Source organism: Bos javanicus, chromosome 5, assembly GCF_032452875.1.
Source record: "Bos javanicus breed banteng chromosome 5, ARS-OSU_banteng_1.0, whole genome shotgun sequence".
NCBI lineage: Eukaryota > Metazoa > Chordata > Mammalia > Artiodactyla > Bovidae > Bos > Bos javanicus.
In genome coordinates this window covers 27,375,498-27,514,588 of record NC_083872.1, presented here as the reverse complement: position 1 = coordinate 27,514,588, position 139,091 = coordinate 27,375,498, and the positions used below count along the sequence as shown (strand labels likewise).

Here is a 139,091-nt window from a genome sequence, read left to right as displayed (position 1 = left end):
GGGAGCAGAAGGCTAGAAGGTAGTGAGAGTGAAATAAAGGGTCTGGGAAGAAAAGGAATAAATGCGGGCAAACCAGAAAAGAAAGGAAACTGACTAGCTTATTCTGCTGTCCAAGCTCTTCCAGGCAGACTGTCACATTTGATCCTCATGAAAACTCTAGTTGTACATATAACTACTATCCTTATTCTACAACTGAAGAGACCAAGGCAGGTAAATTTGCCCAAGCTCACCCAGCCAGCAGTGGAACCCTGAACCCAGGTCTTTGGACACCCACCTCTTGGCAGACTGAAAAGAGGTGATGGGCTGGGGGATGGCATTGAGGTACCTGGAGAGTGACCAGGAGCACCAGGGGCAGAAGTAGGGAAGGGGAAGAGGTTATAAGAATAGGAGCGGCCACCCCTGCCCTGTTAGGTGAGAGCTGCCTTTGTCAGAGGAGACTGCAGGGGACCCCAGGGAGCTGAGGGGACTCCGGAAGGGCCCGATTTCTCTGAGCTTTATCACTGGAGATTCCTGGACAGCTAAATGCTTCTCAGGGCTGAACTTTATCCCTGGAAAATAAGCCAGGATACAAATCCAACTGAAGCAATGATATAAAAGTACCAGAGCCTTCTTTGATCTTCCGAACCTGAGGGACAGGGCCTGGACAGAACCCTCAGAAGCCCTCTGCTACTGACACTGGACAGGCAGGTCCAGGGCCTCCACAGCGGGCAGGGACACTTTCAAAGAAATTCCCAAAAGTCATGAGGGATTCTCATGGGTTCCTGCTCCCAACCCAGTTGCCATCCCCATCATCCCACAGGCCTCCACAGCCTTCCTAACCACATTTCCTGACCCCCACCCCCACCACTGCCTCTCCTAGAACCCCCTTTTCATTAATGGTTTGAATCAAAGTCACTTAGGGAGCTTCCCTTACATGCCAGGAATTCTCACACAGCCCCAGACTCTTTTCCCTCGGGTTTCACTCCCGCCTCCTCCCCTGTCTATTCTCTTCCTCTCAGGCTTTGCCCCTGACTCAGCACCCCTTGCAGTCCTCCTGTGGGCAGCCTGCAAGCCAGGCCCTCCACTGAGGGGAGCTGAAGGGAGCCTCCTAGGCCAACTGCTCACCCGCCTCACTGCCCCCTACTGTCCCTGCAAGGACCTCTCACTGCCTGTAACACACACACTTTTGGAAATCCTGTCTGGAGTCATTCTCTATCCTTCAGTTGTTGGAGAAGATGAGGAGAATCAGACACGTGCCCAATCCTCACCCCACCCCATAACTCCCCACCATAGACCCCCACCCTCAAATTTCAGTTCTTTTTCTAAACAACCACCTCCTCAGGGTTGGGTACAAAATGTATAGCCTAAATGATAAAGCAAAGCCTAAGGGGCTCCAGGCCCTCATGATCCCCCAATCCCTTAATCCCCCCACTATCTAGTTCTCCCAGGGCTGTGGCTCCCGCCCTCCCTGGGAGAGTGCCAGGAGGGGGAAAGAAAGAGCTGACCCCTCCTTATCAGGGTCATCTCAGAATTTACTCAGGAATTAAACCTGTCTCTCAGGTTCCCAGCTCCCCAGCGACCCCTCAGCAGGACACCGGAACCCAGGGCAGTATGGGGGTGGGGACCATTTCCCCTCCTTCAGGACCCCCACCTCAGCCAAGTCTCTTTACTCAGCTAGCCTTCTCTTCAATGTCTTTGTTCTGGCCTCTCTCAGCAGGGCCCCTCCTGCTCCCCCTTCACCCGGGACTGGCCTCACTATCACCCATCCCCCTTCCCACCTGGCCTCCCACCACCAACTCAGAGCCTCAGTGCTGGGAACCAGGGTGCTCAAAAATGCCCCCTCCCCAGCTCTCCTAGAGACACTCAGATAAAAGTGAAAAGGCTCTGAACCACAGAGCAATCTAGATGTGGTGGAAAAGGGCAGGCTGGTGCTGGAAACCTGAGGTCGGTATCTGCCCCACTGCTGCAAGAGGTCAGGAATGTGGTCACTAACATCAGCTACGGGAGATAAGACCCAGCTGGCAGTGCTCCTCCACCACCCCCAGACAGCGCCTCCCTCCCCAGGCCCCAAAATGTCCCAGGCTGTTGGAGTCAGGCAGCAGTCAGAGAATGATCTGGAAAGAGCTTAGATAAGAACCCTTAGATCTGGACCTGATCCCCGTTGGAATTCAAAGTCCCCCAGGGGTCTTAAGTGACTTAGAAAGAGTCCTTATATCCTGGAGACATCTGCCCTTTTGGAGATTTACCCAATAGTAAGTAAACAGCATTTGTTCAGTGAATGAGTGAGTGATAATTAACATAAGTATCCACTGCCATCCCAGGAGATAGACTGGTCACGCTTGCTTTCTTCTCCTTTTATAAGAGAAGAAACTGAAGTGCCTAGTCAAGTGACTTCCCCAAGGTCACACAGCTGGCAACATACCCAAATTGGCTGACTTCAAGTTAAGCAAAAACAGCAAAGGCAATACCTCATATATGTAATCTCTACCCCTTATTGTGCAATTCTACACAACAAGACAATTCTGGAACCTCGTGGGAGAATGTGAAGGTGAAAGCAGGAGAAACCCCTTTGACTGGCTGGGACTTCTAAGCTCCCAGAAATCTTCCAGGCAAACCTAGTGGTCATTCATTTGTATGCAAATTTGCATTTCATTTGCCTCTTGGCCTTCAGCAGACCCTAACCCTCCCCTGGCCATTTCCTACTCTGACCTCCCCTAGCCAGCTCCTGCTGGTTGCGGGGCGCTGGGTAGGGGCCTCGCCCCAGCAGAGGATGCCAGGACTGGGATGATCCAGGGCCAAGTCCCTCATTTGACCTGTGCCTGCCTCGTCCACCGACCTAATTATTCCTGGGACTCCTTCTCTTCCCAGGCCTCCTTTCCTGTCTGCCCCCTTCTCTTCAGTTCAGCTGGCAGCTCGATAAGAATCGATAGGTCCACTCCAGAGCAAAGAGTACAGACAGGCCTGTAATGCCAGGCCCTGCCAGCCAAACGAGCTGGCGGTGGTGACAGACTTGAAGGCCCAGTATCTCAGGATTCCTCCAGTTCATTCAGTAGGGGGTCACCATCCAGGTTCTGAGGTGAAGGGGAAAAGGGTACTTCCCTACCTCCATCGTCTCACCCATGTCCTGACATAAGCTTCCTGGAGGAGGCAGCCCCCTGGAGACAGGCATGGGATTCAGAGAGCCTTTGGAGGAGAAGCAGGGGGCCTGCAGAAAAGTCCTGGTAAGGGGAGAGAGAGCTGGCCACCAGGGCTGAGTCTCAGCTAGAATGTTTCTCCTCTCAGACAGTCTCCATGAGGGATTACTGGTCTTTTCTCCCTGCTGCTGTCCAGGCAATTAGAGCAGGGCCTGACACACAGTAGGTGCCTAACAAATATTTGTTGAACTGCGAGTGCTCAGAAATTGTTTACCCAAGGGTGTGGGTAAGGCTGATACACAGGTGTGTTGAAGTGAGGACTCCAGCTGAGACCACAAAGCACTCCCAAGTAGACCAGACCTCCATGGGAGTGAGCTGAGGCACAGGGGAGGGGAGGTTCAGGGTGAGTTTTCGGGAGTCAGTGTAACTGGTGAGTGAGTGTGTCTGTGGGCAATGACAGCACACGTCTGAGTGTGTGCTAGGGAACAACGGGCAGGAGGGGCGAGAGTAAACCAGCGGGACTTGAAGCTCAGGATGGCGTCTCTCTTCCTCTCTGCCAGCCCCCAGCTTTTCTTCCCCAAGACTCCTGGGGCTTTGGGATTTCCCCCGAGACGCCCCCTGCAGGCGAGAACTTGGCCTGCAGGCTGAGGACAAGGACACACACAACTCGACACTCATCCCCCAAATTCTCTACGAGGCCAGTACCTCCCTCCACCTGGGAAAGGGGGGTACAATAACGTCATTTCCTGCCCTGAAATCCCAGCTGCCAGAGTCAACTTCACCTTCTGCCCTTGGCAGGCCCGGTCCCACTCACTCACCCCCTCCCTGGGGGGTGGAGGGAGGCCTTGGTGGGGCGGTGCAGAGGGGGCGGGGAAAGGCCGGGAGGGTGAGGAACCGAGGGCGCCAAGTCCCCGCGGTCCCACCTGTGACCCAGGCTTCCGCGGCGACTCTGATGGCGGGGGCGGGGCTTGCCGGCCGGACCCCATCCCCGCCCCCATCCCTGGGAGCTATAACTTGAGTTGCGGACCTCACACACTCCACGACCCAGCACCTGAGTCCTGGCCTCGCTCTTTCCTCGCGAACAAGCATCATGAGCTTCAGCACCCAATCCACCTTCTCCAACTACCGGTCCCTGGGCTCCGTGCAGTCGTCGGGCCACCGGGTCCGACCGGTCAGCAGCGCGGCCAGCGTCTATGCAGGCGCCGGGGGCTCGGGCTCCCGGATCTCCGTGTCCCGCACCACCAGCGTCCGGGGCGGCTGGGGGTCCGGGAACCTGGGCGCCGGGATGGCCGGGGGTCTGGTGGGTGTAGGGGGCATCCAGGGCGAGAAGGAGACCATGCAAGACCTGAATGACCGCCTGGCCTCCTACCTGGAGAAGGTGAGGAGCCTGGAGGCGGATAACCGGAGACTGGAGAGCAAAATCCGGGAACACCTGGAGAAGAAGGGACCCCAGGTCAGAGACTGGGCGCATTACCTGAAGATCATCGAGGACCTGAGGGCTCAGGTAAGCGGGCACGGCGGGAGTGGCTCCCACTCCCAACCAGTGTGACCCTCCTGTCACCCTCTCCCTTCTCTCTCCTCCCCCTACCCCAAGGATAGGAATTTTAGTAGGGGGAGGTGTATGCACTCCTCTCCCCTCCCTATCTCCCGCCCCGCCCCCAACTCCACCCGTCGGGGATTAGGGATGTCCCGGATTTCCACACACACCGCCTCCCCACCCCCGCTTCACAGGGACCCCAAGGGTGGGTGAAAGGGCACGGACAGCTTCCCCAGGGGAGAGTGGGAAGAGGAGGGGGAGCTTCACAGAGGAGCGGACAGCATGCAGGGAGGCGAAACGGGCCCACACAGAGGACCCAGACACTCCAGCTTCTGGAAGACAGTTGGAGGGGTTAAGCGGATGTGGCTAAGGCTGAGTCATCCTGGAGTAAACACACGGCCTACCTGTGGGAGAGGCCAATGGGGCCTGCGCTGAGCAGGTGCACTAAAAACAGCAGGAGGGAACCTGGGAGAGGACTTTTCAGTAGCTGCTCATTTAGTAGACAGGCCAGCCAGCAGAGGCCTAGAAAGAGAGTCAGTAGGAGACTGGGAAAGGTGGAATTTGGGAGTCCGGGAAAGGAGGGAGCAGTATGAGGAGCACAAATGGAAGGGCCTAGGTATAGGAGGAGAGCCTCTGGTTATTCCAGGGACCCGGAAGGTTTTTTCAGAGACACATAACACCCTCCACTCAGCCCACCTCATCACTTAACACCTATTCATGGAGCGACCTCTGTTTACAATATCCCCAGATTTTTGCAAATTCTGTGGACAACGCCCGCATCGTTCTGCAGATTGATAATGCCCGTCTTGCTGCTGATGACTTCAGAGTCAAGTAAGGCTGGGGGTTTAGGAAGCTGGGGTCAAGGGGATTTTGTTCAGTTGTGGGTGGAGCTGGGTGGATGAGAGTAAAGCATCATCAATTTATTCTTCATGTAACTCAGTGTGAAGAACTCTGCCCCCCAAGTGCCAGGAATGGTGTTCAGAGGCTTAGTGCTTGATTCCTGACTTCAGGTGGCTGGTGTGCATGAGGCTGCTTTTAGGAGGTGGCATGGGTTGAGAAGGTTTGGGACCAGAGGCGGGGCCCTTCTGATCACCTCCACTCCCCGTAGGTATGAGACAGAGCTGGCCATGCGCCAGTCTGTGGAGAGTGACATACACGGGCTCCGCAAGGTCATCGATGACACCAATGTCACCCGGCTGCAGCTGGAGACTGAGATCGAGGCTCTCAAGGAGGAGCTGCTCTTCATGAAGAAGAACCATGAGGAGGCAAGCAGTGGCCCCTGGCCACCAGGGGGTCAAGACAAGTCAGGGTTGGGGAGTAGATGGAGCAAGCCACGTACAAGAAGACTTACAGGGAAGTTGAGAACTACCAGCCTAAGCACTTCTTAATCAGACTGTTGCCATGCTCAGTGGTTAACCGGAATTAGAGCATGGTGAGGTCAAAAAGACATGGGTGAGAGGATGAGATGAGGACCAAGGTGGAAACAGCTAGCAGTAGAGGTGAGATGTGATAGAGGATGGTGAGGGAGGAAGGTGCAAGGAGTAGTCTGTAGATGGAGGGACAGGGTGAAGAAAGGAGAGAGAAACCACCACCTGTGAGCAACAGGCATGCGTGGTTAACAGTGGGCATTTTACCCATATGGAGTAGAAGCCCAGAATTGGCATTGCCCAGAGAGCAAAGTCAAAAGATTCCTCAGTTCTGTTCCCCAACTGATCCTGTAGGACTCCTGGAAGAGGCAGTCACAGATAAAGAGGCTTCCTGGAGCTCTGACCCTGAAACCTTCCTCAACATTTGTCCCTCTCTCTTTTAGGAAGTAAAGGGTCTACAAAACCAGATTGCCAACTCTGGGCTGACCGTGGAGTTGGATGCCCCCAAACCTCAGGACCTTAGCAAGATCATGGCAGACATCCGGGCCCAGTATGACGAGCTGGCTCAGAAGAACCGAGAGGAGCTGGACAAGTACTGGTCCCAGCAGGTACGAGAGAATGATGGATGCCAGGCTCAGCACAGAGGCATGAGGGTGCGGGAGGGAGGCTGATGGAGAAGGAGGAACCTGAGGACCATATCTACCCTGCAGATTGAGGAGAGCACCACAGTGGTCACCTCACAGACCGCTGAGATAGGAGCTGCTGAGATGACCCTCACGGAGCTGAGGCGCACTGTCCAGTCCCTGGAGATTGACCTGGACTCCATGAGAAATCTGGTAAGAACCCTCAGCTCCTTTCACTAGGAACAGTTGTTTCTCCCATTGCATTTCCCACTGCTCCTACCCAGTAGCCTAGTGCCTGGCAAATAGTAGGCACTCAACAAAGTTTCAAAGAGGGCTGAAAGCTGCAGAGTCTCTCTCTCCACTCTGTCTCACCTCACCCTCCTCCCTGTGCCCCTGCAGAAGGCCAGCTTGGAGAACAGCCTGAGGGAAGTGGAGGCCCGATACGCCATGCAGATGGAGCAGCTCAACGGAGTCCTCCTGCACCTGGAGTCAGAGCTGGCCCAGACCCGGGCAGAGGGGCAACGCCAGACCCAGGAGTACGAGGCCCTGCTGAATGTCAAGGTCAAGCTGGAGGCTGAGATCAATACCTACCGCCGTCTGCTGGAAGATGGGGAGGATTTCAGGTGAGTGAGTCTCTTTTCCTACCCCTAGAAGCTAGGATCAAGCTACCACTTATCCCCAAGCCCCCATATGCCTGTTCATTGGCCCACTGAGCATTGGGCTGGTGCTCTGTGCATGCCCCGAGAAGAGAACTGACCAAGTGTCAGCCCTAGCTCTTCTTAAGGCACAGGTGGAGTTTGGCTTAAGCAGCTAAGGGGGAATTAGGAAGTAAGGCCAGGCTTATTTTTCTTCATTTTCCTTGTTTCTCTTTTCTCTTCGGGGCTGTTTATAACTGGGGCTTTGTCTTCTGTTATAGTCTTGGCGACGCTCTGGACAGCAGCAACTCCAGGCAAACCATCCAGAAGACCACCACCCTCAGGCTCGTGGATGGCAAAGTGGTGTCTGAGACCTCAGACACCAAAGTTCTGAGGCACTGAGGCCGCAGAAGCAGGGTCCCCTGGGGAGCAGGAGATCAATAAAAGTTGAGACGTTATTGCATATCATTTTGTGTCTTCCGTGTCTGTTTTCATACTGTGAGCGTACGAATGCCCTGACCGGATAGACCTGTCTCTCTGATCAGGCAGAAATCACCTCTAAGCTCGGGTTTCATACGAGTGGGGTATGGGCAGAGGAAGTATCTGGGCTCTGGGAAACAGCTTCTCAGAGACATAAGAGGGAGCTAATAGATGAGATGGGCCAAGGGCAGTGGGGAAAATTGCAATAGAATTGTGAACTGGCGATGATAAATTCCCACCTGACAAGTGCTCCTTGGTACAAATCTGAGCCTGAGGAAGAAGTTGTGCCAAAGACAGATGTGTGTGTATAAGTGGGTTTCTTGTCAATAACTGTAATAGTTCATTGCTACTATCAAAATTTGCTTCTTGCTTGGTCCTCTGCCAGGCTGTTTCATGTAATGCTCACGATCAACCCAATGGAGTAGATACTATCCCATTTTCTTTTACTTCATAGAAACATTTTTTATTCTTTTTACATTCTTTTCTATTATGGCTCGTTACAGGATATTGAACATAGTTCCCTCTGCTGTACAGTAGGACCTTATTTATCCATCCTGTATATAATACTTTGTACCCGACAACTCCAAATTCCCAGTCCTCCCTCCGCCATCCTCCTCCCTTGGCAACCACAAGTCTGATCTCCGTGTCTGAGTCTCTCTGTTTTGTAGACAGGTTCATCTGTGCCATATTTTAGATTGCACATGTAAGTGAAACGGTATTTGTCTTTCTCTTTCTTATTTAGTATGACTGCCTGGTTGCACAATTGGGTCCTTTTGATTGGAAGTGTGTCATCTAGTGAAAAAAAAAAAGGATGGCTAAAATTAATCATGCCTTGATTGGAATGGTAATTTATTCTTTTTAATTAAAAGTATTTTTAAAATGCACAAAATCCAAAAGGAAATAAGGAAAGAAAATTAAATATGTCCCATTCCATTCCCCACAGTTAACCACTATAAAAGTTTCTTAAACTAGACATACAAACACATTTTATTTTGTATATGTAGGATTATACTGTTTGTTCTGCACCTCAATTTCTTAAACTCTGTTTTCTTAATTTCACAGTGTGTCTTGGATACCTTTCTGAATCAATATATGTAGACCTACCTTTTTTTTTTTAACCCAGATAAGTGAATTTGGAATCTCTTCTACCTTCATTTGGAATCCATATGCATATTCCATTTACTAAAAAATTGTTAGTCCAGGATCGAGGGAGAAAAAAAACACAGAATTGCAACGATTATGCATTCTGTCACACATCCTGTTTTGGTGCCAATTTCAATTAATTTTTCCTACCCATTGTCCAGTTGAATGTTTATATCACATAAATCTGCTTTTAATCTGCAATACAGAGTAACTACTACACTCTACAAATTCTTTCAAAAAATCAGAACCTTGCTCTGTATAAGGTTCAATCATGCTCCACAGACCAATTCGAGAAATGATATTTAGATTTTTTTTGATCCTTGCCTTAGTAATTTGTCATCTGTCTAGTTTGCAAAACATCATACAAAATATGATACCATTTTACATAAGACTTCTTATTGCATCTGTATAGGAATGATGTTGGCATAATTATTTTAAAAGAATCCTCAGTAATTTTCTCTCGGGTCTCAGCAATGCAAAAAAAAAAAACTGTCATTTGATGGGAAAGGGGCTATTACATTTGATCTCACATCATATGTCTCATTATTTTGAACAGCTGCTTGGTATTTTAGTGTGTGGAATATGAATTTACTTAACCCGGATCTTCTAGCAATGAATGTCTTGGTCTCCAGTAGTTTTGTTTTTGCAAAAATGCTGCAATTAATATTATTATGCATTTAATATCTAAGTAATATGTCGTATGTGAGCATATCTAGGAATTTATCTATAAATTCCTAAAAATGAGATGTTAGACTGCCATATTACCAAATATTAACATTTATGCAGTGCCTACTTTGTGCCAGGCCCTGTCAGCATATATGTGGTAAACAAAGTTGGTACTGCCCCTACCTCGTGGGGCTCATAGCCTAATGATCAAAAGGATGTGCATTTTTATTTATTCTTTCAACAAATACTGAGCACCTACCATGTACCAGCCTCTCTTCTAGGCACTAGGGATTTTCAGTGAACCAAATAGACAAAATATCTGTCCTCATGGAGTTTATATTCTGGTGACGGGAAACAGATACTAACTGCAACACAGCATGTTAGCAAGAAGTTAAGTGTTATAGGCCAGATAGAGCAAGCCAGGAAGACTGTAGTCAGGAAAGTGCAAATGTGATGACCCCAGGATAATGAATCTCCGACTAAAATGGAAAACTGAGTTTTTACTTAAGAAATACAGTGTGTTTATTCTGCAATCTCTAAAAACATGAAGGTCCTTCAAGAAAAGCTAAAGATAGTACTGCCAGAGGAAGTACTTGAGAGGCCCAGAGGACAGAGGCCTCCTTGAGAGGCCCAGAGGACAGTGGCACCAGGACAGGCAGCCTCAAGGGCCAGGGAAGCCCCCAGAGGAAGGGATTGGGCATCTTTACCAAAGTAGGCTCCCCCAGAGAAGATGAGTCAAAGGGTACGTGAAGTGAGCACAGCAAGGGTCACTCTTCCTGAGTCACAAGGAGAGGTCATCTGGGAGCTTCTGCAGGTCACCTGGGTCCTTCAAAACATCCTTCCTGAAAGCAAGGTGCCCTAGTGAGGTGTTTCTCACCCTTCTTAAACCTACCTTCCCTGAATAAAATAACAATCACTTATCCGACTTCTTTCCCAACCGTTATCATCCCCCAACGCTAATCTTTGCAGGAGTCTACAGGAAATGAAACCTTGGGGCAAGATGGTTGAGCTTTACTTTCTGAGACTTGTTATAGGAAGGCTATTGAGGTAGAAGTCTGACGCGGTCCTCTCCACCATTTTCCAAACGTGTAAGTATCACATGGCAAGTAGTACATCCCTCTGACCACACAAGTGCCCCAGAAGTCTGATGAGCCCCCGACAAAGTATTCTACTGCGCTGGTGGGCCATCACTGGAATTCGGGGCGGCGGGGGTGGGGGGGCCTGCTGCACAGGATGTGGGGTCTGAGTTCCCGCACCAGGGGTCAAACCTGTGCCCTTGCAGTAAAAGCACAGAGTCTTAACCTCTAGACTGCCAGGAAAGTCACCTCGCTGAAATTTAGTCAAGAGGAATCTAGCTTTTCTTAGGCCTCTAAAACAAAGAGACTTATGTGGGACAGCGAGTAGACAGGCCTGAGACTAGACTGACCCCAGCAAACAGTATGGGAAGTATACCTGGTTCTCTGGTGACTCAGATGGTAAAGAATCCACCTGCAGTGCAAGAGACCTGGGTTCAGTCCCTGGTCGGGAAGATCCCCTGGAGAAAGGAATGGCAACCCACTCCAGTATTCTTGCCTGGAGAATTCCATGGACAGAGGGTCCTAGTGGGCTAGAGTCCAGGGGGTCACAAAGAGTTGGACATGACTGAGTGACTAACACACACACACACACACACGCACACACACACACACACACACACACCTGCCCGAGGGTGAAGCAGAAAGTCCCTGGCAGAGCCCGAGCAGTGCTTGCAACTGAGGCAAATGATGGAAGTAACCTGAGATGAGACATCTGGTATGACTAGCCCTCCCATTGGACAATGTCTTATAGTTCCCAGGGCGCTCACGCGTTTGATCCCATTAAAATCCTGTGAAGTATGCGAGGCAGCAGTTATTACTGGCTCTCGCCCAGAGAGGTGGGCACTGAGGTTCACAGAGATCATGTGACAGGTCTGAAGCCACAGAGCAAGAAGCTTAACACAGGAAACTACATTTCCAGATTCCCAGTCCCAAACTCTTTCCTCTGTGCATTACAACTTAAACCTGGGGTTTGGGTGGGGTGGGGGGGAAGCAGGGGTTGGAGTCTCAGCCCTTGGATGCACATTTGAATTACCTGGTGAGATTCATAAACAATATCAGGGCCAGGTCCCATCTCCAGATATTCTGACTCAGTTGTTCTGAGGTTGGGGCACAGGACTCAAGGCAAACGTTAAGAGTCTGGTGTGCATGCTCAGTCATTAAGTTGCGTTGACTCTTTGTGACCCTATGAACTGTAGCCCACCAGGCTCCTCTGTCCATGGGATTCTCCAGGCAAGAATATTGGAGTGGGTTGTCATCTCTTCCTCCAGGGGATTTTCCTAACCCAGGGATCAAACCCACATCTCCTGAGTCTACTGCATTGGAGGATGGATTCTTTTCCATTGAGCCACCTGGGAAGCCCCAAAAAGCCTGTAGGTGATTCCAATGGGCAGGCAAGGTTGAGAGTCAGACCCAGTCTGTACAGAGGGTCAGCACCATGGCTTTCCCTCCTAATGCAGGAAAGGAAAAGGAAATCAAGGACTCTGTGTGGTCTGGCTGCTTTGGCTGTACTAATGAGCTTAAGAAAAGGAAATGGCAAGCTTGACCTTTTAAATTCTTGGCTTAAAGGGACCAGGCTGATCCCAAGAAAGACTTCCTAAATGAATCTCTTAACTCCTGTAGCCATGGGGCCGATGCAGCTGAAGCCTGATTCTGCAGGTTGTTGGATTACATACACTGAAATCACAACCTTCCCAGGTCTTATGGGAAAAACCAAGAGATTAAGGAGGAATCCTAAGAATAGGCAAAGGGGCTTTGGGATATATTTGAGGATGCTGAATGCCCAGGCCCTGCTAAATCTCACTGGCTGGCAGAGGCAGCCCCTCTTTCTCTGTTTAATGAGGCTGGTTTTGTCTTACTTGGAAACTCTGTAAAAGCCTCACTTGCAGCAGTCAATGTGCCATGGACAGCTCAGACACACAACTAGAGGGACAACACAAAATCTGACCCCAGAAGAGAAAACTCACAAAAATTGCAAACATTTACTAGTTTATGAAGAACAATGTATAGAGTAAGATTCTAAAGATCCTAAACCAGAGAGGAAGGAACACAGTTTTAGAATTGGGTTGAATTTTTTTTTTTTTTGGTCCCACTGCAGGAGAAGGAAATGGCAACCCACTCCAGTGTTCTTGCCTTGAGAATCCCAGGGACGGGGGAGCCTGGTGGGCGGCCGTCTATGGGGTCGCACAGAGTCAGACACGACTGAAGCGACTTAGCAGCAGCAGCAGCAGCATGGCTTGCAGGATCTTAGCTCCCAACCAGGGACTGAACCCGGCCTTCAGCAGTGAAAGCATAGAGTCCTAACCAATGCACTGCCAGGCGAAATTCCCTGGGCTGAATTTTTTAATATGGGTTCAGAGATTCCAAACTCAGTGTGCTAACTCCAGCAGTTTAGGAATGATTTTTATCTCTTTCCTTAATTTGTTAAAACCTGGATTCAGGAGTGGTGCACGAGGAATGAAGCTGTAATATGAGAAATCCTATTGTATAACACAGAAAAAGAAATCCAAAGACTTAGACAGGAATGTTAAAGGGGATTTATCATGTACAATCCATTCACTCACTCCTAAATAATTCCCCCAAGAGGGCCTAAGGGAAACGTCCTTCACTGAGGCACTGATATATATACTGATGAGAGAAGCACACCATTCTTTAAAAGGGCTGTGCTGATTTTTCTCTGCAGTCAGGAATGAAGATGGACAGCCTGCTATGGAAATGGGCTTCCTGATTTCCATAGCAATGATGGATACCAGCATGGAGAGGCCAGAGGCAGCAGCTGACCACCAGAGGCAAAGTGGGTTTGGTTACCTTAAAAGGCAACAAGGTCAGTGTAATAATCAAAATGGTCTGACTTTCAGGAATCTTTGGCAGTAATTACCTTGTCACATGGCTCCAGTTCTAAAATAATTGGGCAGTCTATTAAAATCATCTTTTTTTGTTATAAATGTGTCTGTAAGAAATTCATTTCTAAACAGAGTGAAGTAAGTCAGAAAGAGAAAGGTAAATATGGTATATCAATGCATATATATGAAATCTAGAAAGGTAGTATTGGTGATCCTACGTGCAGGGCAGCACAGGAGACACAGACATAAAGAACAGACTTTGGACACGGTGGAAGAAGGAGAGGGTGGGATGATTTGAGAGAAGACCATTGAAACGTATACATTACCATATGTGAAACGGACAGCCAGTGGCAGTTTGCTGTATGAAGCAGGGAACCCAAAGCCAGGGCTCTGTGACAACCTAGAGTGGTGGGACAGGGGCCTTCAAGAGGCAGGGGACATATGTGTACCTGTGGCTGATCCATGCTGATGTATGGCAAAAACCATCACGATATTGTAAAGTAATTACTGTCTAATGAAAATAAAATTTTTTAAAAAGAAATTCACTTCAAATCAAGGACATAAAAATATTAGAAATTTTGCAAAATTTTACCATGTCCTGAACTTGGAAATAATCTATATGCCCAACAATAGGGACTTGGTTGACTACATTTTTGAACAATTGTTTAATGGATTATTAAATCTAATGGGTTGTTAAATCTATTTAGAATACTGACATGAAAAAATTTTCTACAGATAAATGTATCAAATTTTTAAAAATCACAGGTATAAAAAGTAAAAGAATGAAAAAAGAAGATATGTAATGGAATATCAATCAAAATAAAGTAGAAGTGGCAGTATAAATATAAAATATAGTAGACTTCAGAGCAAAGAAAAGTGCCAGAGATAGAGACACTATATCAGAGAAGGCGATGGCACCCCACTCCAGTACGCTTGCCTGGAAAATCCCATGGACGGAGGAGCCTGGTAGGCTGCAGTCCATGGGGTCACTAGAAGTCGGACATGACTGAGCGACTTCCCTTTCACTTTTCACTTTCTTGTATTGGAGAAGGAAATGGCAACCCACTCCAGTGTTCTTGCCTGGAGAATCCCAGGGATGTGGGAGCCTGGTGGGCTGCCGTCTATGGGGTCGCACAGAGTCAGACACTACTGAAGCGACTTAGCAGCAGCAGCAGCAGAGACACTATATAATGATATGAATTCAATCCACCAGGAAGACACAGCAATCCTAACATATATGCAGTTAACAACAGAGTTGTAAAATATGTAAAGTAAAAAAATTGATTGAAATGAAAGGAGAAACAGAAAAATCTACAATTATAGTTGGAGATTTCAACACTTCTTTCTTACTAACTGATAGAACAACTAGACAGAAAATCAGCAAAGCTAAAGAGGAACTCAAAAACACTATCAACCAATGAAACTTCACTGTCATTTATAAAACAGTTCACCCCCACCAACAGCAGAATACACATTCTTTTCAAGTGCCCACTGGACATATACTGAGACAGGCTATATCCTGGGCCACAGAACTAACCTCAGAAAATTGAAAAGAATTTAAATCATATAGAATGTTTTCTTTGACCACAATGGAATCAAACTAGAAAACAACAACATAAAGATAAGAGAAAAATCTCCAAACACTTAGAAATGAAATACCACACTTCTAAGTAACCCATGAGTCAAAGGAGTCTCAAAAGAAATTTAAAACCACAATGAACTGAATGAAAATTAAAATACATTATCTCAAAAATGGTAGGATACAGATGAAGCAATGTTGAGAGGGGAATTCATGCTCAGCTCCCATTTCAAGAATATAGAAAAAGAACAGCAAAATAAACCATAAGCAAGCAGAAAGAAGGAAATTCAAAAGGAAGAAATTTTGAAAACAGTGACACTGGAAACAGAAAAGCAATAGAGAAAATAATGAAAAAGAGGACTTTTTTTGGCTGCTCTGGGTCTTCCTTGCTACACTAGGGCTTTCCCTAGTAGCGTGGGCAGGAGCTACTCTTCACTGCAACACACAGGCTTCTCATTGCAGTGGCTTCTCCTGCTGCAGAGCGCTGGCTTTAAGTACACAGGCTTCAGTAGCTGCTTAGTCACCCCAGGGCATGTGGAATCCTTTCCAACCAGGTATCGAACCCATGTCTCCTGCACTGGCAGGAAGATTCTTATCCACTGGATCACCAGTGAAGTCCCAAGAACTGCTTCCTTGAGGGCCTTCCCTGGTGGCTCAGTAGTAAAGAATCCACCTGCCAAAGCAGGAGATACAGGTTCGATCCCTGATCTGGGAAGACCCCACGTGCTGTGAAGCACCGAAGCCTGTAGGCCACAATGAGAAGCCTGAGCGCTGCAACTAGAGAGCGGCCCTATTCTCCGCAACTAGAGAAAGTCTGTGTGTAGCAATGAAGACCCAGCCAAAAATAAGTACATAAGTAAAAATTTTTTAAAAAGAACAACTTCTTTGAAAAGATGAACAAAATCGACAAATCAAAAGAGAGAGAAGAAACAAATTCCCAACATCAACAATGAAATGGGATTGTGTGTGTGTGTGTGTGTGTGTGTGTGTGTGTGTGTGTAGAGACAAGATTATTCTAAAATTTACATCCCACTCCAAATATTCTTGCCTAGGAAATCCCACGGACAGAGAACCCTGGTGGGCTACAGTCCATGGGGTCTCAAAGACTCAGATACGACTTCCCAACAACAACCCACACATTTAATCCTCACAACAAGCCAATGAAGCTGATATTATTAAATTTAACATCTTGGCAATCTTTTTATAGTCACAAGGCTATTTTTTCCTCTATAGTAAAATAAGAAAAACTTTTTAAAATAAAAATATAATGTATATGGAAAGGCAAAGAAACAAGAATAGCTAAAACAATTACATGAAAGTAGGAAAAATCAGTCCACATGATGTGAACACATTATTTCACTATAGTAATCAAGACTGTGTGGTACTGGCAGAGAGACAGATATACAGATCACTGGAATGACATACAGAACCCAGGAATAGATTCACACAAATATGCCCAGTTTTTGACAAAAGGAAAAGAGCAATTCAATGGAGGAAAAAATAGCCTTTTCAACAAGCAGTACGGGAGCAACTGGACAATCACAAATGAAAAACAGCCACTACCATCTCAATCTATGTCTTACACCTTATACAAAAATTAACTCAAAATTGATCACAAACTTAAATGTAAAACACAATACTAAAAAACTCTACGGGGAAAAAAAAAAGACAAGCAACAGACTAGGAGAAATTAGTTGCAAACCATACATTTCCCAGGTACTACTGTCTAGAACATATAAAGAATTCTCAAAACTCAACAGTAAAAAACAATCTAATTAGAAAATGGGTTAAAATTTGAAGAGACAGTTCCCTGAAGAGGATATACAGATGGCAAATAAGCATATGAAAAGATGTTCAATATCACTATTGGGGAGATGCAAACTAAAATCACCACAAGATATCACTACACACCAATTAAGATGATTAAAAAATTTTAAATGGACAACACCAAATGCTAGAGTAGATGTGGAAAAACTGGAACATTCATACATAGCTGGCAGGGATGGAAAATAGCACAACTCTGAAATCCAGTTTGGCAGTTTCTTAAAAATCTCACACACAATGCAGCCTTGCACTCCTGGACATTGATCCTAGAGAAACAAAAACTTTATCTTCACAAAAAGAATCTGTACTGCAAAAGCAACTTTATCCTTTGTAAAAATTTTTTAATTAATTTATCTGTAAAGATTTATATATTAGTTGTGACACACAGGATCTTTTAGTTGAGGCATATAGAGTTTAGTTCCCCGACCAGAGAATGAACCCAGGCCCCCTGCATTGGGAGAGCAGAGTCTTAGTCATTGGAACCACCAGGGAAGTTCTGCAACTGTATTCTTAAAATAGCTAAAAACTAGAAACAATATAGATGTCCTTCAACAAGTAAATGGTTAAATAACAGTACCACATCCTTGCAGTGGAATATTTCTCAGCTATATGCAATAGCCCAGGTGAATCTCCAAGGAAATATGCTGAGAAAAGTCAGTCCCAAATGTCACATATTGTATGATTCCATGTCTATTTCATTCTCCAAATAACAAAGTTATAAAAATGGGGAACAACTTAGTGATTCAGTGGTTGGGGGGAGGGGTGTGGGTGTTAAGAAGGAAATGGGGCCAGAGTAAAGTGTGTGGCCATACAAAGATAACACCAGAGATCCTTGTGGTGATGGAAATGTCTTGTATCTTTACTTCATCAAGATAAAAGCCTTGTCTGTGATCTATAGTACTACAGTTTTGTAAGAGGCTACCCTTGGGGGAAACTGGGTAAGGAAGTGCGTGGGATTTCTCTGTGTTATTTCCAAATGCACGTGTCTACAATTATCTCAAAATAAAAGTTTAATTTCTTAAAAATGGGTTTGTAAAATGTTTCTTATTTATTCTCTCCAAAAATAACTTTAAGATTGTTTTTTAATAGTCGATCCTTACCTTAAACATATACGCGCTCAACACACACATACCTGAGATTTTTCCCCCTGAGTTCTTTGTGTTATGATAGGAAAGTGCTCCTCCTTCTTAGGAGACTGAGGCGTTGCAGGTGCCCCGGGACTCGCCCTGGGAGCTACCGGAAGTTCCAGAACAAACTGGAAGCCAGGAGACCCAACTGAGGGGTTCTGGGGATACAGCGGCCCTGCACCGGGCACGAACCCAGATTTGCAGAGGCCACGGGACAGGGACAGGGAGACAGCCCTGAGTCCTTGGGGCTGCAGACACGCAGGCGCCCCCTGCTGACGCCACTGGGAACTGGGGATAGGAGAGGCAGACCCGAGGGTGGCGGACGCAGTAGGAAAAGGAGGGTGCGGGCCGGAATGCAGCTTCCCCACGCGGTTTGTTCGGGAAACGAGCCGAGACGGGCTGCGCAGAGCTGAGAAGCAGCTCCGCCAGCTCCAGAGAGTCCTTTAAGGAGAATTTTTGAGATTTAGGGTCCGGCTTCCTGCCCGCCAGTCCCCACCCCCGCGCTGCCCGCGGCTCCGTGCTCTGGCGCCTTCTCTGCGTCCTTCTCAGCACCCCCGTCCGTTCCACCTTGGCTGTCGCTTTAAGGGGAATCCCACCCCGACACAAAGCTTCTTTTTGTTCTCACATTTCTCACCTTTCCTCTTTGCCCTTCAGCTCCACGAACAAGGACTGCAACCCTGGAGGAGGTCTTGGATGTGATCTGGTTTGAGTAGGGCCCGCTGGGTGCCAGGGCAGTGGGTTGGCCAGGTGCCCACTGAGGGAGCTAGGGAGGGAAGATGGCTTCTGGACCCAGGGGTGGCAGCCCCCTCACTAGAGAGCCCAGCCTCAAATCCCAGGAAAACCACTCAGACTGGATGACCCTGGGACAGATTCCTTACCTATCAGTGCCTTAGTTTTCTTGTTCCTAAAATAGAGCTAAGGGTAGTGCCTGCTTCTGGGGTTGTTCAGTTCAGTTCAGTTGCTCAGTCGTGTCTGACTCTTTGCAACCCCATGAACCGCAGCACGCCAGGCCTCCCTGTCCATCACCAACTCCTGGAGTTTACCCAAACTCATGTCCATTGAGTCAGTGATGCCATCCAACCATCTCATCCTCTGTCGTTCCCCTTCTCCTCCTGCCCTCAATCTTTCCCAGCATCGGGGTCTTTTCCAGTGAGTCAGCTCTTCACATCAGGTGGCCAAAGTATTAGAGTTTCAGCTTCAACATCAGTCCTTCCAATGTTGGGGGGGAGTAAATGAACTAACACATGTAAAGCTTGTTGGACCCATCTAATCTATGCTGTTGTTCAGTCCCTAAGTCTTGTCCAACTCTTTGCGACCCCATGGACTGCAGCACACCTGGCTTCCCTGTCCTTCACTATCTTCCCGGAGTTTGCTCAGACTCATGTCCATTGAGTTGGTGGGTGATGCCATCCAACCATCTTATCCTCTGTCGCCCCCTTCTCGTCGTACCCTCAATCTTTTCCAACATAAGGGTCTTTTCCAAGTCAGCTCTTTGCAGCAGGTGGCCAAAGTATTGGAGCTTCAGCTTCAGCATCAGTCCTTCCAATGAATATTCAGAGTTGATTTCCTTCAGAATTGACTGGTTTGATTTCCGTGCTGTCCAAGGGACTCTCTAGAGTCTTCTCCAGCGCAGTTCGAAAGCATCGATTCTTCAGTGCTCAGCCTTCTTTATAGTCTAACTCTCACATCCATACATGAGAACTGGAAAAACCATAGCTTTGGCTCCATAGACTTTTGCCAGCAAAGTGATGTCTCTGCTTTTTAATATGCTGTCTCGGTTTGTCATAGCATTTCTTCCAAAGAGCAAGCTTCTTTAATTTCGTGGCTGTGGTCACCATCCACAGTGATTTTGGAGCCCAAGAAAATAAAATCTGCCACTGTTTCCACTTTTTCCCCATCTATTTACCATGAAATGATGGGACCAGATGCCATGATCTTAGTTTTTTGAATGTTAAGTTTTAAGCCAGGTTTTCAACTCTCCTCTTTCACCCTCATCTTTAGTTCCTCTTCCCTTTCTGCCATTAGAGTGGTGTCGTCTTTGAGGTTGTTGATATTTCTCCCCAGCTTGTGATTCATCCAGCCCAGCATTTCTCATGATGTACTCTGCATATAAGTTAAATAAGCAGGGTGACAATATACAGCCTTGACGTACTCCTTTCCCAATTTTGAGCCAGTCCATTGTTCTATGTCCAGGTCTAACTGTAGCTTCTTCATCTGCATACAGGTTTCTCAGGAGGCAGGTAAGGTTGTCCAGTATTCCCATCTCTTGAAGAATTTTCCACAGTTTGCTGTGATCCACACAGTCAAAGGCTTTAGCATAGTCAGTGAAGCAGAAGTAGATGTTTTTTGGAATTCCCTTGTTTTTTTCTATGATCCAGAAGATGTTGGCAGTTTAATCTCTGGTTCCTCTACCTTTTCTAAATCCAGCTTTATACATCTGCAAGTTCTTGGTTCCCGTACTGCTAAAGCCTAGCTTGAAGGATTTTCAGCAATACTTTGCTTGCATGTGAAATGAGCACAGTTGTACAGTAGTTTGAACATTCTTTGGCATTGTCTTTCTTTGGGATTGGAATGAAAACTGACCTTTTCCAGTCCTGTGGCCAATGCTGAGTTTTCCAGATTTGCTGACATATTGAATGCAGTACATTAACAGCATTATCTTTTAGGACTTGAAATAGCTATGCTGGAATTCCATCACCTCCACTAGCTTTGTTCATAGTGATGCTTCCTAAGGCTCACTTGACTTCACACTCCAGGATGTTTGGCTATAGTAGAGTGACCACACCATCATGGTTATCTGACTCCATGGACTGTAACCTTCCAGGCTCCTCTGTCCATGGGACTCTCCAGGCAAGAATACTGCAGTGGGTAGCCATTCCTTTTTCCAAGGGATCTTCCTGACCCAGGGATTGAATCCGGGTCTCCTGCATTGCAGTCAGATTCTTTACCTCTGAGCCACCAGGAAAGCCCTTGTCCGGATCATTAAGACCTTTTTGTGTATATTCTTCTGTGTATTCTTGCCACGCCTTCTCAATCTCTTCTGCTTCTGTTTGGTCCACACCATTTCTGTCCTTTATTGGGCTCATCTTTGCATGAAATGTTCCCTTGGTATCTCCAATTTTCTTGAAGAGATCTCTAGTCTTTCCCATTCTATTGTTTTCTTGTATTTCTTTACATTGTTCACTTGAGAAGGCTTTCTTATCTCTCCTTGCTAGTCTCTGGAACTCTGCATTCAGATGGGTGTATCTTTCCCTTTCTCCACTGTCTTTCACTTCTCTTCTTTTCTCAGCTCTTTGGAAGGATTCCTCAGACAACCATTTCGCCTTCTTTCATTTCTTTTCCTTTGGGGTGGTTTTGGTCACTGCCTCTACAACGTCTAACCTATAGTAAGTGCTGTCTAAGGCTGGATATTATGATAAGCAGGTGAGCACTAGAATTCCCCCTTCTTCAGTTTCCATAATCGCCCTCCCCTGCTCTTTCCCTCTCTGCCACAATCTGCTTATGCCGACTGGTCACAAGGAATCAGAAGGGTGGCACACACACTCTTACCATCCAGTGAGTCTCCTCACTCTGGCCCAGGTCCCTCTCCCATCTCCCCACCCTGGGGAAAGTCTCAGTTCTCCTTGGTGAAGAGGGGTAAGGAGAAAGATTTTCCATCTCCTCCTGGGCTGGGTCACTCACTGGGGTGTGAAAAGCAGGGAAGTTCTAAACTCTGAATCCCTGGGACTTCCCTGGTGGTTCAGAGGTTAAGGACTTAACACCTACTGCAGGGGCCCAGGTTCAATCCCTGAACCTAGTCAGGAATCTGAAATCCCACATGCCATGGCAAAAGAAACGCAAATCCTTGTCCCAGCCCTGTCACTACCTCTGTGAGCTTGAGTCAGCCACCCTCAGGGCCTTAGTTTTTTCATGAGTGACATAAAGATATTGCTTTCTTGAGCACACATTTATTAAGTGTAGACACTCGCCTGCCCTGCCCTAACTTCTTCATGGGTGGTTGTAAGGATTACTTGAAATAATACAGGTGGAAGTGAGTCATGATGTTCCCTAGAATTCCACACATTTTCAGTCCTGGAGTTTTAGGAGGCGGCCCAAGTCACTCAGTGCCTGACTTCCCATTCCTCTCACCTCCCAGCCATGTTGGCTCCAGGAGATTAGGGATTTGCGTCTGCTTTGTCGTCAGAAGTAACGAAGGTTCAAATTTGGTCTCTCAGGGTAGGAATCTTCCTTGTGGCCCTCCTGACATCTGTCCTCTGTGGGAAGACTTTAAGATAGCCTGTAAAGAACTTCCCCTATAGTCCAGTGGTTAAGAATCCGCCAGTGCATGGGACACGGGTTCGATCCCTGGTCCGGGAAGATCCCACATTCAGTGGGGCAACTAAGCGTGTATGCCACAACTACTGAGCCGCACTCCAGAGCCAGAGGGCTGCAACTACCGAAGCCTGTGTGCCCTAGAGCCCGTGCTCTGCAACAAGAGAAGTCACTGCAGTGAGGAGCCCGAGGACCACAACCAGTCAGTAGCCCCTGCTCACCACAATTGGAGAAAGCCTGCGTGCATCAGTGAAGACACTGAACAGCCAAAAACAAATAAATAAATACTTTTCTTAAAGATAGCCTGTAAGTATCTGAAATCACTTTGCTGTATACCTAAAACTAACATAATATTAGAAATTAACTATACTTCAATTTAAAAAAAAAAAGAAAACATTTTTAGATAGCCTGTAAGTGACTTAAGATAGTGCCCCTTTAAGGGATAGTTAGGAAGTTTGGGATGGACATACACACATCACTATATTTAAAATAGATAACCAGTAAGCCTCTGCTGCTGCTGCTGCTGCTAAGTCACTTCAGTCATGTCGGACTCTGTGCGACCCCACAGACAGCAGCCCACCAGGCTCCCCCGTCCCTGGGATTCTCCAGGCAAGAACACTGGAGTGGGTTGCCATTTGCTTCTCCAATGCATGAAAGTGAAAAGTGAAAGTGAAGTTGCTCAGTCGTGTCTGACTCAGCGACCCCACGGACTGCAGCCCACCAGGCTCCTCCATCCATGGGATTTTCCAGGCAAGAGTACTGGAGTGGGGTGCCATTGCCTTTTCCAGTAAGGCTCTACTGCATAGCAAAGGGAACTCTGCTCAATATTGTGTGGCAGCCTGGATGGGAGGGGGTTTGGGGGAGAATGGATGCATGTATATGTATGGCAGAGTCACTTTGCTGTCCACCTGAAACTATCACAACTTTGTTAGCTGGCTATACTCTAATATTAAAAAAAAAAAAAAGTTAAAAGGAAGATAGTGTCCCCATTGGGCACTCTAGTTACTAGAGTATTATTGCCACTGATACTGGGCTGAAATCTACCTTCTTGTAACCTTCAAGACACAGCTCGCCCACTAGAATTACACAGAACTCCCTTCTCAGTGAGATATTATCTGTGAAAGTGAAAGTGTTAGTTGCTCATTCATATTCGACTCTTTTGGACCCTATGGACTGTATCCCACCAAGCTCCTCTGTCCACTGAATTCTCTAGGCAAGAATACTGGAATGGGTTGCTATTTCCTTCTCCAGGGAGTCTTCCCAACCCAGAATTGAACCCGGGTCTCCTGCATTGCAGCCAGATTCTTTACTGTCTGAGCCATCTGTGAGTGATTATTATTCTCCTAACCTGTGTAGAGGGAACCCCAAGCACTGTGTACAGATTTAGCTCCACTGTTGGCCTTGGACTCCCCCTGCTTGGGACTAAGCTGGGAAAGCACTTCTCTACCTAAGAACATATGAAGAATTTGAATGAAGGAATGGTTTTAGTGATCCTCAGCTCTTGGGAAGCTGCTTCTCCCAAAGGCCCTGACCAGAACATGAAGAAGTGGCTGGTGCTGCAACAGGAGGGATTTAGGGTAAAGTAGGGATTCAGTGCCCTGGGCCTAAAGCAGGCAGAGTTCCCCCTACCCCCCACCCCAGGCAGTAGGGTCAGCAGGTCCCTACCAAAGCAGCTAAGCTTTCTCCACCAGCCAACCCCTCAGGATCTGAAGGCACTCATTTACATTGTTGACTTTCCTCTAGGCCTTTCCCACACATACCTGTGTTAGAGTGCTGTTTTGTGTCCCCCACTAGAGCTAATGATTTACACTCAAGGCCAGATGAAAGGGCTTGGGAGCCCGCGAGGGGAGGGAGGAGAACAGGAAGAGACTTTGAAGCCATCTAGATTTGGGGAATGAATTACAGCCCCTTGTGGCCCAAGTCCTCCACCCCAAGTTAGTTCACTATGCCAGACTAATATTGCTCCTTTCCCGCTTCTTCTAAAGCCACTACAATCTCTTCCAGGAAGCCTTCTTCACTCTTCCGTCACTCTTCTTTTCTCTTCCCCATCAGCTCACCCTACCCTCACTAATGTCTAAGGCAGTATTTTTCAAAGCAAGGAGTATGAGCAGAAGAGTTGTCTAACCAGCATATCTGCTGCTAAGCTGCTAAGTCGCTTCAGTCGTGTCCGACTCTCTGCGACCCCAGAGACAGCAGCCCACCAGGCTCCCCTGTCCCTGGGATTCTCCAGGCAAGGACACTGGAGTGGGTTGCCATTGCCTTCTCCAATGCATGAAAGTGAAAAGTGAAAGTGAAGTCGCTCAGTCATGTCCAACTCCTAGAGACCCCATGGACTGCAGTCTACCAGGCTCCTCCGTCCATTGGATTTTCCAGGCAAGAGTACTGGAGTGGGGTGCCATTGCCTTCTCCAAACCAGCATATACATAAAACTTTTTAACAAAATTAATAGAATAAGGTAAAATAAAGTAAATTGGAGTGCATCCCATGTGGTACGGGTGGATACTGTTATACTGTTTCATGAAACTCTTAATGTGAAGAGAGAGATGTTTTATAAATATATATATGTATATGTATATATACATATTACTGTGGATTTTAATCAAAAAAAGTTTAAAAGCCACAATCTAAAGCACTTCATTCTGTCATTTTGATGACATATATCTGGATCTGGATACATGACCCATCTGCCTTACCCATCCCTCTTCCTCCTTCCACCTCTAGATAGCATCCAAAAGATCTTTTATTTCTGCAGTAAAGGAAGTATACTATATCTGTCCAGTATGGTAGCCACCAACTCCATAGGGCCTACTGAGCACTTGAAGTATAGCTAATGTGACTGAGAAAATTTATTTTTACTATATTTAATTTCGATGAATTTAAATAGTCATAGTAGTGGCTAGTGGCTAAGACTACTGTATTGCACAGCGAAGTTCTACACTGAAAGCTCCCGTGGGCAGAGACTAGGCTGTCTTGCTCACTCTTGTACCCCTGAGACTTGGCAGAGTTCCAGCACGTGATAAGTCACCTATAAACAGTCAGGTGTCTTTGTTTTTGAGACAGAAGGAAGTGGGGAAAACCACTAGACCACTCAGGTGTGACCTAAATCAAATCCCTTATGATTATACAGTGGGAATGAGAAATAGATTTAAGGGCCTAGACCTGATAGACAGAGTGCCTGATGAACTGTGGACAGAGGTTCCTGACATTGTACAGGAGACAGGGATCAAGACCATCCCCATGGAAAAGAAACGCAAAAAAGCAAAATGGCTGTCTGAGGAGGCCTTACAAATAGCTGTGAAAAGAAGAGAAGCGAAAAGCAAAGGAGAAAAGGAAAGATATAAGCATCTGAATGTAGAGTTCCAAAAAATAGCAAGAAGAGATAAGAAAGCCTTCTTCAGTGATCAATGCAAAGAAATAGAGGAAAACAACAGAATGGGAAAGACTAGAGATCTCGTCAAGAAAATTAAAGATACCAAGGGAACATTTCATGCAAAGATGGGCTTGATAAAGGACAGAAATGGTATGGACCTAACAGAAGCAGAAGATATTAAGAAGAGGTGACAAGAATACACAGAATAATCATACAAAAAAGATCTTCATGACCCAGATAATCACGATGGTGTGATCACTCATCTAGAGCCAGACATCCTGGAATGTGAAGTCAAGTGGGCCTTAGAAAGCATCACTACGAACAAAGCTAGTGGAGGTGATGGAATTCCAGTGGAGCTATTTCAAATCCTGAAAGATGATGCTGTGAAAGTGCTGCACTCAATATGCCAGCAAATTTGGAAAACTCAGCAGTGGCCACAGGACTGGAAAAGGTCAGTTTTCATTCCAATCCCAAAGAAAGGCAATGCCAAAGAATGCTCAAACTACCACACAACCGCACTCATCTCACATGCTAGCAAAGTAATGCTCAAAATTCTCCAAGCCAGGCTTCAGCAGTACGTGAACTGTAAACTTCCTGATGTTCAAGCTGGTTTTAGAAAAGGCAGAGGAACCAGAGATCAAATTGCCAACATCTGCTGGATCATGGAGAAAGCAAGAGAGTTCCAGTAAAACATCTATTTCTGCTTTATTGACTATGCCAAAGCCTTTGACTATGTGGCTCATAATAAACTGGAAAATTCTGAAAGAGATGAGAATATCAGACCACCTGACCTGGCTCCTGAGAAACCTATATGCAGGTCAGGAAGCAACAGTTAGAATTGGACATGGAACAATAGACTGGTTCCAAATAGGAAAAGGAGTACATCAAGGCTGTATATTGTCACCCTGCTTATTTAACTTACATGCAGAGTACATCATGAGAAACGCTGGGCTGGAAGAAGCACAAGCTGGAATCAAGATTGCCAGGAGAAATATCAATAATCTCAGATATGCAGATGACACCACTCTTATGGCAGAAAGTGAAGAGGAACTAAAAAGCCTCTTGATGAAAGTGAAAGAGGAGAGTGAAAAAGTTGGCTTAAAGCTCAACTCTCATTAGTTTTTTTTTTTTTTAATTAATTTATTTGACTGCACTGGGTCTTATTTGCAACATGTGGGGTCCAGTTCCCAGACCAGGGATGGCCCAGCTCCCTGCACTGGGAGCTCAGAATCTTATCCACTGAATCAGCAGGAGAGTCCCCCTCATTCGTGTTTGAATGAATGAGTGAATGAATGAACAGATAAATGAGTGAAAACCTATCAAGATGGGACGATATAAGAAGAACACTCAAGGGAAGGATTAATAAGGAGAGTGAAAGTGTTAGTCCCTCAGTCGTCTCCGACTCTGTGAGACCCCATGGACTGTAGCCCACCAGGCTTCTCTGTCCATGGAATTCTCCAGGCAAGAATACTGGAGTGGGTTGCCATTCCCTTCTCCAGGGGATCTTCCCGACCCAGGGATCAAGTAAGGAGATTTTTGAAGTTGTCCAAAGTTATCTTTGAAGAAGGCAATGGCACCTCCCTCCAGTACTCTTGCCTGGAAAATCCCATGGACGGAGGAGCCTGGTAGGCTGCAGTCCATGGGGTCACTAAGAGTCGGACACGACAGCGACTTCCCTTTCACTTTTCACTTTCATGCATTGGAGAAGCAAATGGCAACCCACTCCAGTGTTCTTGCCTGGAGAATCCCAGGGACAGTGGAGCCTAGTGGGCTGCCGTCTCTGGGGTGGCACAGAGTCTGACACAACTGAAGCGACTTAGCAGCAGCAGCAGCAGCAGCACAGTCATCTTTTGGGAATTTCTTGGCAGTCCAGTGGTTAAGACTCTGTGCTCTCACTGCCCAGGTCTGGATTGAATCCCTAGTCGGGGAACCAAGACCCCACGAGCCTTGTGGCATGGACAAAAAAACCCCGAAAATCATCTTTCTCCCTCTGTAAACCCTCTTTGTACAAAGAAATAGAACCCATTGGGAGAATGGTTAAACTTCCTCAGTCTGTGGCCCCACTTCACAGCTGCACACTGTTAGGAAACCTCAGACTTTCCAACCTAAGCCATTCTAGCCAGAAGAAAATCCTGTGTATTATAAAAGCTATCAAATGAATATTAAAGCATGTGGGTTGAATACTAAGCTCATGTAATATAGTTAAATTTTTTTTTAATTTCCAGGTACAGAAATTATACAGCCTCCCCCAGTCAGGTAAATAGCCTTTGTAATGGGATGTGCTAAAACTATAAATCTTGCTGTCTTTTAGGAATGCGCAGTTCAAATGTTTATTGGCCCCAGGCACTATTTTCTACCTCTCCTTTGAAGGGCTCGGCAGTTCTCCCCTGGGGTCGATCCTGCATTCCACACGTGTTCAAGAAAGGAAGGGCAGGTTCCTATTTTTCAGATAGCCTGAACTCCTGGTGGAGACCTTAGCCCTAACTGATTCAAAACAACAGAGTGCTCAAATAAAAAATCAGTCAACAAAGTATGAGACAAGGATATGAGAAAGGTCATGAGCTGAATTCAAAGCTAAGGAATGGCAGGGCAGTAACTACAGGCATTGGGAGCAAAGATGGTGATTGTGATTCATGCAGAAGCGGGCTCTGAGGGATGGCAGGGCTTGTGCATCAGGAGCATGTGCAATCCAGATGAGAGGATAATGAGAACACAGTGCCCAAGGTCAACCAGGAAAGTGACAGGAACACCAGCACAGTGTCCTCCGGCGCCTCTGTCCATGGAATTCTCCCCACCCCAGGGATCGAGCCCAGGTCTCCCACACTGCAGGCAGATCCTTTACATCTAAGCCATCAGGGAAGGTGTCCTCATAGTAGGCATTCAATAAACACTTGTTCCTAGTGTCCCAGAGAACCTGCATCTGCTGTTGGCTATGGCGATGGCAAGAGAGCATGGGTGGGCAAATGCCAGGTGTCAGGCAGTCAGTCCATCTCCAGGGAGATAACCTGAGGCTGACAGGAGCATACCTTAGGGCTGAGCTGAGCCAAAAGCACAGACAAAAAGGTCTTGTCCCTGCAGCTGCTATCTAGGATGGCAGCCCCCCAGCTGCCTCAAAATCTCAGGCCTAACTAAGGAGGTGACATCCTGCCTGCTGAACATGGCTCTGCTCAGCCAGGGTCTAAAAGGCCTGCTGTCCACCTTAGTGCTTCCCTGAGCCTACCTGGCACCAGGCCCAGCTTCTCAGAGCTCTCAGATCCCTCCATTGTCAGGGCTAAGGGTGGCTGGACTATGACAGCCCTGGTCAAAGCAAAGTCTTACTGGGGTCCCCTGGAGCTATCTCTCATTTGCCACCCACTCCCAGGCCTCCATCACCTCTCCTTAGCCTTTCCTAGCAACTTCTTTGGCTCATTCAAGCTCCCACCAAGTAACGAAAAATCATCCTTAAAAGGCAGTATCATAATGTTCAAGCCCTTAACCAACAGTTTCAAATTCCAGAAAACTCTGAAGACCAGAGTTTTGTTTTGTTTTGCTTGGCTGCGTGGCATGTGGGATCTTAGTTCCTTGACCTGGGATCAAACCCACACCCCCTGCAGTGGAAGTGTGAAGTCTTAACCACTGAAGTGCCAGGAAGTCCCTAGAAGTTTTTTGTAATTTACTTACTTGAAACCCTGACATGAGGCTGTGTCTAAGTTTTATATATCTCACCTGGGAGGAATGTTCCTACATCTCCCTGCTGAAATAGTAAAGTATGTGATTTCATGATTCCAGGGGCCATCTCAACCCCCCTGCGATTTTCCTTAAACATTACATGCACTACGTTTCCTTTCTAAAATCTAAAAGATTCTGAATTCCAGAAGTCATCTGGACCTCAGGGTTGGGTTCAGCGGTTGTGGACTTGTCGCATCAGCCCAGGCTTAAATTTAGAGCGAACAGATTCCAAGCCTGAACACCTATTCCTTAGAGTTGATGATAGGCAGGGACCCCAGAAAGACAAGACGGGGGTGGGGGTGGGTGGGGAGGGGGGACAGGGACCTCTCAGGCGGTGACTATTTCCCAACTGAGACACAAGTGCAGTGTTTTCATACTTTAACAACTACGAGGCGGCCCGGGGGCATACCTGCTGCCCAGCAGCTGTGGCCTCACCCTCTCTAGCAGTCCGACCTTGAGCAAAACCCTCATCTCCTCACCTGGGTTTCTTCATCGTTTAAGTGAACCCACCTTGGAGGAGCTCCGGGTGGGGATGAAATGAACTGAAACTGAAGGAACTCAGAGGGTAAGGACTACTTGAAGTGTTCCTTCACAGTGAAGCCTTCCTGGACCACCCTGTACTGCTAGGTCCCTGTGGGCAAGACAATGTGTAAGTTACAGGGTGAACTCAAGGAGAGATAGGATGTGCACACACAATTAAAAGTGAAGATCAAAGTAAGATCTCCAGGGAGAGGAGAGTTTGGCGTGGAGAAAAGAAAGCTTGGGAGGTAATAAAAGTGCCCTGGGTGGTGTCAGGAGGCGTGGGTCGGGCCAGGCTGACTCACCAGGCAACTCTAATGTGGCTCTTTCCCCTCTGGGTCGTTTTCTTCACCGAAACGTAGATTAGCCTGCAGTGTCCTCTGAGTTCGCTTCTGCTTTCTATGATCTGAGGGCCTGCCATTCAGAAGAGAAATTAGACCTGGTCTTTGTAACTCCCTGTGAATGGTCTTCCCTTGTGGCTCAGCTGGTAAAGAATCCACCCTCAATGCGGGAGGCCAGGGTTCGATCCCTGGGTTGGGAAGATCCCATGGAGAAGAGAAGGGCTACCCTCTGCAGTATTCTGGCCTAGAGAATTCCATGGACTGTATAGTCCATGGCCTCGCAAAGAGGAGTCAGACATGACTGAGCTACTCTCACTTCACTTGTAACTCCCAGAGGAGCAAAGCGTGTGTAACGCAGGGGGCAGATCTCTGCTCACATGAGGGACTGGGTGAGGTGCTGGCCTATATGAGGGCTGTCCACCTCCTTCTCACCCGAGTGAGGCAGCCTGGGGATTGGGCACCGGGCAGGGAGTCAGAGAAGGGGATCGTGACACCAAAAAAGGCAAGTGAGCCACCCTGGGACAAGTAGAGAGAGGAATGAAAATTCAAGGGTCTGGGCTCCCAGCACCATAGCAGCTGCAAACGGCCCAGGCCCAGATTCCCAGAGAGACAGCGGTCCAAGAGGTCAGCCAGTGGCCCCACAAGAACAACCCTGGAGAGACCACTGCTTCCATCCCATCTCGGGAATAGGCCTCCCAGGCCCAGTATCTGCATTCCAGTGAATAGTTCTCTTCACTGACAGTTGACCCCCAGAAGTCAACAAGGCATGGGTCTGGGGTCACAAGAGAGAAAGGAGATATTCTGGGGAGCCTCTGTGATTAGACTGAGCCTCTGGGATGTACCCCTGAACCCAGTGAGCTAGCCCCAAACCATATCTCACCTTGCTCTTGAATTTCTGCCCTCTATTTCTCCATTCCCCATCCCCCTTTTCCCGCCTCCCTTCCAGCAGACTGAGGTCAGAGTGTGCTATGCAGAAGTCAGGTGGTACCAAGGAACTAAACCCTTCCCTGTAAGGTGCCAGGCCCTCTGGTCCAGAATAGTTCACCCTGCCCTGTGCCACCCAGGAGGCAGGGAAGCTCCACTATGGACAGAAGCATTCGCACAGTGTAGACCCAAGGTCTGGAGGATCCCTGGATTGAGAGATGGGGGCATGTGTCTCTCCTGGCTTCCTCAGCCCCACGCCTCCTGGACCTTTACTCCAAACACTCCCGGGCCTGCTGGGACAACAGCAATGGCAGAGGATGAGGAGTTGGGGAGATAATAGTGCATGGGACCCTTACCTCTCTCCTCTGGAACACAGTCTACACTTCACTTCCAGAATTATCTGTAAATCCACACCTGTCCCCTATCACCACTCCCTCCCCTAACAGATACCTTCGATGACATCCCATTGTTCAAAGTATACAATCCGACCTCCTTATCCTTGCATTCCATCTCTCCTACGACCCTGTGTTTGTCTCCCTACTTAGCCCGCCTGTCTCCTCCTTCAGACTCTTTGCTCCCTCGCAATGCTTCCTCAGCTGCCTCCTGCCGCTTCTCTGTCCCGGCTACTCTTCTCTTTCCTGATCCACACATCCATCAAGGCTCAGCACTAAGGACACCTCCTCCCTGAAGCCTTCCCCACAGCTCTGGCACCGGATAACTGGTGCCCTCTCATTAAGACCTCTCATTGAGATTGTTCTTTTAGTTTTTGAGGTTCCTGGTCCTGTATGTTGGCTGGAATTGATTCTTTGAATGAATGTTTTTTGACTCTATGATGGCATCTGCTCTACTCCCCAAGAAGAGAGAGGGTAGAAAAGCCCATAGCAGGGGTCAATAATCCCCAGGCCAAACCCAGGAGATGTTCATATGATGATGAAAGTGAGATGTTCCCCTCCAGCTTTCAGAAGCACAGGCCCCACATAAGATGAAGAAGCCATAGAGATGCAAAGAGACCCAAAGTTGGAGGCAAGGCCTGAAGTTGGGGGCAAGGAAAGCACTTGGGAAACAAAGATTCACTGTCCCCAGGAAAGAGGATAAACTGCAGGGACCAAAGGGGGCAGAAACTAGTTCCTGGGAAAGAATGTGTTATTCATCTTAGAAGAAAGAAAATGGGAGCTTCCTGGAGGGGAGGGGGTACTGATCTTATCTGACGTTTACATTCCAGAGGGCCCTTGCTGCTGCTTCTCATCTTAATTAGAAAATACCTGAGGATCCCCGCTAAGTGCTCTGAGAAAGGAATTCAGGCACCTCTCCCGACCCCCGCCCCAGTCTGGCCCCCCTCACCTCTGACCTCCAGGCTTGCTGTGTGGATAGACTGGTGGGAGCCGGGCACTGCCTGCATTTCTGTTTCTTCAACCACATTGGGTGGATCCTTTAAGCTCCTTGAGAGATAATATGAGGGGGTCTGGGAACTGTCAGGACTCCACTCCTGCAGGGGGAAAAAAAAAAATCAGTGCCAACCCCCACGTCGCCCTTCCTTCAGCACCGTGGTATAGGGTGCTGACACCACCCATTATCCACCTGGCTGTCCATTCAAAGTCATTTATTAAGGCCTGTTATATATTTGCCAGACACAGCGCTGGGGCACAGATGCTTCTGTGGCAGCCTCTGTTTCCAATAATATATGACAAAAGCTATAATCCAGCTATATACATGCTATGAGTGCATGGAGACAAAACTTTGTCTTGCAGATGTCCCAGAAGCACTGACATCTGAGCTGGTCCTTGAAGGATCCGTCCAAGATGGCAAGGCAGTGGTAAGATAGGGCACTGCATGTTTAGGGAAGAGCATGAGCCAAGGTCTGGACTCCATGCCTTCTTAAACAGCATCAACTGACCTTCCTCTCCCTCCTCCATCAGGTTTCTTTCTCACTCTCAAACATGTCCTAGTGGTGCCCATCTTAAGACAGGCCCCCTGGACCACTGTCCCAACATCCCCTTTTTGAGTTCTCTGCTCCTTTCCACAGGCTCTCCCCTCCCTTGCCCCTGCCCATTCCTCAGCCCACTCCAGGCTGCCCAGGGCTCCCATGAGGGCTGCACCAGTCAAGGTTCCAAGAAATTCCACATTGTCAAAATCAGTGGATGCTTGACACTCCTTCTATTCCTTGACCTCTGAGCTTTCAGCTGCTGAACATAAACACTCTCCTTTTCGGAACACTCTCTTTCCCTCGTTTCCTTGAACCTCACTCCAGGTTCTCCTCCAAATGTAGCTCCTCAGCCTCTTTTCTCAGCTCATCCCTTTAATCTGCTCTATATACATTGGCGTGCCTCTGCATTTATTCCTGTGTATTATTCCCTTGAGTAATCTTACTCATTGCCATGACTTTAACTCCATCCTCTATAGACCAAAGGCTTCCAGTCTTAGATGTCCAACCCAGATCTTCCTTCTGAGCTCCTGACTAGTCAATGGAACTTTCTACTCGATGCCTCCTTTTGAATTTCTCTTAGACACCTTGGATTTAACCTGTTCAAAACCGAAAACTGAACTAATGATCTTAACTCCTCACCAGCTCCTTGTTAATTATTGCTCAGCTTAATAAGTGACACACATCCAGCTACTCACTCCCAAAACCTGGGGATCATATTTGACCTCTTCTCTCTTACCCCATCCCTCTGCACCTAATGAATTACTAAGTCTACTTCCAAAATAAATCCAAACCTATTCCCTTCTCTTCTTCTACACTTGGTATCCAGGCTGCAGCCATCTCGTCTCTGTATTACATGGTCTCCCTAAGTAAAGGCCTTCTTGGAGCCACCTATGACCCATTAGCCTTCTTTGACCAGCACTGTCTTCTTTGAAAATAAATCTTATGGAACTTCCCCAGCAGTACAGTGGTTAAGATTCCAGACTTCCACTGCAGAGGGCAAGGGTTCTATCTCTGTGGGAACTAAGATCCCACATGCTGCTCTGCGCAGCCAAGAAAACGAAAAATAAATAAATCTCATCATGTCTCTCACCTACCTGGAATCCTTCAGCGGTCTCAGAAATGTGCAAACTACATGGTCTCTCCAGGGGCTTCCCTGGTGGCTTAGATGGTAAAGAATCCACCTGCAATGCGGGAGACCTGGGTTTGATTCCTAGGTCAGTAAGATCCCCTGGAGAAGGAAATGACAACCCACTCCGGTATCCTTGCCTGGAAAATCCCATGGACAGAGGAGCCTGGCAGGCTGCAGTCCATGGAGTTGCAGAGTTGGGCACTACTCAGCGACTAACATGGTTTCTCCAGCCTTCAGGGACACTGAGCTTCACCCAGTTCTTCTAACCAGGCACACTTTTCCAGCCCAAGGACCTGAGAGTGTGACAGTCACACTTCACACACCCATGCTACTCACATGCCTTGCCCCTCACTTAGCTCCCTCCTACCTCATCCTCAAAGGATCTGTCAGGCTCTGGCTTCCTCTCCAGGCTCTGGTCAAGTGCTCTGGTGCTCAGAAGGTGCTCAGTGAACGTGGGGTAGGGAGGGAGAACAGAGAGGGGAAAGGAAGAGGCATGGTGAGGGAGGAGGCTCACAGCCAGGAGTGTGTGTGGGAGAAGGGGCGGGCTGAGGGCAGTGGCTGGACAGGTCCTCTGAGCTCCCTCTGAGCATTTAGCATCAAGATCTGCACCTGTTTGAATTATTCTGTTTTGTCCCTGGCACTTCATTGTTATAATGATCCGTTTTATTGAATGGTATTGTACACCGGTGCCTCCAGCAGGCCCTCAGGAAGCAGCATCCTCTTAACCTTCGACTGCCCCCTGGTGGCTTTTCAGAAGCAGATGGCTGTTCCAGCCTAACCCGGGACTACTGCGCTGTGCTCTGATTCTCAGCCTTACAGCACCACCATCTGGCCAAAGCTATTAACAGTCGGATGCTCCACCCACATTCTTTTAATTTTAATTTCAAAGAAATTAAAAGACGCTTACTCCTTGGAAGAAAAGCTATGACAAACCTAGACAGCATGTTAAAAAGCAGAGACATCACTTTGTCAACAAAGTCCATCTAGTCAAAGCTATGGCGTTTCCAGTAGTCATGTACGGATTTGAGAGTTGAACCATAAAGAAGACTGCACGTGCACGCTCTGTCGCTTCAGTCGTATCCAACTCTTTGCAATCCTATGGACGGTAGCCCACCGGGCTCCTCTGTCCATGGGATTCTCCAGGCAAGAATACTGGAGTGGGTTACCAAGAAGGCTGAGCAGTGAAGAATTGATGCTTTCAAACTATGGTGCTGGAGAAGTCTCTTGACAGTCCCTTGGAAAGCAAGGAGATCAAACCAGTCAATCCTAAAGGAAATCAATCCTGAATATTCATTGGAAGGGCTGATGTTAAAGCTGAAGCTCCAATACTTTGGCCAGCTGATGTGAAGAGAAAACTCACTGGAAAAGACCCCGATGCTGGGGAAAATCAAGCATAGGAGGAGAAGGGGGCAACAGGGAATGAGATGCTTGGATGGCATCACCAACTCAATGGACATAAGTTTGAGCAAATTCCAGGAGATAGTGAAGGACAGGGAAGCCAGATGTGTTGCAGTCCATGGGGTCACAATGAGTCCGACACAACTGAGCGACTGAACAACAACCATCACCCACATTCACCTCCAATTTCTTTTCGACCTCTCATTGGGCGGAGTTCATAGAATCACAGCCTCTTGGAATGCAAATGACCTCAGTGGACAAAGTCACATCCAGAGTTCATCTATGCTTGAAGTTCATTCCTGCAGGACCTTGCAGGAGGTATGGACAGAGAGGCAAAGACCATGGTCCAGCAGTCAAAGGACAGGTAATATGCACGGCAGGTGCAGAGCCCCAATCCCTGACAGCTTCTTTGTACCCAAGCTATTCCAGCTTTCCTGGTCCTGCCCTCCCTCCATCTCCTCCCCACCCCACCTCGGCCCCTCCTCACACACAAACACCTATCACTCTCCTTCATCGTGGGTGGAAAGTCATTGGCCTTTTACTGGGTTCTCTTCCAGATTAGCTCAGTTGCTTCCCTGGTGGCTCAGACAGTAAAGAATTCGCCTGCAAGGAGGGAAACCTGGGTTCGATCCCTGGGTTGGGAAGATCTCCTGGAGGAAGAAATGGCAACCCACTCCAGTATTCCTGCCTGGAGAACTCCCATGGACAGAGGAGCCTGGGAGGCTATAGTCCATGGGGTAGCAAAGACTCAGACTCGACTGAGTGACTTTCACTTTCATTAACCTATTAACACAATCTTTGATTCCTATCCAGTGACTCTCACCATGCTTTAAAAAATAAATGTGGTTTTTTCCTTATTGTACCTAAGTAAGATGTGTTCACTGTAGAAAATTAGAAAACACAGATGAGTAGAAATAAGAAAAATTTTAAACCTTCAAAATACCTCCACCTAGAGATAACTATTGTGAATACCTTGATATGTAGCTTTCAAGGTCTTTTATAGGGCTTGTGGCTATTAGGGCTTGAGCCTTGTGGCTTAACTGGTAAAGAATCCACCTGCAGTGGAGGAGACCTGGGTTCAATCCCTGGGTTGGGAAGATCCCCTGGAGAAGGGAAAGGCTACCCAAATCCAGTACTCTGGCCTGGAGAATTCCGTGGACTATGTATACAGTCTTTGGGTCACATAAAGTCAGACAGAACTGAGCAACTTTTACATACTTGTTTTAATTTCACAAAAGTGAGATTGGATTGTACCCACTGTTTTATAATCTCCTCTTCACATATCACATATATAATGGAAATTTCTTTCCCTGTCAAACATTCTTCCTCTAATAATATTTTTGGGGATTGAAGAGTATCCCCTCAATGAATGGATATAGAGCAATTTATTTAACCATTCCCCTAGTTTGGGATATTTACATTGACTTTAGTTTTTCGCCATCATAAACTGAATTGCAACAAACATCTCTCTGATCATTTAAAAAATAACTTTGCATTGTAAATGTTCCCATAGGTGGGCTGCTTACTCTGTTCAACTGTGAGAACCCCAGATAGAACCACACTGCACCTTTTCCCCTCATACAGAGCCACATTTGCAGCCCCAGTGGTCCATCCCCTTCTCTCCTTCTCCTTCACAGGAGCCAGTAGGCACTTCTCATCTAAATCCCACCTGCTTCAGCTCTCTGCTTCTCCAGGGCTCCCTTGTTTTTTTCTGACTTGGGACATAAGTCAGTATCTACCTATGAATTAAAAGTAAGGTGATATTTTCACTATGGTATAGTGGAAAGAGCTTTGAAGTCAGCCCAGACCAAAGTTTGAATTGTTTATTAGTTGTGGGTGTCATAGGCTGTCAGCCCACCCCATGGACAGATGGACCTGTCTCAGAAAGGGAAACTGAGGGCTTCTGGTGGTCCAGTGGTAAAGAATTTGCCTGCCAATGCAGGAGACATAGGTTCGATCTCTAGTCCGCGAAGATCCCACATGCCGGGGAGCAACTAAATCTGTGCACTATAACTATTGAGCCTGTGCTCTGGAGCCCAGGAACCACGCGAGAAGCCACTGCAATGAGAAGCCTGGGTACTGCAACCAGAGAAAAGCCCACCCAGCAGCGAAGACCCAGCACAGCCAGAATAAATAAATAAATCATTTTAAAAGGTGCTTCCTGCCTAGCTCACAGGATTGACATGACTTAAAAAAAGAAAGAAGGAAAGAAGACTGATAGTGAACACCTCTAGTCAGGGCACGCCCTGCTGGTCTTCCACGGACTGCACAGCGCTCTGTGACTTACACCCCTTTAGTGCCTCTCTGAACTCTGCAGCAGTTGAATTCGAGACCCAAGAAGATATTATCCCATTTGATCTTTAACAAGGACCTTGTAAGGAGAGCAGAGTTGTGGGAATCTTCCACCCTGAATCAAGGTGGCTCCTGACATCAAGGGGGCTCGTTGTCAGTGGAGAAATTAAAAAAAACAAAACAACTGACTAAAAGCCGGTTTTTTCTTATTTTCATGTGTAGACAATTCTAAACAAGGTCAGTAAGGGAATTCCCAGGTGGTACAATGGTTAGGACTCCTTGCCCTTACTGCCAGGGGCCCCCGGTTTCATCCCTGGTCGGGGATGAAAGAATCTGCAAGTCATGCCGCCTGGCCAAAAAGTAAAAAATAAGGTCAATGATCAAATATTTCATAAGAAAATCCTTCGTTGGTCCAAGTGCTAAATGATTGCCATGATGACTGTTGAGTTTTGATAACAAATGTGTAAACTTCAAATGAACACTTTCATTACTTATCTATCAATAAACATAATTTTCTTTACCCAGCGAATACCCTGTTCATTTTGAGAAAAGTTTGCAACAGTTCAGAATTCTCCAAGCCTTTGGATGAAGCACAAGCTGGAATCAAGATTGCTGGGAGAAATATCAATAACCTCAACTACACAAATGACACCAAACTTATGGCAGAAGGCGAAGAGCCTCTTGATGAACGTGAAAGAGGAGAGTGAAAAAATAGGCTTAAACTCAACATTCAATAAACGAAGATCATGGCATCCAGTCCCATCGTTTCATGGGAAATAGATGGGGAAACAATGGAAACAGTGAGAGACTTTATTTTGCGGGGCTCCAGAATCACTGCAGCCATGAAATTAAAAGACGCTTACTCCTTGGAAGGAAAGTTATGACCAACCTAGACAGCATATTAAAAAGCAGAGACATTACTTTGCCAACAAAGGTCCATCTAGTCAAGGCTATGGTTTTTCCAGTGGTTATGTATGGATGTGAGAGTTGGACTATAAAGAAAGCTGAGCCCCAAAGAACTGATGCTTTTGAACTGTGGTGTTGGAGAAGACTCTTGAGAGTCCCTTGGACTGCAAGGAGCTCCAACCAGTCCATCCTAAAGGAGATCAGTCCTGACTATTCATTGGAAGGACTGATGCTGAAGCTGAAACTCCAATACGTTGGCCACCTGATGTGAAGAACTGACTCACTGGAAAAGACCCTGATGCTGGGAAAGATTGAAGGCAGGAGGAGAAGAGGATGAGATGGTTGGATGGCATCACTGACTCGAAGAACATGAGTTTGAGCAAGCTAGGGGAGTTGGTGATGGACAGGGAAACCTGGCGTGCTGCAGTGCCTGGGGTCGCAAAGAGTCGGACACAACTGAGCGATTGAAATAACTTGTCCAGCCAGCCTTTGTGATAATACATCTTCTGGGTTTATTTAGACGGTAGATGAAAAATAGACAATGACCACACACAATGATTATTAAGAAACAACCTTTGGCTTACTCCAATTCATCATTCTGTGTGGACATTTCAAAATTTTATTTGTGTTTAAAATTAAAAATAATGACTACAAACTGCAAGGTAGAATATTTTGCTTGGTAAGTTGTAAACTTTAGTTCATACATAAAATGGTATACTGAGTTTGAATAATATCTTGTGTATGTGTATATATATATATATAATTGTCTGTACCTCACAGCTTGTGGGATCTTACTTCCCCAACCAAGGATCTAACCCATGACCCCTGTAGTGGAAGCATGAGTCTTAACTACTAAACTGCAAGGGAAATCCCTTAAATAATATTTTTAAATTTCTAATTGTTCTGAAGCTAAAAAGTGAATCAAGAAAAAAAGATTCTAAAAATAATTTTGTCCTGTAGAGAAGGAGTGTTCAAGTATGCCACTGGAGAAAGACACAGTTGTGTTCTTATTTTTTAGATATATTTATTTACTGGCCTGAGGCTTCCCAGGTGGCTCTAGTGGTAAAGAGCCCGCCTGCCAATGCAGGAGACATAAGGGACTTGGATTCGATCCCCAGGTCAGGAAGATCCCCTGGAGGAGGGCATGACAACCCACTCTAGTATTCTTGCCTGGAGAATCCCATAGACAGAGGAGCGTGGCAGGCTACAGTCCATAGAGTCGCAAAGAGTTGGACATGACTGAAGTTACTTAGCACTCATGCACATTTATTGGCTAATTAGAATTATTATGAGCTAATAATTATTTCTTGGTTAATTAGTATTGTTATTGAATTAATACCATTTGCCCTTCAATTACCGTATCAGTCAGAGTTCTCAAGAGAAACAGAAGCAATAGGAAATATAGAGAGATATGTAAGACAAGATTTATTTATTTATATCTGGCCATTCCTCACAGCCTGTGGGATCTTAGTTCCTTGACCAGGGATTAAACCTGGGCCCTACACAGTGAAAGCATGGAGTCTCAACCACTGGACCACCAGGGAATTCCCAAGACAAGAATAATGGAAATTGGCTCACATGGTTATGGAGGCCAAGAAGTCTCACAGGCTACTGCCTGCAAGTTGGAGACCCAGGAAAGTCAGTGGTTTTATTCAGTCTGAGTCCAAGGCCTGAGAATTGGGGCCCAATGGTCTGATGGGGCCCATCAGTCCTGGTCTGATGCAAGGACCCATTGAAGCATCAATGTCTGAGGGCAGAAGGTGGACGTCTCAGCTCAAGTAGAGAGAGCAAATTCACCCTTCCTACACCTTTTTGTTCTATTCAGGCCCTCAGCAGACTGGATGATTCTCACACAAACTGGTGAGGAGGATCTTCTTCACTCAGTCTACTGATTCAAATACTAATACCTTCCAAAGATATCCTCACAGACACACTCAGAAATAATTTTACCACCAATCTGGGCATGTCTTAGCCTAGTCAAGTTCACATAAACTCAATCATCACAACCACAAATTTGCATGGTAAAAAAGATATACAATGAAAAGTATGTCTTAACATGGGTACATGCTAAGTCCCTTCAGTCGTGTCTGACTCTTTGCAACCCTATGGACTGTAGCCTCCCAGGCTCCTCTGTCCATGGGATTCTCCAGTCAAGAATACTGGGGTTGCCATCAAGAAGTGGGTTGCCATTTCCTCCTCCAGGGACGTCTTAATATACAATGCAGGAATTCCACCCCTGGGTATATATCCAAAGAAAACAAAAACACTAATTCAAAAGATACATGCACCCCAATGCTCATAGCAGCGTTATTTTTAATAGCCAAGATGTCCATCAACAGAAGAACGGATAGGGAACTCCCTGGTGGCCCAGTGGTTAGGTCTCAGTGCTTTCACTATCGAGGCCAGGTTCCATCCCTGGTCAGGGAACTAAGATCCCGCAAGCTATGTGGTATGGCTAAAAATAAATAAATAAAACAGAAAAATGGATAAAGAAGATGTGGTGTACACACACACACACACACACACACACACACACACGGAATACTACTCAGTCATAAAGAAGGAATGAAATGTTGCCATTTGCCACAACATGGATGGACTTGGAGGGCATTATGCTAAGTGAAACAAGTCAGACAGAGAAGCACAAATACTGCATGTTACCATTTATGTACGTATGTGTTAGTGGCTCAGTTGTGTCTGACTCTTTGCAACCCCATGGACTATATAGCCCACCAGGCTCCTTTGTCTGTGGAATTCTCCAGACAAGAATACTGGAGTGGGTAACTATTCCCTTCCCCTGGGGGATCTTCCCAACCCAGGGATCAAACCCAAGTCTCCCGCATTACAGTCAGATTCTTTACTGTCTGAGCCACCACTTACATGTGGAACCTGAAAAATAAAGCAGCTTCCCTGACAGTCCAATGGTTAAGACTCCAAGCTTCCACTGTAGGGGGCACAGGTTCAATCCCTGGTCAGAGAATTAAGATCCCGCATGCCACAAGATATAGCCAAAAAATAAATAAACACATTTCAAAAATAAGATAAAACAAACCAGAGAATAAAACAGCAAAAAAGGAGTAAGTCTCCATCCTATCCCAGATGCCCAGCCTCTTACCTTATTCCAGATGTAACCACGGTTTACAGGTTTTTTAAGTTTCTGTAATTTTACAGTATAATTTAAATCTCATTTCACAAGTAAGGATACTGAGACTGAGCACGGTTGAGTGACTGCCTGAGATCACACAGCTAAAGAGGCCAGTAGAATGGAATAGATGTCTTCCTGGACACCATACTGCCATCGACATTATCTCCGGAGTTCACACGCATGTCCTGGACGTACAGCCTGGACTGAGGGCCATCAGAGAGACAGGGCTGCCCCGGGAACTGGCTCTCGGTAGTCTCCAGCTCTGGGTCAGTGCACACTGCAGCCGGAGGCCTGCGATCTGGTCCGCAATTAAGCTGCTGTGGAGGTTTCTCTGGATTTCCTCACCTGTTCTTCTCACTCACTGGGCTACGCTGGCACTGAAACGTGCTAAGTAGAAAGATGTTTGGAAAGTAAAAGTGTCACATGACACATTTGAGGAAGGGAGGAGGCCAATATTGACAACAGGTTTAATTTTATACCTTAATTTGGACACACATGTCCTCATTAGATGTAAAGTTCCTAGAAGAAAGCTGCTTGCTCACTGTTGCTCTTCTTTTGAAGAGGGTGGACTCCTGCTGCTCTAATAAATCACCAGCCCCCCAGGGCAGACAGGGCTCCTGTCAAACAGCCCTGTGCACACCTAGAAGGTTTAGGGCCAAACAGCGTACTCAGGTAGTGATATTTCTGTCAAGGAGCAGCACAGGGGTGCCAGTCAGCTGGGGCGCAAGATAGTTGAGCCAGGAAAACGAGAGCACGGGGAGTAGCCTATATCTGCTACTTCTCCTGTCCCCTGCTGACATTCCATGACTGCAGATACACCTCTCCATCAGTGTAGCCATCCCTACACAGCAAAAGATGGTGAAGGACAGGGAAGCCTCGCATGCTACAGTCCCTGGGGTTGCAGAGAGTCGGACATGACTGAGCGACTGAACAACAACACAAAACAAAACAGCCAAGACTAGAGACTTAAAACAGCAATCATTTATTAGGTCACAATTTTAGCTGGGTTCAGCTTGGCAGCTCTGCTGGCCTCACCTGAAGTTGCTCAAGTGGCTACAGTCACCAGGACCAGGATGGTTCAAGTTGGCCTCACTCACATACACGAGGGTTGGCTGGGACTCTCAGTCAAGGCTCTTTGGTTCTCCTCCATGTGGCTCTCCAGAAGAGCCTGGGTTTCTTACTGGGTAACAGCAGGTCCCAAGACACTAAGAGTGGAAGCTGTGGGGCCTCTGGAAGTTTAGGCTCCAGAAGTCACTCATTGTCACTTCTAACTTTTTGCTGGCCAAAGCAAATCACAAGACAATTCCAGATTCAAGGAGCAGGACATTAGACTCTACATCTTGATGAAAGAGATGCAAAATATTTTGGTCATGGAGTTCAATCTACTACAAGCTTTATAATCATTTAATAATTCTCATCAGGACTTCCCTGGTGGCACAGTGGATAAGAATCCACCTGCCAATGCAGGGGACACAAGTTCCATCCCTGGTCCAGGAAGATCCCACATGCCCTGGAGCAACTAAGCCCATCTGCCACAACTACTGAAGCCCACACACCTAGAGCCTGTGCTCTGCAACAAAAGTAGCCACTGCAATGAGAAGCCCATGCATTGCAATGAGGAGCAGCCCCTGCTCTCCATAACTAGAGCAAGCCACATGCAGCCACAAAGATCCAACCCAACCAAAAATAATAAATAAAAATTTAAAAGGTAATTCTCATCGATCAACTGATCTGCATTCGTGGAAAATCTACCATGTACTAGGTATTGTGCTCAGTACCTAAGTATGAACGAACTCTAAGACCCAGTCAACGCAGGAAAAATCGTAGACCAAAATGAGCAAGAGATTACTGGGTGCTTCCAGAGGACTGCTGGACTTTGTCTAGGGACCTTTCAGCGTTACTTGATTCTGTTCATGTCTACGCCTTTGATTTTTTACGTTTGCAAAACTATTTTAAAGACTGTCAATAGGACTTCATATCTTATTTTCAGATATGCCAAGAAGATACTGTGTTCAGTACAATCTTTGATTGCTTTTGGTTTATAATTTTTTTAATTTATTGTATTTTTGTCTGTACTAAGTCTCCGTTGCTGGGCTCGGGCTTTCTCTAGATGTGGCGAATGGGGGCTGCTCTCCGCTGAGGTGCACGGGCTTCTGGGTGGACTCTCTCATTGCAGAGCACAGGCTGCAGGGCTGCAGGTTTCAGTAGTTGCGGCTCGCAGGCTTAGCTGCTCCGAGGCGTGTGGAATCTTCCCAGACCAGGAATTGAATCCGTGTCTGCCACATTGGCAAGCAGCTTCCCATCTACTGTGCCACCAGGGAAGTTCTTTTGATTATTTTTATTAAATTCATTTATAGCTCTGCAAGTTGGAAAAACTGACAGAAACGCAGATAATGTGGGGCCGTAGAAATGCAAATGAATATTGAGATAAACAGTGAGATAAAATTGCTTTCTGAATTAAAGAAGAAGACACATTTGTTAAAGGCTTTTAAGTAGCTCACAGATTTCTAAGAAGGACAGTGAGATAGACTCTATGGCTAACTATCCAGGGGTAAGGTCGCCAGTGTCACACATGACTTAGCTTATTTGCTGATTGGTAACATCCTGCTCTCCTGGAATAGGAAATAACAATCCATTCCAGTATTCTTGCCTGGAGAAGCCCATGGACAGAGAAGCCTGGTGGGCTATAGTCCATAAGGTCGCAAAGAGTCCGACACAACTGAAGCAAGTTAGCACACACCGTGCACACATGCTGCTGGTGCGTGCTCAGCTATACCCGACTCTTTGCCACCCCATGGGCTGTAGCCTGCTAGGCTCCTCTGTCCATGGACTTTTCCAGGCAAGAACACTGGAGTGGGTTTCCTCCTCCTGGAGATCTTTCCAGTGCAGTGCAGCTCAAGCCACTCAGCCGTGTCCACTCTTTGCAACCCCATGGTCTACACAGTCCATGGAATTCTCCAGGCCAGAATACTGGAGTGGGTAGCCTTTCCTTTCTCCAGGGCATCTTCCCAACCCAGGGATTGAACCCAGGTCTCCTGCATTGCAGGCTGATTCTTTACCAGCTTAGCCACAAGAGAAGCCTGGGGATCTTTCCAACCCAGGATCAAACTTGGGTCTCCGATGTCTCCTGCACTGGCAGGCGGATTCTTTACCACTGTGCTACCTGGTCCCGGCTGGGGCAGCTGTAGAGAAAACACCATCGCTGCTTCTATTCAGCATCAATGGAGCTCCAGGCTGAATGACAGCAGTTTTGCTACTCAAGTCCTTTAATAGCCAGACTCTGCCTCTGCCTTGCATTCCAGAAGACCGGTTCTTTCCAGTGTCGCCATCTCCTCCCTCTGCTAAATAAATAGACTAGTCATTAAAAAATAATAATCATAAAATATATTTTAAAATAAAATTGGTTTCTGGGCTTTCCTGGTGGCTCAATGGTAAAGATCCCACGTGATGCAGAGCAACTAAGCCCATGTACCACAACTACTGAGCCTGTGTTCTAGAGCCCATGCTCCACAAAAGAAGCCACCACAATGAGAAGACCCCACCACAACTATAGATTAGCCCCCGCTCACCTCAACTAGAGACAAGTTCTCACATCAACAAAGACCCAGCACAGCAGCAAAACTTTTTTAAATTAAAAAAATAATAAAGTTGGTTTCTGTCCAGCAGAAAAGATAATTTCAAATTTTAGTATAAATAGGACATGGCAACTTCATTTCAGTATTCTTGATTGCCCATAAATTTGTCTGCTCTGGAGTCTCCTTTCAGTTGCTTTTTAACAAATTGCAGGTTTGTCCTTAATTCAGTTCAGTTCAGTCACTCAGTCGTGTCTGACTCTTTGTGACCCCATGTATTGCAGCACGCCAGGCCTCCCTGTCCATCACCAACTCCCGGAGTTCACTCAGACTCATGTCCATCGAGTCGGTGATGCCATCCAGCCATCTCATCCTCTGTCTTCCCCTTCTCCTCCTGCCTCCAGTCCCTCCCAGCATCAGAGTCTTTTCCAATGAGTCAACTCTTCGCAGGAGGTGGCCAAAGTACTGGAGTTTCAGCTTTAGCATCATTCCTTCCAAAAAACACCCAGAACTGATCTCCTTTAGAACAGACTGGTTGGATCTCCTTGCAGTCCAAGGCACTCTCAAGAGTCTTCTCCAACACCACAGTTCAAAAGCATCAATTCTTCGGCACTCAGCTTTCTTCACAGTCCAACTCTCACATCAATACATGACTACTGGAAAAACCATAGCCTTGACTAGACGGGCCTTTGTTGGCAAAGTAATGTCTCTGCTTTTGAATATGTTATCTAGGTTGGTCATAACTTTCCTTCCAAGGAGTAAGCGTCTTTTAATTTCGTGACTGCAATCACCATCTGCAGTGATTTTGAAGCCCCCAAAAATAAAGTCTGACACTGTTTCCACTGTTTCCTCATCTATTTCCCATGAAGTGATGGGACCAGATGCCATGATCTTTGTTTTCTGAATGTTGAGCTTTAAGCCAACTTTTTCACTCGCCTCTTTCACTTTCATCAAGAGGCTTTTTAGTGTCACCACCATAAGGGTGGTGTCATCTGCATATCTGAGGTTATTGACATTTCTCCCGGCAATCTTGATTCCAGCTTGTGCTTCTTCCAGCCCAGCGTTTCTCATGATGTACTCTGCATAGAAGTTAAATAAGCAGGCTGACAATATACAGCCTTGACGTACTCCTTTTCCTATTTGGAACAAGTCTGTTGTTCCATGTCCAGTTCTAACTGTTGCTTCCTGACCTGCATATAGGTTTCTCAAGAGGCAGGTCAGGTGGTCTGGTATTCCCATCTCTTTCAGAATTTTCCAGTTTATTGTGATCCACACAGTCAATAAAGCAGAAATAGATGTTTTTCTGGAACTCTCTTTTTTGATGATCCAGCGCATGTCTCCTTAATTAGGGGAGTTAAATAATATCTTTGATGTATATTCACTTCATGTTTGTGTGAGAGTCATTATGTTACCTTTTTGAAAATTTATACTCTAACACAGCTTCCTCCATTGTAAAATGGCAATAATAATAGAACTTCCTCATAGGGTTGTCGGGCAGATGAAATTACCTTAAATACATAGATATATTAGCAAAGTACCAAGCTCATAATAAATGTTTAATAAATACTAACTGCTTTATTGTTGTTATTCTTACTATTATTCAAAGGAGTAATCATTTAGTTGGGAACTCACACAAAACAGCAGCAAAGCGTTTAAGGATATCTTCAAACTCTAAACTTCTGTGGCAAAGGTTATTAACCCTGGTATTCAAAACAGCTTAATGAATTCTGGAGTCATCCAGGAGGCTTCCTGAAGGATGGGCAAGATTTAGAGAAGGAAAGAGAGGTGAAGGAAATGGTCCCGAGCCAGGCAAGGTCAAGGTGGGAAAAAGTATAATATGGCCAGGATCTGTGACAAGTTCATCCTCAGCTCCTTATTCTGTTGTGTTTACCTTTGATTTGTCTAGTAGAGAACATTTCACTATTCATTTCTCCACAGAAATACAATAAAAACATTAATCAGCAGCATTATATTCTTACCAATACCTATCAAGAGCACACAATTAACTATAGCTTTGTAAACTCCTCAGGAGCAAGGGTTGGGCCTTTAGCTGTTTCTCAAACATTCTTCAGCATTAAAAAGCTTGAACTGATACGTGAGAAGGAAAGGAAGGGGAATTTGAGCCTGCTGCTGTCAAACAAGCCTGTCCTAACGAGCAAACTGACTGCTTTCTTGCCAAAGTCTGCAGTGAGTTTCAGGTTTGAAACACTACATGGGAAATCTCTAGCCAAAGCCCTCACCTGCTCCACCGCTGACTAACAACTTCTAACCCAGGAAGTGAAACTATGGCATCCTTGGTGTCAGAGGTTGGATTTGGGCAAGAAAATGCCCACCCACACTCATCAAGCAGAAATTCTCATTAAAAAAAAAAAAAAAAAAGGCCTTAGAGGAGAGGAAAAAGAGACTGTAAAATAGCTCCTGGAGTTTATCATCTAATGAGGAGGATAAAATCAACCAAGTGTTAGTAGTTCAGTCATGTCTGATGCTTTGCAACTCCATGGACTACAGCATGCCAGGCTCCTCTGTCCCTGGAATTCTCCAGCAAGAATATTGGAGTGGGTTGCCATCCTCTTCTCCAGGGGAATCTTCCCAACCCAGGGATTGAACCCAGGTCTTCTGTATTGCAGGCAGATTTTTTACCATCTGAGCCACCAGGAAGTACAAAATCAAACAAGTACACAACTAAATAGGAGCCAGGCCAAGAAGTCTTGGGACAATGTCTTGGAGTGGGTGGGGCTTCTCCTGCGAGACTGAGAAGGTACAGGCTATTCTAGGTGAAGAGAATTGTGAGCAACAGCAGGAAAGCCCAGCATCTGCTCTGAGCAAGACAGAAGCTGGGGGCAACATAACGTTGGAGAAACCAGTTGAAGACAGATTACGCAGTGCTTTCAGTGTTAGGGAGGAGTGCCTTGGAAAGAAATGGACTGTGTGTTAGTCAGAGTTCTCCAGAGAAAATGGAAACAACAGCACACACAGAGGCAAATATAAGAGGAGGCTTATTATAGGAATTGGCTCACATTATTATGGAGGTTGAGAAGTCCCATGATTTGCTCTGTGCAAGCTGGAGAGCCAGGAAAGCTGGTGGTGTCATCACTCAGTCCAAAAGCCTGAGTACCAGAAGCACAGATGTCTGAGGTGGACAGAAGATGGATGTCTCAGCACAAGCAGAGAGAGCAAACTTGTCCTTCCTCTGCCTTTTTGTTCCACTCAGGCCCTCAGTGGATTGAATGACACCCACCAGAATCATTGGTGGAGGTTATCTCTACTCAGTCTAGCGATGCAAACTCTCATGTCTTCCAGAGATACCCTCACAGAAATACCAAGAAATGATGTTTTACCAGCTATCTGGGCATCCCTTAGTTCAATCATGTTGACATATGAAATTAATCATCACAGAGGCTTCCCTGGTGGCTCAGTGTTAAGGCGTCCACTTGTCAATGCAGGAGACATAGGTTCGATCCTTGGTTCAAGAAAATCCCACACATCTTGGAGCAACTAAGCCCATGTGCCACAATTATTGAGCCTGTGCTCCAGAGCCCAGGAGCCACAACTACTGAGCCCATGTGCTGTAACTACTGAAGCTCACGTGCTCTAGAAGAGCCTGCACCCCACAACGAGAGAAGCCACAGCAACATAAAGCCCTTGCGCTGCAACTAGAGAGTAGCCTCTGCTCTCCACAGCTAGAGAAAATTTGAAAAAAGACCAAGCAGTGACAAAGACCCACCACAGCCAAAAATTTAAGAAAAAAAAATTCAACCATCATAGAACCCATGTTTAAGAAGATTCATCAGGGCAGCCTGTACTGGGTAGACTGGGCAAACTGGGCCAATTCCTGAACCAGTCCAGAGGGGAAAGGATAGTCACAGCTGGAACAGAGGTGGTGGGAATGGAGCAGAAGGCAAAGATGAGAGAGGGGTAACCACCCTATCACCCTCTCCCGTACCCACCAAGTTCCAGCCACAATAGTCTCCCTGTTGGGTGACTCCCTCCATGGACCTCAAAACATGCCATGCATGCCTCCACCCAGGGTCTCTGCCTTTGCAACACTCTTGCCCTGAAGTACGTTAAGTCTCATTCCCTCTTTTCTTGACTTCTACTCAAGTCCCCTTGACCCCCTTCCCCCATCATGGCACTCCTATCTCTTACTTTCTTCAATTTTCTCCAAGGCACTTATCACTCTCTGACCTAATACATATTTATTTTCTGCCTACTTCCAAATGGATGCAGGCTCCATGAGGACATGGACTTTTTTAGTTCACCATCATAGCCTCAGTGCCTAAATCAGGACACACTGTATGAATACTTAACACCTGGGTTGGTTTTAGATGGGGAGGTTAACTTGACACCAACAGTCTGAGATTGTGATATGGAAGACAGCAGTCAGCAGTACCTTTAATGGAGATAGGAGAGTTGGGATAGAAAAATGTTCATTCAACATGAGCTACCTATGAGATTAACTGGGCTTCCATGGTGGTTCAGCGGTAAAGAATCCGCCTGCAATGCAGGAGCCACAGGAGATGTGGGCTCGATCCCTGGGTTGGGAAGATCCCCTGGAGGAGGGCATGGCAACTCACTACAGTATTCTTGCCTGGAGGATTCCATGGACAGAAGAGCCTGGCGGGCTATACAGTTCATAGAGTCGCAAAGAGTCAGACACAACTGAAGTGACTTAGCAGGTATGCACATATGAAAATAATTAAAAATCCAGGACTATTCAGAGCAAACCCACAGGGAACTAGAAGGCAGAATCCAAATCTCTAAACAGTTAAAAAAAAAAAAAAAACTGAGAGGAAAAAGGTTGAAAGGAGGAGCTGGACTGAGTTAGGTACAAAGGGCACAACCATAAACATCAAGGCCATATATGGGAAAGTAAATCACTAGGTCAGAAAGCATAAGCAAACATTCAGGTTGAGCATGAAATATGTTGGGCAAAGGTGACCGAGGTCAGGGCCACGAGAGAGAACCAGTTAGGACTCTTACAGGCTGTGTTTATCGGTGCTGGCTATAGGGAGCCAGGTCAGACTCGTGACTAAGCAATCAGTAGCTGCCCCCACAGTTTAGACCAGGGCGAGAAACCCAGAGTTGGAGGCATCATTGAGCTCATCAGGTGCTGTGAATCAAAGAACTGATTTCTGCCCCCATTTGAACAGGAGCAACAACAGAAGCTTTGAGTCACTGATGAGAACTGATGAGTCACCAAATGCAGAGCTCAGGTTACAACTGAGCGGCCCCGGGGTTAAGCTGACCCTCAGGAAAGTCTTACTTGGGGTATACAAGGTTTTACTTTTCTAATTAACATCTATTTTCAAATGTTGACATTTTCACAAAAAAACCCTCATATTTCTGGTTTATCTTGCAGAAACTGGAAGATCTGGAGATACTAGGCTTGATAGTAAGAGGCTGAACTGAGCTGTGACTGCTGCCTTTAAAGAAAGTGTGTGGGGGTAGGCTAGGCTACAAAATAGAGGAAGGGGCTTAGAATGAAGATTTGTTTCTTATTCACTCCAAGTCCAGGGTCAACTCTCTGGAGCAGCTCTCCTCCTGGCAATATCGCAGGAATCCAGGTTGCTTACACCTTTTCTTTGCTCTGCTGCTGCTGCTAAGTCACCTCAGTCGTGTCCAACTGTGTGTGACCCCATAGACGGCAGCCCACCAGGCTGCCTCGTCCCTGGGATTCTCCAGGCAAGAACACTGGAGTGGGTTGCCATTTCCTTCTCCACTTCAACTTATATTCTCCATGATCAGCAAGGAGCAGCGGCTGTTCAGATCAAGCTGCTCCATAGCTTTTAACATGTTTCCTACTTGATGGGACACAGCTCCTCCACTGCCAGTCTGTCTCCCTCCCCACCCCTCAGCAAGGAGCTGAGAAATGGGGAGTTTATGGACTGGGGTGAGCAGCAAACATCTCTGCCACATGGAGCAGTGATCTGCATGAAGTTTGCCACAGTGCCTACAAGGCTGCTTAAATCATTCCCATTAGCTGCCTAGCTCCTGGAGGCATCTGCATCCTTAGCCTTTGGGCAAAAAAAGAAAGAAGGGCTGGGAGAGAGCCTCCTCAAATGCTAGCTCACAAAAGAATGGCAGGTGTCTTCCAGCTTTTCCTCTCCTCCCCAAGGTAGCTGACTGCCAAGAGAATCCACACCCACACCTAGCCATCTCTTTCCCACTCTTCTAGGTACACCACTGAGGGACGCCTCATTCTTCTCCAGAGATGATTCAAAATGTGCCTGAGCCATTGCATATTTCAAATTCCTCATAGTCAAGAATACTCTAGTATATTCTATCCATTTGACTCCCCCTTGCATTGTGTTTTTTTGCTTACCTTTGTTCTGCACAGATGAGTAGCAACAGAGTTGCAACAAGAATTTGCACTCCTAGGCTCTAGAAAGTACAAAAACTGTTATTCAGGAAGACAATTCATGTGCCATCCCTTTAAAGTGCTTGCTTTACATATCTTATTTTTCCCCCAGCTAGTTTTTAAAATTATCATCTATTCCTCTTTTTTTGCCTTCTTTTTGATTAAATGTCTTTAAATCCCATATTAATTAATTTTAACTATATTTCTTTGAATTATTGTTAAAGTTCCTGTTCTAAGGCTTAGAATACTATCCTTAACCTTTCATAGCCTACTTAAAGTTAATACCGTATTTCTTCAGACAGAAGAACCATCATCCTTTACACTATAGTTGTAAATAATACACACATTACACCTAAATACATTACAAATCCCACAAGACAATATTCTAAAATTTGCTTTTGCTTTTAACAATCAGATGAATTTCAAAGACATTAAAAGGGAAAAAAGTCTTCTTTATGCATCAGTTTACTATTTCTGAAACTCTCCATTCTTTCCTGAAGATCTGAATTTCCTCTGGTGTCATTTCTTCTCAGCTTTATTCTTCTGGCATGCTAGGAATCTTGTTTCTCTGTTTTTAGACCTCTATAGTTCATGGAAAGCCCATGGCCATTCAAATCCCCTGCACAAATGTCACTTTTTCCTGAATGCTTTCAGGATTTTTCTGTTATCATTGGTGTGTGTTCAGCATTTCGACTATGATACGCCAATGCGGTTTTCTTTATATTATTTAGGGTTTGCTGAGCTTCCTGAATCTTAACCAAGTGTGGAAAGTTTAGGGGTACTATTTCTTCAAATATTTTCTACCCCAACTCTCTCCTCTCCTTTTGAGACTTCAATAACATGCTCTATTTTTTAATATTCTCCACAGGTCCCAGAGAGTCTGTTTACTTTTTTCTCCAGTCTTTTTTCCCTCTCTTCAGATTTGATCATTTCTATTGATCTACCTTCAAGTATAGAGACTCTTTCCTATTATCTCTATTCTGCTTGTAATGTCATCCATGAAATTTATTTCAGACATTGTATTTTTTATTCTAAAATGTCCTCTTGGTTCTTTTCATATTTTCTAAGTCTCTGCTGAAATTTCCTCCCTATTCATTCATTACAAGGATATTTTACTTTAACTCATTGAACACTGTTATAATAGCTGCATTAAAGTCCTTGTCTGATCATTTCAACATCTGGCTCATCTCAGGGTTGCTCTCTGTTGTCTTGTCGTCACATTTTCCATTTTCCTCACATGTTGAACAACTCTGATTCATGTACATCAGGTATATTATGTTTTGAAGACTCTAGATTCTGTTATATCCTTCTGAGGCATGCCACAGCTAAGAGTTCCCAAAACTCAAAGATTCCTCCAGCTGCAACTAAAACCCAGTGCAGTCAAACAAATAGATGTGCACATCCAAACCTCTGGAACCTGTGAATATGTTGTATTATCTAGCAAAAGGGAATTATGGCTGCAGATGGAATTATGGTGGCACACTGGAAGACCTTAAAATAAGAAGACTATACTGGATTGTCCAGGTGGGCCCAATTGTATCACAGGGGTCCTTAAAAGTAAAAGAGGGTGGCAGAAAGAAAAGTGAAAATCAAACTGATCAATACAAGAAGGACTCAACCCAACATTTCTGGCTTTGAAAACAGAGGAAGCAGACCATGAGCCAAGGAACATGGCCAGTTATACAGAAGGTGGAAAAGGCAAGGAAACAGAATCTCCCATAGAACCTCCAGAAGGAATGCAGTCTTGCCAACACTTTCATTGTTGGCAATGAAACCTATTTCAGGCTCAGTGAAACCTATTTCAGGCTTCTGACCCAGACTCATAAAAGAATAAATTTGTTTTTTAAGCCACTAAATTTGTGGAAATTTCCTACAGGAGGAACAGGGAACAAACGTATCCTCCAAAAATGTTTATGTTTTCATTTTAGCAAGCAATTAAACTGGTTGGACCCAAACTACCAACTCTCTTTCTCACATGATGGAGATATCAGCTCAGATCTCAGTTCAATTCTTTTTTTGCTTTCCTCAGCTGAACTGTTCATGCTTTCATGCTTCAATGACCAGTCAGTGGTTTGAGTAAAGTCAACAGCAGAATTCAGGCTCTCTTCTTTACAGGATTCTCTAACAACTTTCTGAGAAGAGAGACTATAAATGCATGGCATCACCTAAGTGTTCATGCCAAAAACTTGGGAGAGTTCCTTCTCCTGTGCCCTTTTACATCTAGTCCACTTCCAAGACCTGAATCCATCTCTTTCCATCTCTACACTCATGTCTAAAGCACCAGCTTCTCTCACCAGGATGACAGCAGCCAGGGTTGCTTATTCAGCAGGCATAGCAGACACAGTGCCTGGATACCACCATACTTTAAGGGCCCCACAAAAACATTTTAGCTAATTTTTAAATCATAAGAAAAAATAAACATTTAGGTCAAAGAAAATGTATTTTATCAATATGCTGGTTTTTATACCAGGACAATCATAAAATACAAATTTTAATATTAGGACTTCCCTGATGGTCCGGTGGCTAAGAATCCTCCTTCCAATGTAGGGGGCACAGGTTCAATCCCTGGTTCGGGAACTAAAATCCCACATGCCATGGGGCAATTCAGCCCATGCTCTGCAACAAGAGAAGTTACCGTGTGCTGCAACTAGAGAAAGCCTACACGCCGCAAGGAAGACCCAGTGCAGTGAATAATTTTAACACTGTTTTAAAGGAGAAAGGGCCTATGAAGGCAAAAGTGCCTATGGTCCATGAAGACATTATGAGGTCCTGGCACCAAGAACCTTTTAACTGATCTTTCTCTTCCATTAGTGCAGGTGTATAACCCACTCTCCATTCAGTAAACTGAGTAATCCTGTTGTTGTCATCACTGTTGTTTAAAGTATGACGTCTATACACTAAGTGCACAATTCTTGAGTGTACAATCTGATGTATATAAATATACACTTATGTAACCATCACCCACATCAAGATACTAAGTAACCCTTTACAAAACTATTTCAAGTCCTCACACTCCCCTGCATAAAATCTTTCCACGCTTTCCCAATCCATTTGGAATAAAATCCAAACTCCTAAACCTGATTCACAGACCTACACAAACACCTAAACCTCACATGATCCAACCCCAACATATTTCTCAAACCTCATCTTTTACCACTTTTCCCCCCTCCCTCACCAAACTCAGACTCAAATTTGCCAACATGTTCTTGTCCTGGAGCATTTGATCTAGTTCTTCAGGGGGTTGGCTCTCTCTAACTGCTGCTGCTAAGTCACTTCAGTCGTGTCTGACTCTGTGAGACCCCATAGACGGCAGCCCACCAGGCTCTGCCATCCTTGGGATTCTCCGGGCAAGAACACTGGAGTGGGTTGCCATTGCCTTCTCCAATTAAAAGACGTTTACTCCTTGGAAGGAAAGTTATGACCAACCCAGATAGCATATTCAAAAGCAGAGACATTACTTTGCCAACAAAGGTCCGTCTAGTCAAGGCTATGGTTTTTCCTGTGGTCATGTATGGATGTGAGAGTTGGACTGTGAAGAAGGCTGAATGCCGAAGAATTGATGCTTTTGAACTGTGGCGTTGGAGAAGACTCTTGAGAGTGCCTTGGACTGCAAGGAGATCCAACCAGTCCATTCTGAAGGAGATCAGCCCTGGGATTTCTTTGGGAAGAATGATGCTGAAGCTGAAACTCCAGTCCTTTGGCCACCTCCTTCGAAGAGCTGACTCACTGGAAAAGACTCTGATGCTGGGAGGGATTGGGAGCAGGAGGAGAAGGGGAAGACAGAGGATGAGATGGCTGGATGGCATCACTGACTCGATGGACGTGAGTCTGAGTGAACTCCAGGAGTTGGTGATGGACAGGGAGGCCTGGCGTGCTGCGATTCATGGGGTTGCAAAGAGTCGGACACGACTGAGCGACTGATCTGATCTGATCTGATCTCCAATGCATGAAAGTGAAAAGTCAAAGTGAAGTCACTCAGTCGTGTCCGACTCTTAGTGACCCTGTGGACTGCAGCCTAACAGGCTCCTCCGTCCATGGGATTTTCCAGGCAAGAGCACTGGAGTGGGTTGCCACTGGCTTCCCCGACTGAGATCTCAGTTTACATGTCACTTCCTCAGAGGCCTTCCCTGACCATGCAATTTAAGTTGCACAAAATCAGTTTTATCAAATTACCTTAATTACCTGTAGAGTGCTTAACATTTCTAATATTTCATTTAATTACTGCTTATTGTCTGTCTTTCCCTCACTGAACTATATAACATGCTTTGGAGCAGTTTTGTTCCCCGGTTGTACCCAAAATGCCAATAAAAGCGCCTGACACATGGTAGGAGCGCAAAGCAAATTTTCATTGAATGAACTACTACCTATGGGGTTTCCCTGGTGGCTTATTGGTAAAAGATCGTTCTTCCCATGCAGGAGACGTGGATTCCATCCCTGGATGGGGAAGATCCCTTGGAGAAGGAAATGTCAACCTACTCCAATATTCTTGCCTGGGAAATTCCATGGACAGAGGAGACTGGCGGGCTACAGTCCACCGGGTCCCAAGGAGTCTGACAAGACCTGGCAACAAGAGGAAGCGCAGACAGCATTAGACTGTGAAATCCTAAGGGCCTGAGTTTGACTGAATTTAGTTTGCAAAACGAAGGATTAAAAGACTTTTAGTAAAAGATCGTGGCAAGTAAGTGATGAATGTTACTTTCTTTTCCTTCTAAACATCGCCAATTAAAACCATCCTGAAGCAGAATGGTGGTTTATTTTGCTTTAACAAAAAGCGATTTACAAAGAAACGCAGAATCTTCCCAGGAAACCAATTGTGGCACGCCCATTCTGGATTCCAGCCCGCCTCCAATCGGTGCCAGAGAGGTGGAACTTGACAGCGCCGCGCCACCCCTTCCGTTTACCGCACAGGCAGGAAGTCTGCGGATCAGGAGACCCCGCCCCAGGCTCAGACCTGCCCCTCGTCCGCACGTCGCCCTACGTAAAGCGTGAGGGGTTTCGCGACAGCGCAGGCCCCACCCCTTTGGCCACATGTCGCGCAGGTCTTCCCGTCGGATGCCGCGTCACCTCCTCGCGCTGCTTTACGAACCTAGAGGAGCGCCGCCCCGCCTCCTGTGTCCCTCCTCAATTCCCCGCCCCCTCCCAGTTTCGCGTCTCCTAGCCCGACGCGCTCGCTATAATCACGTGACTGCCTCATCCGGGTCCTTTGCGTTCTCTCTCCCTCTCCCAACATGGCGGCCTCAGGTGAGTGAGCGGCCGAGCGCGGCCAAGGACCAGGCTCCGAAGCGACTCTCCGAGCCTGATCCACTGATTCTTCGGAGTCGGGGGGTGGGCGGCACCTCTTCCCTTCGGATTTTGGGGCTGCGGCAGGCTGGCGGCTGGGCCATGATAGGTTATTGCCTCGGGATGTTTGGGGGGAGGGGAAGGACACCTTCCCCTCCCCCCTCACACCCTTTTCACCCCATCTGCGCGAGGTTGGACTGGGAGTAGTGGTAGACTCTGGCTTGAGTTGGAGTGAGGAGGAGGCGCAGAAAGATCAGCAGGAGAAGTAGGCCTTTTCATAGACATGAAGCACTGTGCCCGCGTGAAAGCGTGGAGGAAGGAAGGAGGCGGTTGGCGCGCGGACGGGTGCACTCTGAACTAGGTCTCCAAGGCGCGAGGCCGTTGCGGACGGGAGTGGGGGCAGGGAATAAAGGGGGGGCAGTTAGAACCCGAGCGCGAGTCGCTGGAGGGGCGGAGGAAGGTGGCGGTGCGCGTGCGCGGTCGGAGAGCCTAGGGTACTGGAGACTGGCGCGCCTGAAAAGCACGCGCGAGAGCCCAGATGGGAAGGTTTTACGCGCCTGTGTTGCTTTCTCTTTAGGTCCCTCCACTTTTTGCTCTTCCCCTTCTAGAGTGTGATCCGGCCCCTATGTTCTTCCAAGGGTAAATGTATTAGGTTTGGAGGTTGGCGCTACTAGAGTTAAGACGGGGGTAGGGAATCCGGTGTGGTGCGCCCACGTGTTGGAGGAGAGGAAGCAGGGTGGAGACCTAGATTTCGTCTGGACTTTTTCTTACTCAGTCAACACAGTTTTACTTGTGAATGTATATTTGTCAGGCATGCTTCTGGATATTGGAGATCCAGTGGTGACCAAGATCAGAGCCCTTGACAGCTTCCGTTTTGGTTGAGTTTTGATAGCCCCAGTAGTAGGGCAGGGCTTTGGGGTAACTGCACAACTGCTAGGAGTTGCTTTTAGAATACCAGTGGCTGGAGTTGACTTCTTGTTTAGAATTTGAGAGGAAATATCACTTTCATGTAAGTCTGCTTGCACTTCTCATGGACTTAGTGGAGAGTTGTGCCAACATTTTGTTAACAGTGATTTTAGAATAGGGGATATGATCTCTTTTCCCTGGCATGAGCCTACATTGTACAAAACATTTATTGAACACCTTATCTCTGAACACTGATTTCTCACCAAGAATTTCACTTATCTATTACATAGAGATGTATGTCTTTGAAAAATGTTGAGGGAATTGAGGTGCAGTTGAGCGTAATATCTTTTACTAGTGTAGCACTTGACAGTTGACCTGGCACTTTTCTTTGTGTTGTCTAATTTGATGTTCTGTGAGATAACGCAGATGTTGGTTATCTCCTGTCTGAGGAAGATGAAAATTACTCTTTCAAGGTCACTGTCTGCAGATGGTAGAGTAAGGTCGAAGTCTTTGAAACTTCTCATTCTTCTCCATTATCAACTTGGGACAAACAAGGTTGGTTTCTGTGTCATCATAAGTTTGGGATGCTGCCCAGGAGCTTCATCTGAAGTACTTTGGCCTGAATTTGCTGTCTTGATGTCTTAGTGTCATAGTTAGTGAAAAGCCTGTTTTCCCTTTCTGTATATCTTGTGTGGAATTTTTTTAGAGGTGGAAGACACCGATAGCATTGTGTAAATAAAGTCCAGACTAGTAAAACAGATGTGCTTAGTGAAGTCTCTTCTTCTACCCTCCCCGATTGGAAGCCCTCATCGCCTTTAGTTCAGTTACATGAATCTTTTAGCTTGTGTAATACTTGTAAGGGACACTTATGCTGGTATCCGGGTACAGTGGTACATCTGACAGTCAGCCCTTGAGAAATCACCAAATTTCTTTCCCCACCATGGATCTTTTCCCATCGTATTGATTTGGTGTATAATGGGTATACACCCATTGTATTAATACAGACCCACTGTATTAATGGGTCTATAAAATTAATGTATTTTCAGTATACTTCTTGATGAACCCTGAAAAAACATCTTATATTTTCTTTGTGAAAATACATGATAAAACTTAACAGGCCTCTTACTTTTTTTTTTTAATTAGAGGAAATTTGTTTTACAATGTTGTGTTGGTTTCTGCTGTACACAGGTGAAACAGCTATAACTGTACATATATCCCCTCCCTTTTACTTTTAAATGAAACCAAAAAATTCTTTGCAATAATGCAGTATCCAGTGTGACTAATTATTGACCTTCAAGAACTGGAGGTGTCCCAAAGCTAACTATTGCATCTGTGTCCTTACCTATAGGGGATCAAATGTATTTGACACAGGTTAACAGTTTGTGAGACTAGACTGCTTTGGGATTGTTAACAGTGTACCTGCCTTTCATTTGTATAACTTCAGAATGCCATTATATGTGGCATCTTGTTTGATTATTTTTTATGGTAAGATAGTGTCCAGTGGTGGTTTTCATACAGTGCTGACTCCTATAGTTAAAAATGGTTTCACTGGTTGCTGTTGTATGCAGTTCGTGTATTACCTGTCTTCATATCCCTTCCTGTACCATGTGTTTGTTATTCTGGGAGTAAGATACCCAGATTCAGAAGGTCAAAGTTAAAATGTCTTATGAAAATTCAAGTACAAATACAAAGAGAAGTATCAAAGTAAAACATTGTATTTCTAAGTAATGTCACTTTTAAAGAATGTATAAGTCACATGCCATGTATGTATCACTTGAGATAAGAATAATTTACTACATTGTATTCGTTGCAGAACATCCTAGAATTTGTTTCCCTGATCATGGGGGAAGGAATTAACTTTAGAGTTTTGGGGGTTTTTTGTTTTAACTGCTTGTTTCCCAAAACGTCCTAGAATTTGTTTTCCTGATCATGGGGAAAGGGATTAACTTTGGAGTTTTGGGTGTTCTTGTTTTAACTGGTTGTTTGTAGCTAAATATATGTATGTACATTTATAAGTGCACTCAACCAAAGTCAATTTCTTAGATTTGTATCATATATTGCTGTGGTCCACATGTGATCAAAATTGAGTATGTGTGGAGAGGTAAGGGAAAACATTGTGGCATTTTCCTCAGATTGGGTCAGGATGAAGTGGGACAAAGAGATCCCGTGACAATTAAACATAGGGGTCAAGATGCTTCCCAGGTGGCTCAGTGGTTAAAAAAAAAATCAACCTGCCAATGCTGGAGATGCGGGTTCAATCCCTGGTTCGGGAAGATCCCCTGGAGAGGGAAATGACAACCCTAGTAATGACACTGTAGTATTCTTGCCTGGGAGATCCCATGGACAGAGGAGCCTGGCAGGCTATAGCCCATGAGGTCGCAAAGAGATGGACATGACTTAGCACGAGCAAGATGGTGGAAGCTTGTTGATCCTGACTCGGTCTTTATTCTCTGGTCTGCTAAACAGTAGCACAGTAAAGGTCGGGGACTCTTAATGTTATGATACTGTGCCACACTATATGAAACGTCTTTTCATGCTGTGGTCTGAACAGCAGTAAATAAGTCTAGTTCTGCTGCTGCTGCTAAGTCACTTCAGTCATGTCCGACTGTGTGACCCCTTAGATGGCAGCCCACCAGGCTCCCCCGTCCCTGGGATTCTCCAGGCAAGAACACTGGAGTGGGTTGCCATTTCCTTCTCCAGTGGATGAAAGTGAAAGTGAAATCGCTCAGTCGTGTCTGACTCTTAGCGACCCCATGGACTCCAGCCTACCAGGCTCCTCCGTCCATGAGATTTTCCAGGCAGGAGTACTGGAGTGGGGTGCCATTGCCTTCTCTGAGGCAGTCTGGTGTTTGGGCAGATTGCATTTTTTTTGTTATTGTTATTGGCTGCATTGGGTCTTCATTGCTCTGAGAGGGCTTTCTCTAGTTGTGGTTCACGGGTCTCTCTCGTTGCAGAGCACAGGCTCTAGGTGTGTGGGCTTGAGTAGTTTCAGCTCACTGGCTCCAGAGCGCAGGCTCAGTGGCAGTGTGGGATCTTCCTGAAGCAGGGATTGAACCCATGTCCCCTGCATTGGCAGGCAGATTCTTATCCAGTGTACCACCAAGGAAGTCCAAGAAACTTCATTTTTTTAACAATGCCTCATTTAATTATTAAGAACTGTGTGAATTCTCATTCCTGAATAAGAGATACTAGTTTGAGAAAGAGGGAGAAGTAGGGCTGCCTTGTACAACAAATAAGCTTTTATTGCTTAAAGTACTTAAAGGTGTCTACTGTTTTATTTAAAGAACTAACAGCTTGTCCATAGATTTTATCACTCCAGTATATGTCAGTTGGAGCTTTTATTACTAATACAGTGGAGTTAGAACAGAAAGAAAACTAAAGGAAGCATTTTTACTTTTGATTAGCCTGATAATCCTGAAGATTTGGTTTATTGTAGTCACTTTTCTGCTAATGTGCTTTGTGTAGGGCTAACATTTCCTTTTGTCTCCTTATTTATTGATGTGAAAATACCATTTAGAACGCTGGTTCTCAACCATGGGCAGTTTTGTCTCACCCACCCAGGACATTAAGTCCAGGCTTGGAGATTGCTATTAAGTATACAGTACGTGGTGGAGAAGGCAATGGCACCCCACTCCAGTACTCTTGCCTGGAAAATCCCATGGATGAAGGAGCCTGGTAGGCTGCAGTCCATGGGGTCGCTAAGAGTCGGACACGACTGAACGACTTCACTTTCACTTTTCCCTTTCATGTATTGGAGAAGGCAATGGTAACCCACTCCAGTGTTCTTGCCTGGAGAATCCCAGGGACGGGGGAGCCTGGTGGGCTGCCGTCTATGGGGTTGCACAGAGTTGGACACGACTGAAGCGACAGCAGCAACAGCCTACAATACACGGTAGAGTGTCTCCCTGCCCTCCCCCCCAAAGGATTACCCAACCTAAAATGTCAGCCAGCAGTGCAGAAATTGAGAAAGAGTTAAGCTGATCAGTTGTAGTATTTATTTTTATACCTATCATGACAAAGCTTAACTAGATGAGTATATAAAGAGCTTCACAAGTACCTAGTATTTAGTCAGTAAATTACAATTGTAATGAGGCAAGCAGGCCGTTAGAAGGTTTAATAAAATTTCTTCTTGTCCAAGTGGATTTGGTCTTAAGTAATTGGGATGTGTTTTATTACGTGGTTGAACTTTCACCAATTCACGGAAAACTTAGACATTTAAGAGTTGGATCAGCTCATTGTGTCAAAGGTTTGATACTGCTGGGAGCATTAAAGGATGCTTAACTTAGTAAAGAAAACATCATTGAAGTCCTAAACATGGGATGGACATAGATATTGCTGGAGCAAAAGGTGCATGAAAGATTTAGGTAACATTGTTTCTTAATTATTTGAATAAAACAGAGTGGAGAGAGCATTTAGGTTTGTTAATTTTACTTTTTTAAAGGCTTGTTCTGTTAAATCTGCTGCTTATATTATGATTGAGTCAGTGCTGCTGCTAGATTTAAAGAAGTTGGAGGTCTTGAGGAAGAGTTTTAGTTTGTTTGTATATGAAGGCTATCCATCACCCAGCAGTGATTTCTCAGCCAGAAGTTTCTGAGGGGCCAGTCACAGAATCCAAGGGGAAAGGGATATGTATCGTTTGAAAAGACATTCTAAAACAGTGTTTTAATTTTCTTTGTTGGACACACTATTTTGAAATTTCAAATTACGTTAAAGGAGAATGTGAGATTAGTTTGTCAAGAGGTAAAAACTGAGAAAACCTGATTTAGGAAATTGATTTATGCCAAAATCAAACAAAGGGCAGATTGGTTTTCCAGCTTGTGCTGTTTTGGCATTAGATTTGTATGTAAAACAAGGGGAAAAGCGACACCTCAATCAAACTGTTATTCTCATGTTGGGCTTTACCTCATTGTACGGGCTGACCAGCAGTTCTGTTTTTATTTTCTCAATGACCAGACAGATCATGAAGCCCCATGAAGGTAAAGCTCTCTAGCTAGCATCATACTAGTCCCACTTATTTTTTAATTGAACAACTAAAATAAGCCTATACATTATCGTTCTACATAAAAGGTATGTTTTATGTCTTATTCAAATTAAAATTTCCCCCAGGCCTTTGCATATGAGCTAGGAGCAGTATCAGTATTATCAAACTTTGCATAGCTACTTTCTTTCGAAGCATAGGATAGATAACACAATATAACCTGGTGATCATAAATGAGTTTTGGAACAGGGTTATTATTAGGTCACTTGAGAGAAGCATGAAAACTTCACATTCAAGACCATATTTTTTCCCTGTATAATTGTAGCCAAGTTTGTCTATTTTGCACATTGAGACCATAATTCTTGAGGTTCATTTTGTGTGCAGAAGGTTCATAACATTCATAGCAAACAGGTCTTTAGTTCTTGAAAATTGTGTTTTAAAGGAAAGGTAAGTACCAGGTGAGAGAACAGCCTTCGTTCAGTTAAGTAAATGGTGCATCGAGTTACAGACTCTTCATCATTTTGGATTGAAAATTGAAAGTTTGTTGAGAATTGGAACATGGAGAAGGAACTCATCATTATAAAAGGCATGAAACTGATCTTTGTTACAACAGAACTGCTTGTTATGGTTTTGGGGGTTTTTTTTCCCCCTTAACCACGTCACAGCTGCTCTGAAGGGCCAATTCTAGAACTTCAGTTAGTCCTTTCAGTTCTTCTGCATTAGCTGCTGACTGGTGCCATCTCAGAAGAAGTTCTAAGGACTGGAGAGTAATAGAGTCATGGCCAGGATTCCTAAAGATTTCAAACCAGGGAAAACATTTAAATTGCTGATTATCAGGGATTTCTTATGTTTTTCCTTTAGTATAATATCTCATTTTCATATGTGGTGTTAAGGTAGGGAAGGAGTGTCAGAATATTAAGAGTAAGGATTTTGTTTTGTTTCTTTGTGTCCCGGGAGCAATGAATATAGTACCCTTTCTTAAACACAAATAGTTAAATTAAAAATCTCAAATGATACACAAGAGAATGTAGTAGGAAATAAAAGTTTGCCCCTACCTCATTTTATTTTTCACTTCTCATTGGGCTTTCTGTCCCAATACATTGTGCTTTCTCCTTTATATCTGCACGGGATTCTTTCGTATAAATGTACCACAGTCTACCTTTGATGGGACTTTTTTGTTGCTTTCTTATAGGTACATTTAACAATAGTGCCGTGTACAATTCTGTAAAGACCCAAGTATTGATGAGTAATCTTTCTCTTGTCTTTTTGAAACAGCGAAAAAGAAGAATAAGAAGGGGAAGACTATCTCCCTAACAGACTTTCTGGCTGAGGATGGAGGGACTGGTGGAGGCAGCACCTATGTCCCCAAACCAGTCAGCTGGGCTGATGAAACAGACGATCTGGAAGGGGATGGTGCGTTTTCTTTTGTTTTCCATCATGCCTGGAGTTTCTGGACAAAATGTATCCCATAATAATGCTTCACACTTGCAGTTTGGAAGAAGCTTACTAATTTTGTAGAATCTGAAATCTTATGTTTATGTATTTGTACATAACAAAATAGGTTAAGGCTGTGAGTTTGAAATAGGGACTAAAGTGGTGATTTGAGAGGGCTTAGTGCCAATTCTGGCTATTACAGTAATAGAGTTTTGTCAGGGTACTGTCCTTTTAAGCCTTGTTTTCATTTGGAAAGTAAGGGCTAGATGATTTCATTTTAGGTTTAAAATTCTGTGATGTCCTCATAAAGTAAGATGGCATTATAATCTATAAGCTGTTTATACTTAACAGTCAGGAAATAATTTGTTCTAGGAGCTATTAGTATGAAGGCATAGTGTTCCTGGGTAAACAAAAATGGTCTGAGGGAAAGGAATGGGAATAGTAATTATGGTGGGAAAATATTTGAAGAAGTTCCGTGCCTTCGCAGAATAGCTGGCAACAGGCAGGAGCTATAAAGTCATTGGGCCTGACACATCTGATCACCCGTCATTTTTTTGTAAAACCTTCATTGCAAACTGAAAAATACTTTTGTGACCTATTTTTGTATTAAGAAATTTCATCTAGAGCGTACCTTCTATAAGTGTTGATACCTGAAGTACAAACTCATGGGCAGTACCGTAGGGACAGTATCTCCTAGCTCCACTAGGATTACCATCCTGCTGGGCTACCATCTGTGTGACCTTGGTAGGCAAGTTACAAAACCTTCCCAAAATCTTAGTTTCCTTTTCGGTAAAATGGGGAACAAACTCACAAGATTACTACAAAGGTAAGGTGGAATAAAATGACTTATCACTTGGCACTTGGTGTAGGTCCTCTTATTCTACAGTGGTACTAAGGGAAGTTTCTTAATTGTTTAATGTCTACTTTTCTACCCTAGTTTCAACCACTTGGCATAGTAATGATGATGATGTGTATCGGGCACCTCCAATTGACCGTTCCATCCTGCCCACTGCTCCACGGGCTGCTCGGGAACCCAATATCGACCGGAGCCGTCTTCCCAAATCTCCACCCTACACTGCTTTTCTAGGGAACCTGCCCTATGATGTGACAGAAGACTCCATTAAGGAATTCTTTAGAGGATTAAATGTAAGTGTAAAGGATTTAGGTAATTAACTACATAGGGAGGGTAGCATAGTGCCTGTCTCTTGAATTCCTGTGTTGAGAAAAGTTCTAAGGTTATATATAGACTTAGAAAAGAAAATTATATAATTAAGTGGCGTTTAGGCCCTCTGGCTGAGAATGTTCTCATCCAACAGCAGTCGGACAGTCTTATCAACAGATTTAATACCTTATTAATACAGGGAGAATCTGTCAAAAACATATACCATTCTCATTAAGAAATTTAAAGGTGACATACCCAGTTGAATGTTGAAAAGTGGAAAGAAAGTTTCTCTGAACTCAGCTATTCTGTTAATGACATTCAGGCTTATAGCAAAACTGCATTTAAAAACTACATTTTTATATTTTATATGAATACATTTAACTGAGCAGATATGTAGTTTATGTTAACAGAATCTGTTCGTGTATAATGGAATTCACAAGCTTGCTTAAAAAGTTTAAGGCAAGATGTTTGAAAACACTGATCTGAAAGTTTCTAGAAAGTATGAGGTGCTTAGAAGTCCTTTTTCCAAACTTTGATGAAAAAATACTTAAGATTTCAAAAATGGAAGAAGGAGTGATAATTTCCAATTCTTTTGGGTTTTTCTCCAGAGTCTTTGCCAAGAGAGGACATCTTTATTCCCTTTTTTTTTTTAATTCCTTTTCCTGCTCTACTCATGAGTGGAGTTAAAATAGCAACTAACAAAATCCGTATCTCAGAAGGCCAGAATAAAGTATCAAATCAGTGATGCAAAAGATAACTTGAATATATGCACAGTGTTAGAGAAATGAAGAAGTAAATAATAGGGGTTAGAAAACAGACACAAAAGGTGACAAGAAAGTAGTTAAAAGTATGAATCAGTGCTTTATCATTTGCCAGAGGGTAAGGATGGTCAGAGTTTACAATCCAGTGTTTGATTCAGCCAAGCTATAAATATGTGAAAACACTAAATAATGTTTCTCAGATAAGTCAGCTTGTCATAAAATATACTGCCCAGAAAACCTTTTGGCAAAAACTGAGTCTAATTTCTGAGAGAGAAAAATTGAAAATCAATTAATTGTGGAATAGGCAATTCCTCTTGATTGAAAAACAACTAAAAAATAGAAATTTTAACAAGGTATATAGTGAAGTCTCTCTTGTATCCTTCTGTACCAGTTTTCCTCCTGGAGACATCTAGGTTCTTGTGTATTCTTCAGATAAATGCATTGCATACACAGTGTCAGAAAAGAAGGCAAGTGAACAAGAACATTGAATTTGGGAACTATTTCTTATTTCTCTTTAGATCAGTGCGGTGCGTTTACCGCGTGAACCCAGCAATCCTGAGAGGTTAAAAGGTTTTGGTTATGCAGAGTTTGAGGACCTGGATTCCTTGCTCAGTGCCTTGAGCCTCAACGAAGAGGTAAATAAAAAGGGTGGGGTTGAGGGCTGGGAGCTAACAACTCTTATGTTTATCAAACTGATTATTTTTTAGTCTGGGTCTGTAGCTATTTCAAAGATTCCCACAATATCTTCAAAGAAAAGTCTGGATTATTTATCAGTATTCCAGTTAACTTTCAACATCTAGCAAGTCACACTTCCTTTCAGCAAGTTCATCAGGGCCTAGTAATAATTTTAAGAGGGCTCAGAAACATTTCTAAAATGTCATTTGTATCAATAGTACCTGCTCCTAGGAGTAACAGTAAACGTTCAGTCCTGCATTTTTACTATTCTTGCCTGTAGATGTTTTCCTGTCTAGATACACCAGAGGTTCAGTAGGGAGAGAAAATGCAGCTATTAATACATGAAGGGGAATGGAGATTAAATCTAATTGTGATCAGTCATTTAAGGCCATGTATGGATTGTTAGGCTTGCCTAAGCAGGAATATTAAAACAGTTAGTTGCATATTAGTGATAAAAAGTTTCTAATCCAGGAACTGCTTTTTTACCTCTAGTGACTTTAGAAATCAAACTGATTATATCTGAAAAGGGAAAAAAAGGCTCTTATTTAAATTCCAACAACCTCTCATTGTTGAGAAGGCAATTTCCAATGACATTTGTGGCATAATTCTGTGGTCCACATCTGACATTGGACATGATTGAAAGCAACTCCTCCTAAAATATTTTTCCTGTCTCAGGCTTGAGTACCACCATGATAATCTGAAGCAAATGTCAAATAGGAATAAAATTTGTGTATTTAGTTAAATATTAATATATGAAAAACAAAAGTTGGAAGTTTTTCTTTTCATATCACTTTTAAGTTTCATTAGCATTACTAATTTTTAACTTCTCATTCTGGATAAGAAAAGGATACCATACAACTGTTATTGTCTGAAGTTTGCTGAATTGCCTATAATGTAAAAGGATTACACTTAATAAATTGCCTGTGATAGTTAAAAAGTTAAATCTATTCTGTGAGATTTGACTTTATAAAAATAGTAAGATAATTGAACTGACATTTATTTAAGCCCAACTTAAATGTTAATTCTACAAGGTTATTTTATATTCAAGTCTTTATAGAGGATTCTTTAGCCAACAGATTGTAGTGTTGGCTAGATTACAGTGTTTTTCCTTTATCTTCCTTCCCCCAGTGCTTCTGCTATGCCCAGACGTTCAAGGTCACTCATGGGATTTGTGCATAATGGGGCAAAAGGTTGGTTAATATGGTCCTATGCTCTCAGTCTCTAGGTAACAGGAGAATTCGAGTGGACGTTGCTGATCAAGCACAGGATAAAGGTGAGAAAGCTGACTGAATGTGTTCGAGTATTCTGTTTCATCTGGTCCTAGGATGACAAACCAGAGGTGCCCTTCCCCAGAAGTTTTTAGTGGAGACCTACCTTAATCTCAATCAGTAATTGTTGACTGAGGGTGGTTTTGCTTCATAGGGGACATTTGTCAGTGTTGGGAGACATTTGGGTTGTCACAAGTGTAGGGAGGGCTGCCATCTAAAGGAATCTGGGGGCTGTTCTCTAGTGTGTATGATGGCCCCCACAACAGAATCGTCCAACCCGATTCTTGATGCTGAGAAACCCTGATTGCCTTAGATGAACATTAAATATATACTAGATAAATTACATACCTAGCACCCTGTACACCAAAGGAGCCCGATTCACGTATATTGTAGAGGCTCCTGGCCTATATAGAAGATGAGATAGGTAGGCATTAAGCCAGTAGGAATAAATGTGAGGAAGGGAGTCACTTGGTTGAGCTGAAGAGTGCACTTACAGGGCTGGGATGACTTCATGACAATGCTGTGGTGTAAGCAGGTACCATGTGTGAGGCAGCAGGGGTTGTATACACATGTGAGAAATATTTGGCAACAGTTTTTGTGAGCTAACCTGTGGTTTTTTATTTGATATATCTGTAGACAGGGATGATCGTTCTTTTGGCCGAGATAGAAATCGTGATTCTGACAAAACAGATACAGACTGGAGGGCCCGTCCTGCTGCAGACAGCTTTGATGACTACCCGCCCAGAAGGGGTGATGATAGCTTTGGAGACAGTAAGTTCATTTTCATCCAGTTAGTTTCTTCTGTGTTCTGGGTGTGTTTTGTAATTAGACAATAACAGAAAATTCATTACCTTCAAATAATCCTAAATGTCTACCCATACACTAGGTACTTTTGTGAGCTCAGGATATGGCAGTGAACAAAACATAAAATATTGCTGTCTGGACATTATTTTAACAGGGGAGAGAAATAGTATGCAAATACAATGTGTAATTTAAAGATGACTAAATAGTGGTTTGTTGATATAATGGAATACTTGATAGCATAACGTACATGTGATGACAGGGATAAAATTCAAAACCTGTTTGGTGTGGCCAAGCTTCATGGCTTACGGGATCCTAATCCTCCTGACTAGGAATTGAACCCAGGGTCCTGGCAGTGAAAGTGCTGAGTCCTCACCACTAGACCACCAGGAAATTTCCAAAACCTGTTATGGTGAGCAAGAAAAGCAAAAATGTGGAGGAATTTTAGAGCAGTATCAAGTTAAAAAATGGAAAGAGCAACTTAAATCCACAAACATTTTGATTGTTGTGAGACACTAGTGAACCCTGTGTCAAATATAATTGAGGAAGCAGAGATACATTCCTATTTTAAGAGAGTCCTCCTTGATATAGTTAAGATGTAGAAGAACGAAGTCACGTTTGTATCTGATTTTTAGATCAAGTCTTTATGACTCAACGAGCCTTGGGAGAACTACTTAGGTACTTTTACTTCAGTATCTATGCAAGAGGTTTTATTATTAACAAGGAGAAATGGCTCTTGAAAAGCAGACAATCACCCCAAGGGGTCCCAGGAACATGACAATTTTCTCACCTCAGATATTAAATTTAATAATTTAAAGCAAGCAGGATGGATAATAACAAAGACTAGGCCAGGGCCCCAAAGTTAGCCCTGCCAGCATGGTAGAGGCAGGTCCCACACTGTGCCGCAAAGGGAGAGACCCCGTCCCAAGCCAGTAGCCCACAAAAGACACCTTGGGAGTGGGGAAAGTATTACTCTAAATGTTTTGTATATTTCCAGAATATGCTATCTTATAATAACATAACTCTGTGCTGCTTTTCTTCACTGTGGATCCCTACTGTCTTAGTGCAAGTTTATAATTTATAAAGTTTGTTTTTTTTTGTATTTTGCCCATGCCACGAGGTATGTGGGATCTTAGTTTCCCATCCAGGGATTGAACATGTGCCCCTCTGCGTTGGAAGCACAGTCTTAGCCACTGGACCGCCAGGGAAGCCCCTTCATTTATAAAATCTAAACTACCTGTGGATGAATGTTCATGTAGACAAAATGATGACCTTTGCAAAATGAAACCATTGTTTAAAATGAAGCTGTCACAAAAATATCTTTCTTTGACCTACTCATGTAAACTCAAAACATCTTTTAAGTTGGCTGTTTCATTTTTTAATTAATTGGTTCATATTGAGACATTGAGGTGTTTTAATTAACCAGTTGTCATATAGTACATATATTTTTCTCATTTTGATTTGTGGTATATGTAATTATTTTTCCATGCCAAATTTTTGTTTTCCCCACCACCACACCACATGGCTTTCAGCATGTTTTTTCCCTAACCAGGGATCGAACCCATGCCTCTTGCTCTGAAAGCTTGGAGTCCTAACCACTGGACCACCCTGGGAGTTCCCTCCATGCTAAACTTTTAAGTAGACTTTGATTCTTTGATATCAACTGTGAAAGATTCCAGCTGTATTTTCTTCTGGTGTTTTGTGCTTATATTATTTAATATTTATATCATTAATCCTGGAAGTTTATTATGGAATATATAGCAGTCCATGTCTCCTGCCCCCTGCCATACCTGTGGATACATTTCAAGACACCGCCACCCCCACATGGATGCCTGAAACCTTGGATACTACCAAATCCTGTGTGTTACACTGTGTTGTTCCTATACGTACATAGCTATAATGAAGTTTAATTTATAAATTAAGTATACTAGAGATTCACAATAATGATTAATAATAAAATAGAACAATTGTAATAGTATACTGTAATACAAGTTACGTGAATGTGTTGTCTCTCTCAAAGTATATCTTACTGTTCTATACTGTGTGGGTACGCTGGACAAAAGGGATGATTTGTATCCTGGACAGGTTGAAGGGAGAGAGCATAAGATTTCATCCATGCTATTCAGAACAGCACACATTATTGTTACGTTTTAAAACTTAAGAATTGTGTATTTCTGGAATTTTCCATTAAAAATTTTTGGCTGTAGTTGACCACAGGTAACTGAAACTTCAAAAAGCTAAACCACAGACTGTATATTTATTTCTCCCCTAACTTCCTCCTAAATTGTTACCCCAGGAACATTTATTGAATCAGTAGATAACTTTTTAAAAATAACTACCGAGAAAACTTAATTCAATACAAATTATTCTGCCTTGGATATAATATTTTTATTGTTCATAAAAACAGACACCTCAGTGAATATGAGCTCAAAACCAAACTGACCTATTGGGCTGTCATGTTTCTTTTTATTAGTAGCATCAAAGAAAAAGGAATGACGTTACCTGTCTGTCTTCTTCTCTAGAGTATCGAGATCGTTACGATTCAGACAGATATCGTGATGGGTATCGGGACAGTTACCGTGATGGCCCACGCCGGGACATGGATCGATACGGGGGCCGAGATCGCTATGATGACCGAGGTGGCAGAGACTATGACAGAGGTCATTATAAAACACAAATTCTTTGAAGAGCTTCCTTCTTCCCTCCAGTGTGATGATTACAATTTGGGATCTGTTTACAGGCTACGATTCCAGGATAGGCAGTGGCAGAAGAGCATTCGGTAGCGGGTACCGGAGGGATGATGACTACAGAGGAGGCGGGGACCGCTATGAAGACAGATACGACAGACGAGATGACCGGTCCTGGAGTTCCAGAGATGATTACTCTCGGGATGATTACAGGCGGGATGATAGAGGTAAACATCTTGTCTGCTTGCTTGATGGAGCGTTACAACTAGAGTAGTAACTGGTTGAAATTTTCCAGTTATGGGCACAAATAGAATCTGCACATAGTTAAAGAGAAAAATGCATCAGAACAGGATAGAAAGAGCATTAGATTAAAATGAACATGATGAACATAAAGCCTAGTTCTAATCTGTCTTAGGATATAGATTAAAATTTAATTGAATAGACAAAAATGGAAAAAACCATTTGCCAGACTCTTACAGTAAGGTCTCACTTAAAATAGTCTGTTGTAGCCCGACTTTTCAAGTGAAGAAATGAAATTCAGTCACGGTCTCATAGCCAATAATTGGTAGGTGGTATGGGTCAACACCAAAATCAGATTGATTATATTCTTTGCAGCCAAAGAAGGAGAAGCTCTATACAGTCAGTAAAAACAAACTGGGAGCTGACTGTGGCTCAGATCATGAACTCCTTATTGCAAAATTCAGACTTAAATTGAAGAAAGTAAGGAAAACCACTAGACCATTCAGGTATGACCTAAATCGAATCCCTTATGATTATACAGTGGAAGTGAGAAATAGATTTAAGGGACTAGATATAATAGAGTGCGATGAACTATGGACGGAGGTTCGTGACATTGTACAGGAGACTGGGATCAAGACCATCCCCATGGAAAAGAAATGCAAAAAAGCAAAATGGCTGTCTGCCTTACAAATAGCTGTGAAAAGAAGAGAAGTGAAAAAGAAAGATACAAACATCTGAATGCAGGGTTCCAAAGAATAGCAAGAAGAGTTAAGAAAGCCTTCCTCAGCGATCAATGCAAAGAAATAGAGGAAAACAACAGAATGGGAAAGACTAGAGATCTCGTCAAGAAAATTAGAGATGCCAAGGGAACATTTCATGCAAAGACAGGCTCTGTAAAGGACAGAAATGGTATGGACCTAACAGAAGCAGAAGATAAGAAGAGGTGGCAAGAATACACAGAAGAACTGTACAAAAAGATCTTCATGACCCAGATAATCACGATGGTGTGATCACTCATCTAGAGCCAGACATCCTGGAATGTGAAGTCAAGTGGGCCTTAGGAAGCATCACTACGAACAAAGCTAGTGGAGGTGATGGAATTCCAGTGGAGCTATTTCAAATCCTGAAAGATGATGCTGTGAAAGTGCTGCACTCAATATGCCAGCAAATTTGGAAAACTCAGCAGTGGCCACAGGACTGGAAAAGGTCAGTTTTCATTCCAATCCCAAAGAAAGGCAATGCCAAAGAATGCTCAAAATACCGCACAATTGCACTCATCTCACACGCTAGTAAAGTAATGCTCAAAATTCTCCAAGTCAGGCTTTAGCAATACGTGAACCGTGAACTTCCTGATGTTCAACCTGGATTTAGAAAAAGCAGAGGAACCAGAGATCAGATTGCCAACATCCACTGGATCATGGAAAAAGCAAGAGAGTTCCAGAAAAACATGTATTTCAGCCTTATTGACTATGCCAAAGCCATTGACCGTGTGGATCACAGTAAACTGTGGAAAATTCTGAGATGGGAATACCAGACCACCTGACCTGCCTCTTGAGAAACCTATATGCAGGTCAGGAAGCAACAGTTAGAATTGGACATGGAACAGACTTGTTCCAAATAGGAAAAGGAGTACGTCAAGGCTGTATACTGTCAATCCTGCTTATTTAACTTATATGCAGAGTACATCATGAGAAACGCTAGGCTGGAAGAAGCACAAACTGGAATCAAGATTGCCGGGAGAAATATCAATAACCTCAGATATGCAGATGACACCACCTTTATGGCAGAAAGTGAAGTGAAGTGGCTCAGTTGCGTCCAACTCTTTGTGACCCCATGGGCAGTAGCCTGCATGAGGCTCCTCCGTCCATGGGATTTTCTAGGCAAGAGTACTGGAGTGGGTTGCCATTTAAACCCTCTTGATGAAAGGAGAGTGAAAAAGTTGGCTTAAAGCTCAGCATTCAGAAAACGAAGATCATGGCATTCGGTCCCATCACTTCATGGGGAACTAGATGGGGAAACAGTGTCAGACTTTATTTTTGGGGGCTCCAAAATCACTGCAGATGGTGATTGCAGCCATGAAATTAAAAGACGCTTACTCCATGGAAGGAAAGTTATGACCAACCTAGATAGCATATTCAAAAGCAGAGACATTTCTTTGCCAACAAAGGTCTATCTAGTCATGGCTATGGTTTTTCCAGTGGTCATGTATGGATGTGAGAGTTGGACTGTGAAGAAAGCTGAGCACTGACGAATTGATGGTTTTGAACTGTGGTGTTGGAGAAGACTTTTGAGAGTGCCTTGGACTGCAAGGAGATCCAACCAGTCCATTCTGAAGGAGATCAGCCCTGGGATTTCTTTGGAAGGACTGATGCTAAAGCTGAAACTCCAATACTTTGGCCACCTCATGCAAAGAGTTGACTCATTGGAAAAGACTCTGATGCTGGGAGGGATTGGGGGCAGGAAGAGAAGGGGACAACAGAGGATGAGATGGCTGGATGGCATCACCGACTCGATGGACATGAGTTTGAGTAAACTCTGGGAGTTGGTGAGGTGATGGACAGGGAGGCCTGGCATGCTGCAATTCATGGGGTCACAAAGAGTCGGACACGACTGAGCGACTGAACTGAACTGAATGGGTTAAAAACCAAGTGTTGCTTATTTCAGTGCTATTATACCAAATGGTTGCTATTCATTCATTAATGGTACGATGTCAGTGTACCTATTGTAAAATTAATGCCCCTAATGTTAGGATCACTTATATAAAACATGTGTTGTGTTACAACTCTACCTCAAAAAGTATTATAAATGGCCACAATTTATTGTTCTGACTTCAGCGATGTCATTTTAAAAATAATATATCTGGGAGCTTCCTGGTGGCCTGGTGGTTAGGATTCTGGGCTTTCATTGTCCTGGCTTGGGTTCAGTCCCTGGTTGGGGAACTGAGATTCCGAATGTGGTACAGCCAAAATTAAAATTTAAGTAAGGTATCTGGTCCAGAATTCTTATCTGTAATTCTATTTAGACAGCACACCTACAGTTAATGATTAGTAAGTATTCAATGTGGTAGAGGTACAAGTATTGTCTCCACTTTGAAAAGTAGAGGCTCAGATGCAATCTTCGTTGGCTGCTGACCTTTGCCTTTCATGCCATTTTCTCCCCCAATATTTGATTTCCACCCCCATCACCCCCAACTCGTAAGATCTGCCCCCTTTCCTCCAGGGTCACTGTCACTGTTCAGACATCGTTGCTGTGCCCATGTTACTTACATTTCCCTCTATTTTCACGTTGGCTTGGGTTGTCTTTCTGGAACAATACCTAATTAGGTTATTCTTCTAAAACCCTTTTTTTGTCTCTTCATGGCCTGAAACATAACCCTTTGTACCTCTGACATAGACAAGGGCCTTCACTGTTCTGCCTCTTCATATTCCTGGCATTGATATGGTATCAGAAATATAAGTGTTCAGATTATTTGTTGAGTAGGTAAAAGAAATTATCAATAATGTGGGTTTCATTTTTTGGTCCACCCTATATTAGGTGTGTGACTTCAGTGAGTTCTTGTTTCTGACCCCAGTTGTATCCTATTCACATTGGTTATGGCCCCTTGACAGAGTCATACAGATGAAAAATGTTACCTTAAAAGTTACATAAACTACTAATGTAAAACCTTTATAGAAAATATAAAATTTGCTAAACAATATCCTCTTTGTTTGCAGATACATAAATACGACCTAAAATAATAAAGACATGCATGAGAAGGATAAATAGCAAATTGAGCATAGTAGTTAGGAGAAGACAATGCAGCTAAGCATGTTATCAGGGAAAGCTTTGGAAATTTTTGCAGTGTTTTATGTCGGGTGGTTGATGTACACAAGCTTTCTTTATATTTTCTATATCTTTTGTCTGTTTGAAATGTTTAGGATAAACACTGCTGGAGTCTTCCCCAGCATAGTGTTATAAGTTCTTCTTAACCTACTATAATGATTCCTCTTCCAGACCACATATTTTAACAAGATACTTTCATCCAATATCTTATCATAGTTAAAAATCCCCCCAGATAATAGTAACCGTGGTAAATGATCAGTTTAATGATCTGCGTCCTTACCTTTGTTGGACTGGCTAGGCCACTCTTTAATCTGAATACTAAATAGCATTTCATAAGAGATACGTCTGGCAATCTGACTTTTAAACATCAGCTTTTGGTGATTTCCAAAAACTATTACTTTTTTTTTTTTTCCTAATTTAGGTCCCCCTCAAAGACCCAAACTGAACCTAAAGCCTCGGAGTACTCCTAAGGAAGATGATTCCTCCGCTAGCACCTCCCAGTCCAGTCGTGCAGCCTCTATCTTTGGAGGGGCAAAGCCTGTTGACACAGCTGCTAGAGAACGAGAAGTAGAAGAGCGGCTACAGAAGGAACAGGAGAAACTGCAGCGTCAGCTGGATGAGCCAAAACTAGAACGACGGCCTCGGGAGAGGTGAGATGATCTTCAGTGACGGATTTCGCATCCATGAAGCCCATGGTTCTTAACGGGGGCATTGTATCTCTAGGACTCGGGAAATTTGTGTGAGTGTTACTGGTTGTCACTTACTAGCGTTTAGTGCTCATGGGCTGAAGCTGCCAAGTAGCAGTGAGTGAGACAGTTTCTTTAGTCAGGGAAGAGTTGTAGCCTGTCCCTCATGATTTTCAAAAGGCCTCCTGGGCCCTCACAAGCATCTGCAAATTTTGGCTAACCTTCAAGAAAAAAATTTGCCAAACCCTGCCTTAGTGTATAGAGTAAAATCCAACCAAAGTGAGGTGAATGGATTTACCTCTTTTCAAGTTATTGGAGATGGAGTAGAAAGAATGTTTTCACTAGTACTAAGTATAGGCTGTAAATTATTTTCCAGTTACAATAATCTGATAAAACTAGACCTGGTTTTTTGATTGATTGGCAGAATTGTGTTGTCAATAATGGAGCACAGAGTTACAGATTCTGTAGGAGAATGTTCTTAACCCTAGCCAACACTTGGTGAAGTACAGGTTTCCCCAATGTCCAAAAGTAGAGCATTCCTACAAAACTTTTTATAAGCCAGAATGGTGTAAATCAAAGAAGCAATTATTTTAGGACACATTTTGCTAACAGATAAAAAGCTTGCTGTAAAACCAACACTGAACACTATTTTCACTTTTCATCTTTTTTTAAAAGCAGAGTCCTCTTAGGATTTCTTTCCGGTGGCAGCAGCATATATGGGTCTTTTTGTAAAAGTAAAGTGGCATAAAGGTAACTTTGAAGCAAGTGATACTTATATTTAGAACCCAAGTGTATTAAATGTCTGCCAGTTTCAAATGGTTTGAGCAAGAAAGACAGCTTATACACCCACATATAAAGCCAACATGATAAAACTTAAAAAGTGATAGTTGTTGAGGGGTCAGCATGGGTGCAGGGTAGCCATTACTGAGCTGGGCATGATGTATTTTGTTAAATCTCTTTTATACAGACACCCAAGCTGGCGAAGTGAAGAAACTCAGGAACGGGAACGATCGAGGACAGGAAGTGAGTCATCACAGACTGGGACCTCAGCCACATCTGGCAGAAGTAAGTCAGACCAGGGTGGGTATCTTATTATTGCCCTTTGCCTTAACCTAACGTATCCATAGCCAAATTATGCATATGAAATTTAGTCATGGACTCTTTATTTGGGTTATCATGGATTGGTCTGACTTTCATATTTGCTCTGAGAAAATCTGGGTAATGGGTACCAGAAGAGACTTAGTTAATCAGTTTAATCTCCCACTGAAAAGTATACTTGGCTGTTGGGTTTGTCCCCTCCTCTTAGGTTCTTGTGTCACTTTGCTGTTGTCGTTGGGCTGGGTCTCCATTGTGGCAGGTGGGCTTTCTCTAGTTGTGGAGAGCGGGGGCTGCTCTCCAGTACGATGCTCTCATCGTTGTGGAGCCCAGGCTTTAGACGATGGGCTTTGGTAGTTGCGGCACACAGGCTCCATAGTTGTGGCACACAGGCTTAGTTTCTCCATGGAATGTGGAATCTTCCAAGACCAGAAATCAAATCCGTGTCCCCTGCAATAACAGACATTCTTATCCAGTGTACTGTGAGTGAGGTCCAAAGTCTTGTATCACTTTTTGTTACGAGTGTTTCTACATGTGTATCAAGTACCAACGTTTTAACACTGAGAACATCTGTTGGAGCCCAATTCAGCTCTGTATTTAAGAATAATGATGGAAAGCAGTACACTTGGATGTGGGCCATTTTCCACTCTTGAGGTTCTAATAGGTTGTTATCAATAAGCCCTTTTTTCTGATGCTTTGACCTTCCCATTTTGACCTCACAGATGCAAGAAGAAGAGAGAGTGAGAAGTCTTTAGAAAATGAAACCCCCAATAAAGAGGAAGACTGTCAGTCTCCAACTTCTAAGCCTCCCAAACCTGAACAGCCTCTAAAGGTAATGCCAGCCCCTCCACCAAAGGAGAATGCTTGGGTGAAGCGAAGTTCTAACCCTCCTGCTCGATCTCAGAGCTCAGACACAGAGCAGCAGTCCCCTACAAGGTGAGTCAGCTTGGAAACATAGCAGTTGGTTGGCTATAGACTCTTCAGTGCTGTTTTCTAATGGTGGAAGGTGCCCTCTGGGGTACTGGCCTTATGGCATCTGATAAGTTCTGCCATCTTGGCTTTCATAGTGCAAATTCTGTGGTGTGCCGGTGGCTCAGTTTTCTGGAGTTTTGCTAGCTGCTTGACATCACTTTGGTGACTCAGTCTGCACACACTATAAATCAGAACCTGCGAGGGCCACAGTTTGGTGGTATGGCCTTGGGGGTCACGTCAAAGGATGTGACACTTGGTCAAGTTCACATAATTGCTCTGATTGTTGTCTTTTCCCATATTTTAATGTTTAAAAGCATTAAGTATGTGTTTTTGGTTTTCTGTAAGACTAACTGCACTTGACATAGACATTTCTGTTCCTTTCCTAAGATAAGCTGATGAATGTGATTACGTGTTTTCTTTCTAGTGGTGGAGGGAAAGTAGTTCCAGCTCAACTATCTGAGGAAGGATCAGCAAGGAAAGGTAAGGCCAAGAGGGAAGTAGGTCATTTGCCAAGATAGAGACCTAAATTTAAAAAAAAAAAAAAATTCTGTAGAGGAATTGAAAAATACTGAACTTCATTGTATTTTGCACCTTTTTTGTTGTTAAAAGTTGATTGCCTTTTCTTGCCAGTAGAGGGCAGGAGTGGCTTGTTTGGAGAAAACATTGAGCCCTGCCCTTTCCTGGTAGTACATTTCTTTGAAAAGGGAAAGAAAAGGGGGTGGGGAGGAAACGGACATGCTTGGTCCAGATTAGAAATGTTGCCATCTGCAAGGCCAAGGTCACTACACGGTATCATAGTCCTTATTTCCACTTTGCTTTTCATGGTGGCGTTAACCCCAAGGCAGAATTTTTTAGTGGATCTTATTTAGGGTGTGTGACTGATACAGAGGACGTGGAAGAAGAGCCTAGGAAGGAAGTCTGGATCGGGGATAGTTTTCATTTCCCTCAGTACCTTTGGGCACACTTCTCTTCACCTTAAGGGAAACCTGAGAGAGTGGGAGTGTTTATTTTACTTGACTTCCATTTATTTTTATGTCCCTCAAACAGATGAAAATAAAGTAGATGGGGTGAGTGCCCCAAAAGGCCAAAGTGGGAGCTCCAGCCGTGGTCCGGGAGATGGGGGGAACAAAGACCACTGGAAGGAGGCAGACAGGTATGCATGTCCTTTCATTTCTAGTCTCTGCCCTGATGCTTGACAGCTGCCACTTGGTAATTAAGTTCCCACTGTTAACCTGTTAAAGTCAGCCAATATAGTTAGTTACAATTCTGAGAATCTAGAAATTACAAAAGGTCCAGATAGCCAAAATTGTTGACTGGATGTGCCTATTCAGTATCTGAAAACTGCTTATTGGTGTTGGAAGAGTCCTCTCCTAAAGGTATTTCTGCCTCTGCAGGAAAGATGGCAAAAAGGATCACGACTCCAGATCTGCACCTGAGCCAAAGAAAGCTGAAGAAAATCCAGCCTCGGTGAGTGTCAAAGACTTCCTCAGCTTCCTGTGGCCCACTTTCACCACTGAAATTCTGTACATGCTGCAAACGGAGTGGTTGAAAGTGGGCATTGCTGCTTGTTTGAAATAGTGAAAGAAGCTTAGGCTAGCTTTTCCTTCATTCTGCCTTTTACTACTCTGATCCCCTCTTCAAGATAAAAGGTGGTGTATGCCTTCCATAAGAATATACCTGCCTCCAGTCAACTCTCCCCAGCTACAGCTCCATCCGAGAAGCCTGATAAGCAAACGCGTGGGTGTGGTCTGGACATCCACCTCCTGTCCGCCCCAGTATCCTGGACCTTGGTTTTTGCTGTGAGAATTCAAGGCCTTATCTATCTTGTCTGTTACAGAAGTTCAGTTCTGCAAGCAAATACGCTGCTCTCGCCATTGACGGTGAAGATGAAAATGAGGGAGATTACACCGAATAGACCTCTGCATTCTGTGCTTTCTCCTAATCTCTCTCCACCCTGGAACATTCGAGAGCAAATCAAACCTCTATCCAGACAAGACAAAATAAAACTCACCATCTCCTGGAGACCTTTCTTAACTTTTTTTTAAAAAAAACACAAAATGAAATGAAATTCTTTTGCATGCTGCTGCAGCCTTTAAAGTATTGAACTAACAGGAGAATCATCAGTGTAGCCAGAGAAAGAGACGTACAGCTTTTAATGGAAAAGTTGTGGTGTGTTTTTATGACACATGCAATTGCCTGTGTGATTAGTGCCTAGGGGCCTCCGTTTAGCAAAATGCAGTGACGGTGATGCAGTGTCTGGAATCTAGTTGGGCAGTAGACAGGTATAAGGAAGAGTGAGGTTCCTACCTTTAATTCCTATTATCCTGTTGTGGCATACGTGAATTCTCAAATATGACCTGAATAAATTCTCCATCCTCGGCAAGGTAGGTTTAGTCTCTGATGTTTTAGTCTCCAGGAGGCTGCCAGCCCCTCCTCTCATTTAGTTCTGAGTTACTGGGGCCAGCCTACGGGGAGTTCCTTCATTTGTACCCCCCAGGGGGGTAGGTGGAAGTGAGTCTACAGGCCACTGAAGAATAGGACTGTTTGGTGACCAAAATAAATGGGGAAATCGTGGTGTGAAAAGAAGCTTCGGGGTTTGGTGAATTATTTTGCACCAGTAATAGAGAAAATGGTATATGACCTCCAGTAAACACATGAATGGTTTACTTCCTGGAGCAGGAAGCACTTAGGGTTCGTGGGAATTCCCAGATCTTTTATGTGTCCTGGTTTCACCCTTTCTTAAACACTGTCCCTTCTGAAAGTTCAGATAAATCCACATTCTGTTGAAATCTTGAAGTTTTAAAAATTCAGACTCTTGTCATCATCTTCGGTTCCTCGTGCTAGTCTTTCCTGACCTTCCCAGGGACGACTTGGACTTCGGTCACACTCTTGAGCTAGGCATCCTCTAGAGCCCCGCGGGAGCTGTCCAGTGAGGAATCACTACTGCTTTTCTTAAGCAGTTCTTGGCTCCTTCATTGAGTCTCACTCCTTCCCTCCAGCCATTCCTGCTCCTCCTGCTTTGACCCCTTTTGCACCTCAGAAAACTTTAGAATTACCAGTCTTAGGTGGTGTGTGTGGTTAAATTGGAAACCTTTCTTACAACCTTGATTGGTGTTGGGTGTGCTTTTTCAAAAAGTTTCCATCTCTGCACTGAAATCCCACACAAATGTTTGGGTTTATAATGTGGCCTAGACCAAGTGTTGCGGGGGCGGGGGGTGGTTCTTTTTATTTTTTAGCATTCCTTGCGAGAATGAATGATAATGGAGAACAATTTAACAAGGTTCTTGCTTCTCTTGCAACACAGTAGCTCTACTTGCCTGCTTTATGTGCACCTTAGTACTGTCAGCTCAATAGATGGTGTCCTTATGGGCAGTATTGGTACCTACAGAGAAAAGACACCTTGGTCTCTTATTTGCAAACTTTTTTCCCATCAGTCCTAGGTTAGACCCTGTCCAACCTTGCAGGGTGTTAGTTTATGAGTGCTGCAGCAGTGAGCGTAATGAATCATTTACCCAGTGGACATAAAGGACATACCAAGTGAGGTAACTTTAAATAATTGGCTTGGAGTGGCTAGTAGCTAGGAAGTGGCTTTTAGAGATACCCAAGGTTGAGAGGGTATTTTTTTAAACCATTTGCTATAGATGTTGAAAAGGTAGGGTTTGCCCTCTTCATGTCTACTCCTTCCAAATAGATGTATACAAAAAAGCTGGTTTCTTCCCCCCATTCCTCTACTCTTGCCACCCTGTTAGAACAAACAGGGATTTATGACCCGCTCCTCATTACATGTAAAATTTGTACAAAAATATCTTCTATGAAAATGATTTGTAATCTGTAGACTTAATACCTGGGAGATGTCTTGAGATGTAAAATCCCATCCTTTGGGTTTTGGGGTTTTTTTGTTTTCTCCAATAAATCTGATCTTTAAAGTTCACTTTAATGCTTAAGTTTCTTGATGTGCATACCACATTCTATCCACTGACAGTGTGCTGTCCACACACACACCTTGCTGAAGTTCTCTCAGTACTCGATACCACTTTATGCAGCTGAAGTGTGGGACTACAAGCAGAATCTGTTGACTAAGGCCTCAGAACTGGAAGTGATAGTATCAATGCCCCCTCCATTTTTGCCTGGTGTTAACTTTTTAATGAAGTTGCTCAGTCGTGTCTGACTCTGCAACCCCGTGAACTGTAGCCTACCAGGCTCCTCCATCCATGGGATTCTCCAGGCAAGAATACTGGAGTGGGTTGCCATTTCCTTCTCCAGGGGATCTTCCCGACCCAGGGATCGAACCCAGGTCTCCCTCGTTGCAGGCAGACGCTTTAACCTCTGAGCCATACCTGAGAGTATCTGCATCCCATTTCCTGTACTGTTTATTTTAATCGTAAGATGAAGCAGGAACTCTAGGGCTACATCTGCAGGTCCTTGAGGTTTTGTCTCTGCAAACCTGCACTCCAGTCTGGACGGGTGCTGTGTGTGCTCTCCTGGCTGCACTGTGCAGGCGGAGGGGAGTTGACAGGGTGGTCCAGGTTACAACTGAGGCCACTTTTAAAGCACCAATGGTGAGAATTTTCCAAACAGCTAGGGACAGACTGTTCATTGTTTCAAGGCAGGAAAGAGGTTAGAACAGTGGCAGAGAATCCTTAAGGTCACAAGGGGGTGGAGCATAAAAGCCACAGAAACCACAGTGGACAATTTTGGGGACTTGGAGCCAAGAGGAAGTGTGGGGCGGGAGATGGGAGCACAGTTAAACAGGTGGCTTTCCTGGGCAAATTCCAGCAGCAACAGCTCCTGTAGTTTACGGCTGGTGCGTTGACTTCCAAGTTGAGGGATAAGGGGCGTGTGCTGTGCTGTGATCCCTGTGGGCAGGGAGGAAAAGCTCCCGCCCAGGCTGCCTGTATAGCATTTCAAGCCACCCTCTTCACTGTAATACTGAGGTCTGAATAAACTGATGGAAAGAAGGATGAAGATGGGAAAAGGGCTGACTGGAAAGAGGTTCTCGTTGCTTGTGCACAGAAAAAGCAGGGAGAAGGGAACTGCCCGTTCTATGTCCCAACAGGTTAAGTTCACTGGTCTGCCCACCATCCTCAGTCAGAATGTATGGACTCTGAGAAGCCCAACCACTGAAATGGGTTTCAAGATGGGTCAGCCCTGTCAACCTCCTGTTGTCTTGAGCAACTGGAGGCTGCAGGTTTGGCATCAACTTGAGTCTGGCCAGGTCCCACGTGAATTCCAGTCCACGTGGCCTAGTTTCTCCTAAACAGAATTAAGCATTAGGCTCCAGATCCCAAAGCAGGGTCCCAGTGAGTGCCCAGAATCTGGTTTCTCAGGAAGTGGGAGACCTACACATCTTCTGGGAAGCTGTTGCTCAAATAAAACCTTGTTTCTCAGCAACCATCGTAACCCCCAGGGCCACAAGTGTGGACAAGAGACTTTGCCTTCTCTCACCCCCAGTCTCACCAAAAAGAAAAGTTTGGAAGAGGCGAGCTGCACTGCTGCCCGCCCAGCAGCAGCAACCTCCCAGTTGGACAATGTACCCTCTGTCCTCAGCCAGGAGATTGGCCTCTGGAGATAGCTCTGCCCCTCCCCCGCCCTTCCTGGTTCCCAGAGCCCAAACCCTTCCCTCAAGGCCCCCTGACCTCTTTGTGCCAGAACAGCCTACTCTTTCGATGCCCTCCTCCTGTAATCCCCCACCCCAAGGATCTGAGCACACTCGGTCACAAGCATGGGATCACCCCAGACCACGGAAGAGGGGGTTCAGCCTTCCGTGCCAAGATGGGTTGCCCTCTGCATAGTTAAGGTAAGGAAAACCTGCAGGAAGGGTCAGAAGGTGTTCTTTAACTTGATTCACTGAAACCATCCTGGTTTTTTCCTCCCTTTCCCCTTCCTTTCTAAAGTTCCCTCTGCTCTCAGCTGGTATGGTAGTCAGGATGCCTGGCTGGCCCCCCATGCCACCCATTATAATTTCACCCTCTCCAAGCTGCCACCTTTATTTTTTCACTCTCCACCTTCCTCAGCGTCCCTCCTGCAGCCCCCTTCCCCTGAGCTGTAAGTTCAGCTACCCACCTTATGACCCTGCCCCAATTCTTTGGCACCTCAAAAGTTCCTTTTATTGGGAATTCCCTGGTCGTCCAGTGGTTAGAACCTGGCACTTTCACTGCCAAGGGCCAGGTTTGATCTGTGGTTGGGAAACTAAGATCCTGCTAGCGGGGCAGTACTCTTGCCTGGAAAATCCCATGGACGGAGGAGCCTGGTGGGCTGTAGTCCATGGGGTCACTAAGAGTCGGACACGACTGAGCGACTTCATTTTCACTTTTCACTTTCATGCATTGGAGAAGGAAATGGCAACCCACTCCAGTGTTCTTGCCTGGAGAATCCCAGGGACAGGGGAGCCTGGTGGGCTGCTGTCTCTGGGGTCGCACAGAGTCGGACACAACTTAAGCGACTTAGCAGCAGCAGCAGCAGCAGTGGGGCAGGATGCCCCCACACACACACCTGCCAAAAAAGTTTCTCTTAGGGACAGCAATACCAGCATGAGTGTGAGGCTCTAGCCCTGCCCACCGTTCTGGGATCCAATCAAGGATGTTTTCTCTGAGCCCCAGTCTCTCCTTTGGTACCTCTAGAACCTACCCCCTTTGGTGTGCATCCCAGGGCCCAGCCAAAGACCCTAACAAATTCTGGAAGAGGAAAGATTTTGTAAGAGCTAGCCTTAGGTACGAAAGGAGTGAGTGAATTTTCGTATCTCAGTATCTTGATTACATAATCAGACCTGGCCAAAATACACTGAATGATCTTCAGCCCTCCCCCTCTCCCAGCAGGTTCCGATTCTTGTCCTCCGAATTCCAGCCCCTCCCCTTCTCCTAATGCCTCCAGATCTCTTCCCTCCCCTGCTCCATTCCAATCCTCCACCCCTTCCTCCAAAGCCCAGTGACTCCTGCTGCTCTAATCTGAGACTGGCTATTGGACACCAACTCAGTCAAGAGCAGTAAGTTCAAGGGTCCCAGCCACATACCCCTCCCAAATGCCAGTTTCTGGGGGCCCTGCACTGTCACCACTTCCCAACCTCTTCCCTGCTGCCAGATTAGAATCAGGTGCTCCACTCTCTCGTAATCAGAACCAGACTTCTCAGCCTTTGCCAAAGGCTAGATGAGCAGAGAAAAGACTCAGATGAGAGACAAGCCAGTGAGGAACAGAGGGCCTTAGTGCTTGGCGTTGGGCATTGAGGCTGGGGCACTGGCTCCTCAGAATCCGCCTGACCCCCTTTCCGCCTCCCCCCCGGCCAGTTTTCATCATGGAAAATCCAAAGGGGAGGGGGACAGAGGGAGAAACTTTCAGGAACCGTTCACTGCTAAAGAACAGTGGGGAATCTGGGAATGGGAATAGATTGAGCTTCTAGAAAGACATCCGTTCCCTCTACCTTCCCCTCCGGGGCAGCAAGACTCAAATCAACCCCAGAGCCTCAGTTCCAAGAAGTGCCAATCTAGTACCAGATCCAGACACTGCAAAAGTAGTGAATGAGATTAGAATGAATTTCCGTGTCCACTGGGAAGCCAGGAACTTGAGTTAAAAGTGAAGACTTTTTAAACAGAATTCTCCTAGGGAACAGGACAGGCCAGGTTCAAAGCAGGGGGGTGTTTGGGCTCACTGGAGTGGCTTAAGGTTAGGGATGGGGGGTTGAAATTGACCTGGAGGTCCTCAGCTCTGAGTCCTTTGGGGGAGCATAAGTGGCATCCGAGAGAGGTCTCCCGTGGGGCAGAGGACCAGGGAAGTGTGCCCAGCGACTTGGGAGACAAATGACACCCGGTGCCTTCATCCGAAGCCCCGATGGGAAGGTGGCGCTAGCTTCACTAGGCCAGGCAGCGGGTGGACCCTACTGCCTTGGGTGGTCAAGCCCACTCTCAAATACACTCCTGAGAAGGGGCCAGACTGAAAGAGGCTGAGGCAGTCCTCTACGCCCTTGCTTCTGGTGCCTTCTGTCCACCTTTTCTTCTGCTGGCTAGTAAGTTTCTTTGCCTGTCTCTCTCTGGGTCAGTCTCTGCGGGGCTCTGTTTCCTGTCCCTGTGTTCTCCGTGTCCACCTCTCTCCCCGAATTTCTGTCTCCGAGGGTCTCTGCCAGTCCCCTCATGCCTCCTTCCTAGCTCCTGGGCGCGTGGACTCGCCGGAGAAGATGGGGAGAAGAGAGAGAAGGAGGAGGAGGGGCGGGGAGCGGGCGGCACGTGGGGATTGGAGCCCGGGAAGGAGGGAAAGAGGGAGGGAGCAGAGCGCGCGGGAGAGAGCAGAGGGCGGCGCGGGGAGCGGCGGGGGCGAGCGCGGCGCGCCCGTCCCGCCTCCTCCGCCTCCTCAGCGTCTGCTCGGCGCGGGCCCGGGGCGGGATGGGCTGGCCCGGGGGCTCCCCCTGTTGCTGCCCCGCCCCGCCGCGCCCCCGCCCCGCCGGGCGCCCCCCGCAGGTGAGTGGCCGCGAGGCGCCGGACGGGAGGGCGGCGGCCTGTGCGTCACGGCGCGGCGGGCAGTGCCGGTGGTGGTCGCCAGGGGGCGCGGAGCCGCTGCGCGGGGCGAATGGGCGTGGGGAGCGGAACGGGCGCGCCAGGTCGGGGGTCGGGAGCCCGGGGTCCGGGGTCCGCGGCCGACAGGGGCCGGAAAGGTGGCCGGGGGCGGGGCCAGCCCACGGCCACTCCCCGGCCGGCCGTCTTGCCTTCGCGCGTCCGGATAGCATTCGCCGCCGCTCAGTCCCGCCACGCACGCGCACCGCCCCCGCAGGCCCGGGACTTGGGCGGGAATTGGCCGGGGAGAGTGTGTGTCAGGGTTTTCCTTTTCCACCTCACATCTGGGGAAACCGAGGCACATGCGGCCTCCATCGTGAGTTTTCTAGATCACCCTGGGCACTCTCGCGCACCCCTCCTTCCCTCCCTGTCTCCTTCCCTGGGCCTCACCCCTCCTCCGCGGCTGGGCTCCCAGCCGCTCATCCAACCACAGCTATTTCCAGGAAGGGGGAGTGCGGGTGGAGGGTTTCTCCAAACAAACCCAGGGCTTTGGAGTGAGAAGGGGCCAGGCTGGGGGAGAGACTGACAGGCTCAGGAAGGTTGGGGGCTGGAAGAGGGTGAGGGTCCCAGGGCTCTGGCCTGGGCTTCCCAAGCTTGCCCCAGGGAGCTGCTTTTCCTGTCAGCACTAGCAGCGGGCTCAGCGGTCTCCCACTTCCATCTCACTTGAGAGGCGCTGCACGGGGTGGGGAGGGACTCAAAGCCATCTTCCCTGGCCACTCAACACAGGGCCTAGTGAGCCACCCACGAGGTCAAGAACGAGGCTCCGAGGAGGTTTGGGGACCTGTTGCCAAGTTAGGGGACTTTTCAGCCCCTGTGGAGGCAGCAGAAGTAGAGACAAGCCTGCTGGAGGAGTCTTGGTCGGGGTAACTGCAGTAGGAGGGGAGAAAGACCACCCACACCCGCACCACCACCACCACACCTCACCTGCTCCCAGCAGAGCTGGGGACTGGACCAGCCCCGGCCCGATTGCCCACACTGGCCAGGGGCCCGGAATGTCCTGGGAAGCAGCCAGGGCTGGAGGTGGGAGTGGGTTGCAGAGCCACTGCCCCTCTCCAGTTACTGGTTAGGCCTCCCTCTGGCCAAAGTACCCTGGGGACAGACTTCCTGACCTGGAAGGGGAATTAGAGCTTCAAGGGAGAAGTCTCAGGCTAGGCCCAGCCCAAGGAAGTGTCCTGAGTGGGCTCATCGAAGAGGAGGCAGGGTTAGACCAACCTTGATGGGCACGGGGGAGGGAGAGGGGAGGCTGAGGGCCTGGTGGGAGAAGCCAGAGCTGGGGGAGCTGCCAGAGCCCTGGGACATTCAGTAACTACCAGTGCAAATGTTGGGGGGGGACAGGACACACACATTTGCACATTCTTTCAAGCAGCTGGACTGTTCCACTGGACTGCTCTAGGGGGCTGTGATCCAAGACTTGGGGCTGAGAACCCCCAGGCTGTTAACCCCTAACATTTTTTGGAAGATTACTACCCCCACCCCTTTCCAATGCCCCAGTCCACCTCCTTCCCTTAACTCCTGGGACAGGAAGCTGGCTGTGTTCCCAGGAGGGAGGCAGGAGGCCCGCGGAGGGGGGTGGAGTATGTGTTGGGAGGGGGGCCTCCTGTCCAGCCCTCCAGCCCAGGGACAGCTGCTGAGGAAGGAGAGCGGAGCTGGGGGAGCCATGAAGGTAGAACTAATGCTTGGGGTGGGGGGAGGGCTGGACGGGGAGGAGGAGGGCCCAAGTTGCAAGGCTCCAAAGAGGAGCTAGGGACCCAGGGAGTAGGTGAGTGAAGGACTGTGTCCGGAGCAGGGCAGCTGGGGAGCTTTCAGGAGAAGGGCCTCAAATGCCTTGGGCTAGGGCAGAATAACTGACTCCTGTGGGCAGAGCAGTCTCAGCTGGAATTTGGCTTTCAGTGTAGATGGTGGGGGCAAGGGGCCAGTGCATGTTTTCCTCTTCCTGTTGCTTCACGACTAGTGAAACTGAGGCAGAACGCTGACCCTCAGGATGCAGTCCAGGTCCTGAACTAGCTGGGACAGCGATTCCCAGCTCCCTCTCCCTCCCACTAGAAGGTCCCCAGAGAGCCTGAGAGTTCAGGCGGGGAGGCTGGCCTGGCAGGGACGCGGCGTTCCCCTCTGGCCCTTGTCCGGGGCCCTGAGACCTAAATTCCCACCCCGCCCCTGCCCCGCCCCACTGGGGGCTGGACCTCAGGATCCCACAGATCCCCGGATAGGATAGATCCCAGGCCTGGAGGCAGCTCCCGAGCAGGATCGGGGTGGGGGCAAAAGATCCTGGGCTGACACTCCCAGCAGGGTAGATCCTGGGAATCTGATCTCCTGGCCTCCCCCACATCCTCTCCCCCGCCACACACACTTCCTGGAGCAGCGACCTGCCCCCTTCCCGCCTGCACTCCCCTCCACTTCCAGGGCTTGGCTTCTCCTCACACCAGCCAGACAGCCTACTCTCCACCCAAGGGAAGCGGCTGCCTCCGCCAGCCAGGCCGCTTCCAGGAAGCCCCGGGCCAGGCCCCAGCATTGTTCGGGCCCCAAGGCCAGCACCCCAGGCAGCCAGACACGATGAAGTCCAGCGGCCCGGTGGAGAGGCTGCTGAGAGCCCTGGGGAGGAGGGACAGCAGCCGGGCCACCAGCAGGGTAGGAGTGCCCTTGACTGGGCAGAGGGGTGGGGGTGGAGGAGTGGGCAGTGGGGGAGGGGGCCAGTTTCAGCCTTCTTCCCTAGTCCCGTATCCCCTCGTTACTCTGTCTCTTTGGAGCGGCCAGGGCTGTGACATGAGCAGCAGAAGTCTGGGTGATAGCAAATCCTCATCAGCTCCCCTGTCACCTTCCCTGCCCTAGCCCAGGCCAGCCCTGCACGGGCAGGTATACATTATGGTAGGAATTTCCCAGGTACTATTTTGGAGCCCAGGAGAAAACTTCCCTAAGCTAAGAAGTTTAGGGGAAATGGGGCAGGGGTGGCAAAGGAAGGAAGGGAGGCGGCCAGGTCTCAGAAGTGCCTTAGACAAGGGGGCTTGACTTGCTTTCCATGACATCATCTGCCTGTCCCATTAATACCAAAATGCACCCAAGTTTCCTAGTGGGTCTGGCAGAGTTGGTCCAGCCCAGACGAGTTCAAGTTGGGTTTAATCCAGCAGCTTCAAGGACAGCCAAGACACCAGAGGTGCTGCCTGCATTCCCAGGCTGGGGGGCCTAGAGGCCCCATCACTGCCTTTCTCCACATTTTTTTCAGCCTTACCCCTCAAAAAGGTATCTCAGGGCAACATGAGACAGTACTATGGGGGAGGGAGGCAGGAACTTGAATCCCAGAGGAAAAGAAAAATAGGAGAGGAGACAAGGAGGTAAACGGTCCATCGGTCCCCAGAGGATGGACGGATGGGAACGGTAGTCCTGGGCCGCGGGGGATATCCCAGCCGCCTCGCTCACAGCACTCTGGGAGGGGAGAGGCCCCGGAGAGCAGCGGGCCCACCCTCTCCCCCTTCAGTGCTGGAATCCCTCTTGAACCTTCTCAAGTGACTGGGTGCTTACTACATCCTGGAGCAGTAAAGCAGCTAAATATTTCCATGTCGTGCCTCCATCTGCCTCTCCCTCCAGCATGACCGCCCCCTCCTTACACAATTGCTGCCTGCCGCCTTGGTGCACAATGAGTAAACATGTTGTTCTGACAGTGGGGGGAGGAGGGCGTGTCAGCTGCTGGGAGGACGGGGACAGTGGGAGCCAGGGAAGCAGGCCTGGCTGAGGACTCTCCGCTGGGTCATCTGGGTGCTCGTGACTGACACCCTATATTCATGTCTGACCCCCTCCCTGCTTACTTCCTACAGGAAGGGCAAGATGGGAGGAGAAACAGGTTGCCTTCATAGAGGAGTCGGGGAACGCCACACCCCCCCGACCAGAACGGAAGCTCTAGGGTTTGGGTAACAGTGACCACAAGGGTATCACACACCAGGGCCACGTGAGGGGCCTAAGTGATCCCTTGGGGAGGAGCTGACCCAGCTAGGGTGACGCAAGGGGCCAGGTTCTATGCACTGTCGAGGACAAGCACTGTAACTGCTTGGAAACAGCTGTGGCCAACTGCGTTTGACAAGTTTGGGGGCCATATCAGGATGGAAAACAGGAAAAGTGCAGCACTCAGGCCCGGCCCCATCCTGGAGATGGACCCGTGGGAACTGACACCTCTGTCTGTCTGTCCCTCCACCCGTCAGCCTAGGAAAGCTGAGCCGCATAGCTTCCGAGAGAAGGTCTTCCGGAAGAAACCACCCGTGTGTGCCGTGTGTAAGGCGGCCATCGATGGGACGGGCGTCTCATGCAGAGGTGAGGTGCTGTGCCGTGTGTAAGGCAGCCATCAATGGGAAGGGCATCTCACGCAGAGGTGAGGCGCCCCACCCTAGGCTGTGGCTCTGAGAGCATCACCCAGCACCGCTGGGCTGCACAGCCCCAGCAGGCAGACCCCAGAACAGAGTATGGGCTGGGCAACGTGGGGGCCAAGAGGAACTGCCTCCCCTCCAAACAGCCCTTGCACCCCCAGCACCCCAGGAAGCCTAGTACTCTAAATTACCCTTCCACCTGACCTGGAACTGGAGGCTTCCCTCTGTGCCTTCCTCCACACCCGCACCCACCCTAGATCATTGCCCCTGGGTCCCCCACTCCCCGGCCTGGGCAGTAGCGCACCACTGCCATGTGCTTCCCTTGAACTCTGCCCCTGCTCCCGGACTCCAGCCAGCTCAGTACAGCTGGAGTCCGGAAAGTTCCAGAACCTGGGGAGACAAGAGAGCTACCCCTTCCACTGCCCCAGTAGGCCCCTGCTAACACCTCTCCTCCCCTCCATCCCCTCTAGTCTGCAAAGTGGCAACACACAGAAAATGTGAAGCAAAGGTGGGTAATCTGATGTGGGGAGGAGGGCCTGGGGTCCCTTCCTCCTCTGAAATGGGCTTCTCCTCCCCTCCACCCCTCTCATCATTGGGGAACCCCTGCTGGATAACAGAGGGTACTGTACTGGGCCCTTTAAGAACCACCCTACTCCACCCCCTGGAGGACTGGCCCAGGCGGGTGGACAGCAAGACAGCACGTTTGTCTTGGTGCTGTGCCCAGGCTGCAGCTGGCGCGAGGACGGGGGGTAGGGAAGAGGAGGAGAATGAGGAGGAGGAAGGGTGGGGTGGGTGGGGGTCAAAGCAGAGACTGGTGGCCGGATGGGCTGTGCCTTCCCTCTGGGGAAGGGTCCTCAGGATGCCTGAGTGGGTCTTGTCCTGGGTCCTGGAAAGGCTGGGCAGAAGATGCAAGATGTAGGCAGCACCCATTATCCATTGGGTACCTGAGCCAGCCCCATCTCTGGGGTGCCCTAGTCCTCCTCCTGCAGTGTGAGGGGTCCTAGGGCCTTGGAGCTTGCTTTGGGGAGCTGTGTGCCCAGGGGCGGGGTCTCCCAGTGAAAGAGGCCAGTGTCTGTCCCTGGCTGTGGCCTGCCTGCATGGCTCTATATATAACTCCTACCCTGCAGCTGGATGAATGGGGGTCTGTGTGGGCAGGGGGCTGGGAGCCAAGAGTAACATGTTGGGGGCCCAGGGGTGGGAGGCCGAGAGGCCAGAGGGGAGGCTCCCTTAAATAGAGGAACCTCAGTTGCAGCCTGTGCCCATCTGCTGACAGCCCCTCCACTTTCTTGCTGAAGCTGAGGGGTGGCCCCATCCTTAAGCCCAGGAGAGCTCATTTCACCAGCAGCTCAGCTCCTCACTCCAGTCTCCTTCCAGGTGACTTCGTCCTGTCAGGCTTTGCCTCCCGTGGAGCTGGTGAGTGTGCTCTGGGATGGGGTGGGGGATCCAAAGAGTCCAGAGGTCTGGTGGCCACAGACGGGGCCCCAAGAAGTTACCTTGAATGGACTGCTGTCCTTAGTGGCCATCCTCAGACAGTGGAAAACTTTTTGAGCCCTCTGCTCTTGTGTCTTGGGCCTGCTCAGGGTTAGGACTCCTCCCTCTCTCCCTGCCCCACCTAATACAGCCCTCACAGGGACACACACAGCCCCTCCCTACTGCCCCCAGGCCCAGACTGGTCCTTGCCCCTTCCCTAACCACTCCCTTTTCCTCTCCCTTCTCCCTCTAGCGGAGAAACACCGCCCCTGTGAGGCGCATAGAGCACCTGGTAAGGTGATGCTGCAGCGGGGGTTGGGGCGGGGAAGGAAGCAGATAGCTCTGGGACTAAGGACCTAGGTCTCTCCTGGAGCAAAATTCATGGAGCTCTGGAGTGGGGAGGCCGAGAATGAGGGGCAGAAAAGACGTGTGCAAAATCTCATCTCATCCACCAGGGATCCACCAAGTCTCTGAACCACTCAAAGCAGCGCAGCACTCTGCCCAGGTAAGTAGGGTGCCGGGTGTGGTCCCATATGAGCCCTTTGCTGATACCCTACACCTCAGCCCAGGGCAGTTCCCCCCAACAAAGCTCTCTAGGACAGCCCCACCCCCAAAAGGTCAGGACCCAGGATGCCTCACCTGTAGTCGGCCAGACACCTTTCCATCACACCAGCCTCCCGGTGCCCGCCCCACACCCTCTCCCCACCCGGCTCCTAACACAGCTTCGCCCCCTCCTCCCCAGGAGCTTCAGCCTGGACCCGCTCATGGAGCGCCGCTGGGACTTGGACCTCACCTACGTGACGGAGCGGATCCTGGCCGCCTCTTTCCCCTCGCGGCCTGACGAGCAGCGACACCGGGGCCACCTGCGCGAGCTGGCTCACGTGCTGCAATCCAAGCACCGTGACAAGTACCTGGTGAGAGGCGGGACCTGCTTTAGTCAGCCAATGAGAGGGCTGGGAGGGCCAGAAGGGCCCGGCAGCTCCCTGACGTCAAACCTGTGGAGGCGGGGCCCCGGACGCTCCTCGGAGCCGACCTAGAAGGCAGGCAACTGATGCGGCTGTCAAAGTTAGGCCGGGCCTTAGTCACTTCCTCCTTTTGGAGAAAGACCCTTACTAAGGGTCACAGCAGGTGACACCTCCAAGAATCGCCACGCCTCGCTGCCTAGGGTCACTTCGCCTAACGCCCCCACTTTACTTGCAGCTCTTCAACCTTTCAGAGAAAAGACATGACCTGACCCGCCTAAACCCGAAGGTAGGAGGGAATTAAAACCATCACCCCTAGCCTTCTCAGTATTAACAGTAGCACTTGGCATCTACTTTACTCTGAGACACTTGCCCATATGACTTGTCACTTGGGACAGCCCAAAGCGTGGTGCAGCAGGTATCGACCCATCATCTCGGTGAGGAAAGAGTTGAGGCTGTCATCGACACAAGCAACAGGCCCCTGACCTTGTCTCCAGGCACCTAAACCCTATCCCTCTTCCACCCCACCCACCTCTTCTTTGGTGGCCACCAGCCCCAATTCCATCCCTGTACCCCTCAGGTCCAGGACTTTGGCTGGCCTGAGCTGCACGCACCCCCCCTAGACAAGCTGTGCTCCATTTGCAAAGCCATGGAGACCTGGCTCAGTGCTGACCCGCAGCACGTGGTCGTATTGTACTGCAAGGTGAGCTGGAACTTCAGGTTCACAGGACTGGGGGCCCTCAGCAAAGGGCCCCAGCAAGCCCTCTATCCCTCTTTGTCCTCAGGGGAGCAAGGGCAAGCTCGGGGTCATCGTCTCTGCCTACATGCACTACAGCAAGATCTCTGCAGGGTAAGGTGCCCCAGCCCCAAGTCCCCCCTTCCCCAGGGACCCTCCCTCCAGCTGGCCCTTGATGAGCCCCACTCCTCTAAAGCCCACCTCAGGGTTCAGAGCCATTTGCTATAAACTTGAGCTTTCCACCTCCTTTTTCTCACTTGTACTTCACCACTTTCCTAGGGCTGCTATAACAAAGTGCCACAGACTAAGTAGCTTAAGACAACAGAACTTTGTTGTCTCAGTTCTGGAAGCTCCAAGTCTGAAATCAAGGTGTCAGCAGGGCCACACTCGCACTGAGACTCTTGGAGTGGCCTCTTCCCAGCTGCCGGTGGGGGCCAGCAGTCCTTGGTGTCCCTTGGCTTACAGATGTATCGCTCCAGTCTCTGCCTTCGTCGTCACATGGCCTTCTTCCTGTGTGTCTGTGTGTCTGTGTCTCTTCTTCTTTTCTTCTAAGGCCACCAATCACACTGGATTAAGGGCTCACCCTACTCCAGTATAACATCTTAATTAATTACATCTGCAACGACCCTATGTCCAAATAAGGTCACATTCTGAGGTACATATCTTCTGGGGGGACACAATTCAACCCATTTCTGTTGTTTAGTCGCTAAGTCATATCCGACTCTTCTGCAACCCCATGGACTATAGCCCGCCAGGCTCCTCTGCCATGGGATTTCCCAGGCAAGAATACTGGAGTGGGTGACCATTTCCTTCTCCAGGGGATCTTCCCGACCCAGGGATCAAACCCATGTCTCCTGCATTGGCAGGTGGGTTCTTTACCACTGAGCCACGGGGGAAGCCCCAGTTCAACACATAGCATGGTCTTATTGTCCCATTTCACAGAGGAAGAAACTAAAACTCAGGGAACAGTTGCCCGCAGTCCAACAACTAGTAAAGTGGCTGCTTGTGGGGTTTCTAGTTCTCTGCACCACCACTCTGAACTTCCTCTAGACTTGCGGGGAATCACACCTCTCTTCCCTCCCCTGGAGCTTAGGAAAGGGAGACCAGGATGTAACCACCCCCTTAGCCCCCACACTGGCCCCTGTCTCCCCAGGGCAGACCAGGCACTGGCGACCCTTACCATGCGGAAGTTCTGTGAAGACAAGGTTGCCGCAGAATTGCAGCCCTCCCAGCGCCGGTGAGCAGCCTGGGTGGGGATGGGCCAGGCGAGCAGGTCCCTCCGTGGCTGCCAAGGCCAAGCTTATCTCATTCATGCAGCACACCTTCCTGGAGCACCTTCTGTGTGCTAGGGGCTTGTGTCAGGTGCTGAGAATGCAGAACAAATCCAAGGTCCCTGCTCTCATGGGGCTTATTGACATGCTGGTGGGGTAGAAGGCAATAAACCTATAAATAAATAGACAAGATCGTTTGGGATGTTAGCAACAGCTATACAGAAAATAAAGCTGAGTCTTGTGATAAAGAGGGACTCACGGGATAGTCAGGGCCCATGGCTATACCACGTGAGACCAAGACCTGGAAGGGGCTTACATCCCCCTTGACATCCGGCCACCAGGTATATCACCTACTTCAGCGGTCTGCTGTCCGGGTCCATCCGCATGAACAGCAGCCCTCTCTTCCTGCACCACGTGCTGGTGCCCGTGCTGCCAGCCTTTGAACCTGGTGCAGGTGAGTCTGCCTGGAATGTGCCCCATCGGGGGGCTGTGCCCCACCCCTCCACTCAACGCCCTTCATGTACCTTCTCTTTTTTGCTCCTCTAGGATTCCAGCCCTTCCTCAAGATCTACCAGTCCATGCAGCTTGTCTACACATCAGGAATCTAGTGAGTGCTCTGTTGCCAGACCCCTTCTCCCTGAATCCCTGTTTTTCCAGCCTTTCCCAGACAGCTGGGCCTCCAGCTCTAGCCACTGCACCCCAAAACTAATAGCATCCTAGAATCCATTTTACAGATGGGGAAGCTGATGCTTAAAGAGCTCGCGCTCAGGGAGGGCTCAGTCTCTGATCTCCCAACTCCCTGTTGACTCTTCACAGCCACCGGTGCACCCAAGTGCCCCTGATTCAGCTCTGCCCTCTCTCTTCCCCAGTCACGTTGCAGGCCCTGGTCCCCAGCAGCTTTGTATCAGCCTGGAGCCAGCCCTCCTCCTCAAAGGCGATGTCATGGTGAGGGGGCCTTAGCCACAGGGAGAGTCCTGGGGGTGGGGTCGGGGTGGTGGTGAACGCTGCCAGCTGCACCGTCTCTGGAGAGCCATTGATTTAAGGCAGGCTGGAGGGCAAGGAGGTTGTCTTCCTGATGGGGAGGTCAACTTGGAGTTGAGGCAGAGCAGAGCTGCAGCCAGATAGCCGCCAAGGTGGAAGCACAGAGGAGATGTGTGTGGACACAGAGCCTGAACGCTGGTCTTCCTCCCCTCACCCAGGTAACATGCTATCACAAGGGTAGCCGGGGAACTGACCGGACCCTCGTATTCCGAGTCCAGTTCCACACGTGCACCATCCATGGACCACGGCTCACCTTCTCCAAGGACCAGTTGGATGAGGCCTGGACCGGTGAGTTGGAGACAAGTGGCCTGGGGGCTGGAGCCCGGGTGAGGCAGGCAGGTGGGTAAGGGCAGGGAGGGGGGCACCTGGCTCCTCACCGTCCACTCCCCACAGACGAGAGGTTCCCCTTCCAAGCCTCGGTGGAGTTCATCTTCTCCTCCAGCCCAGAGAAGATCAAAGGTAAGAGCCAAGCCTGGGAGGGGGCAGGAGTCAGGGGGTTGTCTCCCTGCTCCTCACCCCCGGGACGCCCCTCTATAGGTAACACCCCACGGAATGAGCCCTCCGTCTCTGTCGACTACAACACTGCAGAGCCCGCAGTGCGCTGGGACTCCTACGAGAACTTCAACTTGCACCATGAGGACAGTGCGGATGGTGTGTGGGGTGTCCCCAGAGGTGGCGGGAGGTGGAGTTTCTGGGGGGGGCGGCACATGCTTCCCTCCCTAGACAGACACCCTCCCAAGAGACACCCCCTGAGCTGGAGTCTCCGGCACCATCCCCTATTAACACACGTGCTTTATCTGTCTCTCCCTCTCTCTCTCTCACTTTTGCCTGCTTGCTCTCCTGCCCTGATCCTCTCCCCACTCAGACTCTGTCACCCACACCCGGGGGCCCCTGGATGGCAGTCCTTATGCCCAGGTGCAGCGAGCCCCCCGCCAGACCCCGCCGGCCCCGTCTCCGGAGCCACCCCCACCCCCGCTGCTTTCTGTCAGCAGCGACTCTGGCCACTCCTCCACACTGACCACGGAGCCGGCTGCTGAGTCCCCTGGCCGGCCACCCCCGACGGCTGCCGAGCGGCAGGAGCTCGAGCGCCTGCTGGGAGGCTGTGGAGTGGCTAGTGGGGGCCGGGGAGCTGGGCGCGAGACGGCCATCCTTGATGACGAAGACCAGCCTGCTGCAGGCGGAGGCCCCCACCTCGGAATATATTCGGGACACAGGCCTGGCCTCAGCCGCCACTGCTCCTGCCGCCAGGGCTACCGGGAACCCTGCGGGGTCCCCAATGGAGGCTACTACCGGCCAGAGGGGACCCTGGAGAGGCGGCGGCTGGCTTTCGGAGCCTATGAGGGGCCCCCGCAGGGTTATGCTGAGCCCTCCGTGGAGAAGAGACGCCTCTGCCGCTCGCTGTCCGAGGGGCCGTACCCCTACCCATCTGAGCTGGGGAAACCCGCCAATGGAGACTTTGGCTACCGCCCCCCAGGCTACCGGGAGGTGGTGATCCTGGAAGACCCGGGGCTGCCTCCGCTGTGCTCGTGCCCCGCCTGTGAGGAGAAGCTAGCACTGCCCACGGCAGCCCTCTATGGGCTGCGGCTGGAGAGGGAGGCTGGAGAGGGGTGGGCAAGTGAGGCTGGCAAGCCCCTCCTGCACCCAGTGCGACCCGGGCACCCGCTGCCCCTGCTGGTGCCTGCCTGTGGGCACCACCACACCCCGCTGCCTGACTACAGCTGCTTGAAGCCACCCAAGGCAGGCGAGGAAGGGCATGAGGGCTGCTCCTACGCCTTGTGCCCTGAGGGAAGGTATGGGCACCCAGGGTACCCTGCCCTGGTGACGTACGGCTATGGAGGAGCAGTTCCCAGTTACTGCCCAGCATATGGCCGGGTGCCGCACAGCTGTGGGTCTCCAGGTGAGGGCAGAGGGTATCCCAGCCCTCGTGCCCACTCCCCCCGGGCTGGCTCCATTTCCCCGGGCAGCCCGCCCTACCCCCAGTCCAGGAAGCTGAGCTACGAGATCCCTGCAGAGGAGGGAGGGGACCGGTATCCGCTGCCTGGGCACCTGGCCCCAGCAGGACCCTTGGCATCTGCAGGTGAGGCCCTGGGAAGGGGGATGCCCAGGGCAGAAGAGGGTTCTGGGAAATGGTGGGGAAAGCACAGACTGAGGAAGAGCTAAGCCAGGCAAAAGGGGCTCTTCCTGGCCCACAGCTCCTCTCCCTGCAGAGTCGCCGGAGCCTGTGTCCTGGAGGGAGGGTCCCAGCGGGCACAGCACCCTGCCCCGGTCCCCGCGAGATGCCCAGTGCAGCGCTGCTTCCGAGCTGTCTGGTCCTTCCACGCCGCTGCACACCAGCAGCCCCGTCCAGGGCAAGGAGAGGTGCTTCATGGGGCTGGGCAGCTCAGGGGCCTCCTTATCTGGGTAGACACTGAAGCTTGGGTTGGGAGGCAGCTCACACAGGGCTCTGCAACCCAACTAAACTCCCGCCCGCCTTCCCTCCCTGCAGCGCCCGACGGCAGGACACCCGCTCCCCCACCTTGGCGCCCACTCAGAGACTGAGTCCTGCGGAGGCCTTGCCACCTGTTTGCCAGGGAGGCGCTGATAAGGCTCCAGAGCTGCCTGCGAGAAGTGGGCCTGAGCCTCCAGCCCCTGGCGCCTTCTCCCCAGCCTCCCCACCCAGCTCTCCCAACGACTGGCCTCAGGAGAGGAGCCCGGGGGGTCACTCAGACAGCGCCAGTCCAAGGGGGCCTGTACCCAACACCCTGCCCGGCCTCCGTCACGCCCCCTGGCAGGGCCTGCGAGACCCCCCAGACAGCCCAGATGGGTCCCCCCTCACCCCTGTGCCTACTCAGATGCCCTGGCTTGTGGCCAGCCCAGAACCCCCTCAGAGCTCGCCCACACCTGCCTTTCCTCTGGCTGCATCGTACGATGTCAACGGCGCCCCCCAGCCCCCTCTCCCTGAGAAACGCCACCTGCTGGGGCCTGGGCAGCAGCCGGGACCCTGGGGCCCAGAGCAGGCGTCCCCACCAGCCAGAGGCGCTAGTCACCATGTCACTTTTGCACCTCTGCTCCCGGATAACGCCCCCCAGCCCCCAGGTATACAGGCCTTCAGGAGGCTGGGGCCACCTGGGGAGAACCTGGTTTCCAGGGAGGGGCATGGCATGAGGACTGGGGAGCCCTGGGGTCAAGCTTAGTCCCTCCCTGTTCTAGAGCCCCCCATGCAAGAGAGCCAGAGCAATGTCAAGTTTGTCCAGGACACATCCAAGTTCTGGTACAAGCCACACCTGTCCCGTGACCAAGGTGAGAAGCCAGCCTGCCCCCACCCGCTCCGGGCCTTTGGCTCAGCTTCTGGTTTGTGCCACTTAGTCAGCGGGTCTCCTCTGGGCCAAGCCTCTTTCTAGCAGGTGATTCTGGGTTTTAGGCCTGAGGAGGTCTCACAAGGTCAGTGCCCAGTGCACTGACTCCCCAGTGGCATCCTGGGTGCTGACACCACAGCTGTCAGGGCCAGAGGTCTGGGGGGCTCAGGCAGCAGAGCGGAGGTGCTACCTGGGGCTTGGTCTGCCGCTGTGAAAACTTCTCCTGCCTCCCCCAGCCATCACCCTGCTGAAGGACAAAGACCCTGGGGCCTTCCTGATCAGGGACAGTCATTCATTCCAAGGAGCCTATGGGCTGGCTCTCAAGGTGGCCACGCCCCCTCCCAGCGCCCAGTCCTGGAAAGGTACAGAGTGGCCCAGCCTGAGGGGGAGGGGGGTGTGGTGAGGGGAGGCACAGAGGCAAGACTAGGCAGGGTGGAGGAGGAGGAGATGAGCTCTCCTGCTTGGTAGAGAATTCCAGCAGAGAGAAGTGGAACCTGGAATCTTCTCCCCTCTTCTCCACTCCTGTCAGGGGACCCCTCAGAACAGCTGGTCCGTCATTTTCTCATTGAGACTGGGCCGAAAGGGGTGAAGATCAAGGGCTGTCCCAGCGAGCCCTACTTTGGTGAGAAGCAGGGGTGGGGAAGGCTGCACTTGGCATTCCAGGGAGGTCAAGAGGTGTCAGGAGGGAGGTGGAGGACTTGGGCACCTCGGGAGCCCGCTCGCCTCTCCCCTGCAGGCAGCCTGTCAGCCCTGGTCTCCCAGCACTCCATCTCCCCACTGTCCCTGCCCTGCTGCCTGCGCATTCCCAGCAAAGGTGGGTGTCTGGGCATCTGTCCTCCCCCGTCTCCCCTCCCACTGCGGCCAAAGGCACAATCTCCAGTCCTGGCTCCCTGCCTGCCTGCCTTCCCTTGGGACGGCAGAGGGCGCCCTCAGCTCCTGGGCCTGCCACTCCCTGCTGACCCCCATTTCCCTCAGATCCTCTGGAGGAGGTCCCAGAGGCCCCAGTGCCCAGCAACATGAGTACAGCGGCAGACCTCCTGCGTCAAGGCGCCGGTACGGGCCTCTCCCTCCTTCCCTCCCGCAGGCACCAAACGGGACACCCCTGACACATAGGGAACAGAAAGGCCTTGTGTGTGGGCCGGCCCTGGCAGATGCACCTCACCCAGGAAGTCAGGGGAGGCCTGTACCCATAGGCACGATAGGATGGGGAGTCCTGTCTAGGCTGCAGGGGGGGGGTCTTGCTAGAATGCAGATTCTCCGGCCTCCTTCCAGCATCTCGCGCAGTCACCTGCCTTTTTAACAGGTTACCTGTGTGATGGATGCATTTTGAGCAGCACTAGCTGGGGAAAGTGCGAGAGCTCGGTGGGTGGGAGGAACACGGATGGGAGATAGAGCTGGGGGTTGGCAGAGCCACCGCTCCCTACTCCCTTCAACCCCACTCCTCACCCTGCAGCCTGCAGCGTGCTCTACCTGACCTCAGTGGAGACGGAGTCACTGACGGGCCCCCAAGCAGTGGCACGGGCCAGCTCCGCAGCTCTGAGCTGCAGCCCCCGCCCCACACCAGCCGTTGTCCACTTCAAGGTCTCAGCCCAGGGCATCACACTCACAGACAACCAAAGGAAGTATGTGTGCCAGATAAGCCCCTGGGGGACCCCAGGCACAGACCCCGGGGGCCCCAATTTCTGGATGACCTTCCCCACCCTCGTCCCTACAGGCTCTTCTTTCGCCGCCATTATCCAGTCAACAGCATCACCTTTTCCAGCACTGACCCTCAGGACCGGAGGTGACCCTCCCTCCCAGCCCTTTCATCCCACAGTCCCCAGCCCAGCTTCTCCATTGGTAGCTCTTCCCTGGGTGCATCCCTTCACGGTTCTTCTCCTTCCACAGATGGACCAACTCCGACGGGACCACCTCCAAGTAAGCCTCCCCCAGAGTGCCATCTCCCCTCCCAGCATGGCATCAGCATGGTGTCCAGGCGCCTGCTTGCTCCCCATCCCTGACATGGTGGTCCCTGAGGAAGGGATGCTCAGCCTTCCCCACCCTGCCTTTGTGCCCCCAGGATCTTTGGTTTTGTGGCCAAGAAGCCGGGAAGCCCTTGGGAGAACGTGTGTCACCTCTTTGCAGAGCTTGACCCAGATCAGCCCGCAGGCGCCATTGTCACCTTCATCACCAAAGTTTTACTGGGCCAGAGGAAATGAAGGGAGGCCACAAGCTCCAAGCCCACGTCAGCACTGTGCCCCTCTCAGCACCACAGCCCTCACTTCCCCTGGCCTGGACCCAGGAGACCCAGGAGCCGGCCTCTCCCCTAGGAGTGGGGAGCGGACACACTGGCCTGGGACACTGCTCTCCTCCCCCGCCCCCAGCCTGCTAAGCGAAGTGGATGGGCCCATGAGATGACCTTGCATGTGAGCAGAGGGCAGAGACGGGTGTGTGAGGGTGAGGCGGTGGAGCCTGGAAGGGGTGATCCGGACAGCCCCACCTGCAGGAGAGCATCCGCGCTGGCTGGCGGGGGAGACAGGCACGGCAGGGAGAGGGGAGAGGTGTGGGGAGCAAGGCACTCCCTCCTCTGCCTCCCCTCTGAGCAGAGAGATCAGAGTAGGATCACATGAAAAGGGGGGGAAAGGAAAAAAAAAAGAGTCTATTTTTGTCTAATAATAAAGAGTTTCTATAATGTTTAGTCAGAGTTGGACTCATGCCTGTTTCCAGGAAGGTCAAAGCCTCGGGTCTCCCAGGACCACACCTGTGTTTCTTGGGGCATCCCAGGCCCAAGCCATGTCTGTGGGACACACACAATCCCTCTCCCTGGCCCCACAGCAGTCCACACATGCCTCGTGAGCAAGTGTCCTTCGCCACTCCCTCCTCCAGCCCTGTCCCCAGCCCCGTGTACTGGAAAGGATTCCCCTGTCCCGGCTGTACTGATAAATATGGAAACTCCATCTTTATTGGCTGTATAAACATCTCTGGTCTGTACATACATTTCATACATCATAGTGCAGGGCCTGAAGGGAGGGCCAAAGTGGAGGCCCCCGCAGTACAACAGCTCACTGCTTCCCCTAAAGCCCTGCCCACTCTCCCCAAACTCCTGCTCCCTCTCCCTCCCGGAAGCTACTGTGTGGGGAGGGGTCGGGGTCAAGAGGCTAGGAGACAGGAGGGCTTGGTGGGGGAGGACATGTGTAAGTGCTAGATCAAACACGGAAGCAAAACAGGCAACGGCGCAGGCAACAAGCAGGGTGCGGGTGGGGCAGGGGAGCACGGGCTCTCACTGGGCTCTGGGGCCCTGCCCTCACCGTGTGGGAGAGAGAGGCTCTGTGGTCTCAACCTGCATCCTCAGAACTAGAGACAAAGGTGCCACAGGTGAGCTGAGGAGGCCCAGAGGGAGACAGCAGCAAAGGCTCCATTCCGGGACCTTCAGCCCCTCTCTCTACATGTCACGGGCACCATCTACGTGTGTACAGCTGGGGGAGCCAGACGGGGTTCTCGGGGGACCGTGGTGCCCCAGCAGGTCGTGAGGGAGGAAGCTGGCTCTGGGGGGAGAGAAGAGAGGCCCTCGAGTAGTCTTCTAGGGACAGCATTCAGTGAAGGAGAGCGAGGGCCCTAGAGAGCCCCCCAGCCCAGCCAGGGGGGTGACAGCAGCAACTGGTTCACACAATGACGAGGACAGGGAACAGAAGACAGCTGCCCCGGAACACCGGTCAACAGGGAGGGCTGTCCCGCTCCACTCTCTCAAGTCTCAGGCCCAGCAGCAGCTGAGACAGAAGCACTCACTCCTTTCCCCTCACACGCGCCAGTGCGGAAGGGGGCACGCCCATGCCCCAAACCAAGGGGACCTGGCCATAGAGCACCACCCTTCAGGCCTGTTTCTGTCCAACCAGGGTCTCTCGCCCAGGGACTGATGACTGGGGCAGCCCTGGGGCAGAAACGTGGGCATGGAGGAGCTTGGCAGGGGCCTGATCTGGTAGGGGCAGAGTGCCAACACGCCCCCTGGGGCCTGCTGGGTAGGCAGATCCTCAGGGAGTCAGGAACTCGGTACCTGGTTCTGCAAAGGGAGGGGACAAAGGGGAGGGGCAGGTCCGGGGAGAAGGCCTAGCCACTCAGGGGGTGCAGATCCACTTTGACTTTTTCCCCACAGCTCAGCATCCCAATGGTGGGGAAGAAGCCTCCAGAAGGTACAACAGCATCCTTCTTGCCAATGATCTTGCCATTCCGAGTGAAGAAAACCTAGGGGTGGAGGAGGAGAGCGGGATGGGCAGCAGGCTCTGCCTGATGCTGGGGCTACACAGGCCTGAACCCCATCCTTCCCAACTCCCGCCACCGCAGGAGAGAGATGGACGGCGATGCACGAAGTGACCACGAGAGGGCGTCCAGAGGCCGGAAACCAGCCTCTCAACCAGTCTCCCCACTCGGCAAGCCCGCGCCCCTCCCCAGGCTCCGCCCTCTCCTCCGCAGGGGCGCCAGCCTGGCCCAGCCCCGGACCCCCGCGCTCACCACCACCTTCTTGCCCTCGTGCTCTTGCTCTATCTCCTCCCCGTCATCTTCCTCTTCCTCCTCTTCCTCTTCTTCCTCCCCTTCCTGGTGCAGATACATGACATTCCGGACATTCCGCACAGCTCGGGCAGTCGGGGACAGGATCACTGTGTCACAGCTGTCGTCGCTGTCACCTAAGAGGCCAGGACACCTGAGCTCCTGCGGTTCTGCCCGCAGAACCCACCCTCTGCCCGGCCAGCCAGGTTGGCCACGGACACCCCCACTCACCCTCACTGTCCAGAATGTAGTCCCGGGGGAACATGATTCCACAGCCCATTATGTCCCCTTTGTAACAGCGTGGCCCGAAAGGGTCCCCCACGCCACTGCCATGAAAGATCTTCCCGTCATCTGTTGGGAGGAGGGGAGACTACACGCACCTGCAGGAGGGGCTGATACCCTACACCCCCAGAGCCCGCCCCGCCAGAAGCCCAAGTGCCCCTCCTTCCCTCTCTGGCCCCAAGGAAGGGAGGAGAGAAAATGAGGGCACCAGAAGAGAGACACGTCTGTCCCCTCAAAGGGCTGAGGGGGAGCTCCCTCAGGAGCTGATCAGAGAGCGGAGAAGGGCCTGGGGGGAGGGAGAGGTGGGACCAGGAACTCAAGGCTTGTCCTTTCTAAAGAAAGCCCGCAAGGAAATCGAACCAGTCAAAGGAAGAAAATGCAGAATCTGCAGGAAGGGAGCAGAGGGAGCCAACTAAGAGGCCTGGAATGTCCAGTTTGGGCCCAGCTTCCCCGCCCCTGTTCTGCTCCCCTGGCTTGTCGGGCTGGGAGGGAAAACAGGAGAAAGCTAGCAGCTTGGGAAGGGGACAGCAGGGGGCAGCAGGGGAGAGTCTCTCAGGTCAGACGCTAGAGGAGAGGCCCCTGGTGCGGGGTCAGGAAAATGGGTGTCCCTGCACCCCCCACCCCCACAGCCCCTGCTCCCCCAGGGCAGCCCCTCACGCACCTGCATGATAAGCCACAGACCCTCTGCTCCAGCCAGGGTGCCTGTTCTTGGGATAATCCTATGCCAATGTGAAAAAAGGAAAGCTGTGATACCACGCAGAAAAGAAGATGGGAGAGTGGCATCTGAACCCTCACCTTCTGGAACAAGCTACAACCCAGATGGCTGCTCCCACCCCGGCAGGCTCACACCTTCAGGCACTGGAGGTTGCAGGGGGTGGGGGCAGAGTGACAAGGTGCTGGGGTGCCAGAGTTGTGGGGTGCCCTCACCCCCCATCGAGGCCCTGGTGTGTGTGTGTGTGTGGTAGGCTCACAACCCTCTGTCAGCCCCGAGGTGACTAAGGGTCTGTACCCTTACATAGCAGACACACATGACCTTTCTGTCTCAGGTTAAGATGCCTCTCTGCAGCCGGGCCCCTTCACCTCCCTTGGAGCTCCCAGCTCTAGACCAGAAGCCCCAGAGCTGAGCATCCCCCGGGCAGAAAGCCAGCATTAGTGCCCACCTTCCGGGCCAGCCCCAAGGCGATGTAGCATTTCTCTCCAGGGTCCACGATCTCCACCTCAAAGTAGTGGCTACGGGTGCTGAGTGGGCGCCGGGCCTGGGCCAGCCCCACGTCCACGATGCTCTTGCCCTTGCCCAAGTACTCCAGCAGCTGTGGGGAGAGAACCAGGGGTGGGGACCAGGCTGACACCCACCCTGGAAACCTGGTTCCAAGGCTGTCTGGGGACCAGTTTCCTGGTCTCTCACAGAAAGCCCAGCTGAAAGGGAAGTGGTGCTGGAGGCATAAGGAGGGACTCGGTGCTCCCAGCAGGCAGGGGAGAACAGGCATGGGGCGGGGGAGTGGAGGCGGCAGGAGGAGCATGCAGGCTGAGCCCCTACTGAAGACTGCACCCACCTGCCTACTGAGACAAGGACTCTCTCCTTGCTGTGGGGAGACAGGAGAGCAGCCCCAAGATCCCAGTGGCTGGGCGCCAGGACCACACAGGGCTCTCTCGGCCATCACCTCCCTCGGTCACCGTGCCTGCCTGGAAAGGGCCACCCAGGGGCCCTGAACACAGAGAAGAGGAGAAGCGAAGGCTAGGCTAAGAGGAAGCCTAACGGCTTTCTCAGGGTACCTCGGGAGGCCGAGGAGAATGCAGAGGTTAGGGGCCAAGTCCAGACATCTGAGGGAGGGGAGACAGCTCAGAAGCCACTTCTGCCTGGGATGGGACTGATACAGTTTCTCAAGGTCTTTGTTGTACTTGGCTCTGAAAAGAGCTGTTTGTAGCCTTGTCGGGGAGGTGCCGGGGAGCCAGGGACAGACCAGCTCTGCTCCTGCATTCAGTGTGAGGGAGGGGGCCAGGCAGAGCAGGGCTAGAAAGGCAGGCATTCCTGCTCCCAGCCCCTCGCGGCTCTTTTAAGCTGGAGCAGGGGTGTGGAGGGGAGCTGACTGATGGGCTCCTGGGGCTCCTCAGCCCCAGTGATCCTGCCTGGGCAAGACGGGGCGGCAACCCCCAATCTGGGAGGATTTATTTATCAGTTGTCATGGTAATAGTGGCGCCGTGACTCAACCCTGTCCCGTCTGTCCCCCACCCTCAGCATCACCTGGGATTCCTTAATCCCTTTTTAATTAGCCAAACTGCCCCTCAAGACTTTCTTCTACCCTCCCACCCTCTGGCCCTGAAGAAAGCTCACTCCCTGGGGACCTCCTCCACTTCTCCCTGGCAAACCTTGTGTGGGACACTGGCCTCTCACCCCACAAAGAACTCCTGCCTGAACAGGAAAGGCATCACGCTCGCCAGCACCAGCACCCGAGCCTCCGTGTGTCTTCAGCAGAGGGAGAGGCCACATCCTCACCACCCCTTCAGGGAGGCACTGGCCCACCCTCACCCTGGAGCCCCGAAACCCTGGCACAGCAAGTCCATCCTCCCCTCCGCCCCAGAGAACCGCAGGCAGGCGGGGGTCGGGGGCACCAGGAGAAAAGCTGGAGGTTTATGGCAGATCACTGGATCTTTCTCCCCTCCTTCCTCCAGCCAGGACTGTACACACTTCACGGCACCCTGGCTCCGCGATGTCACACTCCTAGGCCAAGTCTCCATTGTCTCACACTGCATTCTTCTATTAGAAAGAGGCCCCCTGAAGGTGGTCTTCTGATTTACCGGGTATTGTGAAGGCCCACCCTGTCTAAATTCTACTTCTGGTCCTCTGGGTGGGCTCGGCTGGGCCTGAATTCCTCCATTGTCTCTCTCCCCACAAGGCTGGGGGTGGGCTTGCGGGGTTATGGGGTCTGATGCACATTAACTAGCATGGACTCCACCCAGTCTGAGCAGCCCCCAGCCCACCCTCTCCTCTGCATTGCCGAACTGGGTGGGGGATCCCACAGCTGCCCTTGACCCACGGCATCCAACTGGCCTCAGTGTAGGAAACACAGTGTTCTCCATTCTCAGAGCCAAAAGACAGCGGATCCAGATCCTGATCCTTGGGAAAAACCCGCCCAACCATTCCCCCTGCCTCGGCCCTGAGGAGGACAGGCTGCCTTTTTGTTATGGATAGGGTAGGGAGGCTTCCTTAAGCTACAAGGCCAGGAGGATAAAACACTAATGCAACACACTTATTCGGGCTCTAAAACCTACTCCCCACCCTGCAGAGCAGCTCAGAAGGCACAGCGGCTCACCGCCCAGGAGCCTAGGTTCCTTGCACAGTCAGGAGAGGAACCACCACCTGCATCTCCAAAAACGGTGGCAAAGTGAAGTGAGTGCCAAGGGCCTAGTCTGACCCCTGGCCGGTGATAAATGCACACATCGGCCTTTCCTAAACTCAGGAAATGGGGGTTATACTAGAATACCCCAGTGTTCCAGTGCTCCCTAAACATTAACAATCGCCCCAAAGCTACAACAGACTGGAACTGCCAATCACAAAGAAGGAAAGGATCTTTCATCTCAGCCCTTACCCCCCTCCCCCACATCAGAATGGCCGCTGATCATCACCGTTTCCCTAGGATACTCCCCAGATGACTCCACCCAGATGACCAACTGCCTCCCTCCCAAGGCTTTCTCCTCAAACAATGCCTCTATCAACATCTTTGGTGGGGGTAGGGGAACTCTTTCCTTAAGGCTCTCAAGACCCCCTACACCTCCCTCTACACACAACAGAAGCCTCGAGAGGCCAAACAGTTCACCCCCACAGAGCAGAGGCTGCAAACCAGAGTGCAGAGAGCCTCCTGCACCCCACCCCTCCCTCATAGCGGCAGCACCTACTCTTTGCCTCCTCTCCTGCTGCGACCCGCCCTCGTCTTGCCAGCAGAGACCCTAATCCCTCTTGACAGGAGCAAGGGAGGGCTCAGTGCCCCGAGGGCCTAGAAGCAGCTGAAACACGAACCAGGAACGTGCTTCCCACCGGCCAGCTCAGGCCCCAACAAGGTCTCCTCCTGGGTTGGGTCTGGGGAGGACCCCTGAGAGGGTGGGGCCTCATTCACCCCACTTTGTGTACGATAGCTGTTGCCCTGTCACTAAGGAATTGTCAGAGGAGCTATGAACGGAAATGAGGAACAAAGAATGAGTCTAACCCCCCAGCCCTACCTACTGCCCCTCGCCCTCAGCATGTCACGTAAGCACACTGCACAAGGCCCGGGGATGGGGATGAGGGGCAGCCTTCCCCATCTCGGAGCGAACATTGCAACAGCAACTCTTCAGCATCCCAGAGCTCTGCGAAGGGGGCGCTCTCTAGGAGGGGAAAGTAAGGCAGCAGGAAGCAGGGAAAGACTGCCGTCTGGAAAGAGCCAGGTCTGTCCATATATAGATCCTCAGATCAAACAAACACAACTAAATATTAACAATTGTTAATCTAGGCAGTGGAGACCCAGGGGGCATTTACTGTGCTACTTTTTCAGCTTTTCTGTATGTTGGAAACTTCTCAGAATGAATTGTTAGGGTTAAAAAAAAAAGTCTGGAGTTTAAGTCTCTCTTCTGTCTGGGGAGAACCAGTGAGAAAGGAGAAGAGAGGATAACTGACACTACAAAACTGAAAGAAACAGGAGTAAAAGACTTCCAAGGTGGCCAAGAAGACTCACCTGGCTAATGACACTAGACAAGAAAATCTCTGGGAAAGTGGGCTTAAGCCCAGGAACTCTGGACTCATCTTGTGCGACGGGGCAGGAGAGACTGGCTGCAGTAGAGTGGGCCTGGGTAGAAGGCAGCATGTATCAGACAGTGGGAAAGGTGGGGGGAGGGGGCACAAGGAGTATCTAGGCTTAGTTCTGCTACTAATTCACTGTGACATTTGATCAAGTCTCTTTATTTTCTCTGGGGCTGTTTTCTCAGCAGTACAAGAGGATATGTGGGAATGTGTGGGCAGTCACACAGCTGGGGCGGGGGGGCATGGTTTGAGGAGCTACCAGCATCTTGGGTCTTGGAGCCAGGGATGCTAAATGTCCTGCCCATTAAGAAACTGTCTCACTTAAGATGCCCACAGTCTCCACACTGAGAAACCTGGGCGGGATGGCATCAAAGCCTGCCCCAGATTGCCCCAGACTTTTACGGTTCCACAGGGTGCTCTCCTGGGAACATGATCAGGGCAGGAGAAATAGGCTGCAACCACAGCAGAGGTCAAGGTCCCTGGGAAGGGCTCCGTACAGAGGGGGACATAAAAACAGGAAGGGCAGAGGGGAGAAGCAGCTGCACTAGACATCTTTAGAAACAGGAGGCACAGGCGCAGCCCAGTGACCTCTCCCAGGCTCTTGCAGGCTGACAACACTCAGATCACCAGATTGGAAATACAGTGGATGGTCAGAAGGGACACGAAGGAGGAGGCCAGGAGGCAACAGTGGAGATGGTGGGTCAAAGGGCTGGAAGAAACTGGGTAAGTTACCCTCACTTGAAAGATGAGGTGGTTGGCAAGACTAGAAAAGAGGCGTGCCTCAAGAGGCTCATGTCCAAGGCAGCCCCAGAGGACCAAGTACGCAGGGAACGGCATGCCTACCCTGCCAGCTGTCCCCAGCTGGGGCTGGGGCTTAAGAGAAGAGTTAAACTCAATAGCTTACATCTAAGAGAGAAAAAAAATTCTTAAATATGTGGCCTGAGGGCACTGGGGGAAGGGCAGAGAGGAAGGAAGGCTATTTATAAACACCTACAGGATTCTGCATCAATTAGAAAAGACTGCCTGGGAGGAGCAAGGAGCAGAGTGGGGACAGGTCCAGGCAGAGAAAGGGTGCCAGGAACTCTTGAGGAGAGGTCAAGGATGAGAGCTGGAACATCGCCCTGGCTCAGCCCCAACTTCAACTCTGTAGATGTTGTCAGAATGATGGTGGAAGGGGGAAAGAAAGGAGAGATGAAGATCAGGGAGTGGGCATCTGAGGTCTCCGGGCTGGTGGCCATTGCAGTCCCTGGATCCCAGTGCCAGAAGGGGGTGCAGAGTGTGAGAAGCTGCAGGAATGCACGCTTCCTACCATTTTCCCTGGATTGGACGCACCTTGCACTCCAGAAGTGGAGAGCCTTGCTCATAAGCTACTCCCACCCCCCACTGCTTCTGTTTTGCTATCAAAGGCTGAGTTAAAAACAGCCTGGCTTGGGGTGAGAAGGCCAGAGGGTGGAGGAAAAGGTTGAGCCAGGAGCGGGAGGGCAGCAGAGGGACAATTCCACGTGGGAGGCCTGAGCAGCCCACCAGAGGTCAGGGCCAGACCCCTGACTCAGCAGCCATCCACTTCCAAGCTAGCATGAGGCACAGAGGCTAAGTATGAAGAATTTCCCTCCCTTAAGGTCTATACACTTCCAACCAAGTTTAAAATCTAGACAGGGGACTAACGCAGGTATGATGAGATGTATGAAAAGGCCAGCTTTGGAGGGTCAAGGACTCTCACTGAATCATCATCCGCCTCTATTCTCATCCTATAAAATGTGGGAAGGCCAAAGAGACTGACATGGATGCTTACTCAAAAAAGCATCTCGAAGAACCTCTCCCAACACGAGTAGGATTTATGATGACACCTACCCCACATCACAGCGAATGAAAAGCTGGGCCAGCTGGGCTGGGTTCAAGCCAAAAGGGAGGTCCAGGCATCCAGCCTCTCCAAAATCAGCCCCGCCTCTCAAAGGCAGACAGACGTTCAGGGCAGCAGCGTGCGCCACCCTGGGGACTGAAGGAACCAAAGAGGCAAAGGAGAGCTACTGCTTTCCCCAAGGTTGAGTGATGAGCCTGAGCTCTCAAACAAAAGGGAAGGTGGGAAAGGAGGACCAAGGCTAAGGGAACACAGACCTGGACGCAAGGACCGTGTCATGGTGCCAGGCACTGCTGCTCAAACTCTCACTTTCCAAAACCCTACAGAAGACACTGTCTTCACTGCCTATTCCAAGCAATCCTAAGAGCCGCTGGGGCCCCAGGAGTTCTGCCCGACGCCCTCCACCCACTGCCCCTTACTTACGGTTCCACAGACTCGGACGTCGTGCAGCCGGCCCCACTCATCCTCGTAACTGTCCACCATCATGACGCTGTCATCCTCGCGGCCCAGCTCGGCGTTGAGGTGCAGCCGTACCTCCTCCCCCAGCGAGTGCATGCCCACTGCCGGAAACAGCCCGTCCGGGGACATGGGCATGATGGTGGAGCCCACCTGAGTTGTCAGGAGAGAAGGAAGGAGGGAGCTGCCGCCTGGCTCACTTTCCCCACGGCTCATCTAATTCTCACAAGGGGACTTTTGAGAATGATGCAACCAGTCATCACCACACACACTGACAGGAGAGCAAAACAGAGGTACAGAGAAGTTTGGAAAAAAGCTGCTGAGCACTCCTGGCTGAGCAAGCAATCCACAGAGCTAGAAGGCAAACAGCAAGTCTCTCGACGTGCCAAATACTTTTGATACATGTTGAGTGTGGACTGCAGCAGGAAGAGAGCTCAGGATAGATGCTAAGGGAGGAAAACCCCTCAGCAGAGAACTGAGAAAGCGATTTCCCTGGGCAGGAGGTGGGGCTGGGGAGGAGAAGGAAGACAGCCTGGGTCTCTCCTATGTGTTCTTATCCCAGCCCTCCACCATCACTCGCCTTTGAAGAGGGAAGGAAAGGAGAAGTGAAACAAGGAACACAAAACACAGAAAAGACATATCCTCAAAAGCATTCAAGTCAAACGTCCCAAGACGACCTCCAGCTTACGGAGCCAGGCCATAAACTCTTCCTTTTTTCCTACTCAAAACCTTCCTCCACATCACCCCATTCTGTACCCCCTCAAACTCTGCCCCTCCTCCACTGCATAAACTTGCCCCTCTGTGTCTATCACCTGGGGACAGTCCCAGCTTCCCCTGGGTGAGGGGAGGGTCTTCTACATGCAGGAGAGCCCAGGAGAATTTAAGACTGAACTGAAGAAGATGGGAAATGAGCCCAGGGGTCCTGGGCTGGCCCCAGCCAGCAGACTCTTTCATAGCACTCACACAAGTCCCTGGACAGCTTCAAGCATTGAAATCCCACTCAGGATGTCCCACTTACCCGCTTCCCATTTTTAGTGAAGAAGATCTGGGCAGTCTGCACATCAAAGGACACTGGCTCAATGCCACAACCAATCCGGTCCCCAGAGTTGCACTTTGACCCAAACTGCCGACCCTTGGCTCGGCCATTGTAAAGCCTGTAGAGAGGGCGGAAAGACACACTATCTGAGCCTGGCCTCCCAACTTCTCCCCAGTACTCCTGCTCGCCTTCACTCTGCAACACCATCTACCTGCGTCCTCGTATGAGCTCCACCCTCCCCTTTAAGTCTGCAAGCCTCCAAGGAGAGTCAACAGGCCACCTTCCTGACCTGATCAGAAAAATCTAGGAAAATACCCCAAGACCAGTGAAGGAATGGCCAAAGCCACCCTGAGGTAGTCCCTTGTATCTAAGATTCCCAAATCTGCAGAAAAGGGGTTGGGTGCCACAAGAGGCAACTCACTTGCCATCATCAGCATGGTAGGCCACAGAGTCAGGCAACCAGCCAGGCTGGTGATCCAAGCTATAGTACTGAGGGACCAGTCCCACAGCAATGGTGCCCCTGACCCCACTGTCCACAATCGACACCTGGAGGGAGGAGAGCAGGGCACAGTTAGCACAGAGGGGAGCAGACATCAAAGGGGCTGAGGCCCAAAGAGCCAGGAGACAGGGGATCAAAGAGAAAGGATGCCCAGAGGAAGAACGGGGGAAAGTGAGGGCCCACTTTACCACAATTACTTACAAAATAATTTCCAAGCTATGGGAAAAGACAGGAGACAGAGTAGATGCCGGGCTTGGGTTAGGGTGTGAGAAAAGACATGGGTCAAATTCTACCTAGGTGAAGGGCAAGAGAGCCAAAGGGACAGGGTGACAGAACTCTACGGTGCCTCTCAGATTAGGCATCGTGATATTCTGGGCCCTTTTCCCAGCCAACAGGATAATCCTGATGGAAAGTTTAAAGAACTAGGTCAAGAATCCAGTAAAAGAGCTCCCTGGAGCTAAACCATTTCACCCCCTGCTCTGCCCACCCATAGCCTTGATCACCTCAAAATAATTGCTGTCCTTTGTCAGGGGTCGAGAAGCCACATAGCAGCCAACTTCACCAGAGTTTCCATGGTAACTGAAGGAGAAATGAAGAGGGAGGTCCATTAGCATCCTAGCCCAGGAGTTTGGGGGAGTGCCTTAGTGTCCCCAACCCCCACCCTGTGAGGGCCAGCTGAGAGGAGAATCCATCTGGTCACACTGGGGTCATCTGCACAAACACCATAACAAGATACTTGAGGTCACCCGCTGCCTCCAGCAAGGGTCAACCTATACCAGACCACTGCACGCCTGGCTTACGCACTGCCAGTGGGGAAGAGAAGGAGAGCCTCCCAGAGTTGCCTATTAGGCGGTCTCACACCCTGTCTAACCTCAATCCTTCATGCTGCAGCTTCAGCCCTTTTCCTCTGGCTCTGTCCTCAGTGGAGTTTGAGAATGGCTAGTCTCTATCCTCTGGACCAAAGCCTTTCATAGATTGAAAGAGTTATTCACTCCCCACTCCTCAACTTTCTTGTTTCCAGGCTAGATAGCACTACTTCTGTCCCTCTTCCAGTGACAATTCTGTGAGAGAATTCGGTTCCAACGGAGTCAAGGGAGAGTTTCAAGCCAGAAACAGAAAACAAACACACAAACCAAAGGGTTGGAAGGCAGTGAGCAGGATGCACTACCGGGCCATTCTTCCCAAAACAGGAAGTCCACTGCCTTTGAAATGGTCATTCTTTCACCAAACCCAACTCAAGAGATGCAGGCAGGAGACCCAGGCATCACACAGACTCACTGGAGTCCTCTCGACAAGACAGTTGGGCAACTCCTGAGACCCCAGCAGCCTCCATCTCTGACATGACTACTTCCGATGCAGACCAGGACAGAGGGACCCAGAGACACAGGCCCAGAGGGGTGCAAGGTGAAGAAGCACACTGCTCCATCAGAAAGGCCTCCAGAGTCCACTGCATCCCCATGCAGTATAGACAGGTCTCTGCTTCTGCAAAAGCCCCTTTTCATCTCTGAGACCTGACATAGAAAGGAAAATGTGAAAGCCCTCCCTGAAACTCACCTCAAAGTGTCTCCATCTACAAGAATATGCTTGAACCTCTCCTGATATCGGAAAGCCCGGACCTCTCGAATCTCCCGGATCCGCCGGCGCCAATTCAGAAACCGGTAGTGCAGGTTGAGGTCATCCATCTTGTTCATGAGAACAAACCTGCCAAGGGGAGAAGGGACTTGAGGAAGAGGAAGCAGGGCCCTGAGCACCTTGACCAGTTCTACCTAGAATGCAGAAAAGACTCTAGACTTGAAGCCAGGTGCCTAGATTGACCTTAACAATCCCCACCCTCGTCCTTTTATTCAAACATTTACTGAGCTCCCTATACGTGCTCCTGCTGTCCAAGGTGCTATGGATATAGCTGTGAACAAGGATGGGCTGCCTATTCTCAGAGCGCTTCCATTCTACCTAGACAGCGCAGGAATAAGCAGAGTGACATGATGAAAGAATAACAAGTTGAACTCTATGAGATGAAAAGGTGACTGGCATGTGACAAGCCCAAGAAAGAGCTTCCCAGGCAGAGGGGACAGCCAGAACACAGGTCCTGAGGTGCAAGGCAGCTGGCATGATAGGAAAATAGGTCAGGTGGCTGGTGTGCAGGGAATGTGAGGCAGAAAAAATGTACCAGAAAAGGATGGAAGGAAGGTAGGGGCCAGATCAATTCTCTACAGACCATGTTAAGGAGTCTGAATTTTATTCCAAGTATGATGGGAAAGCTCTGGAGGGTTTTAAGCTCGGAAATGATATGTTTCTAAGGCTTATCTGATTGTAAAGATCATTCAGGCGGTTGGCTGGAGACTAAACTCATCACAAGATGAGCAAAACAGAGTGGCAAACAATCAAGAGGCTGCAGCTGCTGTTCTAATGAGAGATGGCATCCACAAAGACGGTTGTAGAGAAGATGGAGAGGAGTAGGATGACCCAGGTATTTAAACCACCAACAGTGCTAACGCATAGATGAATGAATCTTCCCCAAAGTGACACAAAGAGGGGTTACTTTCTCTTCCCATATCCCAAACCCTGGGACAAAGGTTCCATCAAGGCCTGACAGTGTCCTGCACACAGTAGGGGCTTAGGAAGCTGGCTAGGCTAAATTCACTCCCCATGCGCATATTACAAGCTTCTGCAGTAGCTACAAGCCACTGCGTGGCTCAGAAGGGTAGGCACCTGCGGGGTAGCCCTAGGACTGGCCTCCTAGGACTGGCCTCCTCGGCACTCGGCCAGGGCTCGACCCCAGGTTGATGCTGGCGCCCCAGACCTAGGGGCATCTGCTTGCCTAGAATCCCATAGCCTTGGCACCAGCGAGAGGAGGCCGCACCGGGCCCCGCCTCCACCCGGATCACTCAGAGGAGACCCGGGGGAAAGGAGCACTGGCCCGTCAGTGTGACTACGCCCAGACTCCCCAGGCCCTGCTCTGGGCCGAGAAGGGTCCCCAGAGAGGAAGCCCAGCGACCAGAGCGCAAGGCCCCGCCCCTGACTCCGAAGCCTCCGCCCAGGACCCCCGCCTCCCGCCTCCCGCCTCAGGCTCGGTGGAGACCGACCCGAGGCCTCCGGGACCCCGCCCCCGATCCCCGCCTACCGGGGCCGCCGCGTCCTCCTCATCCATAGGCCTCTCAGCTCCGCACACTAGCTCTTCGGCCGCCGCCACCACACACATCCGGGTCCCCGCCCTTCCTACGCTCCCCGAGACCCGCCCCTTTGGACCCACTCTGGCCAATCTGCAGCGGCCGAGGACGACAGGCACCTTCAGGAGCCAATCGAAGGACGCAGGCCGGACCGGCCGCGGCCCGGTGAACCGGGTACCTAGCGCCGGGTAGGGGCTGGTAAACCCGGGTGTCGAGAGGGTGGTAGGCGGCGACGTGGCGGCCCAGACGCCGCACTGGGCGCCCCGGGCGCTGAGTGGCCGGTCAAGGGGCGGCTCCCGCCCCGTGTGGGGCGGGCGGGTAAGGTCGCTGCGTACCCACAAATACTGTGACTATTCCCTCAGCGCCAGTTCCGTGTCAGACGTGATGCTAAGAGCTCTGTAGGAATGTCCTTTTAATCCACTCAACAACCTTATGAAATGAGTCTTATTATTAAATCCTGTTTGCGTGTGCAGAGCCTGAGACTGGTCTCCATAACGCGTGTACCTGTTACCATATGTTTTGTATTCTCCAGAGTTATACCATTACCGTGTGCTTTATATTCCCCCGAGCTCCATTTCATGTCACCTTGCCTTCATTCTGGGCAAGGCATTCCTACCAGGAGAAAACTTCGAATGTAAAAAGCAGAGGGATTGGTGTGACTTAAGGAAAGTTACGCTGGGGCCATAATGAGGAGGAGATGGATATGGTACTGACCTTTATCGCACACCTACTGGAGGGTGGTTATTGCCCTTCTGGGGAGGACGTTCCCCATTTCCTCCATTACCAAATTTCTCTTCTCCGGGTAGGAAGATTTTCTCCCCTCCTCTGTATTTCTTCTAATTCTTTTTTTTTTTTAAGTCTTTATTGAATCTGTTACAATATGGCTTCTATGTTTCGGTTTTTTGGCCATGAGGCATGTGGGATCTTAGCTCCTCTTCCCAGGATGAACCCACAGGTTCTGCACTGGATGTGGTCTTGACTACTGGACCACCAGGGGACATCCCCCCTCCTCTGTATTCTTATATCATTTTCTTTGCACCTCATTTAGAGCACTTTATTACAGTCTTACTTTTACTATTAAAGTGATCTCTGTGTGTAGATCTCTCTCTGCTGGAGTGTGAGGTCCTTCTGACCCGTGGGAGCCATCAGATTCTTATCAGAAAGAGGTGCTCTACAGATGTTGAATGAAATGGAAGCCATGCTCTCTTATAAACAGTGGCCACTTGGCATAATGGAAAGATGTGTCAGAAATAGATGTAGACTGGAAATTAGGAAATCTGAATTAGAACCCCAGATCTCTGACTAACCTTTACTTGTCATGTTTCCTTAGTCTCCTTAATCTGGGACAGTTATTCAGTCTTTCCTGAAAAGTAGATGCCAGTGATTTTGTATAATGTCCCTCTGTTTCATTTATCCGACTATCATTTTACTCATTATTAGATTGAGGTTATATGTTAACAACTGTATTCAGATCTATGAGTAATTTTTGTATATGTTACAAGGTATAGATGAAAGTTCTTTTTTTCTTTTTTTACACATGGAGATCCAATTGTTCCAGCAGAATTTGTTGGAAATATTGTCCTTTCTCTATGAATTCCTTTGCACCTTTGTAAAACATGTACTGAACAACCGTTATTAAAAAGTCTTCAGGGGCCTTGCTTGGTGGTCTAGTGTTTGGGACTCCACGCTTCCGATGCAGGGGGTGTGGACTCAATTCCTGGTTGGGGAATTAAGATCCTATATGCTACAGGGTGTGGCCAAAAATAAATAAAAATTTTAAAGTGTTTTTAAAAAAGAAATCAATTAGCCATATTCGTGTGGGTCTATTTCTAGACTCTCTGTTCCACTGATCTGATTTATGTTTTATTATAATTTTATAATAAGTCTTGAAATCAGGTAGGATAAGTCTTTAAATTTTGTTCTTTTTAAAAGTTGGTTTGAGTTACTCCAAGTCCTTTGCATTTCCACATGAGACTATCAGTTTGCCAATTTCTACCAAAAAAGCACTCTGGGAATTTAATTGGCATTACACTGAATCTATTGATCAATTTGGGGAGAACTGACATTTTAACAATATGGAGTCCAATCCACGAGGACTGTACTGACGTCTTCCACTCTAATCCGGTACCACAGAGCTCATTTTAGCCTTCCTCCCTACTTCTCTGTAACTTCTCTCTCAGACAAAGAGAAACCCAATATCCATTACTTATTTGCTCAACCCCAGTGTACATTAAGCAGTTTCAAAATTTTTAATCCATAAGCCCATGAGACACAAATTTATCAACTAGAGTACAGTTTTTATGTAGCATATAGAGCATGCCATTCCGTTTATCATTAGCCTTACAGTTTCCAGTCAAAACACTGTTTTCCAAAGTTACTTAGGTAGCACCTTTTTTCCCCTCACCACCTTACTTGTCACCTTATGTCATACATGTCCAATATAGTTAGATTTACCTGTTACAGTCTGCATCCTATCCTGGAATACCCGACCATCCTGTTTGATTTTTTTAGGTGTTAAGCATGTGTTGGATGGACAGACATTAATTCTAAGCTCCCTGTGAATACAATTCCTCCTTAAGTATGTCCATGTCATACAGTTACATCCACATAAATAAATGCTCTATCAATCTGTTGATTTTTATTCATGTAATTATCAAAAAGAGCAAACTTCAGATCTGCAGTTATTACTCCTTCTTCACTAATGATTCCCAGTTCCCAACCATCTGGCTAACTTCAGCCCCATCCAGAAACTTCTCTGCTCCCTTTCTGGTTTACCTCTCTCTGGCATAACTGGGACACTGGGAATCTAGGCAGAACAAGTCATGCACACACCTGCCACATGACCCTATACTCTCATACCTCTTACACAAAGATGTGCTTTTCTGAGATGGCCTCCATCCTTCCCTCTCTTCAACCTATCTTAACCTATCTTTTCTCCTAAATTCTATTTTAAAGACCTATTCTCCAGGAAACCCCCTTTGATTTATCCTGGGGCCAGGTTTCCCTCTCTTATTGAACCCTGACCACACTGGGCCTCTCAGTCTCTTTGGCCTTTACTCTGAGAACAACAGGAGGGACAGGGAAAAGTGAGAAGGGGGACTGGAGGACTGAGAAAGCCAAGAGCTGCCCTGGGTGGCCTGGGCTAGCTCAGAAGTATAGAAGCACCAGTGGAGCCTCCAGGGAGTTACAGTGTACCCCCCTCACCTTGAGAGGGCCTTGAGAAGCCCTCCCCCAGGACTGCCTTTGTTCGCACCCAAAACAACAACCTTTACTTGTATTAGTTCCAAACATGAGCTAGGAGCTGGGGGTCCAGAGATGAAGAAGGTATGGGGCTCTTGTTCTCAAAACACTCATAATCTAATTGGAAAAATAAGACACGAGAAAAGATGAGCAGACATTTAAGACAGCAACACAATAATATGGATGAATTCAGAGAAAGGCAGACCGCTGGCCAAGCAGGTGGGGAAGAGGTGGCAGAATCTGGTCTGTGGTAAGAGGGATGGCAGGGGGGAGTTTCATCCTTATGAGCTGAAGATTTGTAACCCAGATTACCTCTGAGCATCACACCTTCACTTCCCCTAGTCTCAGTTCAGACTCAGAGATGAGAAACTGCCAAGGGGTTCTGGGGAGGGTGATCCCACCAACTGGTTGAACCAGAGTGTGCTTCCAGAGCCAACTGTCCACCGGGCCATGAATGCCATATGGGAGCACAGGTCCTTGGGCAGGAAAGAGGGGCACAGAGTACCACCAAAGACTCTTGAGGAGGAGAGAGCCACAGGAGCAAGACCAACTGGGAGGCTGCATGTGGGACAGATGGCAGAAATCGGAGCTGGAGACGAGCTGAGGTTACCACAACAGTTCCCATCAGACCCATACCAGACTCAGGCCACGTCATGATGTGATCATTCAGCCATCTCTTTGGGACTTTCCATCTGTAGACTGTGCTACTACTTGTCTTTCTGCAGACTCAATGCTCAAAAGGATCCAGGCAGGCCCCCTCCTTTACCTCTGGTTCTCAAAAGGAAGTCAGCACCCAATGGTGCTGTGGGTTTGGAGGGACCGGTTTGGGTGAGAGGAGTAAGAGGACAGAGTGTAACCTGCAAGAGGAGGACGTCCTGTCAAGGTTTATTTAAAAAAGCCTAAGTAATAGCCCAAGCTGTCTAGCCTTTTCACAGCCCCAACCGAAGCTTTCTCTCCACAGAGGCCAGACAGGGTCCCAGGGGTCTGTTTTGACCCACGCTCCATCCTGAGCACTTACTGTGACCTTCAGACCTCTGCTCTGGGTGCTGAGGTGAAAGGCATCCCAAAGGGAGGAAAGCGGAGTTTGAGAGTCTCAGTCTGCAAGAAAGAGCCTAGTTAGATCTCAGCCTTGGAAGCACACAGCTCTGCACACCTAGGCTGAAGGCATGGGGAAGAGGGAAGAGCAGTGCTGGGGAGGCAGGTGGGACTGGGCTGTTCAGGGCTGTGCTGAGACTACGTGGCAGCACCAAGCTGGCAGTGGAGTATAACCAGGGGAAATCTGTAGAGGTGATGTAGGAGGGTGCATGGGGGAATTTGGGAAGGGAGCAGTGGATGTGAGAGGCTGGCAGAGTATTGGGCTTCTGTGCAATATAACCTGCAAAATCACTTTACCCAAACTTTATTTAAAAGCCACACTGAGATCCTGCAGGGAGCGCAGCCATCTCTTTCCCATCCCAACTTTCCATAGAACTTTCCGTCTTATTCAAGAGCAACAAGTAGAGTCAGGAGAAAAGCCCTAGCCAGAGATGTGTGCTGGGCAAAATAAATAGTGATAAGGACAGAGGGACAGGATGGAGCACACTACCCCGGGGTCAGAGCTGGAAGCAGGAGGCCCTAGAGCCTCCTAGAGTAGAGGAGAGCTGCCCCTCCCCACTGCCCCAGCAGCCTCCTCCCTGCCTGCCCAATCTGCGTCACTGTCTCTGGGCTACTGGAAGACACTGCTTCCTAAATGTCCTAGGGTCCTGGGGTAGCCCTGCAGGGAGGGGGCTGGGAGTAACTTTTTTTTTTTTTTTCATTTACCGAAAAGTTCAGGAAGCTCTTGCTGACATTCTTGCTTGGGGGCCCAGAATTTAAACTTAGTCACTGCCCAGAGCCCTTGTTTTAGGAAAGAATGAGATGGCCAGTGTTGCATAACCCAGAGCTGTGTGGGTGGGGGTTGCAGAAGGAAACGGTCCTTCTTCCTCCCTCTAGGAAGGAAGGCTCAGCTAGGAGTTCTGGGGATGGGCAGGGCACTGCCTGGGGAAGGGAGGCCACGGGTGGGGGAGGTGGAGTGGACAGACCAATGGAGTGAAAGCCCCAGAGAGCAGGCTGACCCGAAACACTCAGCCCCATCACTGTCCAACCCTCCTTGGCATAGAACAGCTTGAATAATCCAGAAAACCCAATGGATGATGCTGGGTGGGGATGGAGTGGGGGCCAGATTCTGGGAAAGGAGAGGAATGGAGGGGTGGGCTGACTTGGATGAAGGACAGAGGTTGGTTGAGGTCTGCTCTTTGGCCACCGTCCCTTAGAGCAGCCAGAGTGTGGGTTCCTCTACCTCCCCTCCCCAACCCCCCATAATTTCAGCTGGTCAGTCACCCATCCCTACCTCCCAGGTGTTCAGCCAGCTCTCCTATTGCCACACTGCCGCCTCGCTGCCTCCCCCACCACGCCCCACAATCCTTCCAGGCTCTTATGGCCCCAGTATAGTCCTCGGATTTCTGACAGTTCATCCAAGGCGTGCTCCCCCGCTTTTCCAACATCCTACTCAAGTCTGGCCCCATCTCCTGCCTTCCCCTCAGTCGCGTTTCAGGGAAACTTTCTCTTGTTCCTCCCTCAGCTTTGCTCTTCCTCTCCTCGCCCTCGGTTTACTCTCCCCCATCAGCAGTCGGTTCTCCCAAAACCCGACTTCTCCGTCGTCTCCGCCTTTTCTCTCTTTTCTTCGCCCGCATCCCCCTCCCGACCTCCACACCACCCCTTCTCCGTCCACTTAAGTCCGCCATCTTCTCCCTCCCCACCGGAATCCCTGGGTCTCCTTCACCCGCCACACACACCCCCGAACTGGCTTTCAGATTTCCCCCTCATCCCAACTCCGGTCCTCTCCTGCTTCCACCACTTCCCACCCTCCAGGGCCTCCAGCCAGCTGTCCAGCTCCCAAATTCCGGGCGAGATTCCCGGGAACAAAGCAAGAAAAATCAGAGTAATTTGGGAAGAAAACAGAAACTGGGAAGGGAGGAGGTAGAGAAGAGTGGGGAGGACCCAGGTGGAGGGGGGGCCTCTCCAGTCCCACCCAGTTTAGGGAATGCCCCTGCCTTCTCCACACGCCCCCCCTTCACCTGGCTCTTAAAGGGCCCGGCCCCTGCCGGCGGCTACTTAAGGCAGAGGGGCGGCGGCGGGCAGCAGCTTCGCTACGACTGCTCTGGGAGGAGTGGACGGGGCGAAAATCCTGACCATGACCCCCCACAGGCTGCTGCCGCCACTGCTGCTAACTTTGCTGCTCGCTGCCCGCCCAGGAGGCGCCTTGGCAAGGTGCCCAGGCTGCGGGCAGGGGGTGTCGGCGGGTTGTCCAGGGGGCTGCGCGGAGGAGGAGGATGGGGGGCCGGCGGCAGAAGGCTGTGCGGAAGCTGGGGGCTGTCTCAGGAGGGAGGGGCAGCAGTGCGGGGTCTACACTCCCAACTGCGCCCCAGGACTGCAGTGCCAGCCGCCGGAGAAAGAGGATTTGCCTTTGCGGGCTCTGCTGCAGGGCCGGGGCCGCTGCAGCCGGGCGCGCACGCCCTCGGGTGAGTCCGCCGCGCCCCGCCCCTGCCCCGCCCACGGGAGCCCCGCAATTCTGCAGACTGGGTCCCGAGGGATGAGCTCGGCCAGATGGACGCTTCCTTCTCCCTATCTCTGGCAGATTCCAAGCAGTGCCTGCTCCCCTCCTTGTCTTTTCTTCGCCCTGACACCCTGACTTTCCTTTCCCATCCTGAGCTCCGGGAGGGGGGTGGGAGGGGGGTATATGTTGGGGGGTGAAAGGGCAAGTGCGGGGAGCTCCTACAAGGCTGGAGTGAGGCTGCCGGCCCTAGGGGTGAAGCAGGGAGATGTCTGACCCGGCAACCTTTTTTGCCCCCTCAGCCTATTTTCTCTTGAGGGGAAAGGGAGAGTTGGAAGGGTTTAGGGACTTGCTGTATGCCACAGAAGCCCAGCTCCTTCAGCCCTAGACGCCCAAGCTGGAGAAAGCACCCAGACATTGTTCCCAGCTTCCACTTAGAAAAAGAGGGAAGAGAACTCCAGACTCCCAAACCCTGAACACACTGAGAAATATCTCCTTTTAATATCAGGGTGACCAAAGCACCTGAACGTAGAGTGAAAAATAGAAGATGGCTCAAATCCAGAGCTGTTTTAGACTAGACTAGGGTCAGAGGGTTGGCGCTGGCCCTCTCCCCCGCCCCCAGGGGGAGGGTTAGAGGTGGGAAAAGAAGCAATCTGCCAAATCAGGGTTATGATTTAAAGCTTTTCAGAACCCTCCACCCACCTCACCGCACCCTAAGCCAGAGAGGAGAATAGAAGGCTGAGTCATTGAGTGGGTGGGACAGAAGTGAGTCAGAACCTGAAAGATGGGGGGCAGCAGGGAGATGCGGAGAGCAGGAAATGTAAAACGGCCCCCACCCCAAGGGCATCTGATCGCTTCCATGGGAAGGGATGGGAAATCAACTTTCAGTTTCTTTCAGTCCCAAATGCCTGGGTCCAAGCTGCTTGGGGTTCTCCTGGAAAGTGGTGGTCTGGGTGGGTCAGAGGAGGCAGCTGGCAGCATGGTCATGGTAGGATACTGAATAGAGAGAATGAGAGGCAAGATCTAAGAAGTGTGGAGGAAGAAAGATCAGATTTGGGGTTGCAGAAGAAATGGTTCTTGGGTTTTGAGATGGGAGCAACTGTCTAGGCTTGAGGTCTGGGGGCTGAGCAGAGCTTGTCTTTGTGCGTGGAGAGGGAGAGACGTCACTTCAGGGCTCATAATATTTCATTTCTAGCTGGGGCAAATTCCAAGCAGCGCCAACTCTCCTCCGTGTCTTTTTTTCACCCCGACACTCTGACTTTCCCTTCTCATCCTGAGCTCTCCCCAAGCCCCCCAGTACCGTGCGTGAAACTTTTTTCAGAGAAGGGAGCAGCCCGCAGGTTGGAACCTTTCATTTCTGCACCTTTACAGTCTGCTCTCCTTCCACCTCCTGGTTAAGGGCTGAATTGCACAGGTTCCTGGGACCGCGGGAGTTGAGCTTGGCTGAGCCTCAGGGGACCAAAAGGCCCCCATTGCAGTGCCCCTAAATTAACTGTGTCTCCGGCCTGGGAGGGCTAGGCTGAGTCACATTAGGGTCACAGGGAGGACACACATTCCACTTGGGTCCCTGCTGACCCGCTCGCCTCGTCGTTTCTCTTCTGCCTCATCTCCCTGGCTTGGTGCGCCCCCTGCTGGCCTCCTGTGGAACAACCAGGCCTTTTTACCCAAAGCCCCAAGGCTCTCTGTCAATGCTTGTACGGTATTGATTTTCGCTTTCCAAAGTACTTGTCTTTTATAAGCCTTAAAACTAGCCTGGGGATATTATCATGAAAGGTAATATCACCATTGTTCAGAGAAGGAAACCTAGGCCTTGAGAAGGTAACAGTGGAGCCAGACTCTAAGCCCCATCACTGCTCTGAAAACCCCGCTCCTTTCCACTTGACTCTGTTTGACATCTGGTTGATTTCCGGGCTCTTCTTCCACCATTCCTCTTGCGGCTGTAGGAGAGAATCCCAAGGAGAGTAAGCCTCAAGCAGGGACCGCTCGCTCGCAGGACGTGAACCGCAGAGACCAACAGAGGAACTCGGGGACCTCTACCACTCCTTCCCGGTCCAATTCTGGGGGCGTACAAGACACTGAGATGGTGAGTTTGGGGCTGGCAGGGTGCAGAAGGGGTGGGGAGCCCTGGAGATTCTCCTCTGAGACCACTCCCTTGGGCTTGCCAAAGTCTCCCATCCCAGTCCTGGGAGCCTGGCTGGTGGGCCCAGCAGGCTCTGCAGCGGAGCTGTCCCTCCCCCCAAGGGTCCCTGCCGCAAACATCTGGACTCCGTGCTGCAGCAACTCCAGACCGAGGTCTTCCGCGGGGCTCACACCCTCTACGTGCCTAATTGTGACCATAGGGGCTTCTACCGGAAGCGGCAGGTGAGGCCATTCCTCCCCTTCCTTGGCCCATAGTACAAGATGATTGGGTTTTACAGAGTTGGGGATTTACAGAGTTGTATAAATGAGACGCTGCCCTTCCTTTAGGGCTCTCCTAGCTTTAGGGCCACACATAGAGAATAGCCGACTGCAGCTGTGGGAGGGGTTAGATTATCTAAGTGAAACTGAAAGTCGCTCAGTCCTGTCTGACCCTTTGTGACCCCCATGGACTGTATAGCCTGCCAGGCTCCTCTGTCCATGGGATTCTCCATGCCAGAATACTGGAGTGGGTAGCCGTTCCCTTCTCCTAGGGATCTTCCCAACCCAGGGATCGAACCCAGGTCTTCTGCGCTGCAGGCGGGTTCTTTACCATCTGAGCCACCAGGGAAGCTCTTAGATTATCTAAGGAACATCTAACTCTGAGAGAGGTTCACATAAGCATCAAAATCACCCTGCCATGAACATCAGTGGCAGAGCCCCGCCCGCAGAGCCTGAGAATTTGCATTGTAATGTGGCCCCTAGTGATCCTGTTGGTTCAGAAACCACACTTTGAGAACCATGGCTCTAGCCTAGAAGAACGGGCATGCTCTGGTGGGTGGAGAAGAGAAGCCACGGAAGGGAAGCCAGTGGGGCTCACTATCCTGAGAACACTCAGATGTCTCCACAGACTCAGACTCAAGAATCCACAGCCCGTTCCCAACCCCAGGGCCCCTCCCATCTCTCCCGCTGGAGCCTCCAGGCACCTCTGATCCCTGTGCCTCTCTCCCCAGTGCCGCTCCTCCCAGGGGCAGCGCCGAGGTCCTTGCTGGTGTGTGGATCGCATGGGCCAGCCCCTGCCCGGGTCTTCAGAAGGCGGCGATGGAAGCTCCCTCTGCCCCACCGGCAGCAGCGGCTAAGCCTGGGCTGGGGGCTGCAGGGCCACTGGCAGGAGCATGGGGCCGTCCTCTTGGTTATTTGTTGAGTGATGGGTAACTACACGTTCAGGCCCTGCCCCGCTGTCCCCCTCACCCCTGGGGCCTCACATGTGGAAAGATTGTTCGTGTCGGCTTGGGGTGTTAATAAAGCTGTGTTGGGGGATCTCTGGTTTATGTCTCTGTGTTCACCTCTCACATTTATGGAGTCACTGGCCCTTCTTTCTACCTCCGCCCAGCCCCCCCATAGAAGCTCTCTTCTCTTGTGGACTGCCCTCAGTCCTTCCTGCCACACTCGGAATGACAGAGACAGCCACTGGTAGAGGTTTCACAGCCTCAAGCCTCACCCAACTGCCCACCAGGGAGTGGGAAGCAGAAGATGGGGGTGGGGAGACGTTGAGGCCTTGGCAGGCCTTGGTCTGAAGTTTTGACCTTGTTTCTACCATTGATCTTTGGACATAAAAGGAGAGGAAGCGTTAATAGTTAATCCCCACCAGGAGCTCAACAAAGAAAAACTCTTACCCTTCTGTTACTTCATATTAAAAAGGGAAGGGAATTAGTATTTATTGTGTTCTTGCCATGGGCCATGCCCTGGACCATGTGCTTTTACCTGGACTACTTCATTTTGTGCTTACCTTGTGAGATAGGGACTTTTGAACCTGTTTTTCAGAGGAGGAAACTTCAGCTTAAACTATTTGGGTCCTTTGCCTGAAATTCCACAGCCAGCAAATGATCGTGGAAGGATTGAAATCTGGTTCTTCCATACATGATAGTGCTGGGCATCCCCAGGTGCTGAATAAGTTTTTGTTTTGTCTCCTTTCTGCTTACCTGCTAACCCAAGCAGGTGTAGGGAAGAGCTGGTGTCCAGAGCCCCCAGCCCCCAGCTCCCCGGAGGGGCCACAGCCCCGCAGTTGTCACAGGTACCCACCTCATAGAATAGTCATCACGTGCACACAAAGCTGTGTTGACAAGGTTCTTTCACACACCTTATGGTCTCAGGGAGCTGAGTGCCCTGATACCTGAAGATGTTGCTGACTCCTCCCCAACCTTCAGCCTACTGAGCAGGTGAAGCAGCCATACCAGGTGATAAGCCTCAGAGGAGCAAAGTCCCCCTCCCCATGACGTGTATGGGTGCAGAACCCCCATTTTTGTGGGAGAGAGCTGGGCATCTGGATGGTGGCCGAGGGTGTTTGTTGGTGGGGGTGGGGTGGGGTAGGGGAATCTCTTGTGACAGCCAACAAAGCAGAGCCTATAGCTGAGATGGTTCTGCCTTCTGGATGGGGATAGGGGATCAAATAACCTATAACCCCTCCTCCTGAAAGGACTTTAGTCTTTGGTGCTGTCAGAGGTACCGAGATAAGCGCTCAGCCAGGCAAGCTTGCAGGAAGGGAGAAAACACTGATCAGCTGCCACTGCCGGGTCAAGACTCACATCATGGAGCCAAGGGCGGCCCAAGTGCAGAGAAGAGAAAGGCTAGGAAGACAGCAGGAGGACCGGCCCTCCAGAGAAGGGGAACCCCGCTCTGGGGGTGCAGAATGTCCAGGTGGCGTTGGAGGTGGGGTTACGCTGGCGAGAGGGGGCTCCTGCTATCTACCTTCAATCCTTCCTGCAGACCCCAGCCTCTGCCTCCTAACTCCCCAGCTGGGGAAATAAGGAGAAACGGGCTATTCAGTGCCTTCCCTTGTCTTTCTGACTCTTTTTCACTCCAGTCGGTGATTAAAGTAGCTTCTTGTTCCCTGGGTACCCTGTTTCCAGTAATGTCATCAGGCTCCCCGGTTGCCAATGATCTGCTCACCCCCTGCAAAAATACCCTCCTTCTGATTACCCCCAGCCCTCTCCCCATCCCTACCCCGGCCATGGTACTAGACATTGACTGGTTGTGGGGAGGGGAGGCTGTTGAGCACACAGAAAGCGAACTTGCTGGACAGAGAAAGCCTCTGGGTCTGCACTAGACAGCAAAACCCTAACTCCTTTTCCCAGGAAACGCGGAGGTGCACAGAGGCCCAGATTTGGTGCAATGGACCCAGCATATGCAGGTGAGGGATGTCGGAGGTCAAACGGACGGTCCGGGAGTGGAGGGAGCAAGGGGTGAGGACTGGTTTGGTGATAAAGACAATTTGTTCTTGGGTTCAAACCTCTCAGATCAGGGTAGCTGCTGCTGCTGCTGCTAAGTCACTTCAGTCGTGTCAGACTCTGTGCGACCCCATAGACGGCAGCCCACCAGGCTCCCCTGTCCCTGGGATTCTCCAGGCAAGAACACTGGAGTGGGTTGCCATTTCCTTCTCCAATGCATGAAAGTGAAAAGTGAAAGTGAAGTCGTTCAGTCGTGTCCGTCTCTTGGCGACCCCATGGATTGCAGCCTAACAGGCTCCTCCGCCCATGGGATTTTCCAAGCAAGAGTACTGGAGTTGGGTGCCATTGCCTTCTCTGAGATTAGGGTAGAGCTAAGGGTTAAGACGGAGGAGTTTGAAGCACAGGTCATCAGGGGAGGGACCCAAAGTCTGCTGGTAAACAGTCTTCTGTTAGCAGGACTGGAGGTCAGGAGAGGAAAGGCTGGGGTCAGGGAGGAAAGAGTAGGAGCAGAGATGACAAGGTGGTTGGGGGTCAGATCCAGAGACTGAAATCCTCTTTCCTGCATCCTCACGGCTGCCCTGGGAAACCAGAGGGAGTTAAATTGCAGGAAAGGGGGACCTCTGGGCAGGAGCCATGCTTGTTCTTCTGTCCATCTTGGGCCCTTAGCAGTGTGCCTGGCATGGAGGGAGGCTCAGGAAGTGTTTGGTGAATGGGAGGAAGGCTGACTGGATGAAGGGACTGTGCACCCTGCCCTGCTTTGTCCTGCAGGCTCTAAAGACACAGTTGCTGGAGCAAGCGCAGGGCCAGCTGATGGAGCTGCTGGATCAGGCCATGTGGGAGGCCGTTCAAGCTTACCCACTGCAAGACAGACCAGTGCCCTCCGTCCCTCCAGACTCCTTGCGCAAGTAAGAGTCTCAGGAGCCGGGGGCTGGGGAGCGGCTGTGTAGCCTCCTCCATCATAAGGACTATGAGCCACAGATGGTATCTCCCGGGCCCTTTTCCAGCATGGATGTAACTTTGACTTCAGTCTTCCCTCATCGCCTCTGTCTTCCTGACATTGACTACTGGGCTTTGCTCTCCATTGGCCATGAGCTTTTCACCTCGTCCTGCCTGCTGGCCCTAACCCTGACCTTCCCCTACTACTGCCCTTGGCTCCCAAGTAGTGACCTCCTGCAAAGCCCTACGCTCTGCTTATAGCCTTCTGCCTTTGGTTCCTAACCCAGAACAACTGTCTCAATTCAGGACCCGGGAGCCGTCTCTGGGGAAACGAAAAGTTTTCATCATCCGCAAGTCCCTGCTTGAGTAAGTCAGGGGTGAGGAAAGGGGATGGGGAAAAAACAAAGAGCTTTGTCTGGGGATCCAGGACACCTCATTTGTCATCCTCAGGCTCTAGGTGGTTTGGGAGAGGATGTGGAGATGGTTTCTAAGGTTTTGTTTCTCCTTTTGCCCTGGGCGTAATCGTGGAAGAAAGGCCACCAGGATGAGAGTTGTCTGGGCTGGAAAGGGCTTTGGACAGAAGTCCCAGCCGTACCACAGCCTGTCACTTCAAGTTCCCAGTTGCTAGGCCCCATCCCCACTGTGTGCAGTGCCTGCGCTGGTCTGCACCACCTCAAGGACTCTCCCACTGACAATCAGGGCCCTGTCCTTCCAGCGAGCTGATGGAGGTGCCGCACTTCCGCACCATCTACCATATGTTTGTCGCCGGCCTGTGTGTCTTCATCATCAGCACCCTGGCCATCGACCTCATTGATGAGGGCAGGTAGGCACCCCTCCCTCTCATAGGCCCACAGACCAGATCAGAGCACCCGGGCTCCTAGAACTCCACCTGCCACTGGGGCCCCATAGAGCAAGTGCATTTGATTATTAGACACACATCAACATTGCTTCCAACCACCTTCCTACCCCCAAAGCCCTCTTAGATTTCCCTGCACAGCCTTGGATGGCCTTTGGTCTGTTTACCCAGGATCAGTCCCCTGGGGACACTAGGCCCCCACTCACATCTTCTGGAACCCTTGTCCTGAGGCAGACATGCGTGTACATGCACTCGTAAGTGTGGTTCCCACCTCACCGCTCTCACGCACTCCATTCCAAGACAGTGCTTTCAGTTCAAGCAACCTCCAGTGAGTCCCCGAAGTACCAGCCCTGGGGGCCAGAGGACGGGCCATGCCTCTGTCTGTGAGGCATTCCCAGTCTTGTGGGGAAGACGGATGTATGCACACAAGAGCCCAGGTTTCCCTACAAAACCCCTTCCCTCTCTGGGATGAGCCTTAGGGGACTGTGGACCCTTGGGGGTTTGGATTTGCATGATCCCGCCTCACCCTCCAGATAGCTTGCTGCTGCTAAGTTGCTTCAGTCGTGTCCGACTCTGTGCGACCCCATAGACAGCAGCCCACCAGGCTTCCCCGTCCCTGGGATTCTCCAGGCAAGAACACTGAAGTGGTTTGCCATTTCCTTGTCCAATGCATGAAAGTGAAAAGTGAAAGTGAAGTCGCTCAGTCGTGTCTGACTCTTCGCTAGATAGCTTAGGAAGCAGTAAAAGGAAAAGGACCAAAGATTTGCAGGTTCAGCAACAGCACTTCCTTTTGATATAATTGTTGTCAATCCTTATAATTAAGGATCAACTCTCAGTAAATTTTCAAATATATGCAGAGTGACTCCTCCACCATCCCCTCTATCCCAGATCACTCCCCAGAGGTAACATATTTAACAGTTGTTAAGAGTTTCTCTCCAGGGCATTTTCCATGCCTCCACTTCCAGATGTAAGAACCAAGGGGATGTATTGGAGGGGGGAAGGGAGGGGCTTACATTACTAAGATACTTACTGTACCTTTTGCTTCCTTTTCACTCCCTAAAGACCCACCTTAGAGATCTTTCCATGTTGCTCCATTGATTTTAATGGCTGCAAAGTCTGAAAGTGCCAGCTTTTGATCATTTAGTTCTTTACTAATGGATTTATAAATCGCTTCTAATTTACCATTACAAGCCATGCACCCCTTTTCGGCCACACTGTGTGGCTTACTGGATCTTAGTTCCCCAACCAGGGATTGAAGCCGAGCTACCGCAGTGAAAGCGCGGAGTTCTAACCACTGGATCTCCAGGGATTTCCTGAACTATATACAATATATATATTATATGTATATATATAATTTTACACCGATATATAATGTTGACAATTTTATTTGGTTTTGGCCGTGCTGGGTCTTCTTCGCTGCATCCAGTTGTGGGGAGCAGGGGCTACTCTAGCTTGGTGCAAGGGCTTCTCATTGCGGCGGCTTCTCCCGCTGCAGAGCACGGGCTCAAGGCCCAAGAGCTTCAGTACTTGCAGCAGGTGGGCTCAGTAGTTTGTCTTCCAAGAGCTCTGACTGCAGAGGAAGGGGACAAGGATGGGCCTCACGCTTGTCTACTTTGTCGCCTTCCCCACTCGCAGGCTGATGATGGAGTTCGATCTACTAACCTTCAGCTTCGGACAGCTGCCCTTGGCTCTGGTGACGTGGGTCCCCATGTTCCTGTCCACTCTGCTGGTGCCCTACCAGGCCCTGCGGCTGTGGGAGAGGCCCCAGTCTGGAGGGGCCTGGACCCTGCGGGTGGGCCTGGGCTGCTTGCTGCTAGCTGCCCACACCGTGGTGCTTGGCATCCTCCCAGTCCACGTGGCAGTGGAGTATCAGCTCCCGCCAGCCTCCCGCTGTGTCCTAGTCTTTGAGCAGGTAGGTGGTGGGCAGGACCAATGGTGGGGTGGGGCCCCTGGGAGAGAGGGCACTGGATACTGTATTGGTGGGGGCGGAGCTAATTATCAGGGGCAGAGTCCTTTGGAGAGATTTGAGCCAACCAGCAGTCTCCAAACAAATGTAAACAAATGGACACTGCTATGCAAATATAATCATATAATCGAAGGGAGTTGGCCGACTACAGGCTCTGCCCTTTCTGGTACGCCTTTACCCTAGATTCATCCCAGCAGCTGTCTGTGTTAGGCTATAAGACTGTCCAACAAAAAGATCAAAGTATGGGCTTTGACCATACAAAGTTTACAGTCTGCCCCTCTGCCTGTGTAAACGTGAACACAGAGAGGTTAAGTGATCTGTGCAAAGTCCCACAGCACCTTAACCTCTTTTCTATTCCGCCTCAGGTCAGGCTCCTGATGAAAAGCTACTCCTTCCTGAGAGAGACGGTACCTGGGACATGGGCCAGAGGAGGTGAGGCCTTCAGCGGGCGCTGCTGTGAACTCAGTCCTCTTGGTTGGTTGAATGAAGCCAGCAGGTGCAAGAGCCTCATAAAAGCTCCAACTTTCTAAGCCCATCTTGCCCACAGGGCACACCTCCAGCCGCCAACTGGGCTCTCTGGGCCTTAGTCAATCGGCATTCTCTTAGGTCCCACTTCTGAGAGGCTGCTCTACTGCCCAGGACTTCTGGCTCATCCTAATTTAGACCCAGGGTATGAGAGCCTTATATGAGAAAGTCAAACCAGAAGGAGAAGGAATCGGGTGGTGGGACTTGTGGGTGCCAAATGAAGCTCTGGCCACAGTAGGTCTTGTGCCAGAAAAGGAGGGAGATACCTGGAACAGAAGCAAAAGGAGGCTGTTGAAAGGCAGGTTCAACTCCTGCCCAGCTTCACCTCCTCCCCCCACCTTCAGATCCCCTATCCAGGTGCTGACCCACCCTACACCTCTATCCTCTCCAGCTCTATTCACCAGTCGCGCTGCCCTTCCCTGGCACCCCGCCCACCTGTGTCCTCTCTCCCTTCCCTCTTCACTGACAGCCCCCTCTTACTCCTCCTCAGGTGAGGGGATCCGGGCCCCCAGTTTCTCCAGCTACCTCTATTTCCTCTTCTGCCCCACACTCATCTATAGGGAAACTTACCCCAGGTAAGAGCCTGCACCCCCTTCCCCACATGCCCAGGCCCACCAGGGACCCAGCCCTTCTACTCTCCTCTCCCTGAGGTGTTTAGTCTCAACCCAGACACTGGCCACTTTCTCAGGAAGCACCTCACAGTAAAGATGGGAATAAGGGACAGATATGTTACCCCTTCTTCTTGCCCCAGCCCATGGTGATGCAAGGGTGACTGACTGTCCTGGTTTGCCCAGGACTGCCCCAGTTTGCCCAGCATTGCTCCAGTTTTAGCACTGAAATTCCTATGTCCTGGGAAACCCCCCAGTCTGGAGCAAACTTAGTGGGCGCTTAAGCTAAAATTCCACTTGTCATCTTTGTTAAGGAAGATCCAAAGTGTTCTAGATCCCCACCTCCACAGGTAATCCTCCCAGGCCTCAGCAATTGAGGGAGCTGTGGATAGAGGGCCCCGGATGCTATGCCTGCAGGGCAGGAACAAGACAAAATGATGAGAAACATACTGTCTCCATTCCATTGCTGCAACAGGACACCCAACGTCAGGTGGAATTATGTGGCCAAGAACTTTGCCCAGGTCAGCAGACAGAGTTGAAGCGTGGAGTACCTGTGACTCATGGTGGCTGAGGGGGCATTTCTGGGAGCAAAGTAGGGGAGGCCTGGGAAGAGGTCAAAGGGTTGTGCAAAGAGAAGGGAAGGCAGATGCTGGGCCAGAGTCCAGTTCCAGAGGAAGGGGGCAGTTGCCAGTGTCTTCTCTCAAAGTTATGTGTCCTCTGCCCCTCTCCAGGCCCTGGGCTGCGTGCTCTACGCCTGTTTCATCCTGGGCCGCCTCTGTGTTCCTGTCTTTGCCAACATGAGCCAGGAGCCCTTCAGCACCCGTGCCCTGGTACTGTCCATCATGCATGCCACCTTGCCAGGTATCCCCACTGGAGGCAGAGCTGCGGAAGGCTGCACCCTGGAGAAGGCTTAGCAGGGGGCTCCTCTCTCCTCTCACTCTTAGTTTCAACACCTTCTCCCTCTGACATCTGCCCGCTCCTGTGGGTGCTCACTGTCAGAGTCTCACTTCAGACCGGGGCTTCCCTGGTGGCTCAGCGGTAAAGAATCTGCCTGCCAGTGCAGCAGACACAGGTTCGATCCCTGGGTCGAAAAGATCCCCTGGAGAAGGACATAGCAACTTACTCTGGTATTCTTGCCTGGAGAATTCCATGGACAGAGGAGCCTGGCGGACTACAGTCCATGTGGTCGCAAAGAGTTGAACACAACTTAGCGACTAAACAGTGGCAGCACTTCAGATTGCTGTCCTCTCCCCAGCCTCTCCCAACAGGCAGAGGTTTTAACATTCATCTCTGTGTTCCAACATCAGGCATAGGCTTCATAAGCAAATGGACTGAATGAATGAATGCATAAATTAGTGAATGATTAATAAGTGATTGGTAGGTTGCTGGGTGAGGGCTTCCTGGGAGGACCCTGGAGGTTCATGGGGGACCAGGGAGACCAGTCTGACGTGCAGCCCCTTGTCTTCACTCCCCAGGCATTTTTATGCTGCTGCTCATCTTCTTTGCCTTCCTTCACTGTTGGCTCAACGCCTTCGCGGAGATGCTACGATTTGGAGACAGAATGTTCTATCGGGTGGGGCCTGGACCGGGGCCACCTGGGAGCTGGATGCAGGGAGAGCTAGGGAAGGACGTAGGGGAGGATGGTGGCTATGTTGGTTCTCACCTTGATACCAAACCAGGTGCATTGGCCCAATTCTAAGTCAAACACTGAGACACTGAGATTTACAGCAGAGAAACGGTTTCTTCAACAAGTAAGGAGAAGTGAGAACATTCTCAGATTTGCTTCCCCAAAGGCCAAGGGCTTGAGATATTTATAGGATAAAGAAGCAAGGAGACCTTAGGCTCGGGAAAAGTGATTGGAGGTAGAGAAAGGGTGAGGTAATCGGTGTTCTGCACAGGTGTATCTGAGTTACATGCTTCTTCATGGGATGCATGTTAAGAATGGAGACACTTGGCATGATCTGAGGGTGGAGTGTTTGGCTCTCTGATGTCAAAAAGTCATTCATCCAACAGCTTTACAGGCCCAGTTTTAGGGTCAGTGGTCCTATCCAGTCTTAGCCCACTTGAACTAGACAGGAGCCAACTTCAAGTTCCTGGAAAATGTATGCCTCCTGTTGCTATAGTGACCCATACATCAGAGGTGTTATCTGTATGGGGATGGGTAAGGAGTCAAAAAAAAGAATAAAATAAGGCTTTGTCAGTGAAGGCAGGTTACAGCAGAAGAATTTTTAACAAACTGTTCCCTTACCTGCTATTCTGTAAGACAAGCTCAAGAATTTCTGTTAGTCACCAGTTTCTGTTAACCCCAAGGGGCACGATTTCAACCTCAGCTGTGCTGTCCGTCTCCCACAGTGAGAAATGTGCTCCTCTGGGTATGCTTATAATGTCACCCGTCCACCTCCTGACCAGCCAGGGCTCACTGCTTTTGTGGGGATGGTACTTTGGAATCTTCTTCTCCTGAGAGTAGACAGGGAGGGTAAGGGCCCCAGGGCCTGAGGAGGGAGTTAGGCGGATGCTTGCTGTCTCTCTCCTGCCAGGAGCCAGCCCTTGCAGAGAACACAGCCAGGGAGTGGGGAGCAGGGAGGGGCAGCTGGGAGCTGGGCAGAGACGGGGCCCTGATGATTACCTCCTCCCCTGCCCTGACCCCATCCCACCCCACCCCCAGGACTGGTGGAACTCAACATCCTTCTCCAACTACTACCGCACATGGAACGTGGTGGTCCATGACTGGCTGTACAGCTACGTGTATCAAGATGGGCTTTGGGTACGGGCTCAGCTCCCACAGTTAACAGAACCTCTCTGGGACAGCCGCTCTTTCCCTTTCTCTGCACATTCCATTTTTTCTAGACCTAAGGGCCCCTTTGACTTTCACCTCCCTCATTCTACCCAACCCAGTAGGCAGAAAGAAAGTCCTTCTTATGATCTGACTTCCTTCCTTCCTTGTCCTCAACTACACCTCCTCCACAGGGCATGTCTCCCCTCCTTAGCCTTCTAAGGAACATGCATATAGCAATTTTCAGTTACCAAGAATTTTCCCATACTGTATAATCTGAACTGTAAGCCTGAGAAGTATTATTATATCCCCCTTTTGAAAGTGGCCTCTAAGGCCCAGTAGACTAAATATAATGCTTTTAAGAAAGATATGTCAGCCTTTCTGATCCCAAAGCCCATATTCTTTCCACCATACTGCACACCCTCTGGCTTCCTTAAGGAGGGGTTCTTTGCAGAGAGGGCTTAGGGAGACTCACTGTACCCTCCTCCCCCGACCCCTGCCAGCTCCTCGGTGGCCGGGCCCGAGGCGCGGCCATGCTGGGCGTGTTTCTGGTCTCAGCAGTGGTCCATGAGTACATCTTCGGCTTCGTCCTGGGATTCTTCTACCCCGTCATGCTGCTGCTCTTCCTTGTCTTTGGAGGTGAGCTTGGCCTCTGTATGCCCTTGTAGAGACATCCCGAGGGAAGAGTCTTGGAGATTCCAGACTGATGGGAGAGGCCACGTACCCAAGACCGAAGCGGGTGTGCATGCCTCTTGGGGGAAGGCATAGTGCTGTCTGTGAGAGTTGCAGGGGGGCAGGGGACTTGGAAGCTGGAAGGAGGTAGCATTGGGAGGCAGCACAGGGGTATCCTGGAGGGGAGTACAGTAAGAAAACACTTCTGGCTGGAGAGGAGCATCTGCGCAGGGCACACATAGAGGGAGACGAAGGGGAGAAAACTGGTGTGGGTTGGGAGGTTCAGTAAGGGAGCCAGGATAGTGAAGTGTATGTAACTGAGGAATCCTGAGGAATGCCTGAGACCTCCTTGGGTGCCTGGAGTTGGGCTCAAGATCTTCCTGAGTCTTCCTGTTCCAACTCTTTCCTGTGCCCTGAGATAAGAAGGCAGCCAGGAAGATAAATTACAGGTGTCTGGAGCTGAGCTGACCACCCTTCCTCCTGCATCAGGGCCACTGAACTTCACGATGCACGACCGGCGCACGGGCCCAGCGTGGAACGTGCTCATGTGGACCTTGCTCTTCCTGGGCCAGGGCATCCAAGTCAGCCTGTACTGCCAGGAGTGGTATGCACGGCGCCACTGCCCCCTGCCCCAGGTAAGTGGCCATGACCCCCCACCCCGCCCACTCAGCTCCTCACCCAGGAGGACACGCCTCCTCTCCCCAACAGCCAGCCCCCTATTGCTGCCCAGTTCAACAGCCATGGTCAGGGGCCAGGGCCCGGTTTGGGGATGATGGGTTCCCGTGTCTTAGATGCATAGGGTAAACCCTGGAAGGGATCTTATTCATAACTCACTTTTCTCTGGCACAGACAACCTTCTGGGGGCTGGTGACACCTCGATCTTGGTCCTGCCATACCTAAATGCCAGGGTACTGTCACTGCACAGATGACACCACCAAGTTCTTCTCTGCCTGCAAAGTCTGAGACCAAGGCTTCTCTCTGCATTCTCAGACCAAGCTCTGAGTCAAGGGGGCCTGCCATGCCTGACCCCACCAGGGAACTCCAGGGACTGAGATCTGTGGACCTGTGAGCATAGACTCAGAATGGTGATGACTCTTGAGCCCCCATCCCTGTGGACTGGGCAGAGGGCCCCCTCTCACTCCATGGCTGTTCAGACTGGCAGAGACATGAAGGATCTTACAGATTTGGTGAATGTGGCTTGACTTAAAGCAAGCTGAGGTATCAAGGTCTGAGAAGGATTTGTTTCTTTGTACTCTTTCCAATACAATAATAAAATGTATGTATCACTTTTTATTCATTCATTCACTTGTTGAAGACCCATTTTTTTTGGCCACGCCACACAGCATGTGGGTTCTTAGTTCCCTGACCAGGGATCCAACCCACACTCCTTGCATTGGAAGCACAGAGTCTTAACCACTGGACCACCGAGGAAGTCCCTTGAAGATCCACTTTTAAAAACTTTTTACAATTGAAGTATAAGTTGATTTACAATGTTGTGTTAATTTTTGCTGTACAACAAAGTGATTTCTTTTTATATGTGTGTGTGTGTGTGTGTGTGTGTGTGCCCAAAACTCAAATTATATTCTTTTCCATTGGGGTTTATCCCGGGAGATTGACTATAGTTCCCTGTTGTTTAT

At 49.2% G+C, this 139,091-nt stretch overlaps 6 protein-coding genes across 19 annotated transcripts; 5 read left to right on the top strand and 1 right to left on the bottom strand.

Moving 5' to 3' along the window:
* Positions 1-3,925: 3,925 nt before the first annotated feature.
* On the top strand, positions 3,926-7,743 carry KRT18 (keratin 18). Its single transcript, XM_061415973.1, has 7 exons — positions 3,926-4,617; positions 5,399-5,481; positions 5,759-5,915; positions 6,461-6,625; positions 6,728-6,853; positions 7,040-7,263; positions 7,557-7,743. The coding sequence occupies exons 1-7, from the start codon at positions 4,204-4,206 to the stop codon at positions 7,675-7,677; spliced, it is 1,290 nt and encodes a 429-aa protein (XP_061271957.1). The 5' UTR covers positions 3,926-4,203; the 3' UTR covers positions 7,678-7,743.
* Positions 7,744-57,039: 49,296 nt separating this feature from the next.
* Positions 57,040-80,696, top strand: EIF4B (eukaryotic translation initiation factor 4B). 4 transcript variants are annotated; one of them, XM_061415966.1, is made up of 15 exons: positions 57,040-57,148; positions 64,347-64,484; positions 65,443-65,651; positions 66,947-67,063; positions 68,322-68,376; positions 69,008-69,142; positions 71,695-71,811; positions 71,913-72,086; positions 76,343-76,571; positions 77,575-77,687; positions 78,425-78,638; positions 79,099-79,154; positions 79,722-79,827; positions 80,069-80,141; positions 80,512-80,696. In XM_061415966.1, exons 1-15 carry the CDS (start codon positions 57,136-57,138, stop codon positions 80,587-80,589), a joined length of 1,827 nt encoding a protein of 608 aa, XP_061271950.1. In that variant the 5' UTR covers positions 57,040-57,135; the 3' UTR covers positions 80,590-80,696. The 4 variants fall into 4 exon arrangements, with proteins under 4 accessions (XP_061271950.1, XP_061271949.1, XP_061271948.1 ...); XM_061415965.1 differs by having other exon boundaries at positions 71,695-71,814; XM_061415964.1 differs by having other exon boundaries at positions 71,695-71,832; positions 77,575-77,672.
* Positions 80,697-84,170: 3,474 nt separating this feature from the next.
* Positions 84,171-103,052, top strand: TNS2 (tensin 2). 9 transcript variants are annotated; one of them, XM_061415960.1, is made up of 29 exons: positions 84,171-84,471; positions 91,399-91,507; positions 92,031-92,068; positions 92,935-92,973; positions 93,284-93,322; positions 93,486-93,535; positions 93,773-93,944; positions 94,231-94,281; positions 94,573-94,695; positions 94,778-94,842; positions 95,882-95,965; positions 96,341-96,453; positions 96,546-96,606; positions 96,869-96,944; positions 97,199-97,328; positions 97,434-97,499; positions 97,578-97,691; positions 97,906-99,117; positions 99,248-99,398; positions 99,526-100,115; positions 100,230-100,319; positions 100,612-100,737; positions 100,905-100,997; positions 101,112-101,189; positions 101,351-101,428; positions 101,829-101,997; positions 102,090-102,158; positions 102,263-102,292; positions 102,435-103,052. In XM_061415960.1, exons 1-29 carry the CDS (start codon positions 84,397-84,399, stop codon positions 102,571-102,573), a joined length of 4,230 nt encoding a protein of 1,409 aa, XP_061271944.1. In that variant the 5' UTR covers positions 84,171-84,396; the 3' UTR covers positions 102,574-103,052. The 9 variants fall into 9 exon arrangements, with proteins under 9 accessions (XP_061271944.1, XP_061271943.1, XP_061271939.1 ...); XM_061415959.1 differs by lacking the exon at positions 84,171-84,471 and adding an exon at positions 86,968-87,118; XM_061415955.1 differs by lacking the exon at positions 84,171-84,471 and adding an exon at positions 87,025-87,118 and having other exon boundaries at positions 99,233-99,398.
* A 236-nt stretch (positions 103,053-103,288) lies between these two features.
* On the bottom strand, positions 103,289-117,064 carry SPRYD3 (SPRY domain containing 3). Of its 2 annotated transcripts, none has more exons than XM_061415968.1 (11): positions 116,920-117,064; positions 115,353-115,499; positions 114,302-114,377; positions 113,721-113,845; positions 113,282-113,417; positions 112,231-112,416; positions 106,339-106,488; positions 105,840-105,897; positions 105,128-105,247; positions 104,861-105,033; positions 103,289-104,593 (listed from the first exon to the last, which is right to left on the bottom strand). In XM_061415968.1, exons 1-11 carry the CDS (start codon positions 116,940-116,942, stop codon positions 104,459-104,461), a joined length of 1,329 nt encoding a protein of 442 aa, XP_061271952.1. In that variant the 5' UTR covers positions 116,943-117,064; the 3' UTR covers positions 103,289-104,458. The 2 variants fall into 2 exon arrangements, with proteins under 2 accessions (XP_061271952.1, XP_061271953.1); XM_061415969.1 differs by having other exon boundaries at positions 104,867-105,033; positions 116,920-117,026.
* A 6,107-nt stretch (positions 117,065-123,171) lies between these two features.
* On the top strand, positions 123,172-127,211 carry IGFBP6 (insulin like growth factor binding protein 6). 2 transcript variants are annotated; one of them, XM_061415970.1, is made up of 4 exons: positions 123,172-123,744; positions 125,720-125,859; positions 125,944-126,137; positions 126,905-127,211. In XM_061415970.1, exons 1-4 carry the CDS (start codon positions 123,417-123,419, stop codon positions 127,104-127,106), a joined length of 864 nt encoding a protein of 287 aa, XP_061271954.1. In that variant the 5' UTR covers positions 123,172-123,416; the 3' UTR covers positions 127,107-127,211. The 2 variants fall into 2 exon arrangements, with proteins under 2 accessions (XP_061271954.1, XP_061271955.1); XM_061415971.1 differs by having other exon boundaries at positions 123,208-123,744; positions 126,018-126,137.
* Positions 127,212-127,298: 87 nt separating this feature from the next.
* On the top strand, positions 127,299-138,755 carry SOAT2 (sterol O-acyltransferase 2). The gene is made up of 15 exons (XM_061415972.1): positions 127,299-128,588; positions 129,026-129,081; positions 129,887-130,023; positions 130,361-130,420; positions 130,770-130,877; positions 132,546-132,822; positions 133,242-133,308; positions 133,892-133,976; positions 134,485-134,530; positions 134,741-134,870; positions 135,485-135,582; positions 136,675-136,773; positions 137,286-137,421; positions 137,944-138,089; positions 138,304-138,755. The coding sequence occupies exons 1-15, from the start codon at positions 128,480-128,482 to the stop codon at positions 138,352-138,354; spliced, it is 1,605 nt and encodes a 534-aa protein (XP_061271956.1). The 5' UTR covers positions 127,299-128,479; the 3' UTR covers positions 138,355-138,755.
* Positions 138,756-139,091: the final 336 nt, after the last annotated feature.

Excerpts from the sequence above, each read along its gene's own strand:
- KRT18 (XM_061415973.1), top strand. The coding sequence starts at position 4,204 with ATGAGCTTCAGCACCCAATCCACCTTCTCCAACTACCGGTCCCTGGGC. Across the intron at positions 5,482-5,758 it reads GCTGATGACTTCAGAGTCAA|GTATGAGACAGAGCTGGCCA; the intron begins GTAAGGCTGGGG and ends CACTCCCCGTAG. Across the intron at positions 5,916-6,460 it reads TGAAGAAGAACCATGAGGAG|GAAGTAAAGGGTCTACAAAA; the intron begins GCAAGCAGTGGC and ends TCTCTCTTTTAG.
- EIF4B (XM_061415963.1), top strand. Across the intron at positions 64,485-65,442 it reads AGACGATCTGGAAGGGGATG|TTTCAACCACTTGGCATAGT; the intron begins GTGCGTTTTCTT and ends TTTCTACCCTAG. Across the intron at positions 69,143-71,694 it reads TGATGATAGCTTTGGAGACA|AGTATCGAGATCGTTACGAT; the intron begins GTAAGTTCATTT and ends CTTCTTCTCTAG.
- TNS2 (XM_061415953.1), top strand. The coding sequence starts at position 88,788 with ATGTGTTGGGAGGGGGGCCTCCTGTCCAGCCCTCCAGCCCAGGGACAG. Across the intron at positions 95,966-96,340 it reads TTGCAGCCCTCCCAGCGCCG|GTATATCACCTACTTCAGCG; the intron begins GTGAGCAGCCTG and ends TCCGGCCACCAG. Across the intron at positions 101,429-101,828 it reads CCTCCTGCGTCAAGGCGCCG|CCTGCAGCGTGCTCTACCTG; the intron begins GTACGGGCCTCT and ends CTCACCCTGCAG.
- SPRYD3 (XM_061415968.1), bottom strand. The coding sequence starts at position 116,942 with ATGAGGAGGACGCGGCGGCCCCG. Across the intron at positions 105,248-105,839 it reads GTCTGTGGCTTATCATGCAG|ATGACGGGAAGATCTTTCAT; the intron begins GTGCGTGAGGGG and ends TCCTCCCAACAG. Across the intron at positions 105,034-105,127 it reads CTACATTCTGGACAGTGAGG|GTGACAGCGACGACAGCTGT; the intron begins GTGAGTGGGGGT and ends CTGGCCTCTTAG.
- IGFBP6 (XM_061415970.1), top strand. The coding sequence starts at position 123,417 with ATGACCCCCCACAGGCTGCTGCCGCCACTGCTGCTAACTTTGCTGCTC. Across the intron at positions 123,745-125,719 it reads CCGGGCGCGCACGCCCTCGG|GAGAGAATCCCAAGGAGAGT; the intron begins GTGAGTCCGCCG and ends TTGCGGCTGTAG. Across the intron at positions 126,138-126,904 it reads GCTTCTACCGGAAGCGGCAG|TGCCGCTCCTCCCAGGGGCA; the intron begins GTGAGGCCATTC and ends CTCTCTCCCCAG.
- SOAT2 (XM_061415972.1), top strand. The coding sequence starts at position 128,480 with ATGGAGCCAAGGGCGGCCCAAGTGCAGAGAAGAGAAAGGCTAGGAAGA. Across the intron at positions 130,024-130,360 it reads CCTCCAGACTCCTTGCGCAA|GACCCGGGAGCCGTCTCTGG; the intron begins GTAAGAGTCTCA and ends GTCTCAATTCAG. Across the intron at positions 130,421-130,769 it reads ATCCGCAAGTCCCTGCTTGA|CGAGCTGATGGAGGTGCCGC; the intron begins GTAAGTCAGGGG and ends CTGTCCTTCCAG.